Source organism: Cherax quadricarinatus, chromosome 50 (assembly GCF_038502225.1).
Source record: "Cherax quadricarinatus isolate ZL_2023a chromosome 50, ASM3850222v1, whole genome shotgun sequence".
In the NCBI taxonomy this organism is placed as follows: domain Eukaryota; kingdom Metazoa; phylum Arthropoda; class Malacostraca; order Decapoda; family Parastacidae; genus Cherax; species Cherax quadricarinatus.
The window spans coordinates 30,668,174-30,812,352 of record NC_091341.1 but is presented as its reverse complement, the minus strand read 5'-3'; the positions used below and the strand labels follow the sequence as shown (position 1 = coordinate 30,812,352).

Sequence of the window (144,179 nt, the reverse complement as noted above, 5' to 3'; positions counted from 1 at the left end):
ATCATGAGTAATCAGTAATAATGTGAAAGACATTAATGCAACTCCTAGTGTGACCGTTTGTCGTGTTGGAGGGGTGTTGCTACCCCTGAATGGGTTGCAATATATATAATGTATATAATGATTATATATACATATATATAATTATTACCTTTTCATATAATTTTATATTGCTTGTATTTGCGATAATAGCTAAATCGTAAATGTATTGCTTTATATTGTTATTTGATTTACTTATGTTGTTAGGTAGGATGTTACATATGTGCTCAGTTCAAGTCTTGTCTAACTACTGTAATTATCACTTGTGGCTCGTTAGACTGCCGGCTTCTTGCTGGGCAGCGACCCATGGAGCTATCACGTGATCGAGGGGGGTGTCCTCACCTCGCCTGAAGTATTCAGTCTGGTCTAGACTCACTTGGTGGTTGGACAGTATCCCTAACAAGAGTTTAAATCTCCCTTATTGGCCTTTGTTGGAGGATCGTCTCTGTAGCTTTGTTAGTTCTGTAGAACTCTGTTCACAGAACATTGTATAGACTTAGTGATTTTCGACGTGGTACTTAGGTTGTGTGTCGCATAGACACTCTGAGCCACTCAGGTCCTGAGCTGTAGCTTCTGACCTAACTTGTACTGGTTTCTGTGTACTGTCACAGTCGGGATTTTCTTATGCTGAACTTAGATTCAGTATTATGGGAGTTTTGTAACTTTTGTGGAGGTTCTGCGGATGGTCCCTACTTAGTGTCGTTATATTATCTCCTTGTTCCTGATTCTGTGTCGCAGTTGCTTGTTATATTGCTATTGGGCTTAGCATTCTTTTTATTGTTCAAGCAGACTGTTCTAACTGCCAGTTGGTCAAGAAGTTAGTTTATTTGAGGACTTTGTCAGTCACTTCTTTAAGTCTAGTCGAGTCGTGAGACATAGCGAACTACTTAGAGCACTTACACACATACACACAAGATTACTTGTACATATTTGTAATATCTTATTAAATGTTAATGTACCAGACGGTACTTAAGAATTATAAATGCGATATGTGCTTTCAGCACAATAATACTGTACTCGAGAGAAGTGAGTGATATTATTTTAATTACTATGATTATTATTAATTTAATTTAATTTGATATACGCCTGACAACTTAAATAATAAATTTATAAAATTTTAATTTCTCTAGTTAGTAGCCTACCAGTTGTAATCCTGAAGCACTATTGAATCATACTGAATTCTAATGGATAATTGGACAAGGATACTGACTACTTGTTACGAAAACCCAGTAACAGGCTGGATGCTAGAAGGGCAGTCCTTTCTAGTATTCATTGGAGATCTCTAAGCTTTTAGAATCACGTTTTTTGTAACAGACCTCTTGTTTCTGTGTCCCCTCCCTGGAACATCCTGTCTTTGTCCACCTTGTCTATTCTGTGCAGTATTTTATATGTCGTTATCATGTCTCCTCTGACCCTCCTGTCCTCTAGTGTCGTCTGGCCGATTTTCCTTAACCTTTCTTCACAAGACATTCCTCTTAGCTCTGGAACTAACCTTATCGGAAACCTTTGCACTTTCTCTAGTTTCTTGACGTGCTTTATCAAGTGCGGGTTCCAAACAGGTGCTACATACTCCAGTATGGGCCTGACGTATACGGTGTACAGTGTCTTGAACGATTCCTTATTAAGGTATTGGAACGCTGTTCTCAGGTTTGCCTGGCGCCCATATGCTGCAGCAGCTACCTAGTTGATGTGTGCTTCCGGAGACATGCTCGGTGTTATACTCACTTCAAGATCTTTCTCCTTGAGCGAGGTTTGCAGGCTTTGGCCACCTACCCTATGCTGTGTCTGCGGTCTTCTTTGCCCTTCCCCTACCTTCATGACTTTGCATTTGGAGGTGTCCAGTCTGTCCAGGTCTCTTTGAAGTCCTGCCCGGTCCTCATCTGATTTAATTCTCCTCATTAACTTCACATCGTCTGCGAACAGGGACACTTCTGAGTCTAACCCTTCCATCATTTCGTTCACATATACCAAAAATAGCACTGGTCCTAGGACCGACCCCTGTGGGACCCCGCTCGTCACAGGTGCCCATTGTGATACATCATTACGTACCATGACTCGTTGTTGCCTCCCTGTCAGGTATTCTCTGATCCATTGCAGTGCCCTTCCTGTTATATGAGCCTGATCCTCTAGCTTCTGCACTAATCTCTTGTGAGGAACTGTGTCAAAGGCCTTCTTGCAGTCCAAGAAGATGCAATTTATACTCTTGTTCTGTTCCAGGTGCTACACCACTCTCCTCCTGATAATCTTCTCCATAACTTTGCATACTATACACGTCAGTGACACAGGTCTATAGTTTAGTGCCTCTTTTCTGTCTCCTTTTTTAAAAATGGGAACTACATTTTCCGTCTTCCATACCTCAGGTAGTTGCCCAGTTTCCAGGGACATGTTGAAGATTGTGGTAAGTGGCACACACAACATATCCGCTCCCTCTCTAAGGACCCATGGGGAGATGTTATCCGGTCCCATTGCCTTTGAGGTATCGATGTCCCTTAGCAGTTTCTTCACCTCCTCATCTGTATGTATGTCATCCAACACTTGTTGGTATATTCCTTGCTGGTGTCCCCATCTGGTCTGTCTCCCGAGAGGCCTTCCTGTCTCCACAGTAAATACTTCCTTAAATCTCATGTTGAGCTCCTCACATACCTCTTGATCGTTTCTTGTGAGTTCTCCACCTTCTTTCCTCAGCCTTATCACCTGGTCTTTGATTGTTGTCTTCCTCCTAATGTGGCTATACAGCAGTTTCAGGTCAGACTTGACTTTCGATGCTATGTCGTTCTCGTACTGTCACTGGGCCTCCCTCCTTATCTGTGCGTACTCGTTTCTGGCTCTTCTACTAATCTCCTTATTTTCCTGGGTCCTTTGCCTCCTGTACCTTATCCATTCTCTGGTGCACTTAGTTTTTGCCTCCCTACACCTTCGGGTAAACCAAGGACTCGCTTTGCTTTTCCTATTATTTCTGTTTCCCTTGGGAACAAACCTTTCCTCTGCCCCTTGCACTTTGTTGCTACATATTCCATCATCTCGTTTACTGATTTTCCTACCAGGTCTCTGTCCCACTGAACCTCCTACAGGAAGTTCCTCATACCTGTGTAGTCCCCCTTTTGCAGTAAGGCTTTTCCCATTCAGTTCCTGTTTCCTTCTCCACTTGTAACTCTACTATATAATCAAAACTCAGAACCACGTGATCGCTAGCTCCAAGGGGCCTCTCGTAAGTGATGTCCTCAATGTTCGAACTGCTCAGGGTGAACACAAGATCCAGTCTTGCTGGTTCATCCTCCCCTCTCTCTCTGGTAGTGTCCCTGACATGTTGATGCATGTGGTTTTCAAGTACCACATCCATCATCTTGGCTCTCCATGTTTCGGAGCCCCCATGTGGCTCCAGATTTTCCCAGTCGATCTCCCTGTGGTTGAAATCGCTCATTACCAGTAACTTTGCTCTGCTCGAGTGAGCTCTTCTTGCCACCTCAGCTAGTGTGTCCACCATCTCCCTGTTGTTTTCTTCGTACTCCTCTCTTGGCCTCCTGCATTTCTGTTGTGGGTTATACATCACTCCAATGACTACTTTATGTTCTCTAGACTGAATTGTACCTACTACGTAGTCTCTTTCGCCAATCACGTCCATGCCTTCCATTTCCTCAAATCCCTATCGGTTTCTTATGAGCAGTGCAACTCCTCCTCCCCCTCTACTCCTATCTTTTCTCAGGATCTGATATCCCGGTGGGAAGATTGCGTCTGTTATTGTCTCACCGAGTTTTGTTTCTGTGACTGCTATGATGTATGGGGATTTCTCACTGATTCTTTCGTGCCACTCCTCATGTTCATTCGTTATTCCGTCCTCGTTTGTGTACCAAACTTTCAGCTTCTTGACTATCACTGTGGTCCTGCAAGAATATTGGGGTTGGGGGAGCGGGAGCCTTGGTGGGGGCCTGTGGGGGGCTGTGGTGTAGGTGGGGTTTGTGATGATGGGGGCGGGGTCAGAATGCCCATAAGGGACAGTTGTTGAGATGAGGTTTGTGATGTGGTTGTTGCTGGAAGAGGGAACAGTTGTGGTTTGGGTTGCTCAGTTGCGTTGGGATTGTCGCGGCTGGAGTCTTTCGGTGGGAGATTCTGCAGGGTGTGTTTGCCCTTCCTCCTGTGTCTGGGTCCTGCTCATCTTGATCATTGCCTCTCGTCCCTCCTTGCGTCTCTGTACCCTCTCTTTGTGTGTGTGTGTGTGTGTGTACACTCACCTAATTGTCGTTGAAGGGGTCGAGTCATTCTTCCTGGGCCCCTTCACTGGTAGCTACTAGGTCCAGTCTCTCTGCTCCAGGAGTTTTATCATACATCTTCTTAAAGCTAGGTATGGATCCTGCCTCCACAACATCACTCTCCGGACTATTCCACTTCCTGACAACTCTGTGACTGAAGAAATATTTCCTAAAATCCCTGTGACTCATCTGAGTCTTCAACTTACAACTGTGACCCCTTGTTCCTGGGCCTCATCTCGTAGGACATACCCCTTAGCTCTGAGACTAGTCTTGTTGCAAACCTTTGCACTTTCTCTTATTTCTTGGCGTGTTTGACCAGTTGTGGGTACCAAACTGTTGTTGTATGCTTCAAAATGGGCGTGACGTACACGGTGTACAGTCCTAAACGATTCCTTATTGAGGTGTCAGAATGCTATTTTTAGGTATGCCAGGCGCCCCTATGCTGCTGCAGTTATTTGGATGATGTGCGCCACATGAGTTATGCTCTGTTTTATATTCACCCCAAGATCCTTTTCCATGAGTGAAATTTGCCGTCTTTGATCCCCTAGCCAGTACTCTGTCTGCGATCTACTTTGATCTTCTCCAATCTTCATGACTTTTCACTTGGTGGGATTAAACTCCAGGAGTCTGTTGCTGAACCAGGGTTGCAGCCTGTCCTGATTCCCTTTTGGTCCTGCCTGATCCATATCTGATTGAATTCTCCTCATTAGCTTCACATCGTCTGCAAACAGGGACGCTTCTGAGTCTGTCCCTTCCGTCATGTCATTCACATATACTAGAAACAGCATCTGTCCTAAGACTGACCCCTGTAGAACCCCACTCGTCACAGGCGCCCACTCTGACATCTCGTCACGTACCATGACTCATTGTAGCCTTCCTGTCAAGTATTGTCTGGTTCATTGCAGTGCCTTCCTGTTATACATGTCTGATCCTCAAACTTTTGCACTAATCTCTTTTGTGGAACTATGTTGAAAGCCTTCTTGCAGCCCAAGAAAATACAATCTATCCACCTCTCTCTCTCTCTCTCTCTCTCTCTCTCTCTCTCTCTCTTGTCTTACTTCCGTCACCTTGTCGTAAAACTCCAGTAGGTTTGTGATGCAGGATATCCTTGATAATCCTCCCCATAACTGCGCATACTGTACATGTTTGTGACACTGGTCTGTAATTTAATGCTGAGTGTCTGTCGCCTTTCTTAAAGCTACATTTGCTGTTTTCCACACCTCAGGTAGTCACCCTATTTCGACAGATGTGTTGATTATTATAATAAAAAAGAAGCGCTAAGCCACAAGGGCTATACAGCGCTGACAGATGTGTTGAAAATTGTTGTTAGTAGTACACACAGCGTCTCTGCTCCGTCTCTCAAGACCCATGGAGAGAGGTCCAGTCACCACCTTTGAGACTAGTTCACTTAGTAGCCTCTTCCTGTCCTCCTCGGTTGTGTGTATTGTGTCCAGCACTTGATGTACCCCCACCATTCTGAATTCCCGGATTCCTTTCTGTCTCCACTGAAAATACTTCCTTAAATCTCATGTTGAGCTCTTCACATACTTCTCGGTCGTTTCCTGTAAACTTCCCTCCTTCCTTCCTCAGCTTAATTACCTGGTCCTTGAATGTTTTCCTCCTGATGTGGCTGTACAACAGTTTCAGGTCAGACTTGGTTTATAATACTACGTCATTCTTGTATTGCTGCTGGGCCTCTCTCCTTGTCTGTGCTTATTCGTTTCTGGCTCAACTAATCTCCTTATTTTCTTGAGTGCTTTGTCTTCTATACTTTTTCCATTCCCTGTCACACTTAGTTTTGGCTTCTCTACACCTTAGGGTGAACCAAGGGCTTGTTCTGGTCTTCCCATTACTTCTGTTGCCCTTGGGTACGAACCTCTCCTCTGCCTCCTTGCATTTTGTCACATATTCCATCATTTCATATACTGATTTTCCCACCAGTTTTCTTTTCCACTGAACCTCATGCAGGAAATTTCTCATGCCCTTGTAGTCCCCTCTTTTGTAGTTTGGCTTCTCCCATCTTCTCCTTTCCTCTCTATCCACTTGTAATTCTACTGTGTATTCAGGACTACGTGATCACTAGCTCCAAGGGGCCTTTCATATGTGATGTCCTCAATGTCTGAACTACTCAAGGTGAATATGAGGTCCAGTTTTCCTGGATCGTCCTCTCCTCTATGGTAGTGTCCCTAGCGTGTTGATGTATGAGGTTATCCAGTACCACATCCATCATCTAAGCCCTCCACGTTATTGGTCTCCCATGTGGTTCCAGGTTTTCAGAGTCAGTTTCCTTGTGATCGAAGTCACCCACACCTAGTAACTTCGCCCTGCCCACGTAGGCCCTTCTGGCCATCTCAGATAGTGTATTAACCATTGCTCTGTTGCTCTCATCATATTCTTGTCTTGGCTTCTTGCTACTTTGTGGTGGGTTATACATCACTGGAATCACCACCTTGGGACCCCAAGTCTGAAGTGTTCCTACTATGTAGTCCCTTGCTTCCCCTCTGTTCCCTCCTAACTCCTCAAACCTATGCTGGTTTTAACCTCTCCTCGTAAGACACACCTCAGTTCCAGGACTATTCTTGTAGCAAACTTTTGCACTTTCTCCCGTTTCCTGACGTGTTTGACTAGGTGTGGGTTCCATACTGGTGCTGCGTACTCCAGTATGGGTCTGATGTACACGGTGTAGTGTCGTGAATGACTCCTTACTTAGATGTCGAAATGCTATTCTCAGGTTTTGCCAAGCGCCCATATGCTGCAACAGTTATCTGACTGATGTGTGCCTCATGGGATATGCTTAGTATAATGTTTTCCCCAAGATCCTTTTCTTTAAGTGAGGTTTGCAGCTTGTGATCCCCTAACCTGAACTCCGTCTGCGGTCTTCTTTGTCCTTATCCAATTTTCATGACTTTGCACTTGCTGGGGTTAAACTCCAGGAGGCATTTGTTGGACCAGCCTTGCAGCCTATCCAGATCTCTTTGTAATCTTTCTTGATCCTCGTTGACTAATATTCTTCTCATCAGTTTCACATCTCCAGGGAACAGTGACACTTTTAAATCTATTTCTTCCATCTTGTCATTCATGTATACAAGAAACAGCACTGGACCTAGGACTGACATTTGAGGGACGCCACCAGACACGTGTGCCCACTCATTCTTTGTTTCCTTCCTGTCAGGTATTCCCTGATCCATTGCAGTACTTTCCCTACTGGTCCTGCCTGCTCCTCTAATTTTTGAACAAGTCTCTTGTGTGGTATTGTGTAAAAAGCCTTAATGCAGTCCAAAAAGTTGCAATCTACTCACCCCTTTCTCTCCTGTCTTGTCTTACGTCTGTTATCTTATTTTAGAACTTAAGTAGATTTGTGACACAGGATTTCCCACCCCTGAAGCCGTGCTGATTGTAATGTATGAGCCCAATCCTTTCAGTGTGCTCCTCCACTTTTCTCCTGATAATCTTTTCCATGACTTTACATACTATACATGTCAGTGACACTGGTCTGTAGTTTAACACTGTCTCCTTTCTCAAAAATTGGAACTGCATTCACTGTCTAAAACACCTTAGGCAGTTGCCCTGTTACAATAGAATTACTGAAAATTGCTGCTAGAAGCACACAAAGTTCCTCTCCCTCTCTCAGGGCCCATGGAGATGTGTTATCTGGGCCCAGAGCCTTTAAGGTGATAAATTAGACACATGTGCATACTTGGGTATCTTTATTGAGGAAACGTTTCGCCACACAGTGGCTTCATCAGTCCAATTGATGTAATCAGTCCATCAATCTTGTAAAGAATACATCACATGTGCGAAGGAGTGGCTTATATACTGTAGGCAGGAGAGGTGCAGCAGTCGTAGGTGGTATCACATCTACATTCCTCTCAGACACAGCGACATCATGAGATCTTAATACAGGGAATTCTTCACTTACCTAACCCTTGGGCACGACCTACTTCCACACCGGACAAATGTGATACCACCTATGATTGCTGCACCTCTCCTGCCTACAGTATATAAGCCACTTCTTCGCACATATGCTGTATTCTTTACAAGACTGATTACATCGACTCAAGGCCGAGGGACTGATTACCTCAAACTCCTCCTGTTCTTCACCATTCTCCTTTGTATGGACTGATGAAGCCACTGTGTGGCAAAACGTTTCCTCATTAATTGAAGATACGCAAGTGTTGCACACGTGTCTAATTTATCAACTTGTCTGTTCTCTGAACCATTCATCTACAAGCCTTTAAGGTATCTAGTTCACCTAGCAGTTTCTTCACCTCCTTCTTAGTTATGTGTATTGTGTCCAGCACCTTCTGGTGCACTGTACTTCCATGGTTTGCTGTAATCATTTCTGTCATTATTGTAAATACTTCTCTAAATCTTGTATTACGTTCATCACATACTTCCTGGTCACTCTTTGTGAGCTCCCCTCCTTCTTTCCTCACCCAGATTACCTAGTCCATGATGATTGTTTTCCTCCTAATGTGGCTTCATAACAAGATTGGTTCAGATTTGGTTGTTGATTCTATGTCATTCTCATATTGTCTCTGGGCCTCTCTCCTTATCCCTGCATATTCCTTTCTGGTTCTTCTGCTCAATTTCTTGTTTTCTTGAGTCCTTTGCCTTCTATGCTTTTTCCATGCTCTAGCACACTTGGCTTTGGCCTCTTTACACCTCCAGGTAAACTATGCGCTCACTCTGGTCTTACCATTTTTTCTGTTACCCTCTGGTATGAACTTCTTCTCTGCTTCCCTGCACTTAATGATCACTAGTTCCATCATTTCATTTGTCTTTCCCTTTGTTTCTCTTTTCCACTGCACTTCATGCAGGAATCTTCTCACGCATTTGTAGTCTCCTTTTTTGAAGTGTTGCTTCTCCCGTCTTTCACGTGCTGCTGCGTTCTCCCCTGTTAACTCTACAAGGTATTCAAAACTCAGGACGTCGTGATCACTAGTGCCAAGGGGCCTTTTGTGTGTGATATCCCTCTGTTCAATGTGAATAATAGATTCAGCCTTGCTACAACATCCTCTCCTCTCCCTTTGGTTGTATCCCTAACATGTTGGTGCATGAAGTTTTCTAATGGTCTCCAGCATCTTAGACCTCCAAGTTTCTGGTCTCACATGTGGATCTACGTTTCCTCAATCTCCTTATGATTGAAATCCCTCATGATGAGTAATTTTGCCCTACCCATATGAGTCCTTCTAGCCAGTACAGGTAATGCATCCACCATTGCTCTGTTGCCCTCATCATGCTCTTGTTTTTGCATCCTTCTGTTCAGCAGTGATGTAGAACCCACCACTATCATTCTACAGTGAAGTCATCTGCTTCCCCTCTGTCCATTCCTCAAATTTCCTCAAAACTCGGCTGGTTTTTGATGAGCAGTGCCTCTCCTCCTCCTCTGTTCTGTCTTTCCTTAGGATCTGACATCAAGTGGAAATATCGCATGTTATCATCCCTGTAAGTTTTGTCTCTGTTAGTGCTGTCAGGAGATGCATCAATGAGTAGTTCTTGCTACTCGTCACTCTTATTTAATATTCCATCTGGTGTACTTAACCTTCAGCTTCCTTTCCAGTGTACTCACCTAGTTGAGGTTGCAGGGTTCCATTCCAAGCTCCTGGCCCCGCCTCTTCACTAGTCGCTACTAGGTCACTCTCCCTGAGCCGTGAGCTTTATCATACCTGTGTATGGATCCTGTCTCCACTACATCGCTTCCCATACTATTCCACTTCCTGACAACTCTGTGGCTGAAGAAATACTTCCTAACATCCCTGTGATTCATCAGTGTCTTCAACTTCCAACTGTGTCCCCTTGTTGCTGTGTCCCATCTCTGGAACATCCTGTCTTTGTCCATCTTGTCAATTCCTCTCAGTATTTTGTATGTCGTTATCATGTCCCCCCTATCTCTCCTGTCCTCCAGTGTCGTCAGGTTGATTTCTCTTAACCTCTCCTCGTAGGAAATACCTCTTAGCTCTGGGACTAGTCTTGTTGCAAAACTTTGCACTTTCTCTAGTTTCTTTACGTGCTTGGCTAGGTGTGGGTTCCAAACTGGTGCTGCATACTCCAATATGGGCTTAACGTACACGGTGTACAGGGTCCTGTGTGTGTGTGTGTGTGTGTGTGTGTGTGTACTCACCTAATTGTACTCACCTAATTGTGGTTGCAGGGGTCGAGACTCAGCTCCTGGCCCCGCCTCTTCACTGATCGCTACTAGGTCCTCTCTCTCTCTGCTTCCTGAGCTGTATCATACCTCTTCTTAAAACTATGTATGGTTCCTGCCTCCACTACTTCACTTGCTAGGCTATTCCACTTCCTGACAACTCTATGACTGAAGAAATACTTCCTAACGTCCCTGTGACTCGTCTGAGTCTTCAGCTTCCAGTTGTGACCCCTTGTCCCTGTGTCCCCTCTCTGGAACATCCTATCTCTGTCCACCTTGTCTATTCCCCGCAGTATCTTGTATGTCGTTAGCATGTCTCTCCTGACCCTTCTGTCCTCCAGTGTCGTCAGTCCGATTTCCATCAACCTTTCCTCATACGACATTCCCCTGAGCTCTGGGACTAGCCTTGTTGCAAACCTTTGTACTTTCTCTAACTTCTTGACGTGCTTGACCAGGTGTGGGTTCCAGACTGGTGCTGCATACTCCAGTATGGGCCTAACATACACAGTGTCATGGTCATGGACCGGGCCGCGGGGGCGTTGATCCCCGGAATAACCTCCAGGTAACCTCCAGGTGTACAGTGTTTTGAACGATTACTTATTAAGGTATCGGAACGCTATTCTCAGGTTTGCCAGGCGCCCGTATGCTGCAGCAGTTATTTGGTTGATGTGTGCCTCCGGTTATGTGCTCGGTGTTATGGTCACCCCAAGGTCTTTCTCCCTGAGTGAGGTCTGTAGTCTTTGTCCACCTAGCCTATACTCTGTCTGCGGTCTTCTTTGCCCCTCCCCAATCTTCATGACTTTGCATTTGGCTGGATTGAATTCGAGAAGCCAGTTACTGGACCACATGTCCAGCCTGTCCAGGACTCTTTGCAGCCCTGCCTCGTCCTCATCCGATTTAATTCTTCTCATCAACTTCACATCATCTGCGAACAGGGACACTTCAGAGTCTATTCCTTCCATCACGTCGTTCACATATATCAAAAATAGCACTGGTCCTAGAACTGACCCCTGTGAGACCCCGCTCGTCACAGGCGCCCACTGTGATACCTCTTCACGTACCATGACTCGTTGCTGCCTCCCTGTCAGTAATTCCCTGATCCATTGCAGTGCCCTCCCTGTTACATGCGCCTGACCCTCCAGTTTCTGCACTAATCTCTTGTGGGGAACTGTGTCAAAGACCTTCCTGCAGACTAGGAAGACGCAGTCAACCCACCCCTCTCTCTCGTGTCTTACTTCTGTTACCTTGTCACAAAACTCCAGGAGGTTTGTGATACACGATTTGCCTTCCATGAACCCATGCTGGTTTTCATTTATAATCTTGTTCCTTTCCAGGTGTTCGACCACTCTCCTCCTGATAATCTTCTCCATGACTTTGCACACAATACATGTCAGAGACACAGGTCTGTAGTTTAGCGCCTCGTTTCTGTTTCCTTTCTTAAATATGGGGACTACATTAGCTGTCTTCCATTTCTCAGGTAGTTGCCCATTTTCAAAGGATGTGTTGAAGATTGTGGTTAGAGGCACGCACAGCATCTCTGCTCCTTCTCTAAGGACCCATGGGGAGATGTCCGGTCCCATCGTCTTTGAGGTGTCAAGGTCACTTACGAGGTTCTTCACCTCCTCCTCGGTTGTTCGTATGTCATCCAACACTTGTTGGTATATTTCTTCTTGATGTTTCCTTCTGTGCTGTCTTCCCACAGCCCTTCCTGTCTCTACTGTAAAAACTTCCTTAAATCTCCTGTTCAGCTCCTCACATACCTCCTGATCATTTCTTGTGAGTTCTCCACCTTCTGTCCTTAATCTGATCACCTGGTCTTTGACTGTTGTCTTCCTCCTGATGTGGCTATACAACAGTTTTGGGTCAGTCTTGATTCTCGATGCTATGTCATTTTCATACTGTCGCTGGGCCTCCCTCCTTACCTGTGCATACTCATTCCTGGCTCTGCGACTGATCTCCCTATTTTCGTGTGTTCTCTGCCTTGTGTACTTTTTCCATTCTCTATTGCATTTTGTTTTTGCCTCCTTACACCGTCGGGTAAACCAGTGCCTCGTTCTGGTCTTCCTGTTGTTACTGTTGCCCTTGGGAATAAACCTTTCCACTGCCTCCTTGCATTTTGTTGTTACATATTCCATCATTTCATTTACTGGTTTTCCTGCCAGTTCTTTGTCCCACTGGACCTCCCGCAGGAAGTTCTTCAACCCTATGTAGTCCCCTCTTTTATAGTCAGGCTTTTCCCATTCAACTCCTGTTATTCTCTCCACTTGCAGCTCTACCATGTATTCAAAGCACAGAACCACGTGGTCGCTAGCTCCTAGGGGACTCTCATACTTGATGTCGTCAATGTCTGAGCTGCCCAGGGTGAACACAAGGTCCAATCTTGCTGGTTCATCCTCCCCTCTCACTCTGGTAGTGTCCTTAACATGTTGGTGCATGAGGTTTTCCAGCACCACGTCCATCATCTTGGCTTTCCATGTTTTTCCCCCATGTGGCTCCAGGTTTTCCCAGTCAATCTCCCTGTGGTTGAAATCCCCCATAACCAGCAACTTTGCTCTGCTGGAGTGAGCTCTTCTTGCCACCTCAGCAAGTGTGTCCACCATTGCTCTGTTGCTCTCTTCATATTCCTCTCTTGGCCTCCTGCAGTTCTGGGGTGGATTATACAACACTGCAATGACCACTTTGTGTTCCCCAGACTGAAGTGTACCTACTATGTAGTCTCTTTCTCCAGTCTCATCTATGCCTTCCATTTTCTCGAATTCCCATCTGTTTTTTACGAGCCGAGCAACCCCACCTCCCCCCCTGCCCCTTCTATCTTTCCTCATGATCTGGTATCCTGGTGGGAAGATTGCATCTGTTATTGTCTCCGTGAGTTTTGTTTCTGTAACTGCTATGATGTCTGGGGACTTCTCATTGATTCTTTCTTGCCATTCCTCATGTTTATTCGTTAATCCATCCGCATTTGTGTACCAAACCTTCAACTTCTGTTCTAATACTGTAACTGTGGTGCGGGGGGAGGGAACAGAGGGATCAGTGTGTGATGGTTGGTTTGGATTGTTCAGTTGCCTTGGGGGTGTCGTGGCTGGAGTCCTTCTGCAGGTGTTTCTTGTGGGTGTGCTTGTCCTTCCATTTGATCCTGGGTTATTCTGCTCTCATTTTTCATTTCCTCCCATTTCTCCTTTCGTTTTTGAATTCTCTTTCATCGTCTTCCTTTCGTCCTGTGTTCTGTCTCGATCGAGGTACACACTCCGGAACTCCTGCTTGCCTCTCAGCCATGCTTTCTCCTGCAGGATCATGGTTCGGGTTGATTCTGCCTTGAAAATTGCTTTGAGAGGCCGATTCCTTTTCTTTGTGAACCACCCGATTCTCCGAAAATTTGCCACCTGGGTCATGTCCCCCTCGCCTATCACCTTCATAGTGTCTTCAATCGCTTTTTTCTCCTCCTGCTTTCTTTCATCATAAGTTTCCCCTTTAGCTTCGACTAGCCCATAGACAAACACGGATCTCTCCCTTTCCACCTCCCACTGTGACTCCCATTGCATCCTCTGATGTGTTTTAGTTCCTTCCCGTGGAGTGTTCCTTCCTTCAGTCCCTTTCCTAGTTATGGCCCCTATGTGTGTGTGTGTGTGTACTCACCTAGTTGTACTCACCTAGTTGAGGTTGCGGGGGTCGAGTCCGAGCTCCTGGCCCCGCCTCTTCACTGATCGCTACTAGGTCACTCTCCCTGAGCCGTGAGCTTTATCATACCTCTGCTTAAAGCTATGAATGGATCCTGCCTCCACTACATCGCTTCCCAAACAATTCCACTTACCGACTACTCTGTGGCTGAAGAAATACTTCCTAACATCCCTGTGATTCATCTGCGTCTTCAACTTCCAACTGTGTCCCCTTGTTACTGTGTCCAATCTCTGGAACATCCTGTCTTTGTCCACCTTGTCAATTCCTCTAAGTATTTTGTATGTCGTTATCATGTCCCCCCTATCTCTCCTGTCCTCCAGTGTCGTCAGGTTGATTTCCCTTAACCTCTCCTCGTAGAACATACCTCTTAGCTCTGGGACTAGTCTTGTTGCAAACCTTTGCACTTTCTCTAGTTTCTTCACGTGCTTGGCTAGGTGTGGGTTCCAAACTGGTGCCGCATACTCCAATATGGGCCTAACGTACACGGTGTACAGGGTCCTGAATGATTCCTTATTAAGATGTCGGAATGCTGTTCTGAGGTTTGCTAGGCGCACATATGCTGCAGCAGTTATTTGGCTGCTGTGCGCTTCAGGAGATGTGCCTGGTGTTATACTCACCTCAAGATCTTTTTCCTTGAGTGATGTTTGTAGTGTGTGTGTGTGTGTGTGTGTGTGTGTATACGAACACGCACATAACCTGACCTGCCTGTGTGCGTACAAACACACACAGGCAGCCATCTTTACAATGCGCAACTACTAAAAATATACCACTAACATTTAGATTAATTTGTATAATCTGAGTCTCCTTATATAAAAATTGTGCTGAGGGACCATTCATAATAATAATTTACACAATTAGCACATTGAATATTAACAGAGTAATAATATTAACATTCCTTACCACAGGTTCAGGATGCATAACCCTTTTGGATTTGGCGCTTTACTTAGTTATATTAATATTAATAATCCCGGGCATGGTAGTCTCAGTGAATTAAATAAAAAATATAAAAAAAATTATGCGTAAAGAACTTTTAAATTTCGTAATCAAAAGAATCAGTAATTACATATACAAACGTAAGTAATAATGCTGGACACAGTCCTGACCTGAGTCATGGTGCTGGACACAGTCCTGACCTGAGTCATGGTGCTGGACACAGTCCTGACCTGAGTCATGGTGCTGGACACAGTCCTGACCTGAGTCATGGTGCTGGACACAGTCCTGACCTGACTCATGGTGCAGGACACAGTCCTGACCTGACTCATGGTGCTGGACACAGTCCTGACCTGAGTCATGGTGCTGGACACAGTCCTGACCTGAGTCATGGTGCTGGACACAGTCCTGACCTGAGTCATGGTGCTGGACACAGTCCTGACCTGAGTCATGGTGCTGGACACACACCAGTCATGGTGCTGGACACAGTCCTGGCCTGAGTCATTGTGCTTGGCACAGTCCTTGCCTGAGTCATGTGCTGCTGAGTCATGGTGCTGGACAGTCCTGACCTGAGTCATGGTGCTGGACACAGTCCTGACCTGAGTCATGGTGCTGGACACAGTCCTGACCTGAGTCCTGGTGCTGGACACAGTCCTCCTGACCTGAGTCATGGTGCTGGACACAGTCCTGACCTGAGTCATGGTGCTGGACACAGTCCTGACCTGAGTCATGGTGCTGGACACAGTCCTGACCTGAGTCATGGTGCTGGACACAGTCCTGACCTGAGTCATGGTGCTGGACACAGTCCTGACCTGAGTCATGGTGCTGGACACAGTCCTGACCTGAGTCATGGTGCTGGACACAGTCCTGACCTGAGTCATGGTGCTGGACACAGTCCTGACCTGAGTCATGGTGCTGGACACAGTCCTGACCTGAGTCATGGTGCTGGACACAGTCCTGACCTGAGTCATGGTGCTGGACACAGTCCTGACCTGAGTCATGGTGCTGGACACAGTCCTGACCTGAGTCATGGTGCTGGACACAGTCCTGACCTGAGTCATGGTGCTGGACACAGTCCTGACCTGAGTCATGGTGCTGGACACAGTCCTGACCTGAGTCATGGTGCTGGACACAGTCCTGACCTGAGTCATGGTGCTGGACACAGTCCTGACCTGAGTCATGGTGCTGGACACAGTCCTGACCTGAGTCATGGTGCTGGACACAGTCCTGACCTGAGTCATGGTGCTGGACACAGTCCTGACCTGAGTCATGGTGCTGGACACAGTCCTGACCTGAGTCATGGTGCTGGACACAGTCCTGACCTGAGTCATGGTGCTGGACACAGTCCTGACCTGAGTCATGGTGCTGGACACAGTCCTGACCTGAGTCATGGTGCTGGACACAGTCCTGACCTGAGTCATGGTGCTGGACACAGTCCTGACCTGAGTCATGGTGCTGGACACAGTCCTGAGAGTCATGGTGCTGACTGACCTGAGTCTGGAGTCTGATGGTGCTGGACACAGTCCTGACCTGAGTCATGGTGCTGGACACAGTCCTGACCTGAGTCATGGTGCTGGACACAGTCCTGACCTGAGTCATGGTGCTGGACACAGTCCTGACCTGAGTCATGGTGCTGGACACAGTCCTGACCTGAGTCATGGTGCTGGACACAGTCCTGACCTGAGTCATGGTGCTGGACACAGTCCTGACCTGAGTCATGGTGCTGGACACAGTCCTGACCTGAGTCATGGTGCTGGACACAGTCCTGACCTGAGTCATGGTGCTGGACACAGTCCTGACCTGAGTCATGGTGCTGGACACAGTCCTGACCTGAGTCATGGTGCTGGACACAGTCCTGACCTGAGTCATGGTGCTGGACACAGTCCTGACCTGAGTCATGGTGCTGGACACAGTCCTGACCTGAGTCATGGTGCTGGACACAGTCCTGACCTGAGTCATGGTGCTGGACACAGTCCTGACCTGAGTCATGGTGCTGGACACAGTCCTGACCTGAGTCATGGTGCTGGACACAGTCCTGACCTGAGTCATGGTGCTGGACACAGTCCTGACCTGAGTCATGGTGCTGGACACAGTCCTGACCTGAGTCATGGTGCTGGACACAGTCCTGACCTGAGTCATGGTGCTGGACACAGTCCTGACCTGAGTCATGGTGCTGGACACAGTCCTGACCTGAGTCATGGTGCTGGACACAGTCCTGACCTGAGTCATGGTGCTGGACACAGTCCTGACCTGAGTCATGGTGCTGGACACAGTCCTGACCTGAGTCATGGTGCTGGACACAGTCCTGACCTGAGTCATGGTGCTGGACACAGTCCTGACCTGAGTCATGGTGCTGGACACAGTCCTGACCTGAGTCATGGTGCTGGACACAGTCCTGACCTGAGTCATGGTGCTGGACACAGTCCTGACCTGAGTCATGGTGCTGGACACAGTCCTGACCTGAGTCATGGTGCTGGACACAGTCCTGACCTGAGTCATGGTGCTGGACACAGTCCTGACCTGAGTCATGGTGCTGGACACAGTCCTGACCCGAGTCATGGTGCTGGACACAGTCCTGACCTGAGTCATGGTGCTGGACACAGTCCTGAGTCATGGTGCTGGACACAGTCCTGACCTGAGTCATGGTGCTGGACACAGTCCTGACCTGAGTCATGGTGCTGGACACAGTCCTGACCTGAGTCATGGTGCTGGACACAGTCCTGACCTGAGTCATGGTGCTGGACACAGTCCTGACCTGAGTCATGGTGCTGGACACAGTCCTGACCTGAGTCATGGTGCTGGACACAGTCCTGACCTGAGTCATGGTGCTGGACACAGTCCTGACCTGAGTCATGGTGCTGGACACAGTCCTGACCTGAGTCATGGTGCTGGACACAGTCCTGACCTGAGTCATGGTGCTGGACACAGTCCTGACCTGAGTCATGGTGCTGGACACAGTCCTGACCTGAGTCATGGTGCTGGACACAGTCCTGGCCAGAGTCATTGTGCTTGGCACAGTCCTTGCCTGAGTCACGGTGGTGGACACAGTCCTGACCTGTGTCATGATGCTGGACACAGTCCTGACCTGAGTCATGATGCTGGACACAGTCCTGACCTGAGTCATGGTGCTGGACACAGTCCTGACCTGAGTCATGGTGCTGGACACAGTCCTGACCTGAGTCATGGTGCTGGACACAGTCCTGACCTGAGTCATGGTGCTGGACACAGTCCTGACCTGAGTCATGGTGCTGGACACAGTCCTGACCTGAGTCATGGTGCTGGACACAGTCCTGACCTGAGTCATGGTGCTGGACACAGTCCTGACCTGAGTCATGGTGCTGGACACAGTCCTGACCTGAGTCATGGTGCTGGACACAGTCCTGACCTGAGTCATGGTGCTGGACACAGTCCTGACCTGAGTCATGGTGCTGGACACAGTCCTGACCTGAGTCATGGTGCTGGACACAGTCCTGACCTGAGTCATGGTGCTGGACACAGTCCTGACCTGAGTCATGGTGCTGGACACAGTCCTGACCTGAGTCATGGTGCTGGACACAGTCCTGACCTGAGTCATGGTGCTGGACACAGTCCTGACCTGAGTCATGGTGCTGGACACAGTCCTGACCTGAGTCATGGTGCTGGACACAGTCCTGACCTGAGTCATGGTGCTGGACACAGTCCTGACCTGAGTCATGGTGCTGGACACAGTCCTGACCTGAGTCATGGTGCTGGACACAGTCCTGACCTGAGTCATGGTGCTGGACACAGTCCTGACCTGAGTCATGGTGCTGGACACAGTCCTGTCCCGAGTCATGGTGCTGGACACAGTCCAGGCCTATGTCATGGTGCTGGACACAGTCCTGACCTGAGTCATGGTGCTGGACACAGTCCTGACCTGAGTCATGGTGCTGGACACAGTCCTGACCTGAGTCATGGTGCTGGACACAGTCCTGACCTGAGTCATGGTGCTGGACACAGTCCTGACCTGAGTCATGGTGCTGGACACAGTCCTGACCTGAGTCATGGTGCTGGACACCTGACCTGAGTCATGGTGCTGGACACAGTCCTGACCTGAGTCATGGTGCTGGACACAGTCCTGACCTGAGTCATGGTGCTGGACACAGTCCTGACCTGAGTCATGGTGCTGGACACAGTCCTGACCTGAGTCATGGTGCTGGACACAGTCCTGACCTGAGTCATGGTGCTGGACACAGTCCTGACCTGAGTCATGGTGCTGGACACAGTCCTGACCTGAGTCATGGTGATGGTGCTGGACACAGTCCTGGCCTGAGTCATGGTGGTGGATACAGTCCTGTCCTGAGTCATAGTGCTGGACACAGTCATAACCTAAGACATGGTGCTGGACACAGTTCTGGCCTGAGTCGTAGTGCTGGACACAGTCCTGACCTGAGTCATGGTGCTGGACACAGTCCTGACCTGAGTCATGGTGCTGGACACAGTCCTGACCTGAGTCATGGTGCTGGACACAGTCCTGACCTGAGTCATGGTGCTGGACACAGTCCTGACCTGAGTCATGGTGCTGGACACAGTCCTGACACAGTCCTGACCTGAGTCATGGTGCTGGACACAGTCCTGACCTGAGTCATGGTGCTGGACACAGTCCTGACCTGAGTCATGGTGCTGGACACAGTCCTGGCCTGAGTCATGGTGCTGGACACAGTCCTGACCTGAGTCATGGTGCTGGACACAGTCCTGACCTGAGTCATGGTGCTGGACACAGTCCTGACCTGAGTCATGGTGCTGGACACAGTCCTGACCTGAGTCATGGTGCTGGACACAGTCCTGACCTGAGTCATGGTGCTGGACACAGTCCTGACCTGAGTCATGGTGCTGGACACAGTCCTGACCTGAGTCATGGTGCTGGACACAGTCCTGACCTGAGTCATGGTGCTGGACACAGTCCTGACCTGAGTCATGGTGCTGGACACAGTCCTGACCTGAGTCATGGTGCTGGACACAGTCCTGACCTGAGTCATGGTGCTGGACACAGTCCTGACCTGAGTCATGGTGCTGGACACAGTCCTGACCTGAGTCATGGTGCTGGACACAGTCCTGACCTGAGTCATGGTGCTGGACACAGTCCTGGACACAGTAATGACCTGACTCATGGTGCTGGACACAGTCCTGACCCGAGTCATGGTGCTGGACACAGTCCTGACCTGAGTCATGGTGCTGGATACAGTCCTGACCTGAGTCATGGTGCTGGACACAGTCCTGACCTGAGTCATGGTGCTGGACACAGTCCTGGCCTGAGTCATGGTGCTGGACACACTCCTGACCTGGACTGAGGTGTTAAGCAACAATTGGGGATATCATGACTACAGTTTTTTCTCGAGTATTGTCCATCGTAAGTTTAACAAATTATAACAAATCAACTGGTAATGAATAACATGAGAATTATACCGTAAAGATGTGAGAAATTATATAAATGGTACGGAGAGCCGAGAACCGTTTTAAGTCCGTCGTGCTATCAACTACATCAGTCCCCCGAGATACGAGATTAATGTCTTCTACAAGATGGTTCGCTACGTGAAAACTTCTATTATGGATACGTATTTTTCATTACCTTCCAAGGCGAATTTTTTTTTTTACGTTGAAAATTAATATCAACTTTGTCATTTCAATCTAAATCAGACAGTTTTTAAGTAAATACTGTTATAAAAAATAACAAACGCAATGCAAAAGATGCAATGACTCTCAATTAATTAACAATTACATTGTGGGTAGTTTGTTTATAATAGACAGTTTGTTATTACAGAAGCATACAATAACAAAATATTTCTACCCTTACCAACTCTTTTCACTCTTTTCTGCTTTTCTGGTTTCTTTTCGATCTTCAATAATTTTTCTACTTATTTCAAAGATATTTGAAGGTAAAAATGAATACACAGAGAGGCAGCCAATGGAAATAAGTCACTCTGACTATTTTGGGTTATCCCAGGTTCTCTACACATATGCTATGTATAATAATCTATGTAACTGTGTTTGTGTATACCTGAATAAACTTACCTGGTGGAACGCACTTGTAGACGGGCAGGCCGGGTAGGCCGTGAGAGGCCTCTCGTGTCGCACATAACAGCTGATGTGCAGTGCATCTACTTTCAACACTCGTGTTTGTACAAAATAAGCTCGTACGTGATTCTCGTTTCGACGAAAACAAGGTGTTCGTATGATGATGTTAAGTATGTTAGGTATCGGCGAAATCTGGTATCGAGGGATCTCGTATCTCGAGGGACCTCGTATCTCGAGGGACCTCGTATCTCGAGGGACCTCGTATCTCGAGGGACTGCTGTAAACCACACAGTTATTTTCAACAAACCGTAGCACAGTGTAACAGCGTTTTTGTAATTTTAGGGCGGCCGGTTCGTCTGCGGAATTTTATACAAAATTTTGCAATTAAAAAACCATTTAAAGAAGAAAACTGCTTGGCAAATATGTTATAAATGTTCTGAAGTAAGGGTGTGTTAGTGTGTCGAGATACACAGCAACAGCGACGTGAAAAAAGGCAGGTAGAAGAGGTTGCGGCAGATTGTGGTGTTGAAGGCGTCCAGGTATCTGTACCACTGACACTGTCCCAAGACGGAGCTGGCAGTGTTGGTCTGCATGGCAGCTGGCTTCTCTCCTGCAACAAACAGTATATCAGTTAACCAATTTTTTCTCTCACATTAAAAGTCACATTTAAAGGTATGTGCAGTAAGATGAAATCATGGTCCTTGTGGTCCGTTAAACCATGACTTCCACCGCTAAGCCATGACTTCCACCGCTAAGCCATGACTTCCACCTCGTGCAAACCACAGCTAAGCACAGACTTCATCAAATGGTCCGTGGAGTCTCTGTGGAAATGAGACACAACTCGTCCTCACTGAACAAGAGCTTAGACGCCGACGATGTCTGGAAGCCTCGATAATCACTGTCACCGACACCATAGAGCGTGACACTCAAGCAGGCAAAGCAGCACCTCAACATGATCTCATCGTCTACCCGTCCTCATCCCAATATGTCATTCTTCAGATCACCATTCGTCACTCACACCTCACTCTCCGCCCATATATACTGTCTTTTATCCTCTGTATGTTAGAAGTGATCAAGGTCCCATGGCCGAAACGTTTTCTAATATCTCCAAGTGTTTGCTTATGTATTTTTCTAAACCAACTTCTCGGTATTTATTGCCATGGTTTATACCATATTTAGAAATATAAACAACAGGAATCCAGAGGTTATATTACAGTTCTACACATCATTAATAAGTCCTCACTTAGATTATCCAGCTCACTACTGGTCTCCGTATTACCGAATGAATATTAATTCGTTAGAAAACAAAGTTTTCATACGAAAAAAGACCGAAATCACTTAAACTACATTCGCTTGTAAGACGATGAATGAGGGAAGACATATCTGAAGTGTACAAGTGGAAGGGAGATATTAATAAATTCCTGAGGATTTCCCTCGAAAATTATATTATGCTTTGCACTTCACTTTGTAGCTATATATACCCTCTGTGTAATGAATGGTTTTGAAAACCTACAAGTTAAAGAATTGAGAAACTTATGCAACATATGGGAATCTCTGTGTCCTTGTATTGTTTGTAACGGTTTAACGAAGCATTAGATGCACTAGTGTCCTTTTACATAAGAAATAATTCATATGAAGAAAGATTAAAATTCCTTAAACTACATTCTCTTGTAAGACAAAGAACAAGGGGGAGACATGATGGAGCTGTATAAGTGGAAGAGGGGCATAAACAAGGGAGATATTTATAAGGTCCTGAGGATATCCCTCCAAGAAAGAGCTCGAAATAGTGGATTCAAATTGGATGAGTTTAGATTCGGAAAGGATATAGGAAAGTACTGGTTTGGAAATAGGGTACTTGATGAGTGGAACAGTCTGCCTAGTAGGGTTATTGAAGCTAAAACCTTGGGTAACTTCAAATTTAGATTGGATAAATGTATGTGTGAGAAGGGTTGAATTTGAGTAGGACGTGTACATGAGTTCCCAAGCTAATACCTTGGAGACATGGACTAGTTATTGTGAAGATGTGCCTAGTGTGCTCTCTGTTATTAGATGTCTGTGAGTGTGATGAAGGCATCTCTCGACTATGACCAACTCTATCTTCAGATAGAGACCCACCCTGAGAACCTAACAGCCAAGTACTCTATCCCAATACAAACCACAATCCACACAAACAGCCCCCACCCCACACTATGCAATAGAATCCCACAGCACACTGTCAGGTCCCCACTTCCCGAATCCCCACAGACCCCCCAGAACACAGTGGGGGAGAGGAAACTGAAGGTACAACAATGCTGATGGAGTAACAAATATTTAGGAGTGGCAGGAAAAGAATCAAAGAGGCATCACCGAACATCATAGCTCTCACAGAAACCAAGCTCACAGGAATGATAACAGATGTCTTCTTTCCAACGGGATATCAGATCTTCAGGGAAGACAGAAGGAATAGATGGGGTGGAGGAGTGGCACTGCTCATCAAAAACCAATGAAATTTTGAGGAGCTGGAGAGAGGAAACAGAGGAGAAGCAAGAGACTACATAATAGGAACACTTTAGTCTGGAGGTCCCAAGGCGGTAGTTGCAGTGATGTATAATCCACCACAGAACAGGAGGCGGCCAAGGAAAGAATATGACAAGAGAACCAGAGCTATGGTTGACACACTGGCTGAAGTGGCCAGAAGGCCTCATGAGAGCAGGGCAAAGCAACTGATTGTGGGTGACTTCAATCACATGGAAATTGACTGGGAGAACCTGGAGCCACATGGGGGCCCAGAAACGTTAAGGGCTAAGATGGAAGTGGTACTGGAAAACCTCATGTACCAACACGTAAGGGACACTACCAGAGAGAGAGAAGAGGAGATGAACCAGCAAGAATGGATCTAGTATCCACCTTGAGTCTTGCAGATTTTGAGAACATCACATATGAAAGACCCCTGAGGGCCAGTGACCACAAGGTTCATTGGGACAGAACTGGCAGGGAAGTCAGTAAATGAGATGATGGATTATATGACAACAATATGCAGGGAAGCTGAGGAGAGGTTTGTACTCAAGGGTAACAGAAATAACAAGATCAGGATGCGCCCTTGTTTCACCCAAAGGTGTAGAGAGGCCAAAACCAACTGTGCTAGATAATGGAAGAAGTATAGAAGGAAAATGACCTAAGAGAATAGAGAGAGCAGTCGTAAAACCAGAAATGAATATGCACAGTAAGGAGGGAGACCCAACGACAATACGAAAATGACTTAGCAGCAAAAGCCAAATCTCACGTGAAGCTGTTGTACAGCCACATCAGGAGGAAAGCAACAGTCAAGGACCAGGTAATCAGGCTGAGGAAGGAAGGATGGGAGATCACAAGAAAGGACCAAGAAGTATGTGAGGAGCTCAATATGAGATTCAAAGAAGTATTCACAGAGGAGACCGAAGGGACTCCAGAAAGGAGAGGTGGTGTACACCATCCAGTGTTGGACACAATACATACAAACGAGGAGGAAGTGAAGAGGTATCTAAGCAAGCTAGGTACCTCATAGGCTAACATCTCCACATGAAAAGACCCAGTAATGTTTTAGAAGATACGTTATAACGTCCTTAATCACACAAAATTTATACTACTTCTCTCTTTACAGCTCTGTGAGATTACGATGCCTTATCCTGACGGAGTGATGAGCGTTGATGTATCGAGAGAAGTGGTGGACTTTAGCCTCCCCTCTTACATCCTTGGACACTCCAACAGGAAACTGAATTATTGGGATAACAACCCGAGGTATGGAAGACAGCAAATGTAGTCCCAATTTTTAAAAAAGGAGACAGACACGAAGCATTAAACTAAAGACCAGCGTCACTAACATGTACAGTATTCAAATCCATGAAGAAGATTATCAGGAGGAGAATGGTGGAGCACCAAGAAAGGAACAAGCTTATCAACGACAACCAGCACGGTTTCAGGGATAGGAAATCCTGTCACAAACCTACTGGAGTTCTATGACAGGGTGACAGCAGTAAGAAAAGAGAGAGGGGTTGGTAGAGTGCGTTTTCTTGGACTGTGAAAAGGCTTTTGACACATTTTCACACAAGAGATTAGTGCAAAACCTGGAGGACCAGGCAAGGATAACAGGAAAGGCATTGCAGTGGATCAGGAAATACCTGTCGGGAAGACAGCGAGTCAGGGTATTTGACGAGGTGTCAAAGTGGGCACCTGGAACGAGCGGGGTGCCACTGGGATCAGTCCGAGGACAGGTGCTGTTTCTGGTATTTGTGACAGACTGCAGGGCTGGACACACTGCAGGGCAGGACACACTGCAGGGCTGGTCCAGAAACCGGCTCCTGGAGTTCAACCCCACCAAGTGCAAAGTCATGAAGATTGGAGAAAAGCAAATTAGATTGCAGACGGAGTACTGTCTATGGAGGCTAGAGACTACAAACCTCACTTAAGGAAAAGGATTTGGGGTGAGTATAACACCAGGCACATCTCCTGAGGCGCACATCCATCCAAATAACTGCTGCAGCATATGGGCGCCTAGCAAACCTAAGAATAGCATTCCGACATCCAAATAAAGAATCGTTCAGGATCTTGTACACCGTGTTCGCCAGGCCTATACTGGAGTATGCAACACCAATCTGGAACCCACATCTAGCCAAGCACGTAAAGAAATTAGAAAAACTGCAAAGGTTTGTAACAAGACTAGTCTCGGAGCTAAGGATCATGTCCTACGAGGAGAGGTTAAAGGAAATCGACCTGACGAAACTGGAGGACTGGAGATAGAGGGGATATAATAACGACATATAAAATACTAAGAGGAATCGACACGTTGGACAGAGACAGAGTATTTCAGAGATGGGACACAGCAACAAGAGCACACAATAGGAAGATGAAGACACAAATGAATCACAGGGATGTTAGGAAGTATTTCTTCAGTCACAGATTTGTCAGGAAATGGAATAGTCTGGGAAGTGATTTAGTGGAGGCAGGATCCATACATAGCTTTAAGAAAAGGTATGATAAAGGTCATGAAGCAGGGAGAGTGACCTAGTAGCAACAATTGAAGAGGTGGGGCCAGGAGCTGTGAATCGACCCCTGCAAACACAACTAGGTGAGTACACACACACACACACATACACACATTCCGCCCCTAAAACCACATATTGGAGAGAAGTGGCGCTAACACACACAATCTACAAGTAGTGGCGCTAACACACACAATCTACAAGTAGTGGCGCTAACACACATAATCTACAAGTAGTGGCGCTAACACACACAATCTACAAGTAGTGGCGCTAACACACATAATCTACAAGTGGTGACGCTAACACACACAATCTACAAGTAGTGGCGCTAACACACATAATCTACAAGTAGTGGCGCTAACACACACAATCTACAAGTAGTGGCGCTAACACACACAATCTACAAGTAGTGGCGCTAACACACATAATCTACAAGTAGTGGCACTAACACACACAATCTACAAGTAGTGGCGCAAACACACACAATCTACAAGTAGTGGCGCTAACACACATAATCTACAAGTAGTGGCGCTAACACACACAATCTACAAGTAGTGGCGCTAACACACATAATCTACAAGGAGTGGCGCTAACACACACAATCTACAAGTAGTGGCGCTAACACACACAATCTACAAGTAGTGGCGCTAACACACACAATCTACAAGTAGTGGCGCTAACACACATAATCTACAAGTAGTGGCGCTAACACACAATCTACAAGTAGTGGCGCTAACACACACAATCTACAAGTAGTGGCGCTAACACACACAATCTACAAGTAGTGGCGCAAACACACACAATCTACAAGTAGTGGCACTAACACACACAATCTACAAGTAGTGGCGCTAACACACACAGTCTACAAGTAGTAGCGCTAACACACAATCCACAAGTAGTGGCGCTAACACACATAATCAAGTACTGGCGCTAACACACAATCTTCAAGTAGTGGCGCTAACACACACAATCTACAAGTAGTGGCGCTAACACACAATCTACAAGTAGTGGCACTAACTCATAATCTACAAGTAGTGGCACTATCACACAATCTACAAGAAGTGGCGCTAACACACAATCTACAAGTAGTGGCGCTAACACACACAATCTACAAGTAGTGGCGCTAACACACACAATCCACAAGTAGTGGCGCTAACACACATAATCTTCAAGTAGTGGCGCTAACACACAATCTACAAGTAGTGGCGCTAACACACACAATCTACAAGTAGTGGCGCTAACACACACAATCCACAAGTAGTGGCGCTAACACACATAATCTTCAAGTAGTGGCGCTAACACACAATCTACAAGTAGTGGCGCTAACACATAATCTACAAGTAGTGGCGCAAACACACACAATCTACAAGTAGTGGCGCTAACACACACAATCTACAAGTAGTGGCGCTAACACATAATCTGCAAGTAGTGGCGCTAACACACACAATCTACAAGTAGTGGCGCTAACACACAATCTACAAGTAGTTAGTTAGTGGCACTAACACACATAATCTACAAGTAGTGGCGCTAACACACACAATCTACAAGTAGTGGCGCTAACACACAATCTACAAGAAGTGGCACTAACACTTAATCTACAAGTAGTGGAGCTAACACACACAATCTACAAGTAGTGGCGCTAACACACAATCTACAAGTAGTGGCGCTAACACACATAATCTACAAGTAGTGGCGCTAACACACACAATCTACAAGTAGTGGCGCTAACCAACACAATCTACAAGTAGTGGCGCTAACACACAATCTACAAGTAGTGGCGCTAACACACAATCTACAAGTAGTGGCGCTAACACACAATCTACAAGTAGTGGCGCTAACACAGAATCTATAAGTAGTGGCGCTAACACACACAATCTACAAGTAGTGGCACTAACATATAATCTACAAGTAGTGGCACTAACACACATAATATAAGTGTAGTGGCGCTAACACACACAATCTACAAGTAGTGGCGCTAACACACAATCTACAAGTAGTGGCGCTGACACATAATCTGCAAGTAGTGGCGCTAACACACACAATCTACAAGTAGTGGCGCTAACACACAATCTACAAGTAGTTAGTTAGTGGCACTAACACACATAATCTACAAGTAGTGGCGCTAACACACACAATCTACAAGTAGTGGCGCTAACACACAATCTACAAGTAGTGGCACTAACACTTAATCTACAAGTAGTGGCGCTAACACACACAATCTACAAGTAGTGGCGCTAACACACACAATTTACAAGTAGTGGCGCTAACACACACAATCTACAAGTAGTGGCGCTAACACACAATCTACAAGTAGTGGCACTAACACACATAATCTACAAGTAGTGGCGCTAACTCATATAATCTACAAGTAGTGGCGCTAACACACACAATCTACAAGTAGTGGCACTAACACATATAATCTACAAGTAGTGGCACTAACACACATAATCTACAAGTAGTGGCGCTAACACACACAATCTACAAGTAGTGGCGCTAACACACAATCTACAAGTAGTGGCACTAACACACAATCTACAAGTAGTGGCACTAACACACATAATCTACAAGTAGTGGCACTAACACATAATCTACAAGTAGTGGCGCTAACACACACAATCTACAAGTAGTGGCGCTAGCACACATAACCTACAAGTAGTGGCACTAACACAATCTACAAGTAGTGGCGCTAACACATAATCCACAAGTAGTGGCGCTAACACACACAATCTACAAGTAGTGGCGTTAACACACATAATCTAAAAGTAGTGGCGCTAACACACACAATCTACAAGTAGTGGCGCTAACACACATAATCTACAAGTAGTGGCGCCAACACACAATCTACAAGTAGTGGCGCTAACACACACAATCTACAAGTCGTGGCGCTAGCACACACAATCTACAAGTAGTGGCGCTAACACACACAATCTACAAGTAGTGGCACTAACACACACAATCTACAAGTAGTGGCGCTAACACACACAATCTGCAAGTAGTGGCGCTAACACACACAATCCACAAGTAGTGGCGCTAACACACATAATCTTCAAGTAGTGGCGCTAACACACATAATCTTCAAGTAGTGGCGCTAACACACACAATCTACAAGTAGTGGCGCTAACACACAATCTACAAGTAGTGGCACTAACTCATAATCTACATGTAGTGGCACTATCACACAATCTACAAGAAGTGGCGCTAACACACACAATCTACAAGTAGTGGCGCTAACACACAATCTACAAGTAGTGGCTCTAACACACATAATCTACAAGTAGTGGCGCTAACACACACAATCTACAAGTAGTGGCGCTAACCAACACAATCTACAAGTAGTGGCGCTAACACACAATCTACAAGTAGTGGCGCTAACACACAATCTACAAGTAGTGGCGCTAACACACAATCTACAAGTAGTGGCGCTAACACAGAATCTATAAGTAGTGGCGCTAACACACACAATCTACAAGTAGTGGCACTAACATATAATCTACAAGTAGTGGCACTAACACACATAATCTAAGTGTAGTGGCGCTAACACACACAATCTACAAGTAGTGGCGCTAACACACAATCTACAAGTAGTGGCGCTGACACATAATCTGCAAGTAGTGGCGCTAACACACACAATCTACAAGTAGTGGCGCTAACACACAATCTACAAGTAGTTAGTTAGTGGCACTAACACACATAATCTACAAGTAGTGGCGCTAACACACACAATCTACAAGTAGTGGCGCTAACACACAATCTACAAGTAGTGGCACTAACACTTAATCTACAAGTAGTGGCGCTAACACACACAATCTACAAGTAGTGGCGCTAACACACACAATTTACAAGTAGTGGCGCTAACACACACAATCTACAAGTAGTGGCGCTAACACACAATCTACAAGTAGTGGCACTAACACACATAATCTACAAGTAGTGGCGCTAACTCATATAATCTACAAGTAGTGGCGCTAACACACACAATCTACAAGTAGTGGCACTAACACATATAATCTACAAGTAGTGGCACTAACACACATAATCTACAAGTAGTGGCGCTAACACACACAATCTACAAGTAGTGGCGCTAACACACAATCTACAAGTAGTGGCACTAACACACAATCTACAAGTAGTGGCACTAACACACATAATCTACAAGTAGTGGCACTAACACATAATCTACAAGTAGTGGCGCTAACACACACAATCTACAAGTAGTGGCGCTAGCACACATAACCTACAAGTAGTGGCACTAACACAATCTACAAGTAGTGGCGCTAACACATAATCCACAAGTATTGGCGCTAACACACACAATCTACAAGTAGTGGCGTTAACACACATAATCTAAAAGTAGTGGCGCTAACACACACAATCTACAAGTAGTGGCGCTAACACACATAATCTACAAGTAGTGGCGCCAACACACAATCTACAAGTAGTGGCGCTAACACACACAATCTAGAAGTCGTGGCGCTAGCACACACAATCTACAAGTAGTGGCGCTAACACACACAATCTACAAGTAGTGGCACTAACACACACAATCTACAAGTAGTGGCGCTAACACACACAATCTGCAAGTAGTGGCGCTAACACACACAATCCACAAGTAGTGGCGCTAACACACATAATCTTCAAGTAGTGGCGCTAACACACATAATCTTCAAGTAGTGGCGCTAACACACACAATCTACAAGTAGTGGCGCTAACACACAATCTACAAGTAGTGGCACTAACTCATAATCTACATGTAGTGGCACTATCACACAATCTACAAGAAGTGGCGCTAACACACAATCTACAAGTAGTGGCGCTAACACACACAATCTACAAGTAGTGGCACTAACACATATAATCTACAAGTAGTGGCACTAACACACATAATCTACAAGTAGTGGCGCTAACACACACAATCTACAAGTAGTGGCGCTAACACACAATCTACAAGTAGTGGCACTAACACACAATCTACAAGTAGTGGCACTAACACACAATCTACAAGTAGTGGCGCTAACACACATAATCTACAAGTAGTGGCGCTAACACACATAATCTACAAGTAGTGGCACTAACACACATAATCTACAGGTAGTGGCGCTAACACATATAATCTACAAGTAGTGGCGCTAACACACACAATCTACAAGTAGTGGCACTAAGACATATAATCTACAAGTAGTGGCACTAACACACATAATCTACAAGTAGTGGCGCTAACACACACAATCTACAAGTAGAGGCGCTAACACACAATCTACAAGTAGTGGCACTAACACACAATCTACAAGTAGTGGCACTAACACACATAATCTACAAGTAATGGCACTAACACATAATCTACAAGTAGTGCCGCTAACACACACAATCTACAAGTAGTGGCGCTAACACACATAATCTACAAGTAGTGGCGCTAACACACAATCTACAAGTAGTGGCGCTAACACACACAATCTACAAGTAGTGGCGCTAACACACACAATCTACAAGTAGTGGCGCAAACACACACAATCTACAAGTAGTGGCACTAACACACACAATCTACAAGTAGTGGCGCTAACACACACAGTCTACAAGTAGTAGCGCTAACACACACAATCCACAAGTAGTGGCGCTAACACACATAATCTTCAAGTACTGGCGCTAACACACATAATCTTCAAGTAGTGGCGCTAACACACACAATCTACAAGTAGTGGCGCTAACACACAATCTACAAGTAGTGGCACTAACTCATAATCTACAAGTAGTGGCACTATCACACAATATACAAGAAGTGGCGCTAACACACAATCTACAAGTAGTGGCGCTAACACACACAATCTACAAGTAGTGGCGCTAACACACACAATCCACAAGTAGTGGCGCTAACACACATAATCTTCAAGTAGTGGCGCTAACACACAATCTACAAGTAGTGGCGCTAACACACACAATCTACAAGTAGTGGCGCTAACACACACAATCCACAAGTAGTGGCGCTAACACACATAATCTTCAAGTAGTGGCGCTAACACACAATCTACAAGTAGTGGCGCTAACACATAATCTACAAGTAGTGGCGCTAACACACACAATCTACAAGTAGTGGCGCTAACACACACAATCTACAAGTAGTGGCGCTAACACATAATCTGCAAGTAGTGGCGCTAACACACACAATCTACAAGTAGTGGCGCTAACACACAATCTACAAGTAGTTAGTTAGTGGCACTAACACACATAATCTACAAGTAGTGGCGCTAACACACACAATCTACAAGTAGTGGCGCTAACACACAATCTACAAGTAGTGGCACTAACACTTAATCATCTACAAGTAGTGGCGCTAACACACACAATCTACAAGTAGTGGTGCTAACACACAATCTACAAGTAGTGGCGCTAACACACATAATCTACAAGTAGTGGCGCTAACACACACAATCTACAAGTAGTGGCGCTAACCAACACAATCTACAAGTAGTGGCGCTAACACACAATCTACAAGTAGTGGCGCTAACACACAATCTACAAGTAGTGGCGCTAACACACAATCTACAAGTAGTGGCGCTAACACAGAATCTATAAGTAGTGGCGCTAACACACACAATCTACAAGTAGTGGCACTAACATATAATCTACAAGTAGTGGCACTAACACACATAATCTAAGTGTAGTGGCGCTAACACACACAATCTACAAGTAGTGGCGCTAACACACAATCTACAAGTAGTGGCGCTGACACATAATCTGCAAGTAGTGGCGCTAACACACACAATCTACAAGTAGTGGCGCTAACACACAATCTACAAGTAGTTAGTTAGTGGCACTAACACACATAATCTACAAGTAGTGGCGCTAACACACACAATCTACAAGTAGTGGCGCTAACACACAATCTACAAGTAGTGGCACTAACACTTAATCTACAAGTAGTGGCGCTAACACACACAATCTACAAGTAGTGGCGCTAACACACATAATTTACAAGTAGTGGCGCTAACACACACAATCTACAAGTAGTGGCGCTAACACACAATCTACAAGTAGTGGCACTAACACACATAATCTACAAGTAGTGGCGCTAACTCATATAATCTACAAGTAGTGGCGCTAACACACACAATCTACAAGTAGTGGCACTAACACATATAATCTACAAGTAGTGGCACTAACACACATAATCTACAAGTAGTGGCGCTAACACACACAATCTACAAGTAGTGGCGCTAACACACAATCTACAAGTAGTGGCACTAACACACAATCTACAAGTAGTGGCACTAACACACATAATCTACAAGTAGTGGCACTAACACATAATCTACAAGTAGTGGCGCTAACACACACAATCTACAAGTAGTGGCGCTAGCGCACATAACCTACAAGTAGTGGCACTAACACAATCTACAAGTAGTGGCGCTAACACATAATCCACAAGTAGTGGCGCTAACACACACAATCTACAAGTAGTGGCGTTAACACACATAATCTAAAAGTAGTGGCGCTAACACACACAATCTACAAGTAGTGGCGCTAACACACATAATCTACAAGTAGTGGCGCTAACACACAATCTGCAAGTAGTGGCGCTAACACACAATCTACAAGTAGTGGCGCTAACACACACAATCTGCAAGTAGTGGCGCTAACACACAATCTACAAGTAGTGGCGCTAACACACATAATCTACAAGTAGTGGCGCCAACACACAATCTACAAGTAGTGGCGCTAACACACACAATGTACAAGTCGTGGCGCTAGCACACACAATCTACAAGTAGTGGCGCTAACACACACAATCTACAAGTAGTGGCACTAACACACACAATCTACAAGTAGTGGCGCTAACACACACAATCTGCAAGTAGTGGCGCTAACACACACAATCCACAAGTAGTGGCGCTAACACACATAATCTTCAAGTAGTGGCGCTAACACACATAATCTTCAAGTAGTGGCGCTAACACACACAATCTACAAGTAGTGGCGCTAACACACAATCTACAAGTAGTGGCACTAACTCATAATCTACATGTAGTGGCACTATCACACAATCTACAAGAAGTGGCGCTAACACACAATCTACAAGTAGTGGCGCTAACACACACAATCTACAAGTAGTGGCACTAACACATATAATCTACAAGTAGTGGCACTAACACACATAATCTACAAGTAGTGGCGCTAACACACACAATCTACAAGTAGTGGCGCTAACACACAATCTACAAGTAGTGGCACTAACACACAATCTACAAGTAGTGGCACTAACACACAATCTACAAGTAGTGGCGCTAACACACATAATCTACAAGTAGTGGCGCTAACACACATAATCTACAAGTAGTGGCACTAACACACATAATCTACAGGTAGTGGCGCTAACACATATAATCTACAAGTAGTGGCGCTAACACACACAATCTACAAGTAGTGGCACTAAGACATATAATCTACAAGTAGTGGCACTAACACACATAATCTACAAGTAGTGGCGCTAACACACACAATGTACAAGTAGAGGCGCTAACACACAATCTACAAGTAGTGGCACTAACACACAATCTACAAGTAGTGGCACTAACACACATAATCTACAAGTAATGGCACTAACACATAATCTACAAGTAGTGGCGCTAACACACACAATCTACAAGTAGTGGCGCTAGCACACATAACCTACAAGTGGTGGCACTAACACAATCTACAAGTAGTGGCGCTAACACATAATCTACAAGTAGTGGCGCTAACACACACAATCTACAAGTAGTGGCGCTAACACACACAATCTACAAGTAGTGGCGCTAACACACATAATCTAAAAGTAGTGGCGCTAACACACACAATCTACAAGTAGTGGCGCTAACACACATAATCTACAAGTAGTGGCGCTAACACACAATCTGCAAGTAGTGGCGCTAACACGCAATCTACAAGTAGTGGCGCTAACACACACAATCTGCAAGTAGTGGCGCTAACACACAATCTACAAGTAGTGGCGCTAACACACATAATCTACAAGTAGTGGCGCTAACACACAATCTACCAGTAGTGGCGCTAACACACACAACCTACAAGTAGTGGCGCTAACACACACAATCTATAAGTAGTGGCGCTAACACACACAATCTACAAGTAGTGGCACTAACACACACAATCTACAAGTACTGGCGCTAACACACACAATCTACAAGTAGTGGCGCTAACACACACAATCCACAAGTAGTGGCGCTAACACACATAATCTTCAAGTAGTGGCGCTAACACACATAATCTTCAAGTAGTGGCGCTAACACACACAATCTACAAGTAGTGGCGCTAACACACAATCTACAAGTAGTGGCACTAACTCATAATCTACAAGTAGTGGCACTATCACATAATCTACAAGAAGTGGCTCTAACACACAATCTACAAGTAGTGGCGCTAACACACACAATCTACAAGTAGTGGCGTTAACACACACAATCCACAAGTAATGGCGCTAACACACATAATCTTCAAGTAGTGGCGCTAACACACAATCTACAAGTAGTGGCGCTAACACATAATCTACAAGTAGTGGCGCTAACACACACAATCTACAAGTAGTGGCGCTAACACACAATCTACAAGTAGTGGCGCTAACACACAATCTACAAGTAGTGGCGCTAACACATAATCTGCAAGTAGTGGCGCTAACACACACAATCTACAAGTAGTGGCGCTAACACACAATCTACAAGTAGTGACGCTAACACAATCTACAAGTAGTGGCGCTAACACACAATCTACAAGTAGTGGCACTAACACTTAATCTACAAGTAGTGGCGCTAACACACACAATCTACAAGTAGTGGCGCTAACACACAATCTACAAGTAGTGGCGCTAACACACATAATCTACAAGTAGTGGCGCTAACACACACAATCTACAAGTAGTGGCGCTAACCAACACAATCTACAAGTAGTGGGGCTAACACACAATCTACAAGTAGTGGCGCTAACACACAATCTACAAGTAGTGGCGCTAACACACAATCTACAAGTAGTGGCGCTAATACACACAATCTACAAGCAGTGGCACTAACACACACAATCTATAAGCAGTGGCGCTAACACACACAATCTACAAGCAGTGGCGCTAACACACACAATCTACAAGTAGTGGCGCTAACACACACAATCTACAAGTAGTGTCGCTAACACACACAATCTACAAGTAGTGTCGCTAACACACAATCTACAAGTAGTGGCGCTAACACACAATCTACAAGTAGTGGCGCTAACACACAATCTACAAGTAGTGGCGCTAACACACAATCTACAAGTAGTGGCGCTAACACACAATCTACAAGTAGTGGCGCTAACACACAATCTACAAGTAGTGGCGCTAACACACAATCTACAAGTAGTGGCGCTAACACACAATCTACAAGTAGTGGCGCTAACACACAATCTACAAGTAGTGGCGCTAACACACAATCTACAAGTAGTGGCGCTAACACACAATCTACAAGTAGTGGCGCTAACACACAATCTACAAGTAGTGGCGCTAACACACAATCTACAAGTATTGGCGCTAACACACAATCTACAAGTAGTGGCGCTAACACACAATCTATATGTAGTGGCGCTAACACACAATCTACAAGTAGTGGCGCTAACACACAATCTACAAGCAGTGGCGCTAACACACAATCTACAAGTAGTGGCGCTAACACACACAACCTACAAGTAGTGGCGCTAACACACACAATCTATAAGTAGTGGCGCTAACACACACAATCTACAAGTAGTGGCACTAACACACACAATCTACAAGTACTGGCGCTAACACACACAATCTACAAGTAGTGGCGCTAACACACACAATCCACAAGTAGTGGCGCTAACACACATAATCTTCAAGTAGTGGCGCTAACACACATAATCTTCAAGTAGTGGCGCTAACACACACAATCTACAAGTAGTGGCGCTAACACACAATCTACAAGTAGTGGCACTAACTCATAATCTACAAGTATTGGCACTATCACATAATCTACAAGAAGTGGCTCTAACACACAATCTACAAGTAGTGGCGCTAACACACACAATCTACAAGTAGTGGCGTTAACACACACAATCCACAAGTAGTGGCGCTAACACACATAATCTTCAAGTAGTGGCGCTAACACACAATCTACAAGTAGTGGCGCTAACACATAATCTACAAGTAGTGGCGCTAACACACACAATCTACAAGTAGTGGCGCTAACACACAATCTACAAGTAGTGGCGCTAACACACAATCTACAAGTAGTGGCGCTAACACATAATCTGCAAGTAGTGGCGCTAACACACACAATCTACAAGTAGTGGCGCTAACACACAATCTACAAGTAGTGACGCTAACACAATCTACAAGTAGTGGCGCTAACACACAATCTACAAGTAGTGGCACTAACACTTAATCTACAAGTAGTGGCGCTAACACACACAATCTACAAGTAGTGGCGCTAACACACAATCTACAAGTAGTGGCGCTAACACACATAATCTACAAGTAGTGGTGCTAACACACACAATCTACAAGTAGTGGCGCTAACCAACACAATCAACAAGTAGTGGGGCTAACACACAATCTACAAGTAGTGGCGCTAACACACAATCTACAAGTAGTGGCGCTAACACAATCTACAAGTAGTGGCGCTAATACACACAATCTACAAGCAGTGGCACTAACACACACAATCTATAAGCAGTGGCGCTAACACACACAATCTACAAGCAGTGGCGCTAACACACACAATCTACAAGTAGTGGCGCTAACACACACAATCTACAAGTAGTGTCGCTAACACACACAATCTACAAGTAGTGTCGCTAACACACAATCTACAAGTAGTGGCGCTAACACACAATCTACAAGTAGTGGCGCTAACACACAATCTACAAGTAGTGGCGCTAACACACAATCTACAAGTAGTGGCGCTAACACACAATCTACAAGTAGTGGCGCTAACACACAATCTACAAGTAGTGGCGCTAACACACAATCTACAAGTAGTGGCGCTAACACACAATCTACAAGTAGTGGCGCTAACACACAATCTACAAGTAGTGGCGCTAACACACAATCTACAAGTAGTGGCGCTAACACACAATCTACAAGTAGTGGCGCTAACACACAATCTACAAGTAGTGGCGCTAACACACAATCTACAAGTATTGGCGCTAACACACAATCTACAAGTAGTGGCGCTAACACACAATCTATATGTAGTGGCGCTAACACACAATCTACAAGTAGTGGCGCTAACACACAATCTACAAGCAGTGGCGCTAACACACACAATCTACAAGTAGTGGCACTGTTGCGGCCCCTGCCAAACTAGCGGTCAAATAGTTAACCTGCCGGCCGGCAGTACCACTGGGTGCGTCATCAAACCCAATGTGGGGGCTGCTGAGCCGGCCTTAGAGCAGTAAGAGCCTGAGTGCATCACGGTACACACCTAAGCAGTAGGTACCTGACCACCGAAGGGTACACGTCTACTGGCTTTAGTAACAGTATGTACCAGAGCGCCTCGCTGTACATACCTAAGCAGTAGGTACCTGACCACCGAAGGGTACACGTCTACTGGCTTTAGTAACAGTATGTACCAGAGCGCCTCGCTGTACACACCTAAGCAGTAGGTACCTGACCACCGAAGGGTACACGTCTACTGGCTTTAGAAATATTATGTACCTGAGCGCCTCGCTGTACACACCTAAGCAGTAGGTACCTGACCACCGAAGGGTACACGTCTACTGGCTTCAACATTAAGTACCTGAACTCCTCAGGGTACACGTCTATGCAGTAGGTACCTGACTACCGAATCGTACCTATCTACTGGCGTTAGAAGAACCGCTCACCGCAGCTCACTGAGTCTGTTGGCCTCAGTTACTTGACGGCCGCATTCAGTGAGCTTGCAGCATGGTGTTCGGCTAGCGGTGTGTCAACCGCCTTTGGAGAGGATTTACTGGACTACCGGTGATGTCTGTGGACTCACCGTCTACGTTGATCAACTGTGGGCCGGAGTCGTCAGATGCTGTTTAGTGGGACATTACATGAAGAAAAGGTTGGAGTGTTACACTGAACTGGGCCAGGACCGTAGTGTGACACTGAGGGACGTACGATGGAGTGGAACACTGAGATATGCACAGGACCGTAGTGGAACACTGAGATGAAAAGGGTGTCGTGGGACACTGAAGATGGCCTGGTTGTAGTGTACACTGAACAGTGTCGTGTGACTGACTTCGTGTCGTGAGAGGCAGTTGATTGTAATTTATTATTATAAAAATGTTATTTATAATTTATTGTTTTAGCATAGAGATATATATATATATAGTGACAGTAGTGTCAAGAGTTGTACCCTGTGAAGGGTTATTAATTATATTTTAGTAAAATGCTGATTATAATTTATTATAGTAACATGTACATATTATTATATCATAGTTCAAATACCTCTAGACCAAAGATAGTTGATTTTTATATATTAAAGATTAATTTATATTAATGTGTGTATTTATGTATCCCGAACTCTTTATTACAAAAGAAGTAAATCTTACTCTCTTCTTTTAAAAATTACTTTTTTGTAATATATGAGTGGCCTGTCCGGGAGGATAATGATTATCAAGAATGATTTCTGGATGATCATATCCGGGATGACGGTTCGGGATACATATTACATTGATCTTTGTGTGTCGGTCCTTTTGTGGTGGGGGTGTTGCGGCCCCTGCCAAACTAGCGGTCAAATAGTTAACCTGCCGGCCGGCAGTACCACTGGGTGCGTCATCAAACCCAATGTGGGGGCTGCTGAGCCGGCCTTAGAGCAGTAAGAGCCTGAGTGCATCACGGTACACACCTAAGCAGTAGGTACCTGACCACCGAAGGGTACACGTCTACTGGCTTTAGTAACAGTATGTACCAGAGCGCCTCGCTGTACATACCTAAGCAGTAGGTACCTGACCACCGAAGGGTACACGTCTACTGGCTTTAGTAACAGTATGTACCAGAGCGCCTCGCTGTACACACCTAAGCAGTAGGTACCTGACCACCGAAGGGTACACGTCTACTGGCTTTAGAAATATTATGTACCTGAGCGCCTCGCTGTACACACCTAAGCAGTAGGTACCTGACCACCGAAGGGTACACGTCTACTGGCTTCAACATTAAGTACCTGAACTCCTCAGGGTACACGTCTATGCAGTAGGTACCTGACTACCGAATCGTACCTATCTACTGGCGTTAGAAGAACCGCTCACCGCAGCTCACTGAGTCTGTTGGCCTCAGTTACTTGACGGCTGCATTCAGTGAGCTTGCAGCATGGTGTTCGGCTAGCGGTGTGTCAACCGCCTTTGGAGAGGATTTACTGGACTACCGGTGATGTCTGTGGACTCACCGTCTACGTTGATCAACTGTGGGCCGGAGTCGTCAGATGCTGTTTAGTGGGACATTACATGAAGAAAAGGTTGGAGTGTTACACTGAACTGGGCCAGGACCGTAGTGTGACACTGAGGGACGTACGATGGAGTGGAACACTGAGATATGCACAGGACCGTAGTGGAACACTGAGATGAAAAGGGTGTCGTGGGACACTGAAGATGGCCTGGTTGTAGTGTACACTGAACAGTGTCGTGTGACTGACTTCGTGTCGTGAGAGGCAGTTGATTGTAATTTATTATTATAAAAATGTTATTTATAATTTATTGTTTTAGCATAGAGATATATATATATATATAGTGACAGTAGTGTCAAGAGTTGTACCCTGTGTAGGGTTATTAATTATATTTTAGTAAAATGCTGATTATAATTTATTATAGTAACATGTACATATTATTATATCATAGTTCAAATACCTCTAGACCAAAGATAGTTGATTTTTATATATTAAAGATTAATTTATATTAATGTGTGTATTTATGTATCCCGAACTCTTTATTACAAAAGAAGTAAATCTTACTCTCTTCTTTTAAAAATTACTTTTTTGTAATAGGCACTAACACACAATCTACAAGTAGTGGCGCTAACACACAATCTACAAGTAGTGGCACTAACACACAATCTACAAGTAGTGGCGCTAACACAATCTACAAGCAGTGGCGCTAACACACATAATCTACAAGTAGTGGCACTAACACACAATCTACAAGTAGTGGCGCTAACACACAATCTACAAGTAGTGGCGCTAACACACAATCTACAAGTAGTGGCGCTAACACACAATCTACAAGTAGTGGCGCTAACACACAATCTACAAGTAGTGGCGCTAACACACAATCTACAAGTAGTGGCGCTAACACACAATCTACAAGCAGTGGCGCTAACACACACAATCTACAAGTAGTGGCACTAACACACAATCTACAAGTAGTGGCGCTAACACACAATCTACAAGTAGTGGCGCTAACACACAATCTACAAGTAGTGGCGCTAACACACAATCTACAAGTAGTGGCGCTAACACACAATCTACAAGTAGTGGCGCTAATACACACAATCTACAAGCAGTGGCGCTAACACACACAATCTATAAGCAGTGGCGCTAACACACACAATCTACAAGCAGTGGCGCTAACACACACAATCTACAAGTAGTGGCGCTAACACACACAATCTACAAGTAGTGTCGCTAACACACAATCTACAAGTAGTGGCGCTAACACACAATCTACAAGTAGTGGCGCTAACACACAATCTACAAGTAGTGGCGCTAACACACAATCTACAAGTAGTGGCGCTAACACATAATCTACAAGTAGTGGCGCTAACACACAATCTACAAGTAGTGGCGCTAACACACAATCTACAAGTAGTGGCGCTAACACACAATCTACAAGTAGTGGCGCTAACACACAATCTACAAGTAGTGGCGCTAACACACAATCTACAAGTAGTGGCGCTAACACACAATCTACAAGTAGTGGCTCTAACACACAATCTACAAGTAGTGGCGCTAACACACAATCTACAAGCAGTGGCGCTAACACACACAATCTACAAGTAGTGGCACTAACACACAATCTACAAGTAGTGGCGCTAATACACACAATCTACAAGTAGTGACGCTAACACACAATCTACAAGTAGTGGCGCTAACACACAATCTACAAGTAGTGACGCTAACACACAATCTACAAGTAGTGGCGCTAACACACAATCTACAAGTAGTGGCGCTAACACACAATCTACAAGTAGTGACGCTAACACACAATCTACAAGTAGTGGCGCTAACACACAATCTACAAGTAGTGGCGCTAACACACAATCTACAAGTAGTGGCGCTAACACACAATCTACAAGCAGTGGCGCTAACACACACAATCTACAAGTAGTGGCACTAACACACAATCTACAAGTAGTGGCGCTAATACACACAATCTACAAGTAGTGACGCTAACACACAATCTACAAGTAGTGGCGCTAACACACAATCTACAAGTGGTGACGCTAACACACATAATCTACAAGTAGTGGCGCTAACACACAATCTATAAGTAGTGACGCTAACACACAATCTACAAGTAGTGGCGCTAACACACAATCTACAAGTAGTGACGCTAACACACAATCTACAAGTAGTGGCGCTAACACACAATCTACAAGTAGTGACGCTAACACACAATCTACAAGTAGTGGCGCTAACACACAATCTACAAGTAGTGACGCTAACACACAATCTACAAGTAGTGGCGCTAACACACAATCTACAAGTCTCTGACAACCATTAATACAAATCAAGCAACGAGTAATAACATTATCTCAATTATTTTATTTAATATTTAAGCTTCCCGTGTTATTTAATGCCCAGTGACCAGTAACTATTCCTTTATATATTAAACACCGTCAGTAAAATTTAAAATATATAGAACATCGGAAAAGTATGTATATGGGCCGAATATTCGGCATTGGTATATGCCATAATTTTGGTATCGTCCGATCTGTAGGTAACAGTCGGGGCATTGGTAGGGGTAGTAGTAGTGATGGATAATGTTTATCAGGGAGCAGGACAAGTGTTTCCTGACCCAGATCTTAGTCATATGATGGCTGGTGCTTTTGGCCCTCTGACAGAAGCTGTCCGCTGGCTTACCAATCCACCCCCCTTTAAAAATTGCTGTTACAAATGTGAGGTTAGTTTTTTCATTAACTACAAAGCAGAGATATCACACTAACCATTGAGGATGTAAATCTTGACGGAGGCTGTGGCAGAGCGGGAGGGCACGCAGGAGTAGGTGCCCGTGGCTGTCTCATGGGCATCATGTATCAGGAGAACTGTCTTGGTTATACTGCCTCGGTCTGTGATCACACTCACTCTGCTGTCACGACTGTCGTAGTTGATCACCTGTAAATGATCTTAATGAGAGTTTGTTGACTTGAGTCGTGGTGGTGTGCTCATGGTGGTGGTGGTGGTAGTAGTAGTGGTGGTAATAGTCATGGTAGTAGTGGTGGTAGTAGGGGTGGTACTGGTGGTGGTAGTAGTAAAGGCAGTAGTAGTAGTGGTGGTGGTGGTGGAGGTAGTAGTGGTGGTGGTGGTGGTAGTAGTCATGGTAATGGTGGTGGTGGTAATGGTGGTGGTGGTACTGGTGGTGGTAGTAGTGGTGGAGGTAGTAGTAGTGGTGGTGGAGGTAGTAGTAGTGGTGGAGGTAGTAGTGGTGGTAGTGCTGGCTATAGTAGTCCTCAGTATTGGTGGTGGTAGTAGTGGTGGTAGTAGTGGTGGTAGTAGTAGTGGTGATGGAGGTAGTAGTAGTGGTGGAGGTAGTAGTAGTGGTGGTGGAGGTAGTAGTAGTGGTGGAGGTAGTAGTGGTGGTGCTGCTGGCTATAGTAGTCCTGAGTATTGGTGGTGGTAGTAGTAGTGGTGGTAATAGTCATGGTAGTAGTGGTGGTAGTAGGGGTGGTACTGGTGGTGGTAGTAGTAAAGGCAGTAGTAGTAGTGGTGGTGGTGGTGGAGGTAGTAGTGGTGGTGGTGGTGGTAGTAGTCATGGTAATGGTGGTGGTGGTAATGGTGGTGGTGGTACTGGTGGTGGTAGTAGTGGTGGAGGTAGTAGTAGTGGTGGTGGTACTGGTGGTGGTAGTAATGGTGGTACTGGTGGTGGTAGTAATGGTGGTACTTGTGATGGTAGTAATGGTGGTACTGGTGATGGTAGTAGTGGGGGTAGTAGTAGTAGTGGTGGTGGTAGTAGGGGTGGCGGTGGTGGCTGTACTACTGTTGGTGGCAGTGGTGAAAGAAGTGGTAACAGTCGTGGCATTGGTAGGGGTAGTAGTAGTGATGGTGGAATTGATGGTGGTAGTAGTGGTGGTGATGGTAGTGGTAATGGTACTGATGATGGTAGTAGTGGTAGTGGTGGTAATAGTAGTAGTATTAGTGGTGGTAGTGGTAGTGGTGGTGGTGGTAGTGGTGGTGGTGGTAGTGGTAGTGGTGGTACTGGTGGTGGTGGTACTGGTGGTGTTGGTGGTAGTAGTAGTGGTGGTGGTTTTACTGGTGATGGTAGCAGTGGTGGTGGTGGTACTGGTGATGGTAGTAGTGATGGTGGTGGTACTGGTGATGGTAGTAGTGGTGGTGGTAGTGGTAGTACTGATGATGGTAGTGGTGGTAGTGGGGGTGGTAGTAGTGGTGGTACTGATGATGGTAGTAGTGGTGGTGGTGGTACTGGTAATGGTAGTGGTACTGGTAATGGTAGTAGTGGTGGTACTGATGGTATTAGTAGTAATGGTGGTAGAGGTTGCGATAGTAGTGATGGGGTAGTAGTGGCGGTGGTGGTGGTAGTACTGGTGGTTGTACTACTTGTGGTGGCAGTGGTGAAAGCAGTGGTAACAGTCGTGGCATTGGTAGCGGTAGTAGTAGTAGTGATGGTGGAATTGGTGGTGGTAGTAGTGGTAGTGGTGGTGGTGGTGGTGGTAATGGTACTGTTGTTGGTAGTAGTGGTGGTGGTACTGGTGATGGTAGTTATGGTGATGGTAGTGATGGTGGTAGTAGTGGTGGAGGTGGTGGTGGTAGTAGTAGTAGCGGTGGTGGTAGTGGTGGTGATGGTAGTAGTCGTGATGGTAGTAGTGGTGATGGTAGTAGTGGTGATGGTAGTAGTGGTGATGGTAGTAGTGGTGATGGTAGTACTGGTGATGGCAGTACTAGTGATGGTGGTACTGGTGATGGTAGTAGTAATGGTGGTAGTGGTGATGGTAGTAGTGATGGTACTGATGATGGTGGTGGTGGTGGTGGAACTGATAATGGTAGTAGTGGTGGTGGTGGTACTGGTAATGGTAGTAGTGGTGGTACTGGTTGTATTAGTAGTAATAGTGGTAGTGGTGGTGGTAGTAGTGATGGTGGTAGTAGTGATGGTGGTAGTAGTGATGGTGGTAGTAGTGGTGGTGTTAGTGGTGGTGGTGTTAGTGGTGGTGGTGGTACTGGTGGTAGTAGTGGTGATGGTGGTACTGGTGATAGTAGTGGTGGTAGCAGTAGTAATAGTGGTAGTGGTAGTAGTAGTGGTGGTAGCAGTAGTAATAGTGGTAGTGGTGGTGGTAGTGGTGGTGGTAGTAGTGGTGGTAGTAGTGGTGGTAGCAGTAGTGGTAGTGGTGGTAGTAGTGGTGGTAGTAGTGGTGGTAGCAGTAATAATAGTGGTAGTGGTGGTGGTAGTAGTGGTGGTAGTAGTGGTGGTAGCAGTAATAATAGTGGTAGTGGTGGTGGTAGTGGTGGTGGTAGTAGTGGTGGTAGTAGTGGTGGTAGCAGTAGTAATAGTGGCAGTGGTGGTGGGAGTGGTGGTAGTAGTGGTGGTAGCAGTAGTAATAGTGGTAGTGGTGATGGTAGTGATGGTGGTAGTAGTGATGTTGGTAGTAGTTGTGGTGTTAGTGGTGGTGGTGGCACTGGTGGTAGTAGTGGTGATGGTGGTACTGGTGGTAGTAGTGGTGATGGTGGTACTGGTGGTAGTAGTGGTGATGGTGGTACTGGTGGTAGTAGTGGTGATGGTGGCAATGGTGGTAGTAGTGGTGATGGTGGTACTGGTGGTAGTAGTGGTGGTAGCAGTAGTAATAGTGGTAGTGGTGATGGTAGTAGTGGTGGAACTGGTGATGGTAGTAGTGATGGTACTGATGATGGTGGTGGTGGTGGTGGAACTGATAATGGTAGTAGTGGTGGTGGTGGTACTGGTGATGGTAGTAGTGGTGGTACTGGTTGTATTAGTAGTAATAGTGGTAGTGGTGGTGATAGTGATGGTGGTAGTAGTGATGGTGGTAGTAGTGATGGTGGTAGTAGTGGTGGTGTTAGTGGTGGTGGTGGCACTGGTGGTAGTAGTGGTGATGGTGGTACTGGTGGTAGTAGTGGTGGTAGCAGTAGTAATAGTGGTAGTGGTGGTGGTAGTGGTGGTGGTGGCACTGGTGGTAGTAGTGGTGATGGTGGTACTGGTGGTAGTAGTGGTGATGGTGGTACTGGTGATAGTAGTGGTGGTAGCAGTAGTAATAGCGGTAGTGGTGGTAGTAGTGGTAGTGGTAGTAGTGGTGGTAGCAGTAGTAATAGTGGTAGTGGTGGTGGTAGCAGTAGTAATAGTGGTAGTGGTGGTGATGGTAGTGATGGTGGTAGTAGTGATGGTGGCAGTAGTGGTGGTGTTAGTGGTGGTGGTGGTACTGGTGGTAGTAGTGGTGGTTGGAGTGGTGGTGGTAGTAGTGGTGGTAGCAGTAGTAATAGTGGTAGTGGTAGTAGTGGTGGTAGTAGTGGTGGTAGCAGTAGTAATAGTGGTTGTGGTAGTGGTAGTAGTGGTGGTAGTAGTTGTGGTAGCAGTAGTAATAGTGGTAGTGGTAGTAGTGGTGGTAGCATTAGTAATAGTGGTAGTGGTGGGAGTGGTGGTAGTAGTGGTGGTAGTGGTGGTAGTGGTGGTAGTGGTGGTAGTCATGGCTGCGTGTAATTATATTGGAAATTATTGATAATTCTGAAGCTGGGAATTATTTGGGAGGAAATTACAGCAAATTATTTCTTCTATAATTGTATAATTTAAAGATAATTTATTTTGACTATATACATGTAACAGTGGTATAATTGAGCAACCGTTGCTACATTAGTGATATAATTATACAGTAAAATACATTTTTCTTAAATTAGTAGAATAGTTGGGCGTATAATTGAATAACTGAAGTTCCTTTATCGTATAAATTATATACAAATATATTTTGGTAGATACTTTTCTTGACATTTATAAATAATATTTCTCTCCTTTACTATATTTAAATCAGAACCAGAACTGGACGAACTGTTTTAATTAATATTTTGTTAAAATTCACGTTGAAAGGATGGAAAAATAACCAGCTTATAGACGTAAATTATTTATATGTAGGAGAATAATCTGGCCCTGATCGGCCAGACTTGGCCTTTCTTACGATGGCCAATAAATGTGGAGAGTGAAATATTATTTTCCAGGAGCAACAATACTTAGCTGGTTGATAAAGTTTTCTCGCGTGTAAGAGCTTTGTCAGGAGGCTGATGGGGGGGGAACGCACCCCCACACCAGCCCTGTCAGAAGGCAGGTGTGGGCAACACACCCCCACACCAGCCTTGTCTAGATGCAAGTGTGGGGAGATGCACGCCAACACTGACCTTGTTAATCCCCAAACTAGCCTTGTCAGGAGGCAGATGTGGGAGATGCACCCCCACACTTGTCTGGAGGCAGGTGTGTGGGTGTTGGGGACTCGCACCTTCCCTCTCAGCAGGTAGATGTGTGGGTGTTGATGACTCACACCTCCACGTCTACCTCATCCGGAGGCAGGTGTGTGTGTGTGTGTGTGATGGAAATTCATGGCTCAACACCTACCTTGTCAGGAGGCAGGTGTGTGGCTGTTGGTGACTCTTGCTTCCACACCTACTGTGTCAGAAGGGAGGTGAGCATTGGGGACCAGTGTTAGGGGCCTAAGACTGTCAACCGCCTCCCAACATTCATATGGGGTATTACTAATAGTCCCCTGGCTGTCTTCAAGGAGGAGCTGGACAGGCATATAAAGTTAGTACGTGATTAGCCGGGCTATAGTTCATACGTCGGTTTTCGTGCGGCCTTGTCACAGACCGGGCCGCGGGGGCGTTGACCACCCAAAACCCTCCTCAGGTATAGTCCCCACCTACTTTGTCAGGGGGTCGTTGTGCAGGACTCACTCTCCCACACCTGAATTACCAGGTGGAGGCAGGTGAGTAGGATTAACACCCGGTCACCCGCCTTGTCAGGAAGCAGGTGTGGAGGATACACAACCTGTGCTCACCTAGTCAGGATGCGAGGAGACATCCTGCATCCTCTTGGTGAGGAGGCATGGGTGCGATACTTACTACTCAGCATTTGTCTTATTAGGAGATAGGTGGAGGGCAGATGTTTCCCCACAGCCACCTTATCAGGAGGTGGTTGTGGGAGACACACTCCCCCACACCTACGTTACATCAGGAGGCAGGTGTGAGAGATTCACACAGATTGTTCACAGGTGGGGACATGTATTCTACTGTTCTGTTCAACAACACACTGAGCTCAGTTTCAATTGAGATGAATTCATATAAATTATTTGTATAAAAAATCTAAATTTGCCCAAAGGGGTAGAGTGCCCTAAAATATTTTATTTGTTTGTTGGCATTTCTAATACTCAGTCCCCATGAAAAATTAGTGCAACTTAACACTGTCACTGTGACAATGTTGAGGTACACTAATTTTTTCATGGGGACTTTGTGTTAGAAGTGCAAACAAACGAATAAACCAACACACACCTCCCTCCCTCTCTCATATATATATATATATATATATATATATATATATATATATATATATATATATATATATATATATATATATATATATATATGCAATAAGATCACAGTAAACAGGTGATTTCAGAATATGCAAAACAACCACTCTGAAAGAATAGAGAAATTCCAAGCGCTGTCGTGACTACTCACATTACTCAAGTTCCTTGATAATGTGAGTAGTCACGAAAGCGCTTGGAATTTCTCTATTCTTTCAGAGTGGTTGTTTTGCATATATATATATATATATATATATATATATATATATATATATATATATATATATATATATATATATATATATAATATATATATATATAGAACATCTAACCATCTAACCTTACAGGATGCTGATGTGTATAAAGCTGCTATGTCATTTCCACAGGGTTCAGCAGGAGGTTTCACTGGTTTAAGGCCTCAACACTTAAAACAAATACTCAATCCAGCACTTGGTGAGGTTTCAGAGAGGCTGCTGTCTGAACTCACCAAATTTTCCAACCTGTGCCTGGCTGGCGGTGTCCCAGAGGCCATCAGACCCTTTTTCTTTGGTGCCTCATTGTGTGCCCTCCGGAAAAAGGATGGCGGAATCAGGCCCATTGCAGTGGGTAACACCCTTCGGCGCCTAGTCGCCAAGGCTGCAGTAAGAAGGGTGAGTCAAGAGGCTGCTGCAATGCTGAAACCAACTCAGCTCGGTTTCGGCGTTCAACAGGGCTGTGAAGCAGCTGCCCACGCAGCACGAGTATATATCAAAAACATGTCCTATGAAAAAGCCTTGGTCAAATTGGACTTTGCCAATGCTTTCAACTCAGTCAGAAGGGATGCTGCTCTCCAAGCAGTTTATAGAAACTTCCCTTCCCTTTATCCCTTCATAGAATCGTGTTATAGTGTGACTTCAAAACTATTGTTTGGGGACCATGAAATTGACTCGTGTGAGGGCGTGCAACAGGGGGACCCTCTCGCCCCCTTTCTATTTTGTTTGGTCATCAAGGAAGTCACGGAGGCACTCTCCAGCGAGCTCAATATCTGGTTCCTGGACGACGGTACCCTGGCTGGCACAACAGAGTCTCTCCTGGAGGACATCAGTAAAATTAAAGACATGGGAGAAAGCCTGGGCCTTTCTTTAAACCCCTCCAAATGTGAAATAGTTTCTACCAATCAACAGTTGATACAGAATATTAGTACCGTTTTACCAGGAGCACGAGCCATTGATCCAGCCAATAGCACTCTCCTCGGTGCTCCTCTTGGGTCCAATGCCATCGATCTGGTCCTAGGAAAAAAAGTCTCAGACCTCCGGACGATGGAAAGCAGGATGAAAGACATTGACACACACGATGCCTTCTACCTACTCACCAGGTGCCTGTCAACGCCAAAACTTACCTATTTTCTGAGATGCTCCCCAGCCTTCAGCAGTCCAAAACTCAAGGAATATGACTCTCTCCTGAAGGCCATGCTAGAGAGTGTATTGAATCTTTCCCTTGACGATGGACAGTGGTTGCAAGCCTCACTTCCGGTCAGGCTTGGAGGGCTAGGAGTACGCAGATCCTCCCAGATTGCTCTACCAGCTTTCCTATCCTCTTCCATTGCATCAAACGAGTTGATAAGACAAATTCTTCCTGACACCCTCAGTGACTCAGCAGGAATAGAAGACCCTAGCTATGTCAGTGCCATCACCGAATGGGAGACTCTTGCTGCTCCAGCACCAAACCCTAGTGCAGCACTGGCTCACAAACAGTCAAGCTGGGATAGCCCAATTGCTGAAAAGGTGCTTGCCAACATGCTCAGGGCTGCAACATCGGATAGGGAGATTGCCCGTCTCCAGGCTGTGAGTGCACCTCACTCCGGGGACTTCCTCCAAACAGTTCCCATATCGGCAATGGGAACGCGACTCGACCCTAAGACCCTCCGTATTGCAGTGGCTCTGCGCCTTGCTGCCCCAATTCACACAGAATATATGTGTATTTGCGGCGAAGTGCAAGCAGACCAATACGGACTACATGGTCTTAACTGTTCCAAAACCAAGGGCTGGCATGCAAGACACAATGAGGTCAACGACATCATTAAGAGAACCCTTGCTACAGCTGGATGCCCTGCCGAGAGGGAGCCACGATCACTTGCAGCAAACAATACCCACAACCCAGCAAACCGCCCCGACGGGATCACCATCTATCCTTGGAAGAATGGCAAGCTCTTAGCATGGGACTATACCTGTGTGTCCACACTGGCTGACACCTATATCCATCACAGTGTGGGGCGACAGGGAGGAGCTGCTGACCACAGGGAGGAGTACAAGATCAGCAAGTACAGGGACATTAGCCAACAGTATCAATTTGTCCCAGTGGGATCGGAGACCTTGGGATCATGGGGAAAAAATGCCACACGTTTCCTTAAAGAATTGGGTTCCAGACTCATCGACACCACCAGGGACCCAAGGGCAGCCACTTTCATGTTCCAGCGCCTCAGCGTCGCCATCCAGAGGGGAAATGCTTGCTGCATACTTGGCTCACGTCCAGCCTCGGAGGAGCTGGAGGAAATTCATCATCTTTGATACATTGTGCCATTGTATTCATGTTTATGTTTTTTTCTGTAAATGTATTTTGTTTATTAATAAATGTTCACATAGAATTAGAAACATATAGGGGGTGGTAGGAGAAGAAAATATTCAAACAGCTCCGGGGAGAACCTTGAGTTTTCTCTGAGGTACGTTTATTGTCTTCTCTGAGGATGAGGGTCCCCATTCCAGCTATAGAGGTGGTACTTCCCTATATATATATATATATAAAGACCAGAGAGTGATAAGCTGGTACAAAATAAAATATAAGAATATTCATGCAAAATCAGGTTGGATACGTCCATATAGAACGAGTTTCCGTACTAGAATATACATAACTCCGGCAGATACAAATTACATCCAATTAGTTACTTATTTTTTTTAAATATTATGAACCTAGGTACACGAAGACTTGTTGTACCTGTAAGTTAAGTCTCCTGACGAAGAACAAGTCTCAAGCAAATGGAGAAGAAAGTTGAATGACAATGGGCGAGAGAACAATGAGAGAGTCACTGCAGTTATGTTTACACCTCGAGATAAGCCAGTGTTGTAAGAACATACTCGACCACCTTTACTAACCACCTGCCACCAGCTTTACTAACCACCTGCCACCAGCTTTACTAACCACCTGCCACCAGCTTTACTAACCACCTGCCACCAGCCAGGAGTGGAAGCATAACATCCATTTGGCCGGGGCGAAGCTCTCATCCAGGTGGTTGATGTTAGAACCGGACAGGAAATCATAGCAGTTGGAACCCCTTATGCAAATTAATCCAACCTCTAGAGGATATGCACAAATGGGCGTGTAATGATAGCTGAATAAACTGTAACATTCTCGACACACGCTACAATATCAATACTCCAGACTTAAAAGAGGAATACGAATTTTTTTTATGTAATCCATTCACTCTGGATGTGGAATGAATACTTATACAATGATAACATGCAAGAATAATTTGTAGATTTTGTGAATGGTGCAGCTGCTTGGAATGTTAATGAAATTCTTCCACTGACTTTAATTATGATGACAGACGACCCAGTCGTACCCAAAGCTGGCAATATGGCCATTAAAAACTTTCATTTTCACAACGTTCTTTTGAATATGGATTCTCTATTTTGTGGATCAAGATCATATTCAGTGGTGGTCTGCTTGTGGAGGATGAGCTCAGCATCTCTCAAAAGCAACTCCCAGAAATTAAGCCCAGACTCTGGATAAGCATCAACATCCTTCAAACTGAATTTCCCAAGATCCAAAACAACTTTATGTATTCCGTTTCCTGATAAACTGTTTGCAGTTTATACAACATATTAACATCTTTATTTCATAAATGTGCATAAGTTCTTCCTTAAAACGGAGATATAAATGTTATTTGTACCGATCAGTTTCAATGTCACGTTGCATATCCAGTAGTTGTTCTTGGTAATATTTGTATGCAAATAAATATAGCTTTTGTTGAATCAGTGATACTTCCTGTGAAGTCACCTATAAAATCTCTGTAGCAATTTTATGTACTCCCAAAATTTAAGAAAATATTGTTCTGTCTGAATGAGTCATTCTCAAACATTATTTACAGAACGTTATTTTCGCATCTATGCTAAGTACTATATGGCTGATAATACAAAATGTCAATGGGTACAAGACACACAAAAATGTGAGGGTCACATGAAAAGAGGCAGATTATACAACTTTGAGTGAAAAACTTGAGTAGTTTCTAATAAGGATGATGAAGCAGTTAACGACTCATCATATGACAGAGTTACAGCACAACACTGTGTATTGTTTCTTAACAGACTGCATCACTTGCGTTCCCCTCTCTCTCTCTCTCTCTCTCTCTCTCTCTCTCTCTCTCTCCCTCACCACTTCCACCCCTACGCTCATACACATACACACACACACACTCAGTGGTCACAGAGGAGACAGAAGAGACTCCAGAAAGACGGAGAGGTGGAGCCAATATCAATTGTTGGATACAATACGTACAGATGAGGAAGAAGTGAAGAGGCTGCTTAGCGAACCAGATATATCAAAGGCGATGGGGCCGGATAACATCTCTCCATGGGTACTGAGAGAGGGAGCAGAGGAGCTATGTGTACCACTAACAACAATCTTCAACACATCTGTCGAAACAGGGCGACTACCTGAGGTTTGGAAGACAGCAAATGAAGTCACAATTTTTTAACAAGGCGACAGACACGAAGCATTAAACTACAGACCAGTATCACTAACATGTATAGTATGCAATGTCATAAATTCAGGGACCGGAAAGCCTGTCACAGACCTACTGGAGTTCTATGACATAGTGACAGCAGAGAGAGGGGTGGGTAGATTGTTTTCTTGGGCTGTAAGAAGGCTTTTGTCACATGTTCCACATAAGAGGTTAGTGCAAAAGCTGGAAGGCCAGGCAGGTATAACAGGGAAGGGACTGCAATGGATCAAGGAATACCTGTCGGGAAGACAGCGAGTCATGGTACGTGACGAGGTGTCAGAGTGGGTGCCTGTGACGAGTTGAGTTCCACAAGGGTCAGTCCTAGGACTGGAGCTGTTTCTGGTATATGTGAAAATGGCGGAAGGAATACACTCAAAAGTGTCCCTATTTACAGATGATGTGAAGATAATGACAAGAATTCAATCAGACGAGGGCCACATGGAACTACAAAGGGATCTGGACAGGCTGCAGGTCTGGTCCAGAAAATGGCTCCTGGACTTCAACCCCACCAAGTACAAAGTTATGACTGGGGAAGGGAAAAGAAGACCGCAGAGGGAGAACAGTCTAAGGAGCCAGAGACTACAAACCTCACTCAAGGAAAAGGATCTTGGGGTGAGTATAACACCGAGCACATCTCCTGAGGCGCACATCATCCAAATAACTACTGCAGCATATGAGCGCCTAGCAAACCTAAGAACAGCATTCCGACATCTCAATAAAAAATCGTTCAGGACCCTGTACATCATGTACGTCAGGCCAATATTGGAGTATGCAGCACCAGTTTGCAATCCACACCTAGCCAAGAGAGTAGGGAAACTAGAGAAAATGCAAAGGTTTGCAACAAGACTAGTCCCGGAGCTACGGGGCATGCCCTACGAGGAGAGATTAAGTAAAATCGACCTAACGACTGGAGGACAGGAGAGACAGGGGAGGATATGATAACGACACATGAAATACTGAGAGAAATCGACAAGGTGGACAGGGTCAGGATGTTTCAGAGATGAGACACCAATAAAGGGTCACAATTGGAAGCAGAAGACTCAGATGAGTCATGGGAATGTTAGGAAGTATTTCTTCAGGTCACAGAGTTGTCAGGAAGTGCATTAGTCTGGAAAGGGAGGTTGTGGAGGCAGGATCCATACATAGCTTTAAGAGGTATGATGAAGAATTGAGACACTTATGCAACATATGGAATCTTTACTGAAGAAACGTTTCGCCTCACAGTGGCTTCATCAGTCCAAAGCAAAGTAGAAATCGGTAAGGAGAGGAGGAGTATGGAGTAATCAGTCCCATTGAGTGATGGACTGAACGCATCGATTCCAGGCTGAGAGACCGATTACCTCAAACTACTCCTCTCCTTGCACCTTTCTGCTTTGTATTGGACTGATGAAGCCACTGTGTGGCGAAACGTTTCTTCAGTAAAGATTCCCAAATGATGCATAAGTGTCTCAATTCTTCAGATTGTCGGTTTTCAAAACCATTCATCACACAAGAGGTATAATAAATCTCACGGAGCAGGGAGGGAGTGACCTAGTAGCGACCAGTGAAGAGGTTGGGCCAGGAGCTGAGTCTCGACCCCTGCAACCACAATTAGGTGAGTACACACCCAGGAACCATGAATCGATCCCTGGAACCATAATTAGGTGAGTACACACTCGCAAACACTCGCAAACACACACACACACACACACACACACACACACACACACACACACCTACCTTGTTATTGTGGTACCAAAAGATCTCAGTGGGAGAATCAGGGTTGAAGTTGATGATGCAGGTGAGGTTGATAGTGGAGCCTTGGTCTACATAGCGCTCTGGGGAACCTACGATGTGAGCCCAGGGCACTGAAACAGGGAAAATATCAGTTAGTGTGTACTCACCTAGTTGTGCTTGCAGGGGTCGAATCACAGCTCCTGGCCCCACCTCTTCACTGGTCGCTACTAGGTCACTCTCCCTGCTCCATGAGCTTTATCATACCTCTTTTTAAAGCAATGAATGGATCCTGCCTCCACTACACCACTTCCCAGACTATTCCACTTTCTGACAACTCTGGGACTGAAGAAATACTTCCTAATCTCCTTGTGATTCAGCCGAGTCTTCAACTTCCAATTGTGGCCCTTTTTTGCTGTGTCCCATCTCTGGAACATTCTGTCCTTGTCCACCTTGTCAATTCCTCTCAATATTTTATATGCAGTTATCATATCCCCCTAACTCTCCTGTCACCCCGTGTCGTCAGGCCGATTTCCCCGAACCTCTCCTCGTTGGACATGTCCCATAGCTCCGGGATTAGTCTTGTTGCAAACCTTGGAACTTTCTCTAATTTCCATACGTGCTTGGTTAGTTGGGGGTTCCAAACTGGTGCTGCATACTCCAATATAGGCCTGACATACACAGTATACAGGGTCCTAAGCGATTCCTTATTGAGATGTCAGAATGCTATTCTTAGGTTTGTCAGGCGCCCGTATGCTGCAGCTGTTATTTGGTTAATGTGCGCCTCAGGAGATGTACCCGGTGTTATGCTCATATCAAGATCATTTTCCTTGAGTGAGGTTTGTAGTCTGGCCCCCTAGACTGTACTCCGTCTGCAGTCTTCTTTGCCCTTCCCCAATCTTCATGACTTTTCACTTGGTGGGGCTGAACTCCAGTAGCCAGTTTCTGGACCAGGCCTGGAGCCTGTTCAGATCCCTTTTAAGTCCTGTCTGGTCCTCATCCGATTAAATTCTCCTCATTAACTTCACATCGTTTGCAAACAAAGGGATTTCCGAGTCTATTCCTTCCATCATGTGATTCACATATACCAGAAACAGATAAATTCTTGACTCACGAAATCATAATGACACGATTGGAAACAAACCATACCACGGATGCGGTTTGAACCCGCGGTAAGAGAGCCTCAAACCCCATCCGTGGTATGGATTAGATAAATTCTTATTGTATCGGAGAACCAACACATTCTTGATCTGAGATGTTGTCCAAGGTTCAACCCTATGCCATGTTTTACTAGCTGCTAGCAATGCAGATTCCACGAGCTCCTTAGGGTACAGCAGTTTTGTGGCAATATCAAATATTTGCCTATTTTCTTCATCGAGAATTAGGAGCTGTACACTCAGTAAACTCTCAGAAACATAGTGAGAAAGACGTTCCTTTTTACTCTTGTCTCATAGTTGTAATAGTAGTGAATGTGTTAGCACACATTAGTGGTTTTCATGTATAATGTAAACTTAAACTTATCAGTCTGGAAGTTTAAATTTCACTTATTTCTCCTCGGGTGAATTTAATAAATGGGGCCAGAGCGTTAAGTCTCGGTAAAATTATATCCAGGGCCGTGTCATTCTGCCAAAGACACAAAATGTCATCCACATATCTAAACCATTTAGTTTTACAGGGCAGGATGTCTTTCAACATCCCTAACCTCGAAAAACTCCATATACAGATCGTTCATTAGGGGAGACAACGGATAGCCATTCCCTGCCTCTAAATGCTAGGATATCACAACACTGATATTTGATATGAATTGCACAGGAATCAAATGCAATAACTCTGCAAATTGGTCAGAAGCCAGAGTCACTTATATCTTGCTATTTTTACTTGCACTTAGGTTACGTTGCACATGCTTGTAATTGCATATATATTTGCATACCCATCTGGGTTTTATTCTATTTTCTTATTATAATCAAAAAGAAGCGCTAAACCTACAAAAGTCATACAGCACCACCGGGCAGGGAAGGATGCAGGGGTATTGGGTAGCAAGAGGGAGAGGGATGATTATTAGCTTACGGAGTGCAGCGGGGCAGTGGATAGTGCAGGGGTAGAGGGTAGCAAGAGATTGAGGTAGAAAGGGCTGTGAGGAGTGCTAGAGGCATCATCATCATCAGAGTTTGTGTAGTAAATCAGTTGCTGTCAACAGTCAGTGAAAGTCTGGGTTAAAAGTGGGTGAATCAGCAAGAAGGGAAAGTAAAGTATGGGCAGTAGAGTGGTGACAATGTTGGAGGTAAATTGTGTGTGCTCGTTGATAGTGGGCAGTCCAATAGAATGTAGCTAACAGAAACTGGAACCTGACAATTCTCACAGAGTGGAACAGGGCTCCTCTCCATGAGATACCCGTGAGTAAGACGAGTGTGGCCGATGAGAAGATGGGAGAGAGTAGTGTCTCAACCTCGACACTGATAAGAAGACGGCCAGGAACCTATACCTGGATTAATAGAATGTAATTTATTATAGAGCAGATAAGACTAACTTTGTTGCCAACGGGTGCAAAGGTGGGTAGCAATTACAGCAAAATAGTCTGTGAATAGAACACCTCTATATAACACTGGGAGGTCATGTACTGCTGAGCGCGCAGCAGTGTCTGCCTGTCCATTGCCCTGTACATCAACATGACCAGGCACCCAACAAAAAACAATATCTTCGTGCTTGCTAGAGATACGGTGTAACCAAAGTGTCTCAATCTTCAAAGTTGGATACGAAGAACTAGGGGATGAAGTGCATCAAATTTTCGTATAGCCTGTAAAACACTAAGGGAGTCTTAAACGACTACAAATGGTGACATAGGCATAGATGCAATGTGGATAAGTGAACGAGATTAGCATACAATTCAGCCATAAAATTGCTAGCTGGGGATAATAAATGAACTAGCACGACACTGTCCGGAAACATTGCTGCGAATCTGACGCTGTCAGAAGACTTGGAACCATCGGTGAACACTGTGATGGCATGAGAATGAGATCAGAAGTGGTTAAGTTTTAAAACGAGAGCACGAAGCCACTGTAGGCAGTTGGGCTTTTCCGCACGGCAGTGGGAAAGAACAGACGCAAACCGTTGGAACTTCCCAAGGGGGTAGGGAAAATTGAAATGCTACATGAACATAGAAAAGTGGTAAATAAAGAGAAGATAATTGTTAATGCAGGTGAAGAGAAAAGGGACGGAGTAAATAGGGGCTATGAACAAATAAAGAACATCTACGAACATCAGTGACTTATGCGGAGATGCAGTTTATATATGTCTGCCATATTTGTTTATCTTTCTAAAAATGCATTGCGATTACCATCGTTAATAGCTAAAACGAGAGTAATCAGCTTTATAACATTAAATATTTATTTTCATCTTTCCCATTTTCATTATATGTATTTATGTATATAAATTATTTTGGATGGTTCACCATGGTTAACGACCAATTTGTTTGTGTGGCCTCACCTCTGTACTACTCTCCTGACGCGAGTTGACGTCAGGGGTGAGTGGTGTGTGTCAGGCAGCACTTCACCTCTCTGTCTGACGTCAGGGGTGAGTGGCGTGTGTCAGGCAGCACTTCACCTCTCTGTCTGACGTCAGGGGTGAGTGGCGTGTGTCAGGCAGCACTTCACCTCTCTCAGTCTGACGTCAGGGGTGAGTGGTGTGGGTCAGGCAGCACTTCACCTCTCTCAGTCTGACGTCAGGGGTGAGTGGTGTGGGTCAGGCAGCACTTCACCTCTCTCAGTCTGACGTCAGGGGTGAGTGGTGTGTGTCAGGCAGCACTTCACCTCTCTCAGTCTGACGTCAGGGGTGAGTGGTGTGGGTCAGGCAGCACTTCACCTCTCTCAGTCTGACGTCAGGGGTGAGTGGTGTGGGTCAGGCAGCACTTCACCTCTCTCAGTCTGACGTCAGGGGTGAGTGGTGTGGGTCAGGCAGCACTTCACCTCTCTCAGTCTGGAGGTCGTCTGTACTTACTCGTATTTTGATTGAGAAGTTATCCAGCAGTACAGCATTATTCTCTCAGTCTCTTGAAAGTAGACTATTTGTAAAACCCACACCAAGTAATATCTCGCCAGTGTTTAAAGAGATGTCATTCATTAAGCTTGGATCGTATATAAGTTATAAGTCTGTCAGGTGTTATTTCTATATTATAAGTAAAAGTACCATTTTAAAACGCATTACAGAATATTACGTAAATTACGTTTCATTAAAAACAAATTTTAATGCAGTCTTTCCATCACCGCCATAATATAAAGCCTTATTACGATTTTCCATGAATATATTCGATATTAAGGATCTCCTATACTCAGGCCAAATACATACATCACAAATTCCAAGGTCTATCGTAATAGTGACTATCCTATATATGGAAGGATTGCGGAGGTCATGAGATCGAACATAATAGCGATGACAATGAGCATCACGGCGACCAGACAAGAATGGAATATTCGACTCTGCATAGGCAATCAACCGAAAAGCACCAAGGCATAAACATAGTCCCTGGTGATAGATGGCGTTAATGGCATTAAAGGGACAGGAGTAAATTTTGTGATTATTTTATAATATGGCTTAGTCAGCGGCATAATTAATGTAATTTGGGTTCTCTTCTTTTAAGAAGTGTTTGCCACCGACTTCTGGCAGCCATCCGACTGTCGTGTTGCCCTGCAGCTTTCAATTTATGATTACTGCTGAAATTCATTATGGTTGTTGCACCTACCTCGTAGAAAACATGATGATTTAGGTATCAGACATAACATTGAAAATGTGAGTGAGCCTAGCAAAATCAACTGTTGGTCGGATTGTGAAAAGAGCTGACGACCCTTGTGGTTGTGGAGTGCTGCGTCGAGGAAGAAGTGGAAGAAAACACAAGACAACACCTCACAATGACAAGGTTATCATAAGATATAGTGTGAAGGATCCCAAGAAAACCAACAAGGATCTACAGGGAGGTTTGGCTTCAGCTGCGTAAATGTTGATTCATCAACTGTTTGTTGAAGACTCCTTGAAGCTGGCAGAAAGCTGATCATAAGGGACGGATTCATATTATGCAGAGATACCTTGTATTTCTTCTATCTTCACTGAGGAGCTTCACTCTGCTCTCATACTGATAGCTAGCTTAGTTGGATCACAGTTCACTTTTTGTAACAGATTTCCAATGTGCACTGTTCACCCTGACCCAGTATGTTTCTGTCAATGTAATCGACAAGATCCAGAAGTGATAAGCTCGTCTCCATGTGAGGCTAAAGATGGTGGGCTTCTGTTAGTGCCTAGGCCATGCTGGTGTTCCAGAAAGTGAACAAGCAGATGCAGAGGCAGAGATATCAATAATATCATCGCTATTTACCATTTTTTTTTACCTTACAGTGAAGGGCCCTGTGGGCCCTAGAGATGAGACGCAAGTCATATAGGGTTTGGCAGTATACAGGTGTTTGGCCTTTCCCTTTTAACTGCAGTCATTACTGTGAGATGAATCTCGGTTTGTGGGGGATTGGGCATACACATCTCACCCATAGCCAGTTGGTGGGGGATTGGGCATACATATCTGTTGCGACCCCTGATTGGGTCACAATGTATATAATGTATATTACCTGTTCATATAATTTTATATTGCCTATATTTGCGATATTAGCTAAATCGTAAATATTTGCTTTATATTATTATTTGATTTAGTTATATTATTAGAATGTGGAGCATATGACCCTGCTAGACTGAGGTACAAGACTGTGGATGATGTAGCACTACTAGACTGAGGTACCAGACTCTGGATGATGTGGCCCTGCTAGAGTGAGGTACAAGACTGTGGATGATGTGGCCCAGCTAGATTGAGATGCAAGACTGTAGATGATGTGGCCCTGCTAGACTGAGATTCAAGACTGTGGACGATGTGGCCCTGATATATTGATGTACAAGACTCTTTATGATGTGGCCATGCTAGACTAAGGTACAAGACTGTGGATGTTGTAGCCCTGTTGGAGGTAGGAGACTGTGGATGATGTGGCCCTGTTGGACTGAAGTAGCAGACTGTGAATGATTTTGCCCTGCTAGACAGTGGTACGAGACTGTGAATGATGTGGCCCTGCTAGACTGAGGTACAAGACCGTGGATGATGTGGTCCTGCTAGGCTGAGGTATAAGACTGTGGTTGATGTCGCCCTGCTAGAGTGAGGTAGAAGACTGTTAATGATGTAGCGCTGATAGACTGAGGTACAGGACTGTGGGTGATATGGCCCAGCAAGGCTGAGGAACAAGATTGTGGATGATGTGCCCTGCTAGAGAGAAGTACAAGAAAATAGATGATGTGGACATGCTAGACTGAGGTACAAGACTGTGGATGATGTCGCTCTGCAAGACTGAGGTGCAAGATTGTGAATGATATGGCCCTGTTAGACCGAGGTAACAGACTGTGGATGATGTAGGATTGCTAGACAGAGGTACAAGACTGTGGATCATGTCGCCCTGGTAGACTGAGGTAGCAGACTGTGGATAATGTAGCCCTGCTAGACAGAGGTACAAGATTGTGCATGATGTGGATCTGCTAGAGTGAGGTACAAGTCTGTGGATGATACGGCCCTTTTAGACTCAGGTACAAGGCTCTGGATGATGTCGCGCTGCTAGACTGAGGTAGCAGACTGTGGCTGATGAAGCCCTGATAGTCTGAGGTTGATGACTGTGGAAGATGTGGAATTGCTAGAATGATGTACAAGACTGTGGATGACTTGATCCTGCTAGACTGAGGGACAAGACTGTGGATGATGAGGCCCTTCAAGACTGATGTACAAGGCTGTGGATGATGTCGCCCTGCTACATCTAAGGAGACTGTGCATGATGTAGCCCTTCTAGACTGAGGTAGCAGACTGTGGATGATGTGGTCGTGCTACACTGAGGTAGCAGACTGTGGATGATGTGGCCGTACTAGACTGAGATAGCAGACTGTGGATGATAGGTCGTGCTAGACTGAGGTAGCAGACTGTGGATGATGTGGCCCTGCTAGACTGAGGTAGCAGACTGTGGATGATGTGGCCCTGCTAGACTGAGGTAGCAGACTGTGCATGATGTAACCCTTCTAGACTGAGGTAACAGACTAATGACGACGTAGCCCTACTAGACTGAGGTAGTAGACTGTGGATGATGTGGCCGTGCTAGACTGAGGTAGCAGACTGTGGATGATGTGGCCGTGCCAGACTGAGGTAGCAGACTGTGGATGATGTGGCCCTGCTAGACTGAGGTAGCAGACTGTGCATGATGTAGCCCTTCTAGACTGAGGTAACAGACTGATGACGACGTAGCCCTACTAGACTGAGGTAGCAGACTGTGGATGATGTGGACGTGCTAGACTGAGGTAGCAGACTGTGGATGATGTGGCCGTGCTAGACTGAGGAAGCAGACTGTAGAAGATTTGGCCGTGCTAGACTGAGGTAGCAGACTGTGGATGATGTGGCCCTGCTAGACTGAGGTAGCAGACTGTGCATGATGTAGCCCTTCTAGAGTGAGGTAACAGACTGATGACGACGTAGCCCTACTAGACTGAGGTAGCAGACTGTGGATGATGTGGCCGTGCTAGACTGAGGTAGCAGACTGTGGATGATGTGGCCGTGCTAGACTGAGGTAGCAGACTGTGGATGATGTGGCCGTGCTAGACTGAGGTAGCAGACTGTGGATGATGTGGCCGTGCTAGACTGAGGTAGCAGACTGTGGATGATGCGGCCGTGCTAGACTGAGGTAGCAGACTGTGGATGATGTGGCCCTCCTAGACTGAGGTAGCAGACTGTGGATGATGTGGCCCTCCTAGACTGAGGTAGCAGACTGTGGATGATGTGGCCCTGCTAGACTGAGGTAGCAGACTGTGGATGATGTGGCTCTCCTAGACTGAGGTAGCAGACTGTGGATGATGTGGCCTTGCTAGACTGAGGTAGCAGACTGTGGATGATGTGGCCCTGCTAGACTGATGTAGCAGACTGTGGATGATGTGGCCCTCCTAGACTGATGTAGCAGACTGTGGATGATGTGGCCCTCCTAGACTGATGTAGCAGACTGTGGATGATGTGGCCCTGCTAGACTGAGGTAGCAGACTGTGGATGATGTGGCCGTGCTAGACTGAGGTAGCAGACTGTGGATGATGTGGCCGTGCTAGACTGAGGTAGCAGACTGTGGATGATGTGGCCGTGCTAGACTGAGGTAGCAGACTGTGGATGATGTGGCCGTGCTAGACTGAGGTAGCAGACTGTGGATGATGTGGCCGTGCTAGACTGAGGTAGCAGACTGTGGATGATGTGGCCCTCCTAGACTGAGGTAGCAGACTGTGGATTCTGTAACCAGTCTCTGGTCTGTTTACCCCTACAATTCTTTATGCGGCTGACAGTAAGAGATTATCAGGTGCTGCTTCAGGCGTCTCTTCAGAGCACCGCTTTCAGATGAGTCAAGGTTTAATCAGGTGTGAAAGTCCGCCAGCACAGTAGCAACATGGAACTGTTCAAGTAACCAATGTGGAATAAGTCACTTTGACTATTTTGGGTTATCCTGAAGTAATTTCTACTATGTACGTAATTGTACTTATGTATACCTGTGCGTAAATAAACTTACGAAGTTTTTTCTGCAAGGTTTTCTTCCTCGTCATCGTCTCTTATTTTCCTTGTATGTGGGCACTAATCTCTACAACATGTCCTCTGAACTTACCACCTCATCATTTTCGAAGTCCTCATTCACATCTTCTAGGCTTGGTATCTTCAAAGGTCTGACCTGGCAGTCTCCTCACCACCAGAATGACTTCTTGAACTTAACTTTCAGCTGTGAGAAACTTGTGATATTATTCACAACACTAGACCACAATTTTCCCCAGTCTGCATTTAATGTTGATTGGGACACTTTAGCCTTGATACTGTTTTTGGCAACGGTAAAGGTAAATTTTTACCATAAGTCAGGCACTCCAAATTCTTAAGTCAGCGTCGAATGCTCCGAGAAGTTTCCATATGACTAATGTTTACTGGTAAAAACTCAACGTTTACATGGGGATATTTATCTAATCTCTGTTAATCGAAGTCAAATAATTTCGATTTATATGCTACAGTTCTCTTATCACGTTTCAACTTATATTTTAAGTAGGCTAGTGGAAAATTTATCAATTGTAAACTAGCGCCAAAATATTAGAATCCATAATAGCACATACAGTTAGTTTACATCTTAATAAATATGGGAGTAACGAGTTACAACGAGGAGATAAAGTGGTCATTCTTTGCTGACAAATATCCTGAGTTTCTTCAGTAAGATATTTGATAAAGAATATTTTCTTGTTTACGTTTAATAAAACTGTTGAGAAAGTTCTTTGCAAGAGTCTGCTGAAGGAAGTAACCTCACAAATGCCTCTAATGGATCCAGATCTAACTAATTTGCCGAAGAGAGTAACAGAAATATAAATATACGGAGCATGACGCCTTAAATGAGGTACTGTGAATGTTACGGTGACTTTATGAAGGACGGTCTCACTATGTGGGGCTTTACCAATGTAGAGACCAGAGAGACAGCTGTAGTGAGGGCAGGAAGGTGGAGGTGTAGTGAGGGGGCTGGAAGCGTAGTGAGGGGGGCTTGGAGGTGTAGTGAGAGGGGCTGGAGGTGTAGTGAGGGAACTTGGAGGTGTAGTGAGAGGGGGTGGAGGTGTAGTGAGGGGCTTGGAGGTGTAGTGTAGGGGTAGGTGTGGTGAGGGAGGGGTTGGAGGTGCAGTGATGGGGGCTTGGAGGTGTAGTGAGGGGGCTTGGAGGTGTAGTGAGGGGGTTGGAGGTGTAGTGAGGGGGCTTGGAGGTGTAGTGAGGGGGATTGGAGGTGTAGTGAGGGGGGCCTTGGAGGTGTAGTGAGGGGGGTTGGAGGTGTAGTGAGGGGGGCTGGAAGTAGTGAGGGTGTTGGAGGTGTAGTGAGGGGGGTTGGAGGTGTAGTGAGATGGGGGGTTGGAGGTGTAGTGAGGGGGGTTGGAGGTGTAGTGAGGGGGGCTTGGAGGTGTAGTGAGGGGGGTTGGAGGTGTAGTGAAAGAGGTTGGAGGTGTAGTGAGGGGGGTTGGATTTGTAGTGAGGGGGCTTGGAGGTGTAGTGAGGGGGGGTTGGAGGTGTAGTGAGGGGGGTTGGAGGTGTAGTGAGGGGGTTGGAGGTGTAGTGAGGGGGTTGGGGGTGTAGTGAGGGAGGTTGGAGGTGTAGTGAGGGGGGTTAGAGGCGTAGTGAGGGGGGTTGGAGGTGTAGTGAGGGGGGGTTGGAGGTGTAGTGAGGGGGATTGGAGGTGTAGTGAGGGGGGTTGGAGGTGTAGTGAGGGGGTTGGAGGTGTAGTGAGAGGGGTTGGAGGTGTAGTGAGGGGGGTGAGGTGTAGTGAGGAAGGTTGGAGGTGTAGTGAGGGGGGTTGGAGGTGTAGTGAGGGGGATTGGAGGTGTAGTGAGGGTGGGTTGGAGGTGTAGTGAGGGGGGGTTGGAGGTGTAGTGTTGGAGGTGTAGTGAGGGGGGTTGGAGGTGTAGTGAGGGGGGTTGGAGGTGTAGTGAGGGGGGTTGGAGGTGTAGTGAGGGGGGGTTGGAGGTGTAGTGAGGGAGGTGTAGTGAGGGGGGGTTGGAGTAGTGAGTGAGGGGGGTTGGAGGTGTAGTGAGGGGGGTTGGAGGTGTAGTGAGGGGGGTTGGAGGTGTAGTGAGGGGGGTTGGGGTGTAGTTAGGGGGTTTGGAGGTGTAGTGAGGGTGGGTTGGAGGTGTAGTGAGGTGGGTTGGAAGTGTAGTGAGGGGGTTGGAGGTGTAGTGAGGGGTGTTGGAGGTGTAGTGAGGGGGGTTTGGAGGTGTAGTGAGGGGGGGTTGGAGGTGTAGTGAGAAAGGTTGGAGGCTTAGTGAGGGGGGTTGGAGGTGTAGTGAGGGGGGTTGGGGGTTGAGGGAGGTTGGAGGTGTAGTGAGGGGGGTTGGAGGTGTAGTGAGGGGGGTTGGAGGTGTAGTGAGGGGGGTTGGAGGTGGTGAGGGGGGGTTGGAGTGTGTAGTGAGGGTAGTGAGGGAGGTTGGAGGTGTAGTGAGGGGGGTTGGAGGTGTAGTGAGGGGGGGTTGGAGGTGTAGTGAGGGGGTTGGAGGTGTAGTGAGTTTGGAGGGGTTGGAGGTGTAGTGAGGGGGGTTGGAGGTGTAGTGAGGGGGGTTGGAGGTGTAGTGAGGGGGTGCAGTTTGGAGGTGTAGTGAGTTGAGGTGTAGTGAGGGGGGTTGGAGGTGTAGTGAGGGGGGTTGGAGGTGTAGTGAGGGGGTTTGGAGGTGTAGTGAGGGGGGTTGGAGGTGTAGTGAGGGGGGGGGGTTGGAGGTGTAGTGAGAGGGGTTGGAGGTGTAGTGAGGGGGGTTGGAGGTGTAGTGAGGGGGGTTGGAGGTGTAGTGAGGGGGTGTTGGAGGTGTAGTGAGTTGGAGGTAGTGAGTGAGTTGGAGGTGTTGAGGGGGGTTGGAGGTGTAGTGAGGGGGGTTGGAGGTGTAGTGAGGGGGGTTGGAGGTGTAGTGAGTGGGGTTAGAGGTGTAGTGAGGGGGGTTGGAGGTGTAGTGAGGGGGGTTGGAGGTGTAGTGAGGAAGGTTGGAGGTGTAGTGAGGGGGGGTTGGAGGTGCAGTGAGGGGGGTTGGAGGTGTAGTGAGGGGGGTTGGAGGTGTAGAGAGGGGGGGTTGGAGGTGTAGTGAGGGGTGTTGGAGGTGTAGTGAGGGGGGTTTGGAGGTGTAGCGAGGGGGGGTTGGAGGTGTAGTGAGGAAGGTTGGAGGCTTAGTGAGGGGGGTTGGAGGTGTAGTGAGGGGGGTTGGGGGTGCAGTGAGGGAGGTTGGAGGTGTAGTGAGGGGGGTTAGAGGTGTAGTGAGGGGGGTTGGAGGTGTAGTGAGGGGTGTTGGAGGTGTAGTGAGGAAGGTTGGAGGCGTAGTGAGGGGGGTTGGAGGTGTAGTGAGGGGGGGTTGGAGGTGTAGTGAGGGGGATTGGAGGTGTAGTGAGAGGGGTTTGAGGTGTAGTGAGGGGGTTCGAGGTGTAGTGAGGGGGGTTGGAGGTGTAGTGAGGGGGGTTTGAGGTGTAGTGAGGAAGGTTGGAGGTGTAGTGAGGGGGGTTGGAGGTGTAGTGAGGGGGGTAGTGAGGGGGGTTGGAGGTGTAGTGAGGGGGGGTTGGAGGTGTAGTGAGTGAGGGGGGTTGGAGGTGTAGTGAGCGGGGTTGGAGGTGTAGTGAGGGGGGTTGGAGGTGTAGTGAGGGGGGTTGGAGGTGTAGTGAGGGGGGGTTGGAGGTGTAGTGAGTGGGGTTGGAGGTGTAGTGAGGGGGGGTTGGAGGTGTAGTGAGGGGGGTTGGAGGTGTAGTGAGGGGGGTTGGAGGTGTAGTGAGGGGGGTTGGAGGTGTAGTGAGGGGGGTTGGAGGTGTAGTGAGGGGGGTTGGAGGTGTAGTGAGGGGGGTTGGAGGTGTAGTGAGGGGGGGTTGGAGGTGTAGTGAGGGGGGTTGGAGGTGTAGTGAGGGGGGTTGGAGGTGTAGTGAGGGGGGTTGGAGGTGTAGTGAGGGGGGTTGGAGGTGTAGTGAGGGGGGTGGGAGGGGTAGTGAGGGGGGTTGGAGGTGTAGTGAGGGGGGTTGGAGGTGTAGTGAGGGGGGTTGGAGGTGTAGTGAGGGGGGGTTGGAGGTGTAGTGAGGGGGGTTGGAGGTGTAGTGAGGGGGGTTGGAGGTGTAGTGAGGGGGGGTTGGAGGTGTAGTGAGGGGGGTTGGAGGTGTAGTGAGGGGGGGTTGGAGGTGTAGTGAGGGGGGTTGGAGGTGTAGTGAGGGGGGGTTGGAGGTGTAGTGAGGGGGGTTGGAGGTGTAGTGAGGGGGGGGGGTTGTGAGGTTGTAGTGAGTGGGGGGTTGGAGGTGTAGTGAGGGGGGGTTGGAGGTGTAGTGAGGGGGGTTGGACGTGTAGTGAGGGGGGTTGAAGGTGTAGTGAGGGGGGTTTGAGGTGTAGTGAGGGGGTTGGAGGTGTAGTGAGGGGGGGTTGGAGGTGTAGTGAGGGGGTTGGAGGTGTAGTGAGGGGGGTTGGAGGTGTAGTGAGGGGGGGTTGGAGGTGTAGTTAGGGGGGTTGGAGGGGTAGTGAGGGGGGTGGGAGGTGTAGTGAGGGGGGGTTGGAGGTGTAGTGAGGGGGGTTGGAGGTGTAGTGAGGGGGGTTGGAGGTGTAGTGAGGGGGGTTGGAGGTGTAGTGAGGGGGGTTGGAGGTGTAGTGAGGGGGGATGGAGGTGTAGTGAGGGGGAAGGCCAAGATGGAATACACTTATATCATCTTATAACAGCGTCCTGACTGGTAAAAATTTATTGCCGTTCTATTGAAGATGTTGAAAATACCCGAAGTTTGTGGAACACTACTTGAGGTAATAATTACTGCAGAGTCCGAGTACCATCGCTCCTGCAAAGTCATGACAATAATAATTACTGAGAAGGAAAGTATCGCCACATACCAGAGTCCAAGTGTTGGGAGATGGCTCTTTGATAGTCATGTTAATCATGTAAATTAAATTTACCCTCCTCTTCCTAGGGTCAAATCTGATTACTTTTTTTTTCAGGCGTTGCATAGGCCTACTAGTTTATCCAGTCTCAGTGAATACAATATTATTCCATTGTTCTTTGAAGTATACAGCGTCTAAGTAGGCTGTTGAATATTATCTGCACTAACAAGGGCCTGACTCTCACACACACTGCTTCCCTCAGCTGCTCTGATATAATTATCACCCATTGAGACAGTCGAGATGAGCTACAGTGCATGCTTCCCTGTGTTTGTTGACAGCATGCTTCCCTGTGTTTGTTGACAGCATGCTTCCCTGTGTTTGTTGACAGCATGCTTCCCTGTGTTTGTTGACAGCATGCTTCCCTGTGTTTGTTGACAGCATGCTTCCCTGTGTTTGTTGACAGCATGCTTCCCTGTGTTTGGTGACAGCATGCTTCCCTGTGTTTGTTGACAGCATGCTTCCCTGTGTTTGGTGACAGCATGCTTCCCTGTGTTTGTTGAGAGCATGCTTCCCTGTGTTTGTTGACAGCATGCTTCCCTGTGCTTGTTGAGAGCATGCTTCCCTGTGATTGTTGACAGCATGCTTCCCTGTGTTTTTTGACAGCATGCTTCCCTGTGTTTGGTGACAGCGTGCTTCCCAGTGTTTGCTGACAGCATGCTTCCGTGTGTTTGTTGACAGCATGCTTCCCTGCGTTTGACAGCATGCTTCCCTGTGTTTGACAGCATGCTTCCCTGTGTTTGGTGACAGCATGCTTCCCTGTGTTTGGTGACAGCATGCTTCCCTGTGTTTGTTGACAGCATGCTTCCCTGTGTTTGTTGACAGCATGCTTCCCTGTGTTTGGTGGCAGCATACTTCCCTGTGTTTGTTGACAGCATACTTCCCTGTGTTTGTTGACAGCATGCTTCCCTGTGTTTTTTGACAGCATGCTTCCCTGTGTTTGGTGACAGCATGCTTCCCTGTGTTTGTTGACAGCATGCTTCCCTGTGTTTGGTGACAGCATGCTTCCCTGTGTTTGTTGACAGCATGCTTCCCTGTGTTTGGTGACAGCATGCTTCCCTGTGTTTGGTGACAGCATGCTTCCCTGTGTTTGTTAACAGCATGCTTCCCTGTGTTTGTTGACAGCATGCTTCCCTGTGTTTGTTGACAGCTTGCTTCCCTGTGTTTGGTGACAGCATGCTTCACTGTGTTTGGTGACAGCATGCTTCCCTGTGTTTGTTGACAGCATGCTTCCATGTGTTTGTTGACAACATGATTCCCTGTGTTTGGTGGCAGCATGCTTCCCTGTGTTTGTTGACAGCATGCTTCCCTGTGTTTGGTGGCAGCATGCTTCCTTGTGTTTGGTGACAGCACGGTTCCTTGTGTTTGGTGACAGCATGCTTCCCTGTGTTTGGTGACAGCATGCTTCCCTGTGTTTGGTGACAGCATGCTTCCCTGTGTTTGGTGACAGCATGCTTCCCTGTGTTTGTTGACAGCATGCTTCCCTGTGTTTGTTGACAGCATGCTTCCCTGTGTTTGTTGACAGCATGCTTCCCTGTGTTTGGTGACAGCATGCTTCACTGTGTTTGGTGACAGCATGCTTCCCTGTGTTTGTTGACAGCATGCTTCCCTGTGTTTGTTGACAGCATGCTTCCCTGTGTTTGTTGACAGCATGCTTCCCTGTGTTTGGTGACAGCATGCTTCCCTGTGTTTGGTGACAGCATGCTTCCCTGTGTTTGGTGACAGCATGCTTCCCTGTGTTTGGTGACAGCATGCTTCCCTGTGTTTGGTGACAGCGTGCTTCCCAGTGTTTGGTGACAGCATGCTTCCCAGTGTTTGGTGTGTTTGGTGACAGCATGCTTCCCTGTGTTTGGTGACAGCATGCTTCCCTGTGTTTGGTGACAGCATGCTTCCCTGTGTTTGGTGACAGCATGCTTCCCTGTGTTTGGTGACAGCATGCTTCCCTGTGTTTGGTGACAGCATGCTTCCCTGTGTTTGTTGACAGCATGCTTCCCTGTGTTTGGTGACAGCATGCTTCCCTGTGTTTGGTGACAACATACTTCCCAGTATTTGGTGACAGCATACTTCACTGTGTTTGGTGACAGCATGCTTCCCTGTGTTTGGTGACAGCATGCTTCCCTGTGTTTGTTGACAGCATGCTTCCCTGTGTTTGGTGACAGCATGCTTCCCTGTGTTTGTTGACAGCATGCTTCCCTGTGTTTGTTGACAGCATGCTTCCCTGTGTTTGTTGACAGCATGCTTCCCTGTGTTTGGTGACAGCATGCTTCCCTGTGTTTGGTGACAGCATGCTTCCCTGTGTTTGGTGACAGCATGCTTCCCTGTGTTTGGTGACAGCAACACTTCCCAGAGTCTGGTGCCACACTTCCCAGAGTCTGGTGCCACACTTCCCAGAGTCCGATACCACACTTCCCAGAATCTGGTGCCATGCTTCCCAGAATCTGGTGCCATGCTTCCCAGAATCTGGTGCCATGTTTCCCAGAGTCTGGTGCCACACTTCCCAGAGTCTGGTGCCACGCTTCCCAGAGTCTGGTGCCACACTTCCCAGAGTCTGGTGCCACACTTCCCAGAGTCTGGTGCCACGCTTCCCAGAGTCTGGTGCCACACTTCCCAGAGTCTGGTGCCACACTTCCCAGAGTCTGGTGCCACACTTCCCAGAGTCTGGTGCCACACTTCCCAGAGTCTGGTGCCACGCTTCCCAGAGTCTGGTGCCACGCTTCCCAGAGTCTGGTGCCACACTTCCCAGAGTCTGGTGCCACGCTTCCCAGAGTCTGGTGCCACGCTTCCCAGAGTCCGGTACCACACTTCCCAGAGTCCGGTGCCACACTTCCCAGAGTCTGGTGCCACACTTCCCAGAGTCTGGTGCCACACTTCCCAGAGTCTGGTGCCACACTTCCCAGAGTCCGATACCACACTTCCCAGAGTCTGGTGCCACACTTCCCAGAGTCTGGTGCCACGCTTCCCAGAGTCTGGTGCCACACTTCCCAGAGTCCGGTGCCACACTTCCCAGAGTCTGGTGCCACGCTTCCCAGAGTCTGGTGCCACACTTCCCAGAGTCCGGTACCACACTTCCCAGAGTCTGGTGCCACGCTTCCCAGAGTCCGATACCACACTTCCCAGAGTCTGGTGCCACACTTCCCAGAGTCTGGTGCCACACTTCCCAGAGTCTGGTGCCACACTTCCCAGAGTCCGGTACCACACTTCCCAGAGTCTGGTGCCACACTTCCCAGAGTCCGGTGCCACGCCCCCCAGAGTCCGGTGCCACGCCCCCCAGAGTCCGGTGCCACGCCCCCCAGAGTCCGGTGCCACGCCCCCCAGAGTCCGGTGCCACGCCCCCCAGAGTCTGGTGCCACGCCCCCCAGAGTCCGGTGCCACGCCCCCGAGAGTCCGGTGCCACGCCCCCCAGAGTCTGGTGCCACGCCCCCCCGAGTCCGGTGCCACGCCCCCGAGAGTCCGGTGCCACGCCCCCCAGAGTCCGGTGCCACGCCCCCCAGAGTCTGGTGCCACGCCCCCCAGAGTCCGGTGCCACGCCCCCCAGAGTCCGGTGCCACGCCTCCCAGAGTCCGGTGCCACGCCCCCCAGAGTCCGGTGCCACGCCCCCCAGAGTCTGGTGCCACGCGCCCCAGAGTCTGGTGCCACACGTCCCAGAGTCTGGTGCCACGCCCCCCAGAGTCCGGTGCCACGCCCCCCAGAGTCCGGGGCCACGCCCCCCAGAGTCTGGTGCCACGCCCCCCAGAGTCAGGTGCCACACTTCCCAGAGTCTGGTGCCACGCCCCCCAGAGTCAGGTGCCACGCCCCCCAGAGTCCGGTGCCACACTTCCCAGAGTCTGGTGCCACTCTTCCCAGAGTCTGGTGCCACGCCCCCCAGAGTCCGGTGCCACGCCCCCCAGAGTCCGGTGCCACGCCCCCCAGAGTCCGGTGCCACGCCCCCCAGAGTCCGGTGCCACGCCCCCCAGAGTCCGGTGCCACGCCCCCCAGAGTCCGGTGCCACGCCCCCGAGAGTCCGGTGCCACGCCCCCCAGAGTCTGGTGCCACACTTCCCAGAGTCCGGTGCCACGCCCCCCAGAGTCCGGTGCCACGCCCCCCAGTGCTTGGTAATATACTAAGTAAAGTGGGTCACACAAGCCGTGCTGAGATACAATAGATATTATAAAAAAATATTTTCGGCATTCATGATCATATTTGGGTAAATTCATCACTCCATCGTTTTGAAAATATAAACAGAAAAATATTTGTAAAAATATAATAAAAATTAATGAAAAATTTTAGTTGACTCAGTTTTTATAGTTTACTTATATATAAAAACACAACCATTGAATATTATCTAAATGATTCAAACAACCATTGAATATTATCTAAATGATTCAAACAACCATTGAATATTATCTAAATGATTCAAACAACCATTGAATATTATCTAAATGATTCAAACAACCATTGAATATTATCTAAATGATTCAAACAACCATTGAATATTATCTAAATGATTCAAACAACCATTGAATATTATCTAAATGATTCAAACAACCATTGAATATTATCTAAATGATTCAAACAACCATTGAATATTATCTAAATGATTCAAACAACCATTGAATATTATCTAAATGATTCAAACAACCATTGAATATTATCTAAATGATTCAAACAACCATTGAATATTATCTAAATGATTCAAACAACCATTGAATATTATCTAAATGATTCAAACAACCATTGAATATTATCTAAATGATTCAAACAACCATTGAATATTATCTAAATGATTCAAACAACCATTGAATATTATCTAAATGATTCAAACAACCATTGAATGTTATCTAAATGATTCAAACAACCATTGAATATTATCTAAATGATTCAAACAACCATTGAATGTTATCTAAATGATTCAAACAACCATTGAATATTATCTAAATGATTCAAACAACCATTGAATATTATCTAAATGATTCAAACAACCATTGAATATTATCTAAATGATTCAAACAACCATTGAATATTATCTAAATGATTCAAACAACCATTGAATATTATCTAAATGATTCAAACAACCATTGAATATTATCTAAATGATTCAAACAACCATTGAATATTATCTAAATGATTCAAACAACCATTGAATATTATCTAAATGATTCAAACAACCATTGAATATTATCTAAATGATTCAAACAACCATTGAATATTATCTAAATGATTCAAACAACCATTGAATATTATCTAAATGATTCAAACAACCATTGAATATTATCTAAATGATTCAAACAACCATTGAATATTATCTAAATGATTCAAACAACCATTGAATATTATCTAAATGATTCAAACAACCATTGAATATTATCTAAATGATTCAAACAACCATTGAATATTATCTAAATGATTCAAACAACCATTGAATATTATCTAAATGATTCAAACAACCATTGAATATTATCTAAATGATTCAAACAACCATTGAATATTATCTAAATGATTCAAACAACCATTGAATATTATCTAAATGATTCAAACAACCATTGAATATTATCTAAATGATTCAAACAACCATTGAATATTATCTAAATGATTCAAACAACCATTGAATATTATCTAAATGATTCAAACAACCATTGAATATTATCTAAATGATTCAAACAACCATTGAATATTATCTAAATGATTCAAACAACCATTGAATATTATCTAAATGATTCAAACAACCATTGAATATTATCTAAATGATTCAAACAACCATTGAATATTATCTAAATGATTCAAACAACCATTGAATATTATCTAAATGATTCAAACAACCATTGAATATTATCTAAATGATTCAAACAACCATTGAATATTATCTAAATGATTCAAACAACCATTGAATATTATCTAAATGATTCAAACAACCATTGAATATTATCTAAATGATTCAAACAACCATTGAATATTATCTAAATGATTCAAACAACCATTGAATATTATCTAAATGATTCAAACAACCATTGAATATTATCTAAATGATTCAAACAACCATTGAATATTATCTAAATGATTCAAACAACCATTGAATATTATCTAAATGATTCAAACAACCATTGAATATTATCTAAATGATTCAAACAACCATTGAATATTATCTAAATGATTCAAACAACCATTGAATATTATCTAAATGATTCAAACAACCTATCTAAATGATTCAAACAACCATTGAATATTATCTAAATGATTCAAACAACCATTGAATATTATCTAAATGATTCAAACAACCATTGAATATTATCTAAATGATTCAAACAACCATTGAATATTATCTAAATGATTCAAACAACCATTGAATATTATCAAAATGATTCAAACAACCATTGAATATTATCTAAATGATTCAAACAACCATTGAATATTATCTAAATGATTCAAACAACCATTGAATATTATCTAAATGATTCAAACAACGTTAAGGTAAAACCTGAAGTGACGATGAATCGAATCTGAGACAATGAAAATAATTCAGAGGTTTAATGTAGCAAGAGAATAAGCGCATGGTTCCATACTTAGGCTATTATCTACTGTGAACACAATAACCATGGAAGATACAAGCAGAAGATTCGGTTACATCTAATTGAAGACAGATCTGGACACCTATGTTAGACTAGGACTGAGCTGTGTTGAAGAGAGCATGTTAACACTGTGTAGTTTAAGAGAACACAAGGGCAAGTGTGAGTGAACCGCCGTTAATGAGATGGTGAACTCACTTTGCAGAAGTCTCAAGTAAAATTGAGTACTAGCCAGGGAAAAACACTGCTCCAGGAATGTCAGTCATCTCGAATGAGTATTTGTAGTGGCTGATTTCCACAGTAACAAGATGAAGGGGCCATACTATGGGTGGGGTTAGAACCTACGATCAGAGTCACAAAACTCCAAACTGTCGCGTTAGCCACTGGACCAGCTGGCTACAGTAAGATTCATCCAACTAGGTATATTTCTATATTTCAACCGTACCCGTGGTATGGTTTGTTTGTAATCGTGTCATTACGATTTCGTGAGTCAGGACATTGACTTTCTTCCAAAGTCAGAGTAGTCAATGAAGTCCTTTGAGGTTTCACTGGTCTTTAGAAATACTGGTGGATCATTAAGGAGCCTGGTAGTCAAGTGAATCCTTTAGATGCATACTTCAAGAAATCAACTAGGAATTAGATAAATTCTCATTGGAACTGAAGCTAATTGTAATTAATCACAGTGTTTCAGAAATTATAATTGCAATGGTAACTGAACTTTTAGATTAAGATGTAAATATAATTGACTGTTGTCAAACATAAATTACATTATGAAACTGGGGCACTATAATGGGGTAATGACAGTATGAAGGTAGTTTCAGGTCAAATGGTACATAACCATACATTCTGATGTGATTCTCGTTGTTTGGGTCACGTCCAGTACTTGTATTGTTGAGTCATGTTTGTGTGGGCTGTGTATGAGTGGGCTGTGTATGAGTGGGCTGTGTATGAGTGGGCCGTGTATGTGTGGGCCGTGTATGTGTGGGCTGTGTATGAGTGGGCTGTGTATGAGTGGGCTGTGTATGAGTGGGCTGTGTATGAGTGGGCTGTGTATGAGTGGGCTGTGTATGAGTGGGCTGTGTATGAGTGGGCTGTGTATGAGTGGGCTGTGTATGAGTGGGCTGTGTATGAGTGGGCCGTGTATGTGTGGGCCGTGTATGTGTGGGCTGTGTATGAGTGGGCCGTGTATGAGTGGGCCGTGTATGAGTGGGCTGTGTATGAGTGGGCTGTGTATGAGTGGGCTGTGTATGAGTGGGCTGTGTATGAGTGGGCCGTGTATGAGTGGGCCGTGTATGAGTGGGCTGTGTATGAGTGGGCTGTGTATGAGTGGGCCGTGTATGAGTGGGCCGTGTATGAGTGGGCCGTGTATGAGTGGGCTGTGTATGAGTGGGCTGTGTATGAGTGGGCTGTGTATGAGTGGGCCGTGTATGAGTGGGCCGTGTATGAGTGGGCTGTGTATGTGTGGGCTATGTATGAGTGGGCTGTGTATGAGTGGGCTGTGTATGAGTGGGCTGTGTATGAGTGGGCTGTATATGTGTGGGCTGTGTATGTGTGGGCTGTGTATGAGTGGGCTGTGTATGAGTGGGCTGTGTATGAGTGGGCTGTGTATGAGTGGGCTGTGTATGAGTGGGCTGTGTATGTGTGGGCTGTGTATGAGTGGGCTGTGTATGAGTGGGCAGTGCATGAGTGGGCTGTGTGTGTGTGGGCTGTGTGTGAGTGGGATGTGTGTGTGTGGGCTGTGTATGAGTGGGCTGTGTATGTGTGGGCTGTGTATGAGTGGGCGGTGTATGTGTGGGCTGTGTATGAGTGGGCTGTGTATGAGTGGGCTGTGTATGTGTGGGCTGTGTATGAGTGGGCTGTGTATGAGTGGGCTGTGTATGAGTGGGCTGTGTGTGTGTGGGCTGTGTATGAGTGGGCAGTGCATGAGTGGGCTGTGTGTGTGTGGGCTGTGTGTGAGTGGGATGTGTGTGTGTGGGCTGTGTGTGAGTGGGCTGTGTATGTGTGGGCAGTGTATGAGTGGGCTGTGTATGAGTGGGCTGTGTATGAGTGGGCTGTGTATGAGTGGGCTGTGTATGTGTGGGCTGTGTATGAGTGGGCTGTGTATGAGTGGGCTGTGTATGTGTGGGCTGTGTATGAGTCGGCTGTGTATGAGTCGGCTGTGTATGAGTGGGCTGTGTATGAGTGGGCTGTGTATGAGTGGGCTGTGTATGTGTGGGCAGTGTATGAGTGGGCTGTGTATGAGAGGGCTGTGTATGAGTGGGCTCTGTATGAGTGGGCTGTGTATGAGTGGGCTGTGTATGAGTGGGCGTTGTATGTGTGGGCTGTGTTTGAGTGGGCTGTGTTTGAGTGGGCTGTGTTTGAGTGGGCTGTGTATGTGTGGGCTGTGTATGTGTGGGCTGTGTATGTGTGGGCTGTGTATGAGTGGGCTGTGTTTGAGTGGGCTGTGTATGAGAGGGCTGTGTATGAGTGGGCTGTGTTTGAGTGGGCTGTGTATGAGTGTGCTGTGTATGAGTGGGCTGTGAATGTGTGGGCTGTGTATGTGTGAGCTGTGTATGAGTGGGTTGTGTATGTGTGGGCTGTGTATGAGTGGGCTGAGTATGAGTGGGCTGTGTATGAGTGGGCTGTGTATGAGTGGGCTGTGTATGAGTGGGCTGTGTATGTGTGGGCTGTGTATGAGTGGGCTGTGTATGAGTGGGCTGTGTATGAGTGGGCTGTGTATGAGTGGGATGTGTATGTGTGGGTTGCGTATGTGTGGGCTGTGTATGTGTGGGCTGTGTATGAGTGGGCTGTGTATGAGTGGGCTGTGTATGTGTGGGCTGTGTATGAGTGGGCTGTGTATGAGTGGGCTGTGTATGTGTGGGCTGTGTATGAGTGGGCTGTGTATGAGTGGGCTGTGTATGTGTGGGCTGTGTATGAGTGGGCTGTGTATGAGTGGGCTGTGTATGAGTGGGCTGTGTATGAGTGGGATGTGTATGTGTGGGTTGCGTATGTGTGGGCTGTGTATGAGTGGGCTGTGTATGAGTGGGCTGTGTATGAATGGGCTGTGTATGTGTGGGCTGTGTATGTGTGGGCTGTGCATGAGTAGGCTGTGTATGAGTGGGCTGTGTATGAGTGGGCTGTGTATGTGTGGGCTGTGTATGAGTGGGCTGTGTATGAGTGGGCTGTGTATGAGTGGGCTGTGTATGTGTGGGCTGTGTATGTGTGGGCTGTGTATGAGTGGGCTGTGTATGAGTGGGCTGTGTATGTGTGGGCTGTGTATGAGTGGGCTGTGTATGAGTGGGCTGTGTATGTGTGGGCTGTGTATGAGTGGGCTGTGTATGAGTGGGCTGTGTATGTGTGGGCTGTGTATGAGTGGGCTGTGTATGAGTGGGCTGTGTATGAGTGGGCTGTGTATGAGTGGGCTGTGTATGAGTGGGCTGTGTATGTGTGGGCTGTGTATGAGTGGGCTGTGTATGAGTGGGCTGTGTATGTGTGGGCTGTGTATGAGTGGGCTGTGTATGAGTGGGCTGTGTATGAGTGGGCTGTGCATGAGTGGGCTGTGTATGAGTGGGATGTGTATGTGTGGGTTGTGTATGTGTGGGCTGTGTATGAGTGGGCTGTGTATGAGTGGGCTGTGTATGAATGGGCTGTGTATGTGTGGGCTGTGTATGTGTGGGCTGTGTATGAGTGGGCTGTGTATGTGTGGGCTGTGTATGAGTGGGCTGTGTATGAGTGGGCTGTGTATGAGTGGGCTGTGTATGAGTGGGCTGTGTATGTGTGGGCTGTGTATGAGTGGGCTGTGTATGTGTGGGCTGTGTATGAGTGGGCTGTGTATGAGTGGGCTGTGTATGAGTGGGCTGTGTATGTGTGGGCTGTGTATGTGTGGGCTGTGTATGAGTGGGCTGTGTATGAGTGGGCTGTGTATGAGTGGGCTGTGTATGTGTGGGCTGTGTATGTGTGGGCTGTGTATGTGTGGGCTGTGTATGAGTGGGCTGTGAATGTGTGGGCTGTGTATGAGTGGGCTGTGTATGAGTGGGCTGTGTATGTGTGGGCTGAGTATGAGTGGGCAGTGTATGAGTGGGCTGTGTATGAGTGGGCTGTGTATGTGTATGCTGTGTATGAGTGGGCTGTGTATGAGTGGGCTGTGTATGAGTGGGCTGTGTATGAGTGGGCTGTGTATGTGTGGGCTGTGTATGAGTGGGCTGTGTATGAGTGGGCTGTGTATGTGTGGGCTGTGTATGAGTGGGCTGTGTATGAGTGGGCTGTGTATGAGTGGGCTGTGTATGAGTGGGATGTGTATGTGTGGGTTGTGTATGTGTGGGCTGTGTATGAGTGGGCTGTGTATGAGTGGGCTGTGTATGAATGGGCTGTGTATGAATGGGCTGTGTATGTGTGGGCTGTGTATGTGTGGGCTGTGCATGAGTGGGCTGTGTATGTGTGGGCTGTGTATGAGTGGGCTGTGTATGTGTGGGCTGTGTATGAGTGGGCTGTGTATGAGTGGGCTGTGTATGAGTGGGCTGTGTATGTGTGGGCTGTGTATGTGTGGGCTGTGTATGTGTGGGCTGTGTATGTGTGGGCTGTGTATGTGTGGGCTGTGTATGAGTGGGCTGTGTATGAGTGGGCTGTGTATGTGTGGGCTGTGTATGAGTGGGCTGTGTATGAGTGGGCTGTGTATGAGTGGGCTGTGTATGAGTGGGCTGTGTATGAGTGGGCTGTGTATGAGTGGGCTGTGTATGTGTGGGCTGTGTATGTGTGGGCTGTGTATGTGTGGGCTGTGTATGAGTGGGCTGTGTATGAGTGGGCTGTGTATGAGTGTGCTGTGTATGAGTGGGCTGTGTATGTGTGGGCTGTGTATGTGTGGGATGTGTATGAGTGGGCTGTGTATGAGTGGGCTGTGTATGTGTGGGCTGTGTATGAGTGGGCTCTGTATGAGTGGGCTGTGTATGAGTGGGCTGTGTATGTGTGGGCTGTGTATGTGTGAGCTGTGTATGAGTGGGCTGTGTATGAGTGGGCTGTGTATGAGTGGGCTGTGTATGTGTGGGCTGTGTATGTGTGGGCTGTGTATGTGTGGGCTGTGTATGTGTGGGCTGTGTATGTGTGGGCTGTGTATGTGTGGGCTGTGTATGTGTGGGCTGTGTATGTGTGGGCTGTGTATGTGTGGGTTGTGTATGTGTGGGCTGTGTATGTGTGGACTGTGTATGAGTGGGCTGTGTATGAGTGGGCTGTGTATGAGTGGGCTGTGTATGAGTGGGCTGTGTATGAGTGGGCTGTGTATGAGTGGGCTGTGTATGAGTGGGCTGTGTATGAGTGGGCTGTGTATGTGTGGGCTGTGTATGAGTGGGCTGTGTATGAGTGGGCTGTGTATGAGTGGGCTGTGTATGAGTGGGCTGTGTATGTGTGGGCTGTGTATGTGTGGGCTGTGTATGTGTGGGCTGTGTATGTGTGGGCTGTGTATGAGTGGGCTGTGTATGTGTGGGCTGTGTATGAGTGGGCTGTGTATGAGTGGGCTGTGTATGTGTGGGCTGTGTATGAGTGGGCTGTGTATGAGTGGGCTGTGTATGAGTGGGCTGTGTATGTGTGGGCTGTGTATGAGTGGGCTGTGTATGAGTGGGCTGTGTATGAGTGGGCTGTGTATGAGTGGGCTGTGTATGTGTGGGCTGTGTATGAGTGGGCTGTGTATGTGTGGGCTGTGTATGAGTGGGCTGTGTATGAGTGGGCTGTGTATGAGTGGGCTGTGTATGAGTGGGCTGTGTATGAGTGGGCTGTGTATGTGTGGGCTGTGTATGTGTGGGCTGTGTATGAGTGGGCTGTGTATGAGTGGGCTGTGTATGAATGGGCTGTGTATGAATGGGCTGTGTATGTGTGGGCTGTGAATGAGTGGGCTGTGTATGAGTGGGCTGTGTATGTGTGGGCTGTGTATGTGTGGGCTGTGTATGAGTGGGCTGTGTATGTGTGGGCTGTGTATGAGTGGGCTGTGTATGAGTGGGCTGTGTATGTGTGGGCTGTGTATGTGTGGGCTGTGTATGTGTGGGCTGTGTATGTGTGGGCTGTGTATGAGTGGGCTGTGTATGAGTGGGCTGTGTATGTGTGGGCTGTGTATGAGTGGGCTGTGTATGAGTGGGCTGTGTATGAGTGGGCTGTGTATGAGTGGGCTGTGTATGTGTGGGCTGTGTATGTGTGGGCTGTGTATGTGTGGGCTGTGTATGAGTGGGCTGTGTATGAGTGGGCTGTGTATGAGTGGGCTGTGTATGAGTGGGCTGTGTATGTGTGGGCTGTGTATGAGTGGGCTGTGTATGAGTGGGCTGTGTATGTGTGGGCTGTGTATGAGTGGGCTGTGTATGAGTGGGCTGTGTATGAGTGGGCTGTGTATGTGTGGGCTGTGTATGTGTGGGCTGTGTATGTGTGGGCTGTGTATGAGTGGGCTGTGTATGAGTGGGCTGTGTATGAGTGGGCTGTGTATGAGTGGGCTGTGTATGAGTGGGCTGTGTATGAGTGGGCTGTGTATGAGTGGGCTGTGTATGAGTGGGCTGTGTATGAGTGGGCTGTGTATCAGTGGGCTGTGTGTGTGAGCTGTGTATGTGTGGGCTATGTATGAGTGGGCTGTGTATGAGTGGGCTGTGTATGTGTGGGCTGTGTATGAATGGGCTGTGTATGTGTGGGCTGTGTATGTGTGGGCTGTGTATGAGTGGGCTGTGTATGTGTGGGCTGTGTATGAGTGGGCTGTGTATGTGTGGGCTGTGTATGAGTGGGCTGTGTATGAGTGGGCTGTGTATGAGTGGGCTGTGTATGTGTGGGCTGTGTATGTGTGGGCTGTGTATGTGTGGGCTGTGTATGTGTGAGCTGTGTATGTGTGGGCTATGTATGAGTGGGCTGTGTATGAGTGGGCTGTGTATGAGTGATCTGTTTATGAGTGGGCTGTGTATGAGTGGGCTCTGTATGAGTGGGCTGTGTATGAGTGGGCTGTGTATGAGTGGGCTGTGTATGAGTGGACTGTGTATGTGTGGGCTGTGTATGTGTGGGCTGTGTATGAGTGGGCTGTGTATGAGTGTATGGTGGGCTGTGTATGTGTGGGCTGTGTATGAGTGGGCTGTGTATGAGTGAGCTGTGTATGAGTGGGCTGTGTATGTGTGGGCTGTGTATGAGTGGGATGTTTATGAGTGGGCTGTGTATGTGTGGGCTGTGTATGAGTGGGCTGTGTATGAGTGGGCTGTGTATGAGTGGGCTGTGTATGAGTGGGCTGTGTATGAGTGGGCTGTGTATGAGTGGGCTGTGTATGTGTGGGCTGTGTATGAGTGGGCTGTGTATGTGTGGGCTGTGTATGTGTGGGCTGTGTATGTGTGGGCTGCGTATGTGTGGGCTGTGTATGTGAGGGCTGTGTATGTGTGGGCTGTGTATGTGTTGGCTGTGTATGTGTGGGCTGTGTATGTGTGGGTTGTGTATGTGTGGGCTGTGTATGTGTGGACTGTGTATGAGTGGGCTGTGTATGAGTGGGCTGTGTATGAGTGGGCTGTGTATGAGTGGGCTGTGTATGAGTGGGCTGTGTATGTGTGGGCTGTGTATGAGTGGGCTGTGTATGTGTGGGCTGTGTATGAGTGGGCTGTGTATGAGTGGGCTGTGTATGAGTGGGCTGTGTATGAGTGGGCTGTGTATGTGTGGGCTGTGTATGTGTGGGCTGTGTATGTTTGGGCTGTGTATGTGTGGGCTGTGTATGAGTGGGCTGTGAATGTGTGGGCTGTGTATGAGTGGGCTGTGTATGAGTGGGCTGTGTATGTGTGGGCTGTGTATGAGTGGGCTGTGTATGAGTGGGCTGTGTATGAGTGGGCTGTGTATGTGTGGGCTGTGTATGAGTGGGCTGTGTATGAGTGGGCTGTGTATGAGTGGGCTGTGTATGAGTGGGCTGTGTATGTGTGGGCTGTGTATGAGTGGGCTGTGTATGAGTGGGCTGTGTATGTGTGGGCTGTGTATGAGTGGGCTGTGTATGAGTGGGCTGTGTATGAGTGGGCTGTGTATGAGTGGGCTGTGTATGAGTGGGATGTGTATGTGTGGGTTGTGTATGTGTGGGCTGTGTATGAGTGGGCTGTGTATGAGTGGGCTGTGTATGAATGGGCTGTGTATGAATGGGCTGTGTATGTGGGGGCTGTGCATGAGTGGGCTGTGTATGAGTGGGCTGTGTATGAGTGGGCTGTGTATGTGTGGGCTGTGTATGAGTGGGCTGTGTATGTGTGGGCTGTGTATGAGTGGGCTGTGTATGAGTGGGCTGTGTATGTGTGGGCTGTGTCTGTGTGGGCTGTGTATGTGTGGGCTGTGTATGTGTGGGCTGTGTATGAGTGGGCTGTGTATGAGTGGGCTGTGTATGTGTGGGCTGCGTATGAGTGGACTGCGTATGAGTGGGTGTATGAGTGGGCTGTGTATGAGTGGGCTGTGTATGTGTTGGCTATGTATGTGTGGGCTGTGTATGTTTGGGCTGTGTATGTGTGGGCTGTGTATGAGTGGGCTGTGTATGAGTGGGCTGTGTATGAGTGTGCTGTGTATGAGTGGGCTGTGTATGTGTGGGCTGTGTATGAGTGGGCTGTGTATGAGTGGGCTGTGTATGTGTGGGCTGTGTATGAGTGGGCTCTGTATGAGTGGGCTGTGTATGAGTGGGCTGTGTATGTGTGGGCTGTGTATGTGTGAGCTGTGTATGAGTGGGCTGTGTATGAGTGGGCTGTGTATGAGTGGGCTGTGTATGAGTGGGCTGTGTATGTGTGGGCTGTGTATGTGTGGGCTGTGTATGTGTGGGCTGTGTATGTGTGGGTTGTGTATGTGTGGGCTGTGTATGTGTGGGCTGTGTATGTGTGGGCTGTGTATGTGTGGGTTGTGTATGTGTGGGCTGTGTATGAGTGGGCTGTGTATGAGTGGGCTGTGTATGAGTGGGCTGTGTATGAGTGGGCTGTGTATGAGTGGGCTGTGTATGTGTGGGCTGTGTATGAGTGGGCTGTGTATGAGTGGGCTGTGTATGAGTGGGCTGTGTATGAGTGGGTTGTGTATGAGTGGGCTGTGTATGAGTGGGCTGTGTATGAGTGGGCTATGTATGAGTGGGTTGTGTATGAGTGGGCTGTGTATGAGTGGGCTGTGTATGAGTGGGCTGTGTATGAGTAGGCTGTGTATGAGTGGGCTGTGTATGAGTGGACTGTGTATGAGTGGGTTGTGTATGAGTGGGCTGTGTATGAGTGGGCTGTGTATGAGTGGGCTGTGTATGAGTGGGTTGTGTATGAGTGGGCTGTGTATGTGTGGGCTGTGTATGAGTGGGCTGTGTATGAGTGGGTTGTGTATGAGTTCGCTGTGTATGAGTGGGCTGTGTATGAGTGGGCTGTGTATGAGTGGGTTGTGTATGAGTGGGCTGTGTATGAGTGGGCTGTGTATGAGTGGGCTGTGTATGAGTGGGCTGTGTATGAGTGGGTTGTGTATGTGTGGGCTGTGTATGTGTGGGCTGTGTATGAGTGGGCTGTGTATGAGTGGGTTCCTCCCTCAGCCAAGACTTGCTCACCAACAATATGCATCGTGGAAAAAATCATAAGTTATACTTTATGTATCATAATTCACTTCTTCATTAGCAACGTTTCGTCCACATAGTGAACTTTATCAGGTGAGAAACAGAGCTACCTGTGGAACTTGATCAGGTGAGAAACAGAGCTACCTGTGGAACTTTATCAGGTGAGAAACAGAGCTACCTGGGGAACTTTATCAGGTGAGAAACAGAGCTACCTGGGGAACTTTATCAGGTGAGAAACAGAGCTACCTGTGGAACTTTATCAGGTGAGAAACAGAGCTACCTGGGGAACTTTATCAGGTGAGAAACAGAGCTACCTGGGGAACTTTATCAGGTGAGAAACAGAGCTACCTGGGGAACTTTATCAGGTGAGAAACAGAGCTACCTGGGGAACTTTATCAGGTGAGAAACAGAGCTACCTGGGGAACTTTATCAGGTGAGAAACAGAGCTACCTGGGGAACTTTATCAGGGGAGAAACAGAGCTACCTGCATAACTTGATCAGGTGAGAAACAGAGCTATCTGGGGAACTTTATCAGGTGAGAAACAGAGCTACCTGGGGAACTTTATCAGGTGAGAAGCAGAGCTACCTGGGGAACTTTATCAGGTGAGAAACAGAGCTACCTGGGGAACTTTATCAGGTGAGAAACAGAGCTACCTGGGGAACTTTATCAGGTGAGAAACAGAGCTACCTGGGGAACTTTATCAGGTGAGAAACAGAGCTACCTGGGGAACTTTATCAGGTGAGAAACAGAGCTACCTGGGGAACTTTATCAGGTGAGAAACAGAGCTACCTGGGGAGAGAGGAAGTGCGTGTAGTTGAAGTGCTGAAAGAGAGTTCCAAGACTGGAATGTTGGAGCGCTTCCTTAATAAAATATTGGGTCGGTATAGCGCGGAGAGTTTCAGCGCAGTCAGTCGTCAGTCTGTTCAGGTCAGAACATTTTATATCGAGTTGTCAGTGGATTGTTGTAATTACTTTGTGTAACAGAATCTCTAAAAGAAAGAACAGAAAGTGTGTGTGTGTGTGTGTGTGTGTGTGTGTGTGTGTGTGTGTGTGTGTGTGTGTGTGTGTGTGTTTTCACCTATATGTGGTTGCAGGGGTCGAGTCGTAGCTGCTGGCCCTGCCTCTTCACTGATTGATACTAATTCACTCTCCCCCTGTACCATGAGCTTTATCATACCTCTTCTTGAAGTTATGTATGGAACTTGCCTCCACTACTTCATTCTCCAGATTATTCCACTTCTTGACAACTCTAAGGCTAAAAAAATACTTCCTAACATCCCTATGACTCATCTGGGTTTTCAGCTTCCGAGGCCATACTCCAGCACTGGCCTGACATACACGGTGTACAGTGCCGTGACTGACTCCTTATTCAGATGTCGAGGTGCTATTCTCAGGTTTGAAAGCGCCTGTATGCAGCAACAGTTATTTGATTGATGTTCGCCTCAGAAGACATATTCGCTATAACGCTTACCCCGAAATCCTTTTCTTTAAGTGAAGTGTGCAGTCTTTGATCCCCTAACCTGTATTCCGTCTGCGGTCTTCTTTGTCCTTCTCCAATCTTCATGACTTTACACTTGCTGGGCTTAAACTTCAGGAGCCATATGTCGCACCAGACTTGTAGCCTGTCCAAATACCCTTATAATCTTTCCTTATCCTCGCCCGCTTGTAATCTCATCAGTTTTACATCAGTTAACAGCGAAACTTCTGAATCTATTCCTTCCATCATATCATTCACGTATACAAGAAATAGCACCGGACCTAGGACAGAGCCTTGTGGAACCCCACTCGACACATGCGCCCACTCTTACACTTCATCACGTAACAATACTCGTTGCTTCCATCCTGTCAGATATTCCCTGATCCATTGCAGCACTATTCCTGCCTGCTCCTCTTATTTTTGAATCAGTCTCTTGTGTGGTACTTACTGCAGTCCAAAAAGATGTAATCTACCCATCCCTCTCTCTCCTGTCTTATTTCTGCTACCTTACTGTAGAACTCAAGTACATTTGTGACACAGGATTTCCCATCCCAGAAGCTGTCCTGATTGTCATGTATAAGCCCAATTCTTTCGTGTCCTCCACTAATCTTTTCCTGATAATCTTTTCCCTAACTTTACATACATGTCAGTGACACTGGTCTGTAGTTTAATGCTGCCTGTGTCTCCTTTCTTAAAAATTGGGACTACATCTTCTGTCCTCCACGCATCAGCCAATTGCCCAGTTTCGATAGAGTTACTGAAGACTTCTGCTAGCGACACACAGTTCCTCTACTCTCTCTGTCAGGTCTCATGGAGATATGTTATCTGGGGTCACCGCCTTTGAGGTATCTAGTTCACCTAGCAGTTTTCATCACCTCCTCCTTGGTTATGTGTTTTGTGTCCAGCACCTGGTGGTGCACCCTACCTTCATGGTTTAGTGGAAGCATTTCTGTCTCTGCTGTGAATATTTCTCTAAATATTGTGTTAAGTTCATTACATACTTCCTCGTCACTCTTTGTGAGCTCCCCTCCTTTCCTCAGCCTGATTACCTGGTCCTTGACTGTTGTTTTTCTCTTAATGTGACTGTATAGCAACTTTGGTTCAGGTTTGGCTTTAGATACTATGTCATTCTCGTATTGCCTCTGAGCCTCTCTCCTTATCCCTGCACATTCGTTTCTGGTTCTGCTCTGCTTCTTGTTTTCTTGAGCCCTTTGCCCTTGTATACTTTTTCCATGTTCAAGCACGCTTGGCTTTGGCCTATTTACAACTCCAGTTAAACCATGGGCACAATGTGGTCTTGCCATTTTTTCTGTTACCCTCTGGTATGAACTTCTCCTCTGCCTCCCTGCACTTAGTGGTCACTAGTTCCATCATTTCATTTACTGTCTTTCCTACTAGTTCCCTTTCCCACTGCAATTCATGTAGGAAACTTCTCATGCCTATGTAGTCTCCTTTTTTGAAGATCGACTTCTCTCATCCTTCTCGTGCTACTGTATTCTCCACTGTTAACTCTACAAGGTATTTAAAACTCAGGATGTACTTATCATTAACACCAAGGGGTCTTTCGTGTGTGATATCCGCTATGTTTGAACTATTCTAGGTGAATATGAGATCCAGCCTTGCTGCAACATCCTCTCCAGTCTCTCTGGTTGTATACTTAACATGTTGGTGTATGAAGTTCTCCAATACTGTCTCCAACATCTTAGCCCTCCACATTTCTGGTCCCCCATGTGGCTCTAGGTTTTCCAAGTCAGTCTCTTTCTGATTGAAATCCCCCAGGATGAGTAATTTTGTCCTGCTCATATGAGCCCTCCTGGCCACCTTAATTAATGTATCCACCATTCCTCTGTTTCGCTCATCATACTCTTGTCTTGGCTTCCTGCTGTTCAGTGGTGAGTTATACATAACTGCTCTCATCACTATCATCACCATCCAGTCTGAAGTGTTCCAACAATGAAGTCGTCTGTTTCCGCTCTATGCATTCCTCCCATTTCCTAAAAACTCCATTGGTTTTTGATGAACAGTGCCACTCTTTTCCCTCTTCTGTTCTCTTTGTCTTTCCTCAGGATATATCCAGTTGCAAAGATTGCATTTATCATCCCTCTAAGTTTTATCTCTGTTAGTGCTATGATGTCAGGGGATGCAACAGTGATTCGTTCTTGCCACTCCTCACTCTTATTTGTTATTCCATCAGCATTGGTGTACCTTACCTTTAGCTTCATTTCCAGTGTGTACTCACCTATTTGTACTCACCTATTTGTGGTTGCAGGTGTCGAGTCTTAGCTCCTGGCCCCGCCTCTTCATCGGTTGCTGCTTGGTCCTCTCTCTCACCGCTCCATGAGCTTTATCAAACCTCGTCTTAAAACTATGTATGATTCCTGCCTCCACTACCTCACTTTCTACGCTATTCCACTGCCTGACAACTCTATGACTGAAGAAATACTTCCTAATATCTCTCTGACTCATCTGCGTCTTCAACTTCCAATTGTGACCTCTTGTTTCTGCGTCCCCTCCCTGGAACATCCTGTCTTTGTCCACCTTGTCTATTCCGCGCAGTATTTTATATGTTGTTATCATGTCTCCCCTGACCCTCCTGTCCTCTAGTGTCGTCAGGCCGATTTCCCTTAATTAATCTTTCATCATAAGACTTTCCACTTAGCTCTGGAACTAACCTTGTCGCAAGCCTTTGCACTTTCTCTAGTTTCTTGACGTGCTTTATCAAGTGCAGGTTCCAAACAGGTGCTGCATACTCCAGTATGGGCCTGACGTACACTGTGTACAGTGTCTTGAACGATTACTTATTAAGGTATCGGAATGCTGTTCTCAGGTTTGCCAGGCGCCCATATGCTGCAGCAGTTACCCAGTTGATGTGTGCTTCTGGAGACATGCTCGGTGTTATACTCACTTCAAGATCTTTCTCCTTGAGCGAGGTTTGCAGTCTTTGGCCACCTAGCCTATACTATGTCTGCGGTCTTCTGTGACCTTCCCCTATCTTCATGACTTTGCATTTGGAGGAATTAAATTCTAGAAGCCAGTTGCTGGACCAGGTGTCCAGTCTGTCCAGGTCTCTCTGAAGTCCTGCCCGATCCTCATCTGATTTAATTCTCCTCATTAACTTCACATCGTCTGTGAACAGGGACACTTCTGAGTCTAACCCTTCCATCATGTCGTTCACATATACCAAAAATAGCACTGGTCCTAGGACCGACCCCTGTGGGACCCCGCTCGTCACAGGTGCCCACTGTGATACATCATTACGTACCATGACTCGCTGTTGCCTCCCTGTCAGGTATTCTCTGATCCATTGCAGTGCCCTTTCTGTTATATGAGCCTGATCCTCTAGCTTCTGCACTAATCTCTTGTGAAGAACTGTGTCAAAGGCCTTCTTGCAGTCCAAGAAGATGCAATCAACCCACCACTCTCTCTCATGTCTTACTTCTGTACTTTATCATAAAACTCCTGAAGGTTTGTGACACAGGATTTGCCTTCCATGAATCCATGCTGGTTGGCGTTTATACTCTTGTTCCGTTCCAGGTGCTCCACCACTCTCCTCTTGATAATCTTCTCCATGACTTTGCATACTATACACGTCAGTGACACAGGTCTATAGTTTAGTGCCTCTTTTCTGTCTCCTTTTTTAAAAATGGGAACTACATTTGCCGTCTTCCATACCTCAGGTAGTTGCCCAGTTTCCAGGGACTTGTTGAAGATTGTGGTAAGTGGCACACAAAACATATCCACTCCCTCTCTAAGGACCCACGGGGAGATGTCCGGTCCCATTGCCTTTGAGGTATCGATGTCCCTTAGCAGTTTCTTCACCTCCTCCTCATGTGTAAGTATGTCATCCAACATTTGTTGGTATATTCCTTGCTGGTGTCCCCATCTGGTCTGTCCCCCGAGAGGCTTTCCTGTCTCCACAGTAAATACTTCCTTAAATCTCATGTTGAGCTCCTCATATACCTCTTGATCGTTTCTTGTGAGTTCTTCACCTTCTTTCCTCAGCCTTATCACCTGGTCTTTGACTGTTGTCTTCCTCCTAATGTGGCTATACAGCAGTTTCGGGTCAGACTTGACTTTCGATGCTATGTCGTTTTCGTACTGTCGCTGGGCCTCCCTCCTTATCTGCGCGTACTCGTTTCTGGTTCTTCTACTAATCTCCTTATTTTCATGGATCCTTTGCCTCCTGTACCTTATCGATTCTCTGGTGCACTTAGTTTTTGCCCCCCAACACCTTCGGGTAAACCAAGGACTCGTTTTGGTCTTCCTATTATTTCTGTTTCCCTTGGGAACAAACCTTTCCTCTGCCTCCTTGCACTTTATTGCTACATATTCCATCATCCTGTTTACTGATTTTCCTACCAGGTCTCTGTCCCACTGAACCTCCTGCAGGAAGTTCCTCATACCTGTGTATTCCCCCCTTTTGTAGTTTGGTTTTCCCATTCAATTCCTGTTACATTCTCCACTTGTAACTCTACTATATATTCAAAACTCAGAACCACGTGATAGCTAGCTCCAAGGGACCTCTCGTAAGTGATGTCCTCAATGTCTGAACTGCTCAGGGTGAACACAAGATCCAGTCTTGCTGGTTCATCCTCCCCTCTCTGGTAGTGTCCCTGACATGTTGATGCATGAGGTTTTCAAATACCACATACATCATCTTGGCTCTCCATGTTTCGGGACCCACATGTGGCTCCAGGTTTTCCCAGTCGATCTCCCTGTGGTTGAAATCACCCATTACCAGTAACTTTGCTCTGCTCGAGTGAGCTCTTCGTGCCACCTCAGCCAGTGTGTCCATCGCCCTGTTGTTTTCTTCGTACTCCTCTCTTGGCCTCCTGCAGTTCTGTGGTGGGTTATACGTAACTCCAATGACTACTTTATGTACTCACCTAATTGTGTGGCCCCGCCTCTTCACTGATCGCTACTAGGTCCTCTCTCTCTCTCTGCTTCCTGAGCTGTATCATACCTCTTCTTAAAACTATGTATGGTTCCTGCGTCCACTACTTCACTTGCTAGGCTATTCCACTTCCGGACAACTCTATGACTGAAGAAATACTTCCTAACGTCCCTGTGACTCGTCTGAGTCTTCAGCTTCCAGTTGTGACCCCTTGTCCCTGTGTCCCCTCTCTGGAACATCCTATCTCTGTCCACCTTGTCTATTCCCCGCAGTATCTTGTATGTCGTTATCATGTCTCCCCTGACCCTTTTGTCCTCCAGTGTCGTCAGTCCGATTTCCCTCAACCTTTCCTCGTACGACATTCCCCTGAGCTCTGGGACTAGCCTTGTTGCAAACCTTTGTACTTTCTCTAACTTCTTGACGTGCTTGACCAGGTGTGGGTTCCAGACTGGTGCTGCATACTCCAGTATGGGCCTAACATACACAGTGTACAGTGTCTTGAACGATTCCTTATTAAGGTATCGGAACGCTATTCTCAGGTTTGCCAGGCGCCCGTATGCTGCAGCAGTTATTTGGTTGATGTGTGCCTCCGGTGATGTGCTCGGTTTTATGATCACCCCAAGGTCTTTCTCCCTGGGAGAGGTCTGTAGTCTTTGTCCACCTAGCCTATACTCTGTCTGCGGTCTTCTTTGCCCCTCCCCAATCTTCATGACTTTGCATTTGGCTGGATTGAATTCGAGAAGCCAGTTACTGGACCACATGTCCAGCCTGTCCAGGTCCCTTTGCAGTCCTGCCTCATCCTCATCCGATTTAATTCTTCTCATCAACTTCACATCATCTGCGAACAGGGACCCCGCTCGTCACAGGCGCCCACTGTGATACCTCTTCACGTACCACGACTCGTTGCTGCCTCCCTGTCAGGTATTCCCTGATCCATTGCTGTGCCCTCCCTGTTACATGCGCCTGATCCTCCAGCTTCTGCACTAATCTCTTGTGGGGAACTGTGTCAAAGGCCTTCCTGCAGTCTAGGAAAATGAAATCTACCCACCCCTCTCTCTCGTGTCTTACTTCTGTTACCTTGTCATAAAACTCCAGGAGGTTTGTGATACAAGATTTGCCATCCATGAACCCATGCTGGTTTTCATTTATAATCTTGTTCCTTTCCAGGTGTTCGGCCACTCTCCTCCTGAGAATCTTCTCCATGACTTTGCACACAATACATGTCAGAGACACAGGTCTGTAGTTTAGCGACTCGTTTCTTTTTCATTTCTTAAATATGGGGACTACATTAGCTGTCTTCCATTTCTCAGGTAGTTGCCCAGTTTCAAGGGATGTGTTGAAGATTGTGGTTAGAGGCATGCACAGCATCTCTGCTCCTTCTCTAAGGACCCATGGGGAGATGTCCGGTCCCATCGCCTTTGAGGTGTCAAGGTCACTTAGGAGCTTCTTCACCTCTCCTCGGTTGTTCGTATGTCATTCAACACTTGTTGGTATGTTCCCTATTGATGTTCCCTTCTGTGCTGTCTTCCCACAGCCCTTCCTGTCTTTATTGTAAACACTTCCTTAAATCTCCTGTTCAGCTCCTCACATACCTCCTGATCATTTCTTGCGAGTTCTCCACCTTCTGTCCTTAATCTGATCACCTGGTCTTTGACTGTTGTCTTCCTCCTGATGTGGCTATACAACAGTTTCGGGTCAGTCTTGATTCTCGATGCTATGTCATTTTCATACTGTCGCTGGGCCTCCCTCCTTACCTGTGCATACTCATTCCTGGCTCTGCGACTGACCTCCCTATTTTCGTGTGTTCTCTGCCTTCTGTACTTTTTCCATTCTCTATTGCACTTTGTTTTTGCCTCCTTACACCGTCGGGTAAACCAGGGGCTCGTTCTGGTCTTCCCGTTGTTACTGTTGCCCTTGGAAATAAACCTTTCCACTGCCTCCTTGCATTTTGTTGTTACATATTCCATCATTTCAGTTACTGGTTTTCCTGCCAGTTCTCTTTCCCTCCTTTATAGTCAGGCTTTTCCCATTCAACTCCTGTTATTCTCTCCACTTGCAGCTCTATGTATTAAAAGCACAGAACCACGTGGTCGCTAGCTCCTAGGGGACTCTCATATACTTGATGTTCTCAATGTCTAAGCTGCCCAGGGTGAACACAAGGTCCAATTTTGCTGGTTCATCCTCCCCTCTCACTCTGGTAGTGTCCTTAACATGTTGGTGCATGAGGTTTTCCAGCACCACGTCCAACATCCTGGCTCTCCATGTTTCGGGACCCCCATGTGGCTCCAGGTTTTCCCAGTCAATCTCCCTGTGGTTGAAATCCCCCATAACCAGCAACTTTGCTCTGCTGGAGTGAGCTCTTCTTGCCACCTCAGCAAGTGTGTCCAACATTGTTCTGTTGCTCTATTCATATTCCTCTCTTGGCCTCCTGCAGTTCTGGGGTGGATTATACATCACTGCAATGACCACTTTGTGTTCCCCAGACTGAAGTGTACCTACTATGTTGTCTCTTTCTCCCGTCTCATTTATGCCTTCCATTTTCTCGAATTTCCATCTGTTTTTTTACGAGCCAAGCAACCTCACCTCCCCCTCTGCCCCTTCTATCTTTCCTCATGATCTGGTATCCTGGTGGGAAGATTGCATCTGTTATTGTCTCCGTGAGTTTTGTTTCTGTAACTGCTATGATGTCTGGGGACTTCTCATTGATTCTTTCTTGCCATTCCTCATGTTTATTCGTTAATCCATCTGCATTTGTGTACCAAACCTTCAACTTCTGTTCTAATACTGTAACTGTGGTGAGGGGGTGGGAACAGAGGGATCGGTGTGTGATGGTTGGTTTGGATTGTTCAGTTGCCTTGGGGGTGTCGTGGCTGGAGTCCTTCTGCAGGTGTTTCTGGGGGGGTGTGCTTGTCCTTCCATTTGATCCTGGGTTATTCTGCTCTCCTTTTTCATTTCCTCCCTTTTCTCCTTTCACTTTTGAACTCTCTCTTTCATTGTCTTCCTTTCGTCCTGTGTTCTGTCTCGATCGAGGTACACATTCCGGAACTCCTGCTTGCCTCTAAGCCATGCTTTCTCCTGCAGGATCATGGTTCGGGTTGATTCTGCCTTGAAAATTACTTTGAGAGGCCGATTCCTTTTCTTTGTGAACCACCCGATTCTCCAAAAATTTGCCACCTGGGTCATGTCCCCCTCGCCTGTTACCTTCATGATGTCTTCAATTGCTTTTTTCTCCTCCTGCTTTCTTTCATCATAAGTTTTCCCTTTAGCTTCATCTAGCCCATAGACAAACACGGATCTCTCCCTTTCCACCTCCCACTGTGACTCCCATTGCATCCTCTGTGTTTTAGTTCCTTCCCGTGGAGTGTTCCTTCCTTCAGTCCCTTCCCTAGTTATGGCCCCTATGCTTCTTGGTTTGTCCTTCCTGCTCACCTGTTCCTGGCCCCCACAGGTATCTGGTATGGTCCCTTCACATGTCCTAGTTCCTTCAATGTCTTCCAACCTCTCATTCTGTCCTAGTGTGCTCCCTGTCTTTGTTTTGGCCCCATGTGGGTTTGACAGGACCTCTGCATACAGTTTAGTTTACATGCTCCCTTCAGACCTGTTGTCTGTGTCTGATGTAGCCATTGCCGATGCTACTTCTGTAATATCTTTGTCTCTATGCTGTTTCAGATGTCTCAGCTCCACTTCTAATCTCTCTATCTTGATTTCTACTGCTGTGGCCTGTTGCTTCCACCTTCTGTATTCTCCTGCTAACCTCTCTTCCATCTTTCTTTCCAGCTCATCTAGTCTCCTTTACCAGTCTTCCTCCCTTCTTTGAGATCTGCCTCCCATTCCCCCCTCCCAGATTCATCCTTGGAGCCCCTTGTCCTCATCCTGGTTCTAGGTTCCCCTGTTGCTCCACAGAAGGGGACGGGTGGTTAGGGGGAGGGGATAGATGGTTAGGAGGAGAAGGGATGGATGGTTATGGGGGAGGGGGAGGATGGTTATTGGAGGGGTAGAGATAGTTGGGGAGGGGGTTAGATGGTTTGGGGGAGGGGTAGGAGGCTAGGGTTAGGTGGTTAGGGAAGGGGGAGAGGTGGTTAGGGGAGGGGGAGTATGTGTTTGAGAGAGAGAGGGAATGGATGGTTATGGGGGAGGGGGAGGATGGTTATTGGAGGGAGGGAGGTAGTTGGGGGGTTAGATGTTTTGAGGAGGGGTTAGATGTTTTGGGGAGGGGTTAGGTGGTTTGGGGGAGGGGTAGGTGGCTAAGGTGAGGTGGTTAGGGAAGGGGGAGAGGTGGTTAGGGGAGGGGGGGTACGTGTTTGTGTCAAGTGTTTGTGTCAAGTGGTGGTGGGTGTATGTGTGTGTGTGTGTGTGTGTGTGTGTGTGTGTGTATGTGCATGTGTGTGTGTGTGTGTGTGTGTGTGTGTGTGTGTGTGTGTATGTGTGCATGTGTATTCGCCTAGTTAGTTACCATATTGTCCTAGTGCAGGTGTGTGTATGTGTGTGTTCGTGTGTATGGGGGAGATGTGAGGGGGAGATACTGCTAACACATACCAGTAATTCTGGGTTATAAAAAGCGAACTTGCTACTAGGGTCTAGAGCTTCTATGAGTGTCTACCCTTGTGTGTGCGTGCTTGTGTGTGAGGGAGGGATGGTTAGGGGGGGGGGGTAGGTGGTGTGGTTGAAAGATCCGTTGTGTAAGCACAAATTTAGTCTCATTTATCTTTCCCAATTATGCTACTCTCTCCACTTATTGCCCTTTCTGGATTTAAGTATTAATTGTTGCTGGTTATTATCATATTCCTTGTTCACATTAAGAGAAGACTTCCTAGCTTCCTAAGTATTCTTACTGCTAATAACTACCGGTAGTAACACTGCCCTGCCCCTGTGTGCGTGTGTGTGTGAGAGAGGTGTCTTGTGCGGTGTAATGACTGGCCACAACTAATATGTAGTCTCTTTCTCCAATCACGTCCATGCCTTCCATTTCCTCAAATCCCCATCAGTTTTTTATGAGCAGTGCAACGCCTCCTCCCCCTCTACTCTTTCTATCTTTTCTCAGGATCTGATACCCCAGTGTGAAGATTGCATCTGTTATTGTCTCGGCGAGTTTTGTTTCTGTGACTGCTATGATGTCTGGGGACTTCTCACTGATTCTTTCGTGCCACTCATGTTTATTCGTTATTCCGTCCGCGTTTGTGTACCAAACTTTCAGCTTCTTTTCTATCACTGTGGTCCTGCAAGAATATTGGGGTTGGGGGGCAGGAGCCTTGGTGGGGGCCTATGGGGACTGTGGTGTAGGTGGGGTTTGTGATCATAGGGGTGGGGTCAGAATGCCCATAAGGGACAGCTGTTGGGGTGAGGTTTGTGATGTGGGTGTTGCTGGAAGACGGAAGAGTGAGTGGGTTGTGGTTTGGGTTGCTCAGTTGCGTTGGGATTGTCATGGTTGGAGTCTTTCGGTGGGAGATTCTGTGGGGTGTGTTTGCCCTTCCTCCTGTGTCTGGGTCCTGCTCATCTTCATCACTGACTCTCGTTCCTCCTTGCATCTCTGTACCCTCTCTTTCAGTGTAGCCCTTCTTGTGTTCTGTCGCGATCGAGGTATACTCTCTGGTACCCCTGTTTGTCCCTCAGTTGTGCTTTCTCTTGCAGAATCCTGGTTCGAGCTGATTCTTCCTTGAAAATTACTTTGACAGGCCATATCCTTCCACTCGCAAACCACTCAATTCTCCAAAAATTTGTCACCTGGGTCATATCACCCTCACCTATTGTTTTCATGATGCCTTCAATCATTTTTTCCTCCTGTTTTATTTCTTCGAAGTTGTCCCCCTTGGCTTCTTGGAACCCATAGAAAAACACTGACCTCTCCCTTTCCTCCTCCCACTGAGTCTCCATTTGCATCCTCTGAGGTGTTTTGTTTCCTTCCATTGAAATGTTCTTGCCTTCAGTCCCTGTCCTATCTGAACCTTCTATTCTCAGGGACCTGTCTTTCATGATCAGCTGTTCCTTGCTACTGTAGTTGGCTGTTAGAGTCTCTGCATATAACATACCTTCATTGTCTTTGGACCTGTCATTTGATCTTAGTATGCTCCTCGTCTTTTCCCTGGCCCCACGTGGGTCTGATAGGGCCTTCGCGTATGGCACATCTCCATTGTTTCTTACCTTCCCCTTGTCTGTGCCTGACATAGAATTTCCTGTTATTGCATCTGAATTGTCATTTATCTCTCTAATCTGTTTTAGGTTTTTCAGTTTCTCTTCTAAGCAATGTATCCTAGTTTCTGCTGCTAAGACTTGTAGCTCCCAATTCCTGCACTCTTCAGCTATCCGCTCCTCCATTATCTTGCCAAGCTCTTCCATCTTCGTTCCTCACTCTTCCTCCCTTTTTTGGAGCTCTAACTCCCAATCTTTCCTCCCTGGTTCATCCACCAGATCTCTGGCTTTCTGCCCTTCAGGGCCACCCATTTTTTTTTATTACCACAGAAAGAAGGTTATGTATTTTACCACAGAGAGAAGTTTATGGGTTTTCAGGGTGTGTGTGGGGGGGGAGGGACAAGGCTAGAGGAGAGAGAAAATAAGAGGGGGAAGGCTAGAGGAGGGAGAGAGAAAGAGGGGGAGAGTTAAAGGGTAGAAAGATGGAGAGATAGGAGGGAGGATGGGGTTGAGAGATAAGACTAGGGAGGGAAAGAGAGAGAAACGAGAGGGGGGAGAGAATGGGTAGAGAGAGACAGAGAAAGAGAGGGAGAGAGGAGGGTGAGGGAAAAGGCTATGTGATAGAGAAATGCGAGGAAGGGGGAGAGAGAAAGATAGAAAGAGGGAGGGGAGAGAAGGCTAAAGAGGAGGGTGGGAGAGAGGGGGAGAGGTGGGGAATGCGGTCAAATTCCAAGGATCAGCTGTTTGAATGAGTGGGTGTGTGTGTGTATTTACCTGGTTGTGGTTTCAGGGGGTCTAGACTCAGCTCCTGGCCCAAGTGTGTGTGTGTGTGTGTGTGTGTGTGTGTGTGTGTGTGTGTGTGTGTGTGTGTGTGTGTGTGTGTGTGTGCGTGTGTGTGTGTGTGTGTGTGTGTGCGCGCGCGTGCATGAGCACGTGAGTTGTTTGTGTGTCCCAGAAATACAGCTCACCTCTATGTATCCATAATACCAATAAAATACCATTAATACTGAGAGTAATTCTAATAATTATAATACTAGTGTGTGTTAAAGTCTCTCTCTCACCAGTTGTGTACTACCTTATACTACATGTGTACCCAATACTTGCTTCTCAGGTTATACTGTCTTTGTGTCTTAAAACATTATCTCTTAAAACTGTTGTTAGTCCTATTGGCCCCAACTTACTCCTCCTGCCTATTCCTTGCTCCTACAGATTTTATCTTCCTACTACTGCTAGGTGTTGTGTGTATGATAATCACTCTGGAGCAGAGTTTGTGATAGCCAGCTACCAGTGATCGTAGGGCCGGCTCTACCACTCAAAACTTCCCGCCAACCACAAACAGGTGATTTGTACGTTACTCCTCAGAGGGGACGTCCATCCAGATGCCTGATGTACGATGCTCGCTGTACGATGACTCTCGTGCTCCTGGCCCTTCAGCCTCCAACCTCTTCAATTATTCTATTCTCACTGCCCGTTTGAGTCCTCATTTACCACACTTATCACTTGTATATTGCTTCTTTTATAATTTACACTTCACTTTTGGTAAGTACACTTCTTATTTCTTATTTGTATGACACCCAACCTGTTATGGCGGCTCTGTTTCCTCAGGCCTACTGCTGCCACCTTCTCTGGTTATATTTATATATATGTATGTATATATACATTTCCCCTTTCTGGCTAGCTTGTTCACACTCGCTGTATGCTACCTCACAGTTTCTCGTTAACCATCCTCTCTTAATTCATCTTTGATCTTTTGTCTTTAGTCACTCGCTTTGTACTTTGTATATTTGTAACTGTGGCAACAAGTGCCAACTAGGCCTTTAACGAACTGGCACTTTGAAATTTTGTTGTATAATTTCAGATTTTCTCTCGCCTTTTCTTTATGTTTTTTAACTAATAACTTTGGTTATCACTTGTAGGGTTGTTCACTGACGTTGTCACTAACACTGGTTGCTTCTAGCTGCTAAAACACGCCCTAAAACACTAAGATTCTCGGAGCCTGGCGCTTGTGACCCACTACACTGTAGGCCTGTGTGTGTGTGCGTGTGTTGTTTGTACCTGCCTTCCTGTCTGTTCCTGTCTCTCTCCTTCCACTGGTTTCGGCTTACTCTCAGTTGTTCCCTTCCTTTTCATGTTCTGTCTCGCTTGAGGTACACTTGTTGATAATCTTGAGAGTTCTTTAACAGTGCCTTCTGTTGTAGTATCCTGTTCTGTACCACTTCTGTCTTGAATGTTAATCTGATTGGTTGATTTTTCCCCAGATACCCCCAAAATCTGTTAAAATTATTTACTTGAGACATGTCCTCTCCTGTTATTGCAATGATGCTTTTTATCTCTTTTTTCCTCCCAGTGCTTTCCTTCATCATAGGTATTCCCTTCAGTCTCCTGAAGTTCATGAGTAATTATTGACCTCTCTTAACATTTCTTTTCCTTTCATATCTCTGGATCTGGGGTAAACATCTTTGTTGTTTCTCATATCATCTCCTGGACACTCTGATGGCCTGATATTACTTCTGTAAGGGATTTAATTGCTCCATCCCCTCCTTCAGTCCCCTCGCCGCCTGCTGAAGTTCATATTTCAGTCACTTTGCTCCTTTCAGACCTCATCTTTATATCTTGCTTCGACACATCCAGTTCTTCCTCCAGTCTCTGTATCTGTCTCAGCAGCTACTGATCGTGATTCCCACATCTTGCTCTCTGCAAATAGCTTCTCTAACATGTTACTGCAAAGCTCATTTAACCTTTTTTCCCATTCTTGATCCATTTTGCTCTTCAGCCTTTCTACTTATTCTTCCTTTCCAGGTCATCCATCCTCGGTTCCCTTGTCTTTGCATCCTCCCCATTCAGATCCTTGTCTTTTTTTATCCTGTTAAGATGCTCTAGTACCTGCAGCTTTGTGTGAAATTGTGAGTCGGGGGAAGGGATTATGTGCTGTGTTAGTATGGGTGTATGTGAGATAATGTGTTTTTTGTGTGTTGCAGGGGTCGAGACATATCTCCGAGACATAAAGTTGCCACAATAAAATGTCACATTAGTTGCACTTGTGTCCTTTTACTAAACCTGTGTAGTGAGGACAGATTCCTTTAGGGACAACCTATGTAGTGAAGACAGGCTACCTCAGTGTCAGCTTGTGTAGTGAATGCAGCCTACCACAGTTACAACCTATGTAGTGAAGGCAACCTACCACAGTTACAACCTATGTAGTGAAGGCAACCTACCACAGTTACAACCTGTGTAGTGAAGGCAGACTACCACAGTGGCAACCTATGTAGTGAAGACAGGCTACCTCAGTGTCAGCCTGTGTAGTGAGGGCAACCTACCACAGTTACAACCTGTGTAGTGAAGGCAGACTACCTCGGTGACAACCGGTGTAATGAAAGCATCCTACCACAGTGATAACCTATGTAGTGAAGGCAGCTTATCACAGTGATAATCTGTAGAGTGAAGGCAGTCTACCACAGTGACGACGTGTGTAGTGAAGGCAGCCTACCACTGTAATAATCTGTGTAATAAAGGCAGCCTATCACAGAGACAACCTGTGTAGTGAAGGCAGCCTACGACAGCAACACAGTGACATCACTGTGTAGTGAAGGCAGCCTGGTACACAGTGAGTGAAGGCAATACCACAGTGTGTAGTGAAGGCAGCCTCACACAGTGACATCTGTGTAGTGAAGGCAGCCTACCTCAGTTACAAACTGTGTAGTAAAGGCAGCCTCACACAGTGACAACCTGCGTGGTGAAGGCAGCCTCACACAGTGACAACCTGCGTGGTGAAGGCAGCCTCACACAGTGACAACCTGTGTAGTGAAGGCAGCCTATCTCAGTGACAACCTGTGTAGTGAAGGCAGCCTACCACAGCGACATCTGTGTAGTGAAGTCAGCCTTACACAGTGACACCTGTGTAGTGAAGGCAGCCTCACACAGTGACACCTGTGTAGTGAAGGTAGCCTCACACAGCCTCAGCCTCACACAGTGAAAACGTGTGTAGTGAAGGCAGCCTCACACAGTGAACACACAGTGTGTAGTGAAGGCAGCCTTACACAGTGACACCTGTGTAGTGAAGGCAGCCTCACACAGTGACATCTGTGTAGTGAAGGCAGCCTCACACAGTGACATCTGTGTAGTGAAGGCAGCCTCACGCAGTGACAGCTGAGTAGTGAAGGCAGTCTCATACAGTGACATCTGTGTAGTGAAGGCAGCCTCACACAGTGACACCTGTGTAGTGAAGGCAGCCTCACACAGTGACTTCTGTGTAGTGAAGGTAGCCTCACACAGTAACATCTGTGTAGTGAAGGCAGCCTCACACAGTGACACCTGTGTAGTGAAGGCAGCCTCACACAGTGACATCTGTGTAGTGAAGGCAGCCTTACACAGTGACATCTGTGTAATGAAGGCAGCCTCACACAGTGACATCTGTGTAGTGAAGGCAGCCTCACACAGTAACACCTGTGTAGTGAAGGCAGCCTCACACAGTGACAACCTGTGTAGTGAAGGCAGCCTATCTCAGTGACAACCTGTGTAGTGAAGGCAGCCTACCACAGTGACATCTGTGTAGTGAAGGCAGCCTTACACAGTGACACCTGTGTAGTGAAGGCAGCCTCACACAGTGACATCTGTGTAGTGAAGGCAGCCTCACACAGTGACACCTGTGTAGTGAAGGCAGCCTCACACAGTGACAGCTGTGTAGTGAACAGCCTCACACAGTGACATCTGTGTAGTGAAGGCAGACTCAGCCTTACACTGACACCTGTGTAGTGAAGGCAGCCTACCACAGTGACATATGTGTAGTGAAGGCAGCCTTACACAGTGACACCTGTGTAGTGAAGGCAGCCTCACACAGTGACATCTGTGTAGTGAAGGCAGCCTCACACAGTGACATCTGTGTAGTGAAGGCAGCCTCACGCAGTGACAGCTGAGTAGTGAAGGCAGCCTCATACAGTGACATCTGTGTAGTGAAGGCAGCCTCACACAGTGACGCCTGTGTAGTGAAAGCAGCCTCACACAGTGACACCTGTGTAGTGAAGGCAGCCTCACACAGTGATCTGTGTAGTGAAGGCAGCCTCACACAGTGACACCTGTGTAGTGAAGGCAGCCTCACACAGTGACACCTGTGTAGTGAAGGCAGCCTTCACACAGCGACACCTGTGTAGTGAAGGCAGCCTCACACAGTGACACCTGTGTAGTGAAGGCAGCCTCACACAGTGACACCTGTGTAGTGAAGGCAGCCTCACACAGTGACATCTGTGTAGTGAAGGCAGCCTCACACAGTGACACCTGTGTAGTGAAGGCAGCCTCACACAGTGACACCTGTGTAGTGAAGGCAGCCTCACACAGTGACACCTGTGTAGTGAAGGCAGCCTCACACAGTGACACCTGTGTAGTGAAGGCAGCCTCACACAGTGACACTTGTGTAGTGAAGGCAGCCTCACACAGTGACACCTGTGTAGTGAAGGCAGCCTCACACAGTGACACCTGTGTAGTGAAGGCAGCCTCACACAGTGACACCTGTGTAGTGAAGGCAGCCTCACACAGTGACACCTGTGTAGTGAAGGCAGCCTCACACAGTGACATCTGTGTAGTGAAGGCAGCCTCACACAGTGACATCTGTGTAGTGAAGGCAGCCTCACACAGTGACATCTGTGTAGTGAAGGCAGCCTCACACAGTGACACCTGTGTAGTGAAGGCAGCCTCACACAGTGACACCTGTGTAGTGAAGGCAGCCTCACACAGTGACACCTGTGTAGTGAAGGCAGCCTCACACAGTGACATCTGTGTAGTGAAGGCAGCCTCACACAGTGACACCTGTGTAGTGAAGGCAGCCTCACACAGTGATACCTGTGTAGTGAAGGCAGCCTCACACAGTGACACCTGTGTAGTGAAGGCAGCCTCACACAGTGACATCTGTGTAGTGAAGGCAGCCTCACACAGTGACATCTGTGTAGTGAAGGCAGCCTCACACAGTGACACCTGTGTAGTGAAGGCAGCCTCACACAGTGACACCTGTGTAGTGAAGGCAGCCTCACACAGTGACATCTGTGTAGTGAAGGCAGCCTCACACAGTGACATCTGTGTAGTGAAGGCAGCCTCACACAGTGACACTGTGTAGTGAAGGCAGCCTCACACAGTGACACCTGTGTAGTGAAGGCAGCCTCACACAGTGACATCTGTGTAGTGAAGGCAGCCTCACACAGTGACACCTGTGTAGTGAAGGCAGCCTCACACAGTGACACCTGTGTAGTGAAGGCAGCCTCACACAGTGACACCTGTGTAGTGACGGCAGCCTCACACAGTAACACCTGTGTAGTGCCTCACACAGTGACACCTGTGTAGTGAAGGCAGCCTCACACAGTGACACCTGTGTAGTGAAGGCAGCCTCACACAGTGACATCTGTGTAGTGAAGGCAGCCTCACACAGTGACACCTGTGTAGTGAAGGCAGCCTCACACAGTAACATCTGTGTAGTGAAGGCAGCCTCACACAGTGACACCTGTGTAGTGAAGGCAGCCTCACACAGTGACATCTGTGTAGTGAAGGCAGCCTCACACAGTGACAACGTGTGTAGTGAAGGCAGCCTCACACAGTGACATCTGTGTAGTGAAGGCAGCCTCACACAGTGACATCTGTGTAATGAAGGCAGCCTCACACAGTGACATCTGTGTAGTGAAGGCAGCCTCACACAGTGACACCTGTGTAGTGAAGGCAGCCTCACACAGTGACATCTGTGTAGTGAAGGCAGACTCACACAGTGACACTTGTGTAGTGAAGGCAGCCTCACACAGTGACATCTGTGTAGTGAAGGCAGACTCACACAGTGACACCTGTGTAGTGAAGGCAGCCTCACACAGTGACACCTGTGTAGTGAAGGCAGCCTCACACAGTGACAACGTGTGTAGTGAAGGCAGCCTCACACAGTGACACCTGTGTAGTGAAGGTAGCCTCACACAGTGACACCTGTGTAGTGAAGGTAGCCTCACACAGTGACATCTGTGTAGTGAAGGCAGCCTTACACAGTGACACCTGTGTAGTGAAGGCAGCCTCACGCAGTGACAGCTGAGTAGTGAAGGCAGTCTCATACAGTGACATCTGTGTAGTGAAGGCAGCCTCACACAGTGACACCTGTGTAGTGAAGGCAGCCTCACACAGTGACATCTGTGTAGTGAAGGTAGCCTCACACAGTAACATCTGTGTAGTGAAGGCAGCCTCACACAGTGACAACGTGTGTAGTGAAGGCAGCCTCACACAGTGACATCTGTGTAGTGAAGGCAGCCTTACACAGTGACATCTGTGTAATGAAGGCAGCCTCACACAGTGACATCTGTGTAGTGAAGACGGCCTTACACAGTGACATCTGTGTAGTGAAGGCAGCCTCACACAGTGACATCTGTGTAGTGAAGGCAGCCTCACACAGTGATACCTGTGTAGTGAAGGCAGCCTCACACAGTGACACCTGTGTAGTGAAGGCAGCCTCACACAGTGACACCTGTGTAGTGAAGGCAGCCTCACACAGTGACACCTGTGTAGTGAAGGCAGCCTCACACAGTGACATTTGTGTAGTGAAGGCAGACTCACACAGTGACACCTGTGTAGTGAAGGCAGCCTCACACAATGACATCTGTGTAGTGAAGGCAGCCTCACACAGTGATACCTGTGTAGTGAAGGCAGCCTCACACAGTGACACCTGTGTAGTGAAGGCAGCCTCACACAGTGACATCTGTGTAGTGAAGGCAGACTCACACACTGACACCTGTGTAGTGAAGGCAGCCTCACACAGTGACATCTGTGTAGTGAAGGCAGCCTCACACAGTGATACCTGTGTAGTGAAGGCAGCCTCACACAGTGACACCTGTGTAGTGAAGGCAGCCTCGCACAGTGACATCTGTGTAGTGAAGGCAGCCTCACACAGTGACTCCTGTGTAGTGAAGGCAGCCTCACACAGTGATACCTGTGTAGTGAAGGCAGCCTCACACAGTGACACCTGTGTAGTGAAGGCAGCCTCACACAGTGACATCTGTGTAGTGAAGGCAGCCTCACACAGTGACACCTGTGTAGTGAAGGCAGCCTCACACAGTGACACCTGTGTAGTGAAGGCAGCCTCACACAGTAACACCTGTGTAGTGAAGGCAGCCTCACACAGTGACATCTGTGTAGTGAAGGCAGCCTCACACAGTGACACCTGTGTAGTGAAGGCAGCCTCACACAGTGACACCTGTGTAGTGAAGGCAGCCTCACACAGTGACACCTGTGTAGTGAAGGCAGCCTCACACAGTGACATCTGTGTAGTGAAGGCGGCCTCACACAGTGACACCTGTGTAGTGAAGGCAGCCTCACACAGTGACACCTGTGTAGTGAAGGCAGCCTCACACAGTGACATCTGTGTAGTGAAGGCAGCCTCACACAGTGACACTTGTGTAGTGAAGGCAGCCTCACACAGTGACACCTGTGTAGTGAAGGCAGCCTCACACAGTGACATCTGTGTATTGAAGGCAGCCTCACACAGTGACACCTGTGTAGTGAAGGCAACCTCACACAGTGACACCTGTGTAGTGAAGGCAGCCTCACACAGTGACACCTGTGTAGTGAAGGCAGCCTCACACAGTGACATCTGTGTAGTGAAGGCAGCCTCACACAGTGACATCTGTGTAGTGAAGGCAGCCTCACACAGTGACACCTGTGTAGTGAAGGCAGCCTCACACAGTGACACCTGTGTAGTGAAGGCAGCCTCACACAGTGACACCTGTGTAGTGAAGGCAGCCTCACACAGTGACATCTGTGTAGTGAAGGCAGCCTCACACAGTGACACCTGTGTAGTGAAGGCAGCCTCACACAGTAACATCTGTGTAGTGAAGGCAGCCTCACACAGTGACACCTGTGTAGTGAAGGCAGCCTCACACAGTGACATCTGTGTAGTGAAGGCAGCCTCACACAGTGACAATGTGTGTAGTGAAGGCAGCCTCACACAGTGACACCTGTGTAGTGAAGGCAGCCTCACACAGTGACATCTGTGTAGTGAAGGCAGCCTCACACAGTGACAACGTGTGTAGTGAAGGCAGCCTCACACAGTGACACCTGTGTAGTGAAGGCAGCCTCACACAGTGACAACGTGTGTAGTGAAGGCAGACTCACACAGTGGCACCTGTGTAGTGAAGGCAGACTCACACAGTGACACTTGTGTAGTGAAGGCAGCCTCACACAGTGACATCTGTGTAGTGAAGGCAGACTCACATAGTGACACCTGTGTAGTGAAGGCAGCCTCACACAGTGACATCTGTGTAGTGAAGGCAGACTCACACAGTGACATCTGTGTAGTGAAGGCAGCCTCATACAGTGACATCTGTGTAGTGAAGGCAGCCTCACACAGTGACATCTGTGTAGTGAAGGCAGACTCACACAGTGACACCTGTGTAGTGAAGGCAGCCTCACACAGTGACATCTGTGTAGTGAAGGCAGCCTCACACAGTGACATCTGTGTAGTGAAGGCAGCCTCACACAGTAACATCTGTGTAGTGAAGGCAGCCTCACACAGTAACATCTGTGTAGTGAAGGCAGCCTCACACAGTGACACTTGTGTAGTGAAGGCAGCCTCACACAGTGACATCTGTGTAATGAAGGCAGCCTCACACAGTGACATCTGTGTAGTGAAGGCAGCCTCACACAGTGACATCTGTGTAGTGAAGGCAGCCTCACACAGTAACATCTGTGTAGTGAAGGCAGCCTCACACAGTGACATCTGTGTAGTGAAGGCAGCCTCACACAGTGACATCTGTGTAGTGAAGGCAGCCTCACACAGTGACACCTGTGTAGTGAAGGCAGCCTCACACAGTGACATCTGTGTAGTGAAGGCAGCCTCACACAGTGACAACGTGTGTAGTGAAGGCAGCCTCACACAGTGACATCTGTGTAGTGAAGGCAGCCTCACACAGTGACACCTGTGTAGTGAAGGCAGCCTCACACAGTGACGCCTGTGTAGTGAAAGCAGCCTCACACAGTGACACCTGTGTAGTGAAGGCAGCCTCACACAGTGACACCTGTGTAGTGAAGGGAGCCTCACACAGTGACAACGTGTGTAGTGAAGGCAGCCTCACACAGTGACACCTGTGTAGTGAAGGCAACCTCACACAGTGACACCTGTGTAGTGAAGGTAGCCTCACACAGTGACATCTGTGTAGTGAAGGCAGCCTTACACAGTGACACCTGTGTAGTGAAGGCAGCCTCACGCAGTGACAGCTGAGTAGTGAAGGCAGTCTCATACAGTGACATCTGTGTAGTGAAGGCAGCCTCACACAGTGACACATGTGTAGTGAAGGCAGCCTCACACAGTGACATCTGTATAGTGAAGGTAGCCTCACACAGTAACATCTGTGTAGTGAAGGCAGCCTCACACAGTGAAACGTGTGTAGTGAAGGCAGCCTCACACAGTGACATCTGTGTAGTGAAGGCAGCCTTACACAGTGACATCTGTGTAATGAAGGCAGCCTCACACAGTGACATCTGTGTAGTGAAGACGACCTTACACAGTGACATCTGTGTAGTGAAGGCAGCCTCACACAGTGACATCTGTGTAGTGAAGGCAGCCTCACACAGTGATACCTGTGTAGTGAAGGCAGCCTCACACAGTGACACCTGTGTAGTGAAGGCAGCCTCACACAGTGACACCTGTGTAGTGAATTCAGCCTCACACAGTGACACCTGTGTAGTGAAGGCAGCCTCACACAGTGACATTTGTGTAGTGAAGGCAGACTCACACAGTGACATCTGTGTAGTGAAGGCAGCCTCACACAGTGATACCTGTGTAGTGAAGGCAGCCTCACGCAGTGACACCTGTGCAGTGAAGGCAGCCTCACACAGTGACACCTGTGTAGTGAAGGCAGCCTCACACAGTGACATCTGTGTAGTGAAGGCAGCCTCACACAGTGACTCCTGTGTAGTGAAGGCAGCCTCACACAGTGATACCTGTGTAGTGAAGGCAGCCTCACACAGTGACACCTGTGTAGTGAAGGCAGCCTCACACAGTGACATCTGTGTAGTGAAGGCAGCCTCACACAGTGACACCTGTGTAGTGAAGGCAGCCTCACACAGTGACACCTGTGTAGTGAAGGCAGCCTCACACAGTAACACCTGTGTAGTGAAGGCATCCTCACACAGTGACATCTGTGTAGTGAAGGCAGACTCACACAGTGACATCTGTGTAGTGAAGGCAGCCTCACACAGTGACAATGTGTGTAGTGAAGGCAGCCTACCACAGTGACATCTGTGTAGTGAAGGCAGCCTTACACAGTGACACCTGTGTAGTGAAGGCAGCCTCACACAGTGACACCTGTGTAGTGAAGGTAGCCTCACACAGTAACATCTGTGTAGTGAAGGCAGCCTCACACAGTGACAACGTGTGTAGTGAAGGCAGCCTCACACAGTGACACCTGTGTAGTGAAGGCAGCCTCACACAGTGACATCTGTGTAGTGAAGGCAGCCTCACACAGTGACACCTGTGTAGTGAAGGCAGCCTCACACAGTGACATCTGTGTAGTGAAGGCAGCCTCACACAGTGACATCTGTGTAATGAAGGCAGCCTCACACAGTGACATCTGTGTAGTGAAGGCAGACTCACACAGTGACACCTGTGTAGTGAAGGCAGCCTCACACAGTGACATCTGTGTAGTGAAGGCAGCCTCACACAGTGACATCTGTGTAGTGAAGGCAGCCTCACACAGTGACATCTGTGTAGTGAAGGCAGCCTCACACAGTGACATCTGTGTAGTGAAGGCAGCCTCACACAGTGACATCTGTGTAGTGAAGGCAGACTCACACAGTGACATCTGTGTAGTGAAAGCAGACTCACACAGTGACACTTGTGTAGTGAAGGCAACCTCACACAGTGATACCTGTGTAGTGAAGGCAGCCTCACACAGTGACATCTGTGTAGTGAAGGCAGCCTCACACAGTGACATCTGTGTAGTGAAGGCAGACTCACACAGTGACACTTGTGTAGTGAAGGCAGCCTCACACAGTGACATCTGTGTAGTGAAGGCAGACTCGCACAGTGACACCTGTGTAGTGAAGACAGCCTCACACAGTGACATCTGTGTAGTGAAGGCAGACTCACACAGTGACATCTGTGTAGTGAAGGCAGCCTCTCACAGTGACATCTGTGTAGTGAAGGCAGCCTCACACAGTGACATCTGTGTAGTGAAGGCAGCCTCACACAGTGACACCTGTGTAGTGAAGGCAGCCTCACACAGTGACATCTGTGTAGTGAAGGCAGCCTCACACAGTGACATCTGAGTAGTGAAGGCAGCCTCACACAGTAACATCTGTGTAGTGAAGGCAGCCTCACACAGTGACATCTGTGTAGTGAAGGCAGACTCACACAGTGACACTTGTGTAGTGAAGGCAGCCTCACACAGTGACATCTGTGTAATGAAGGCAGCCTCACATAGTGACATCTGTGTAGTGAAGGCAGCCTCACACAGTGACATCTGTGTAGTGAAGGCAGCCTCACACAGTAACATCTGTGTAGTGAAGGCAGCCTCACACAGTGACATCTGTGTAGTGAAGGCAGCCTCACACAGTGACACCTGTGTAGTGAAGGCAGCCTCACACAGTGACACCTGTGTAGTGAAGGCAGCCTCACACAGTGACATCTGTGTAGTGAAGGCAGCCTCACACAGTGACAACGTGTGTAGTGAAGGCAGCCTCACACAGTAACATCTGTGTAGTGAAGGCAGCCTCACACAGTGACACCTGTGTAGTGAAGGCAGCCTCACACAGTGACACCTGTGTAGTGAAGGCAGCCTCACACAGTGACACCTGTGTAGTGAAGGCAGCCTCACACAGTGACACCTGTGTAGTGAAGGCAGCCTCACACAGTGACAACTGTGTAGTGAAGGCAGCCTCACACAGTGACACCTGTGTAGTGAAGGCAACCTCACACAGTGACACCTGTGTAGTGAAAGCAGCCTCACACAGTGACACCTGTGTAGTGAAGGCAGCCTCACACAGTGACACCTGTGTAATAACAAGTGAAGATAATTATGTTTACACAAAAAGTTATTAAAAATTACACAAATATATAATTCACAATCACGAAATGTTAATTAAATAAAAGAAATTAAAAAAAAATTGAATGTAAGGTAAGGCTTGAAAAACTGTGCAGAGGTGTATAATGTACTCTGTGGTAATGTACTCTGTGGTAATGTACTCTGTGGTAATGTACTCCGTGGTAATGTACTCTGTGGTAATGTACTCTTTGGTAGTGTACTCTGTGGTAGTGTACTCTGTTGTAGTGTACTCTGTGGTAATGTACTCTGTGGTAATGTACTCCGTGGTAATGTACTCCGTGGTAATGTACTCCGTGGTAATGTACTCCGTGGTAATGTACTCCGTGGTAATGTACTCTGTGGTAATGTACTCTGTGGTAATGTACTCTGTGGTAATGTACTCTGTGGTAATGTACTCTGTGGTAATGTACTCTGTGGTAATGTGGTAATGTACTCCGTGGTAATGTACTCTGTGGTAATGTACTCTGTGGTAATGTACTCTGTGGTAATGTACTCTGTGGTAATGTACTCTGTGGTAATGTACTCTGTGGTAATGTACTCTGTGGTAATGTACTCTGTGGTAATGTACTCTGTGGTAATGTACTCCGTGGTAATGTACTCCGTGGTAATGTACTCCGTGGTAATGTACTCTGTGGTAATGTACTCTGTGGTAATGTACTCTGTGGTAATGTACTCTGTGGTAGTGTACTCTGTGGTAGTGTACTCTGTGGTAGTGTACTCGGTGGTAATGTACTCGGTGGTAATGTACTCTGTGGTAATGTACTCGGTGGTAATGTACTCCGTGGTAATGTACTCCGTGGTAATGTACTCCGTGGTAATGTACTCCGTGGTAATGTACTCCGTGGTAATGTACTCCGTGGTAATGTACTCCGTGGTAATGTACTCCGTGGTAATGTACTCTGTGGTAATGTACTCTGTGGTAATGTACTCTGTGGTAATTTACTCTGTGGTAATGTACTCTGTGGTAATGTACTCTGTGGTAATGTACTCTGTGGTAATGTACTCTGTGGTAATGTACTCTGTGGTAGTGTACTCTGTGGTAGTGTACTCTGTGGTAGTGTACTCTGTGGTAGTGTACTCTGTGGTAGTGTACTCTGTGGTAATGTACTCTGTGGTAATGTACTCTGTGGTAATGTACTCCGTGGTAATGTACTCCGTGGTAATGTACTCTGTGGTAATGTACTCTGTGGTAATGTACTCTGTGGTAATGTACTCTGTGGTAATGTACTCTGTGGTAATGTACTCTGTGGTAATGTACTCTGTGGTAATGTACTCTGTGGTAATGTACTCCGTGGTAATGTACTCTGTGGTAATGTACTCTGTGGTAATGTACTCTGGCTGTATTCCAAGGTGGCGCAAATACAGTAGCCGTCAGTGGTAGGAGTTGAAGATTGAGTCACCTGAATTTGAAGACTGAGATATGGACACCTGTGTAAAATATGGACTGAACTCTATCGAGTGCACATAACTGCGAGAACCATTACTGAGACGGTGATCCCAGCTGCCTGAGGTTTGAGATACAAGGTGACGAGCCCCACGAGGAATATTGCTTGCAGAATGATAGTCCCACATCCCGGGGGGCAGGGGGGTGGGAGAGGTGGTAATTTCCGTAGTAACATGATGTGAAAAGGTGAATAGTACACAGACTATTTTCCAAATTCAAATCAGCCTGTCAAATCCTTTGAGGCTCCGCTTTCCTGCTTATAAAACTGTTGGATCGCCAGAGAGCCGGGAAGTCAAGTTAAACTCGACTCACGAAATCGTAATGACACGATTACAAACAAACGATGCCAAGACTGGGGTTAGAACCCGCAATCAGAGAGTCACAAAACTCCAGACCGACGCCTTAGCCACTGGGCCAGATTCGCATCTCAACAAATTACCTACTTCACCAGAGTGTCGTGTCAGAGGCTGGTAGGCGGCGCTGGTGTCTGTATTTCTCTGAAACAAATGCTTCACCACTCAAAATCTGATACATACAAATGAACTTCTGACCTGTCAGTATATTTCAGTTTTGGATAAAAAAATAATTTAGCCACCTAACCTAATCTAACCGTTCTAAAATCTATTTAGGTCAGCAAAAATTTAGTTTGTATTACTTGATATTAGTGCAATATATTAATTTAATGATTCTTTTAACTGATTTTTGTATTAAAAAAATGTTTTACGTACTACATGACTGGCAAAATATTTTTGTTTTATCTGTCATATTTACAAATTATCACTTAAAAGTATGACAGAAATATGTCAAGAGCATTCACAAAGTCGTAGAACAAACTATGTAGGTATATACCTGCTGGAAGCTGAATAACATTTGTAATATCCAATCTGCTGAAAATTCTGGCAGATTCTCCATGAATGGACGATGACGATTTGGATGGCATTATAAAAGTATATAATAAATAATATACTAATATATCTTTATTTCTAAAAGTACATGTACAAGGTATACAAACCATAGCTGACATCAATGACATACTTATATAGAAAGTCACTTGTTATGCTGAGCATTTCCTGCAAATTAGATCAGTTTTGTCCCAGGATGCGACCCACACCAGTTAACTAACACCCAGGTACCCATTATTACTGATGGGAGAACATGGGACAACCGGTGTAAGGAAACATGTTCAATGTTTCCACCCCTACGCCGGGAATTGAACCCTGTCCCTCTCCTTGTGAAACGAGAGCTTTCGCCACCAGGCCACGGTCCACCGTGTAGTGAAGGTATCGCCTTATAGTAAAATTATGACAGTTCACAGTAAACCATTGTTGATTTTACTGACTTTTATGTTATAGTAAATGGTGGCTGCAGTTTAAGAAACACAGCACCATCATCAACAATATTTGGAAGACAGTGAAGAAGTATTTTGAATGTAAGTCTTGGAACTGTGGCAGGAGGTAAACATGACGTGTATGAATCCACCGATCTAGGAAGACTTTTGACACCGAGGCTGAGTTAGCTATTGAAGGTGGAACATAAAAACATAAGGAGGAACACTGCATCAGGCCTACTGGCTTATACTATGCAGGCCTACTGGCTCATACTTGGCAGCTCCTTTTCAAACCCAAACCCACTAACAATAATATTTGCCCAACCCTTGATATGTTACCCGAAGAAAGAACATTGATAACCCTATAAAATTCAGTGTGATCTCACTGGTAGTTTTGCTTTGCAGGTGAAGCAGATCTTCCTTCCTCTGTCATCCTCTTGCTCTGCTAACCACAGCAACATTGACCCATAATAATATGAGAAGCGAGAGGCTCAGGTTTACCCCACAAATATTCTATTATTTAACTCCTTTTCTGACTGAATTCAAATGATATTTAGCTCTTTAATCACACTAGTACTCAAAGAATCATGCGCCTTGTACTCGGCATTTTTTTGCACTATTTTATTTACTGTGGAAGCGCTCGAGTACAATCTTAGCTCATCTGAAAGACCAGCTCTATTATATATATTACTACTCCCTATGATGCCTCTGCAACAGTCAGTCAGCACCACTATAGTGTACTGACATCCTCAGGATACCATCCTGAGGATGTCATCAACTAACTTGCACTTATTGCTATTTAAACAGAGACAGCAGGTGCAAGGTTTGCTCATTAATCTTATTTTGCCTGGTAACTGAACCCGTGTCATTTCAATTTTGAATCGAGAACTCTACACTGAGGAACATTTCAGCAATATCTCATACGTAATCTAGTGAAAAATAAAATAATGAAATTCAGTTTGTGTGAAGCTGACAGATACGTGAAAGAAATAATCGAAGATGGACTGATAATCTGAGAAACAGGCATGGAAGACGAGGAAATTAACAGTGAGCACAGAAGACAATGAAATAGTCAGTACGAGTGATGGAGAAGATGACAGTATTCAATGGAAAGGAGGAGGTAGACGGGAAAAAGTGATAGATGAGGTTGGCGTACTCACCGAAGACAGTGAGGTAGACAGGGAAGGTGATGGGATCGGTCTGGTGAGTGTTAATCTGACACTCGTAACGTCCTGAGTCGCGTGGCTGAACAGAGTTGATTTTTAGCACCCATGACTGAGAGTTAGAGGCCGGCGAATAGATGACCTCAAACCTGTCGTCAGCGGTGTAAGTGTACTGTGCTACCGTCAGGATGTGTAGGTCTGACACTCTGATCCACGATACCTGAGGAAGAGAGATGTATGTTAATTGTTGTTAGTTTATTCATTAGGAAAATTCATCTGACACTGGCCTTCGACATGAGATGTGTCATTCAGCTGTGTCAGCGCTATAGAATTCAGCTGTGTCAGCACTGCGGTGGGGGCAAGGTAAGACGGCAACCTTTATTAAGGGTAGCACTCGCATGACAGGCAGAGAGACTTCACACTTGTCAGCCATACTGGATTCACGCCGGGAGAATTTGCAATTATAAGCGTTTGTGATGTACAGCCTCTTACTTAACGACGGAGTTATGTTCCTAAGATCACGTAGTTAAACAAATTCGCAGCTAAGTGAGGAGCCTTCTTTGATATTGATTTAATTCCACCTCTGCACCATTTATAACATTTCTGGTATATTTTTAAATGTTTACACAGTAGTGTATTGTATACTGAAATAAACAGAATAAAGGAAATCAGCACTAATATACATTATTTAGGTATGAATACTGGTCAGAGAGCCCGTCGTAAGTCCGAGGCGTCAGTAAACAAGTACGTCGCTAAGTGAGGAGAGGCTGTACTCACTCCTACAGTCTGAGGCATCAAGTTACATATCTTCAGGGCCCATAGATAAGGAACTGCCATTCGGACTGAATTAAGCTAACAAATCTGACGTGGTTAAGCTTCACGGTGACAAACATATTAATACACTAATATATTTTATATGCTAATATAGATGGAATAATCTCAAAAAGACAAGTCTAAAAGTGACATAATACACGAAATGAAACCTGGAATAGTCTAACTAAAACTAAATTGAAAATTGTGAATAATAAAGTATTTGACAGAAACTATCTGGACAGAATATGGGAAAAATACAATGATTGGAAATATTGAAAAAGTTCCTGTTATCGTAACTACAATCCACAACAAATAAGAGTGAAATTTAAGAAAGATTAGAAAACCTTAGTAGAGAGTGCATAAAACCAAATATTTAAGAGAGCTGTTAAATGGGAGATACGAACTGATAAGAGGAATGGGGAATTACAGATTCCATAATGTAATAAAAGAACAAATGCTGAAAAATGGTCGTGAAAAAAAGTTTTTGTAACTGTAGATTATAAGGAAGCAGAGTGAGGACATCTTCTGAGACTGAAACCGTAAACTAAAGATCGACAGAATTCGTAAATTTAGTGGCGGGTTTTATCATGTATAAACAGCTAAATGAAGCATCGTGAGTGAAAGAAGCATCGTGAGTGAGAGAAGCATCGTGAGTGAGAGAAGCATCGTGAGTGAGAGAAGCATCGTGAGTGAGAGAAGCATCGTGAGTGAGAGAAGCATCGTGAGTGAGAGAAGCATCGTGAGTGAGAGAAGCATCGTGAGTGAGAGAAGCATCGTGAGTGAGAGAAGCATCGTGAGTGAGAGAAGCATCGTGAGTGAGAGAAGCATCGTATGTGAGAGAAGCATCGTGAGTGAGAGAAGCATCGTGAGTGAAAGAAGCATCGTGAGTGAGAGAAGCATCGTGAGTGAGAGAAGCATCGTGAGTGAGAGAAGCATCGTGAGTGAGAGAAGCATCGTGAGTGAGAGAAGCATCGTGAGTGAGAGAAGCATCGTGAGTGAGAGAAGCATCGTGAGTGAGAGAAGCATCGTGAGTGAGAGAAGCATCCTAAGTGAAACATCGTGAGAGAAACATCGTGAAACATCGTGAGAGAAACATTGTGAAACATCGTGAGAGTAACAACCTGAGTGAGAGAAGCATCGTAAATGAGAGAAGCATCGTGAGTGAGAGAAGCATCCTAAGTGAAACATCGTGAGAGAAACATTGTGAAACATCGTGAGAGTAACAACCTGAGTGAGAGAAGCATCGTAAATGAGAGAAGCACCGTGAGTGAGAGAAGCATCGTGAGTGAGAGAAACATCCTAAGTGAAACATCGTGAAACATCGTGAAACATCGTGAGAGTAACCTGAGTGAGAGAAGCATCTTGAGCGAGAGAAACATCCTAAGTGAAACATCGTGAGAGAAACATCGTGAGAGAAGCATCGTGAGTGAAACATCCTAGTGAAACATCGTGAGAGAAACATCGTGAGTGAGAGAAGCATCGTGAGTAAGAGAAACATTGTTAGTGGGAAGCATCGTGAGAGAAACATCGCGAGTAAGAGAAACATCGTGAGTGAGAGAAGCATCATGAGTAAGAGAAGTAACGTGAGAGAAACATCGTGAGAAATATCATGAGAGAAACATCGTGAGTCAGAGAAACGTCGTGAGTGAGAGAAGCATCGTGAGTAAGAGAATCATTGTGAGTGAGAGAATCATTGTGAGTGAGAGAATCATTGTGAGTGAGAGAAGCATCACGAGTGAGAGAAGCTTCGTGAGAGAAACATCGTGAGTGATAGAAGCATCGCGAGAGAAACATCGTGAGAGAAACATCCTAAGTGAAACATCTTGAGAGAAATATCGTGAGAGAAACATCGTGAGTGAGAAAAGTGAGTGAAGCATCGTGAGAGAAACATCGTGAGTGAGAGAAGCATTTTGAGTGAGAAAAGCATTGTGAGTGAAACATCGTGAGTGAAAGAAACATCATGAGAGAAAAATCGTGAGAGAAACATCTTAAGTGAAAGAAGCATGGTGATAGAAACATCGTGAGAGAAACTTCGTGAGAGAAACATCGTGAAAGAAACATCGTGAGTGAAACATCGTGAGAGAAACATCGTGAGAGCTGCGCGGGCAAGCCAGTTTTCTCTTCCTCCAGGATGGGAGAGTTGTTTTTTTTTTTTTGCCTGTTGCATTTTATGTCCATTTTTGATTTACAAGTGAGCGAAAGCCAGTCCCTTCGTGGGGTAGCTAGTTTAAGTAATTATTTTGTACCTACGGTCCCGACGCGAGGTGCGTGGCCGATCAAATGTAGACAGCTTGTACTGTCAGCACAGACAGCCTATGCTGTCTGCCAGCTTAGTTCATATTTCGCGGCACTTAAGTGCTTCCCTCTCTAGGCCTACCCAGATCAATGAGTCGCTGGGCCCACTCACTCTCACTTCACGGACGACTGACTTGGGAGGCACAAGTGCTCCCCACCACGGACTGGCTTGCGGTCACTCCCTCACACTGCTCGTTGTGTACTCACTCCTATCCAATTAAAGCCAAACTAGTCCACGGTCGTATCATTGCTACCTACGCTACCTCCATCGGCACTAAACCGTTGTTCAACAGCAAGAACAGCAATAACAAAGCATCGTGAGTGAAACATGAGAGAAACATCGTGAGTGAGAGAAGCATCATGAGTGAAATATCGTGAGAGAAACATCGTGAAACATCGTGAGAGAATCATTGAAACGTCAAATCTAGACTTAGTATTTGAGCAGAGGAAAACATTAAATCAGCATAACCCAAGTCTTTTATGCAAGTTCGGAAAAAGTAGACTAATTGTTGGGGACAATATAGAATTGCAGAGCCACTGTAGTAAAGGGAAAAAATGTGAGGTATTAAATAGTTTAATACTGAATTCAGAAAAGACCTTTTAATTGTAGTGGATTTTTATGCTCGGAAAGTTCATATGGAAGATGTTGAAATAAAGAAGAGGATGCGAGAGAATTCGCAGTTGACAAAAAAAAAATATGGAAAAAAATAGCATTTTGGATTTTACAAGAATATGCCAAGGATTGGATTTATATTATCCACTTTATGAAATTCACCATCACTCCATCACTGTCTTGTTAGAGGGGCGCCGATGTTATAGTTCAAAACCGCAAGTATCCTCATCCACTTCTGCGTTCACTTCTTTCACATCCCCATTTATAAATACATTAAACAACTGTGGTTACATCACGCATTCCCCAGATCTACTTTTACTGGACAATAATCTACCTCTCTCCTACATACCCTAACCTGAGCCTCACTATCCTCGTAAATGCACTGTAAATACTTGTCTTTACTTACGTTATCCTTTTTAAAACCTTGTTCAACTGCGATCACTTAATTCTTTCAATAACAATTACCATACACCTTACCAGGTATAATAAACAGGCTTATTCCCCTATAATTCTTACACTCTTTTTTGTCACCTTTGCCTTTATAAGACCATGCATTCTCTCTGTCAATCCCTAGGGACTTCCCCCTCTTTCATGCATTAAATAAAAGCGCAAATCATTTCAAAATTATATCCCCAAATGCTTTTAACATTTGTCTTGGTCCCATCAACCGCAGCTGCTTCACCGCATATCATTTTACCAGCAGCCTCACACATTTTACCCACAGCCTCACACATTTTACCCACACCCTCACAAATTTTACCCACAGCCTCACACATTTTACCCACAGCCTCACACATTTTACCCACAGCCTCACACATTTTACCCACAGCCTCACACATTTTACCCACAGCCTCACACATTTTACCCACAGCCTCACACATTTTAAAGATATTACGAAAAAGTATATTAGCATACAAATGGAAAATGCAAGGCCCTTTAAACTCTAAGCCGATTTCGTTGACAACTGCTATTATCAAATAATTGGAAGAAGCCTCTTGAGAAAATATGATTTATATACTTACAGAACAAAAACCTACTACTGTTAAGCTTTTCTGATTTGAGTCTACAAATTCATGCATAACTAATCGTTCAATTTAGTATGACAGTCTCTGAGAGGGAATGTGAAAGAGAAACCAGTAATAACAATATTCAAATTCCCGCAAATGACTCGGGTTAATATGGACTCACTGAGAGAGGTACATGTAACCAGAACATCACTCTTCTTCAGAGTCTCCTGTCCTAGTGCTGATTCAGTTGCAGACTCTACCACAGACACCATTATATATACAGCAGGATCAGGCAGGACTACAAAGACACCTGGACAGGCTGAACACGTAGTCCAGCAACTGGGTTCTCAAATTCATCCCCGCCAAATGCAAAGTCATGAAGACTGGGGAAGGGCAAAGAAGACAGCAGAGTATAGGCTAGGTGGCCAAAGATTGCAAACTTCTTTCAAGGAGAAAGATCTTGGGGTGAGCGTAACACCGAGCACGTCTCCGGAAGCACACATCAACTGATACCTTAGTAATGAATCGCTCAAGACACTGTACACTGTGTACGTCAGGCCCATACTGGAGTATGCAGCACCAGTTTGTAACCCACACCTGGTCAAGCACGTCAAGAAATTAGAGAAAGTGCAAAGGTTTGTAACAAGGTTGGTTCCGGAGCTCAGGGGAATGCCCTACGAAGAAAGGTTGAGGGAAATCGGCTTGACGACTCTGGAGGACAGGAGGTTCACGGGAAGCATGATAACGACATACAAAATACTGCGTGGAATAGATAAGGTGGACAGAGCCAGGATGTTCCAGAGAGGGGACACAAACAAGGAGTCACAACTGGAAGCTGAAGACTCAGACGAGTCACATGGATGTTAGGAGGTATTTCTTCAGTCATACAGTTGTCAGGAAGTGGAACAGTGTAGCAAGTGATGTAGTGGAGGCAGGAACCATATATAGCTTTAAGACGAGGTATTTATTATTTATTTATTTATTTATTTCCAATTTGTGCACACATACAGAGGTACAAAAAAATACAGATAAGAGCAGTATGCCAAAGCCACTTATACTATGCATAGCATTACGGGCTGGCTTAAAATTAACTTAAGATTAACTAAGCAATGATTATTATTATTATTATAATCAAAAAGAAGCGCTAAGCCACAAGGACTATACAGCGCTGCTACTAAGCAATGATGAAATCAGTGATAAAACATTAATGTAAACAGATAACTATAAAGCACAAGTGAGTATTACAAAGACAGGTCATATGGTTGCATTCAGTTAGGTAGTGATTCTGTTTGGTAGTGTATTTAAAAAATAATAAAGTTAGATTGGGTTTTAGGTTTAACATTTATGTGATATAATTGTGAGAAACATTTAAGATATACAATTTATAATGTTCAGTTATTCAGTATTTATTTGGTTTTGGGTGAGTAAGTAATCTTTGAGAAGAGACTTGAATTTATAAACAGGTTGTGTTTCTTTTATATTTACAGGTAATGAATTCCAGATTTTAGGGCCTTTTATGTGCATTGAGTTTTTGCATAGTGTGAGATGGACACGAGGAACATCAAAGAGTGATCTGTGCCTTGTGTTATGGTCATGTGTTCTGTTGAGGTTGGCAAGGAGATGTTTGAGGGGAGGGTTAATATCAGAGTTAAGTGTTCTATGTATGTAATAGGTGCAGTAATAAGTATGGATGTTTTGTATGGTGAGTAGGTTTAGTGTATTGAATATTGGTGGAGTGTGCTGCCTGTAGTGAGAATTTGTTATCATTCTAACTGCAGCCTTTTGTTGGGTAATTAGTGGTCTGAGATGGTTAATTGTTGTTGAGCCCCATGCACAAATTCCATAGGTGAGATAGGGGTAAATAAGAGAGTGATATAGGGCCAGGAGGGCTGACTGTGGAACATAGTACCGTATCTTCGATAGTATGCCTACAGTCTTGGAAATTTTCTTAGAAATTTGATGTATATGTGTATGAAATTTGAGTCTATTATCAAGGTGGATTCCTAAGAATTTTCCCTCTGTTAGTTTTGTGATAGGTGATCCATTTATCATTATGTTAAGAGGGACATCTGTAGCTCTGTTACCAAACTGAATGAAGTAGGTTTTGTCAATGTTTAGTGTAAGTTTGTTAGTCCTCATCCAGGTAGATATTTTCTGTAATTCGGTATTTACAGTATTGGCTAGCGTGACTGGGCTCGGGTGAGAGAAGACGTATGTAGTGTCATCTGCAAATAGTGTGGGTTTGAGTAATTGCGAAGCATTTGGAAGGTCATTTATGTATAGGAGAAAGAGAAGAGGGCCAAGGACACTTCCCTGTGGGACACCAACTGTAATTGGTTGTGCAGAAGAGTTTGCCCCATTTGCGTACACATATTGGCTTCTGTTGCTGAGGTAAGACTTGAGGTAGTTGAGGGAGTGCCCTCTTATACCATAGTGTGACAATTTTACGTGGAGCAAGTCATGGTCAACTGTATCAAAAGCTTTACGTAAGTCAATGAAGATCCCCAGTGGGACTTCTTTTTTCTCTATTGCAGTGTATATATGTTCTAGCATGTGTATAATAGCATCATTAGTATTTTTATTAGGCCTGAATCCAAATTGGCAGGGGTTGAGTATGTTTTGGGAGATAAGGTAGGAGTAGATTCGTTTATGAGTTAATTTTTCGAAGATTTTTGAGAGAGGGTGTAAGTTGGATATTGGCCTATAGTTATTCAACTCTGTTTGGTCTCCTCCTTTGTGGATCGGGGTGACCCTTGCTATTTTGAGTACTGTAGGGAAGGTGGAGGATTCAATGGATTTGTTAAAGAGTGTTGCAATGATTGGTGATAGCACTTGTGACACTTTTTTGTATATAAGGGGTGGTAAGGTATTTAAATCTCCTGCCTTGTTTTTTAGTGTGTTGATAATAAGGGAGACTTCGTATGGGTTAGTCGGAGCTAGGAACAGTGTGTTCGGGTAGTTGCCGGTGAGGTAGTCATTTGGTGGGGTATCTGAGCTTGGGATTTTATTGGCAAGGTTTTGTCCTATAGTGGAGAAGAAATCATTGAGTCTGTTTGCTGTTTCTGTTGGTGGGAGTTGGGGTTCATCTGTTTTTGCTAATTTTATTTCGCTATTTCGTGATATCTTTTTTGTTCCCAGAATTTCTGATAGGGTTTTCCAGGTCTTTTTTATATCACCTCGTAAGTTGGATAATCTGTTCTCATAATACAATTTTTTTGCCCTTCTTATCAGGCTGGTTAGGATTGACGAGTAACGTTTTGTTTGGTCTCTGGTTATGACAAAGCTCAGGGAGCAGAGAGAGGACCTAGTACCTATCAGTGAAGAGGCGGGGCCTGGAGCTGAGTCTCGACCCTTGCAACCACAATTAGTTAAGTTATAATCACTTTAACCAGGCACAATAAAACAGGGCTCTGATAACAATTACATAAATGATGACCTAAAGAAGTATATCGAGAGGATGACCTTACTGTCATTAAGAGTATACTCCAGACACACATTGTTACAAAGGAGGAGGAGAAGGAGGAGGCTGGAGAGGCATGTCCTATGTAGTTAAATAACAAAGCTCTTCAAAGGTAGTGGACTCTCTGAAGAACGAAAATTAACTGTGGCTAGATAATTAGAAAACACTGAGCTCAAATTGAAAACATTATACAGAGTCCAGGATCGCCAAAAGGAGTTAACCATAAATGAAACAGAAAACTCCAAAATATTTTTTTTAATTTACAAAACCCAAGTTGAAAATAACGTTCAGTATCTGGCCTTTGATTAAATATGGGACAAATACCGATGTCAATAAAGAAATAATTGGAATAGTTAAATCCCAGTATGACTCAGTGTTCAGTGAGTCACTGATTGGCCTAAAGATTGAGAACCACTTAGTTCTTCAAGAATAAGACTCAAAATGCTGCAGACATCTCCCTAATATAGGATATAATTGTAACCCCACTTGACTTCCAAGAAGCCATTGATTGCATGCCCATGCACTCTGTCCCAGGCCATGACTCGTAAAACTCCATACTCAAATACAGTAGTGGGCATAAGTGGGCATATTATTTGGGACAGTGATGAATTGTGATATTTATATGGAAAATTAATATTTATTTGAAAAAAATACACGGCAATGGTATGGCAGAATTGATTTAATAAGAGATATAACTGCCTTTTCCTTTTTAAACATTGCTACACACTTTGGCATAGAATCGACCAATGTTGGTATCGACCAATGTGGTATCATGTCCAATGTGGTATCAGGTCCAATGTGATATAAGGTCCTGATAACAGCAGCAATTAGCTTCTCCATTCGGTTTTTGCCAAAGATTCTCAACTGAATTGAGGTCAGGGGAATTTCTAGGCCAATTTAGAACGCTTAATCCATTCTTCTCGAAGAATGTCACCATTTTTCTGGAAGTGTGGCATGAAGCAAGATTCTGATGGTAAATACCTTCTCCATCACAAGATCTATATGCACAGTGAGAAGTTGCCAGAATTGCCTTTTGTCACTGTTCAAGTCGTTCAGGACCTTTATCAGCAGAACTACCCCAAAAAATCTTCCTAGGTGGGTGTTTTGGTGCTTATTGAATGTGTCCATTCTCGAGAGGTTCGCTTTGTTCAATCTCACTGCCACTGATCTGTATCCATGTACGGCAAAATGCACCTCATCCGAAAATATAATTTTTCTCCATTCCTCTGCTGTCCATCCCTTATGATGGAGTGTCCAGAGAAGCCATTTTGTCTTCATAGTTGCAGTCAATGTTTCTTTAACGGTTTTCTGACAGTTCTGCCAATTTCAAAGAGCCTTCGTCGAACAGTTGAAGAATCAATATTTACGCAGCTGAAGCCGAATCTCTTTCTATATCTTTACTGGTTTTCTTGGGATCCATCACACTATTTTTAATAACTCTGTCATCGTGAGGTGCTGTCTTTCGTTTTCTTGCACTTCTTCCTCAACACACCGCTATACAATCACCATCATCAGCTCTCTTCAGAATCTGTTCAACTGTTGACTTCGCTAGGCTCAAATTTTCGGCGATCTGATACTCAAATCATCATGTTTTCTAGGAGCTCCAATATTTTCGCGCTTCCTAAGTGTAACATTCATCATGAATTTCAGCAGTAATCATGAACTAAAAGAGAATTTGGCGAAACCACATTCTCTCGCGGAATAGCATTACAGAATAACAGCTGTTGTAGAAGTGACGAGAGTCACAGGGTAACACCACACATGGATGTCTGCCAGAAGTCAGTAGAAAACTCTTCTGAAAAGAAAAGAACCCAAACTACAATAATTAAGGTGGAGACTAACACATAAGAACATAAAAAAGAAGGAACACTGCAACAGGCCTACTGACTCATGTGGAGCAGGTCCATGTCCTCCCACCGGATTAGACCAATGACCCACTACCCCCGGATAAGACCAATGACCCACACAGTCTGGCCACCTCCACTCAAGGAGCACGGCACCAGACCCAGCAGCACAAGCTAGTCAGGTCCAACTCACACCCACCCACACCCACTCATGTATTATCTAACCTATTTTTAAAACTACACAACGTTTTAGCCTCAATAACTGTACTCGGGAGTTTGTTCCACTCATCCACAACTCTATTACCAAACCAGTGCTTTCCTATATCCTTCCTGAATCTGAATTTTTCCAACTTGAAACCATTGCTGCGAGTCCTGTCTTGGCTGGAAATTTTCAGCACGCTATTTACATCCCCTTTATTTATTCCTGTTTTCCATTTATACACCTCGATCATATCCCCCCTAATTCTACGCCTTTCTAGAGAGTGAAGATTCAGGGCCCTCAGTCTATCCTCATAGGGAAGATTTCTGATGCATGGGATTATCTTTGTCATCCTCCTTTGTACGTTTTTCAGAGCATTTATATCCATTCTGTAATACGGTGACCAGAACTGAGCAGCAGTCTAAATGAGGCCTAACCAAGGATATATAGAGTTGAAGAACAACCTGAGGACTTCTATTATTTATACTTCTAGATATGAAGCCAAGAATTCTGTTAGCTTTATTGCGAACACTAATGCACTGTTGTCTTGGTTTTAGATTACTGCTTACCAGAACTCCTAAATACTTTTCGGAATCAGTAGTATTAAGATCTACATTATTTAGTTTATGTGGCATGGTTATTTAACTGTCCAACATTTAGAACTTTGCATTTGTCAATATTAAACTGCATCTGCCACTTCTCCGACCATTGCATCAGTCTATTCAAAGCATCCTGGAGTGCTCTAGTATCCTCATTAGAATGAATTGGACGGCCTATTTTGGTGTCATCAGCAAATTTGCTTATGTCGCTATTTATTCCCTTATCTATGTCGCTTATGTAAATTGTGAACAACAACGAGCCCAACACTGACCCCTGAGGGACACCGCTTGTGACGTGCCCCCATTCTGATTTCTCCCCATTAATGCAAACTCTCTACTGTCTATTTGTCAGCCATACCTCTACCCAGGAAATTTTTTTTCCTATTCCGTGTGCCTTAAGTTTCCTCAATAGCCTCTGGTGTGGAACTCTATCGAAAGCCTTACTGAAGTCCATATACACAATATCATATTCATTACCATGATCTGCCTCCTCAAACACTTTAGTGAAGAAAGTTAGTAAATTTGTAAGACAGGAACGCCCCTTTGTAAAACCGTGTTGAGATTCATTAATCAATCTGTGCCTATCAAGATGGCTACGAATTGCTTCGGCAATTAATGATTCCATAAATTTTCCCACTATGGATGTAAGGCTTATTGGTCTATGGTTCGAAGCCAAGGACCTGTCACCTGCCTTGTAAATAGGTATTACATTTGCCATTTTCCACTTATCCGGCACTATGCCAGTTTGTAGTGATATGTTAAAAAGGTTAGCCAAAGGTATGCTAAGTTCCTCTTTACATTCCTTTAACACTCTTACAAACAGTTCATCAGGACCTGGGGATTTGTTACGTTTTAGTTTCTCTATTTGTCTGAGGACCATGTCACTAGTTACCGCAATCGTGCATAGTTTATCATCCTGTTCTACATAATCTATTATTTCAGGAATATCGCTAGTATTTTCCTGGGTGAAAACTGAGAGGAAGTAGGTATTTAGAATTTCACACATATCCTTATCACTGTCAGTGATCTGACCAGAGTTACTTTTAAGTGGGCCAATCTTGTCCCTAATCTTACTTCTGTATACCTGAAAGAACCCTTTTGGGTTAGTCTTTGAATCCCTTGCGACCGTAGCCTCATGATCCCTTTTTGCTTTTCTTATTCCTTTCTTTATTTCTCTCTTTAATTGAATATATTGATTTCTTAACTGCTCATCCCCTCTTTTGATACGCCTATATATGCCTCTCTTTTGACCAATGAGATGTTTTAATCTATTGTTCATCCATTTGTGATCATTTTTGTTGGATCTAATTTCCCTACGCCGAACAAAAGTTGTCTGGGCAGCTAGAACTATGCTCTGGAAAACGTCCTATTGGCAACCAAGATCACCTACCTGACCCATAGTCAGGACATCCCAATTTAGCCCACCCAGGTAATTTTTCAGTCCCATGAAGTCGGCCAAGCGAAAATCTGGGACAGAGATTTGATTGCAGTTATCTGGGTAATTCCATGATATATTGAAACTAAGTGATTTGTGATCACTTTCCCCAAGCTCATCATTAACCTCAAGATTATTAATTAGTGAATCTTTGTTGGCAAGAACCAAGTCAAGCAGATTGTTTCCTCTAGTTGGTTCTGTCACAACCTGTTCTATAAAGCAATCCTGAACCGTATCAAGAAAGGCACTAGACTCAAGATTTCGTGCCATATTGTCCCAATCAATTTGTCTAAAGTTAAAATCTCCCATTATCACAACATTTTCATTTCTAGATGCCTTATGAATTACGTCCCATAACAGCTTACTGCACTCCCTATCAAGGTTTGGGGGCCTATAAATCACACCCAAAATTAATTTGTCACGTCCTTCGAGAAACTGTAGCCAAACAGATTCTGTGTTCGATGTTTCTAATCTTATATCATGTCAAAGACAACAATTTAAATTTTCTCTGACATACATCGGCACTCCACCACCCTTCCTGTTGACCCTGTCAGTGTGGAATAGTTTATAACCCTGTATGTTGCATTCAGAAGGCATTTCTCTATCTTTCAGGTTGAACCAGGTCTCTGTTATACCAATAATATCTATATTACTTGCAAGTAATCTTAGCTCATATATCTTATTTCTTAGACTCCTACTATTTGTATAGTAAACCTTAAGGGAGCTAGTCCCTCGTTGCCCTCTACTATCTCTCTTTGTTGATCAATCGATTTGTCATTACTAGCAACTTTATTTTGAATATTGTCTTTTAAATATATCCCTGAGGTATCCCGGTAATAACTGCTGTTTTTAACTCTAATACTGCAACCTGATTGTTTCCCACAAACTCCCATACCTCTATAATCTATCAGTTTAAATTCCTAAACAAGTCATCAATTACCCTCTCAATTGAATTGGCTAATGCAACCACTCCATGAGATTACCACAAAATTTACTCCAGTCCTAATTAATTTTCATACTAGTGTACTCTAAGGAGATAAAGCCTAGACACCGGAATCATCCCAGCCATTACAAACTGTTCATATTGCCCCACTCCACACACGTTGTAGTAATACAATCGCAAAAGCACGAGACCAATTGTCGTAACATACAACAACAATTGCTTTTAAATGGTTTTAAGCAGCAAGATTAAGAGTCACATGGAATCGCGGTATCTGCACAAGCCAGGTCAACATGGGTTCAGAACAGGTAGCTCCTGTCTTTTGCAATTGCTAGATCATTTACACACAAACCATACCCCGGCCGGGATTGAACCCGCGGTCAGAGAGTCTCAAAACTCCAGACCGTCGCGTTAGCCACTAGAGTTTTGAGACTCTCTGACCGCGGGTTCAATCCCAGCCGGGGTATGGTTTGTTTGCAATCGTGTCATTACGATTTCGTGAGTCACATTTACACAGTCTAGGATGATCTTGAAGAAAAAGAAAATGGTATCTAGTATACACTGACTTCGAAAAAGTCTTGATAAATGCGACCATGAAGTAATTACTCACAAAATGGGTGAGGTATGAATAACTAGGAAACTGAGTAGATGGGGATTTAACTTCCTAACAAACAGAACCCAAAGATTAATAGTAAACAGAGTTAAATCAGTGACTGCTACAGAGAAAACTTCTGTCGTCCCGGTTCTTTCTTTTTCTCATATCTGTTTTAAACAAGGGCATAAATCATAGCATTGGATCATCTGTGGCAGACGTTACAAAAATTTGCAAGTAGCATCCACAGAAGAAACATCGAGAATCCAAGCTGATATAAATGAAGTCTTTCATTGGTTACTGACAACAATATGATGTTCATTGAGGACAAATATTAGTTATTACGTCACGGAAAAATGGATGGAATAAAACAGAATCAACGTACAAGACAAACTCAAACTTCTCAATAGAACATAAGTTATGTGAGAGATCTGGGAGTGAAAATGTCAGAATTTCTCACTTTCAAGGAGCGTTATTATCGCAAATGCAAGAAAAAATGTTTGGTTAGATAATTAGAATCTTCAAAACACGATGTGCTCTTCAGGGCACTTGTTCTTTCTTGTACTAACATCCCCCGTCAAGACAGGCGAAGTTGTTGAGCTAGAAAATATACAGCGAACCTTCGCAGGTTCAGTCAAGAACCTAGATTATCGGGCGCGCTTGAAGTCCCTAGAAGTGAACTTAATAAAAAGTCAATACTGGATGTACTGTTCCCAAATCTGCACACCAAAATTATTGCTTATAAAAACAAAGTGCTTGGTAGATGGTACAGGAGAGACTTAATGAAAAGCAGGAGAGCGAAGAACACACTGAGAAATAACTCAAGTGTTAAAGAACCGAGACTCTTCAACGCTCTCCCTTCATGCATAAGAAAGATTACCAGAAAAAAAAAAGTAGCTGTCTTCAAGAGGGAACTAGACATATTCCTCGAAGCAGTTCCTGATCAGCTGGTTTGTGTGGTATACATAGAACTTTAAGTTGCGGTCACCAAAATCTTGATCGATCACATTAGCAACGGAGAGATCTGGTCAGGGAATATGCCGCGGATGCGGTGATCTTCGGAAGTAACTCCAGGTAAACTCCACTACACCTGATACTACAAATACGTGATTGTAAACCGGTAATTACACTTACAAACACACTAACACTCACACTCATTCTCACTGACTCTCAAATTCACACAAACACACTCACACGTTCAAGGACGTCCTAACAAACACTTAATCAAACACTCACTCATTCGTTCATTTACAGACTTTCACACTAACAAATACACTTACATCATGACTGTCTCATTATGCCACCACACTCACCGTCTTGTTTCCTCTGTTATGAACAATACAGTGAAGGTAGGCGATGTCGTCCTTCAGAGCTGTCACGTTCTGAGGTGGAGATGGATCAAACATCGGACCTTGAGCATTGGGGAACCAGGGATCAGGTCGTCTGTGCCCGCCTGTTGTCAGAGGGTCAGGGAAGATCAAGCCAGACCCAGGAATGGGTCGTCTGAACCCACCAGGTGTTGTCAGAGGGTCAGGGAAGATGAAACCAGATCTGCTGCCATGGTAACCAGATCTCAGCTTCCTGCCATAGGACGGCGGTCCTTAGACACGTAAAAAGAAAAAAATTAATGTTAGTGTATTTTCCAGGTGAAATTTCTTAAATAAATTTATATTATTTTCTTAATTGTTTTATGTAGACAAAATGTAGTTAAATCATACCACGGGTGGGGTTAGAACCCGCGATCAAAGAGTCATGAAACTCCAAACCAACGCGTTAGCCACTGATCGAGGGTTCTAACCCCGCTCGTGGTATGGTTTGTTTGCCATCGTGTCGTTACGATTTCACGAGTTAGTAAAACGTAATGGTTGATACACTCTAACTGCACGATGGTCGTTAAAAACTGCAGTTTATCACAAAACAAACAATTAACAATACTTTAGTACCTAAAACTCAGATTAAAGTTAACTTTTACAGACAGGTATTTACATATTTTTTAAAAAATACTCTGAGAGGTATATATCTCTCAGCTTAATTATACCGAGAGACAATTTCTCTGTAATATTAATCTCTCTCACTATATATAAATTACGAGGCGTTTATCTCTGTGTATATATAATGGAAGGAACTTGCTTTCATAAATTCACTTATATATAGTTGAAGGGGTCGAGTCTTAGCTCATGGCCCCGTTCCTTCGCATACTATGGAAAAAGTGTTTATAACTGTGTATAAAATCCGTCCATGCACTTTTACATAAACAAATTTTCACTTGCCTTATTCGGCAAGAACAGCGTTGCTATTTAAGCCAAAATCGCAAGAGTTACATGTTCAACACGACATATATAGCATATTTCGTGCCGAATAGGTGAAATTTGCGATTACAGCTTCCATAGCAACGCTCTTCTTGCCGAATAAAGCAAACGAAAATTTATGTAACAATATCGCCAAAAAAATGAATATATATATATATATATATATATTATATATATAGTTCTGAACATAACGAAAAAAATATATTTCATTGCGTTTATTATTTAATTATTGTAAACTTATCTAAAATATATTTATTTGGACTAGGCTAAATTAAATTGCGTTTGTTATAAGAAGGTCAGGCAAGTTTTCTAAGGTTGTTTTGGTACAAAATTATTAATTTTTACGTTAACATAAATGAAAAAATATATATTTAAACCTATAAGAGAAAATCTTAGAAAGGACGCAATTTTTAATGAGCTCTTGTTAATTGACCAATTTTATCTATTTAGCACGATATATATAGGAAAGAGCAAGGTGATCAGGATAAAAATTTAGGTCACGATAGATTTGATATCAGATTGGAGGGAGAGAGTATGGAGGAGGTGAATGTAGTCAGATATTTGTGAGTGAATGTGTCAGCAGATGGGTCTATGAAGGATGAGGTGAATCATAGAATTGATGAGGGGGAAAAGAGTGAGTGGTGCACTCAGGAGTCTGTGGAGACAAAGAACTTTGTCCATGGAAGCAAAGAGGGAAATGTATGATAGTATAGTTATACTAACACTCTTGTGTGGGTGTGAAGCATGGGTGAAGAATGTTGCAACAAGGAGAAGGCTGGAGGCAGTGGAGATGTCGTGTCTTAGGGCAATGTGTGGTGTGAATATAATGCAGAGAATTCGTAGTTTGGAAATTAGGAGGTGTGGAATTACCAAAACTGTTATCCAGAGGGCTGAGGAAGGGTTGTTGAGGTGGTTTAGACATGTAGAGAGGCTGGAACAAAATAGAATGACTTCGAGACTGTATTAATCTGTAGTGGAAGGAAGGCGGGGTAGGGGTCGGCCTGGGAAAGGTTGCAGGGAGGGGGTAAAGGAGGTTTTGTGTGCGAGGGGCTTGGACTTCCAGCAGGCATGAGTGAGCGTGTTAGATAAGAGCAAAGGAAGGCAAATGATTTTTAGGACTTGACGTGCTGTTGGAGTGTAAGGTAACATGGAAGGATTCAGGGAAACCGGCAGGCTGGACTCGAGTCCTGGAGATTGAAAGTACAATGTCTGCACTCTGAAGGATGTTACTGTTGCAGTTTTATAAACTGTAATATAAAGCATCTCTCTGGCAAGACAGTGATGGAGTGAATGATGGTGAAAGTTTTTGGGAAACTGCTGATGTGTTAATAAAAAATAATTATATATATAAAACTCAAGGTTCTCCCTGGAGCTGTTTGAATATTTTCTTCTCCTACCACCCCCTATATTTTATATTCTATGTGAACATTTATTAATAAACAGAATACATTTACATTTTTCCCCATGATCCCAAGGTCTCTGATCCCACTGGGACAAATTGATATTGATGGCATATGTCCCTGTACTTGCTGATCTTGTACTCCTCCCTGTGGTCAGCAGCTCCTCCCTGTCGCCCCACACTGTGATGGATATAGGTGTCAGTCAGTGTGGACACAGGTATAGTCCCATGCTAAGAGTTTGCAATTCTTCCAAGGATAGATGGTGATCCCATCGGGATGGTTTGCTGGGTTGTGGGTATTGTTGGCTGCTAGTGATCGGTGCTCCCTCTCGGCTGGGCATCCAGCTGTAGCAAGGGTTCTCTTAATGATGTCGTTGACCTCATTGTATCTTGCATAGCAGCCCTTAGTTTTGGAACAGTTAAGACCATGTAGACCGTATTGGTCTGCTTGTGCTTTGCTGCAAATACACGTATATTCTGTGTGAATTGGGGCAGCAAGACGCAGAACCACTGCAATACGGAGGGTCTTAGGGTCGAGTCGCGTTCCCATTGCTGATATAGGAACTGTTTGGAGGAAGTCCCCAGAGTGAGGTGCTCTCACAGCCTGGAGACGGGCAGTCTCCCTATCTCATGTTACAGCCCTGAGCATGTTGGCAAGCACCTTTTCAGCGATCGGGCCATCCCAGCTTGACTGTTTGTGAGCCAGTGCTGCACTAGGGTTTGATGCTGAAGCAGCAAGAGTCTCCCATTCGGTGATGGCACTGGCGTAGCTAGGGTCCTGTATTCCTGCTGAATCACTGAGGTTATCAGGAAGAATTTGTCTTATCAACTCGTTTGATGCTATGGAAGAGGATAGGAAAGCTGGTAGAGCAATCTGGGAGGATCTGCGTACTCCCAGCCCCCCAAGCCTGACCGGAAGTGAGGCTTGCAGCCACTGTCCATCTTCCAGGGAAAGATTCAATACACACTCTAGAATGGTCTTAAGGAGAGAGTCAGATTCCTTAAGTTTTGGACTGCTGAACACTGGACGCTGTGACTAGCCAAGGACTCGAACCCATGTTGTTTTGGCCCGCTTCATGGTGAGCGAAAATCACATGACGCTCTAACCCACAGGACCACCAAATCCTACAAAAATGAAGCACCCAGCAGAGATAGGTATATTGCCTTGATCTGAGGACATATGGACAACAGAATAAAATTAGCTCAAAGGCACCCACACCACCGTATGTCCTCGGATCAAGGTAACACACCTATCTCTTCTGGGTGCTTGAGTTTTGTGGGATTTGGCGATCCTGTGGGTTAGAGGGTCATGTGGTTTCCGCTCACCATGAGGCGGCCCAAAACAACGTGGGTTCGAATCCTTCGCTAGTCGCAGTGTTGTTTATGTAAAATACCAATCGTTCGTGGTTACAGTAATTAATATATATATATATATATATATATATATATATATATATCCTGGAGTATACCTAGAGAGGGTTTCGGGGGTCAACGCCCCCGCGGCCCAGACTCAGACCAAGCCTCGTGATGGATCAGCGTCTGATCAACCAGTCTGTTACTGCTGGCCTCACGCAATATATAATGTAGAGGAAAATCTTTTAAAATCCCGTCATGTTCGAAAAAGTGACATAACCTACTTGATTTTGTTTTGGCAAATCATTGGACCCTCGTGTTAATAATCTGGAGATTACACTTAATATTGTATGAAAATATGATAATACAGTAATGGTCCCAGATTTTTGTTCAGCAGATTTCAATAGTCTTAGAGATCACCTGCCACATGTTGACTAAGATAACGAAGAGATGTATCAACTGGACAGATTTTTATATACAATTAATTCATGGTGTGCACACAACATTTATTCACTCTAGGGGAAATTAGATTGCAAAGAAGTGATTAGAAATGGATAAACAGGAGACTTAAATATCTTCCAGTGTAGACGAAGGTATTTGGAAGGTTATGAAGGGAGGAGAGAGTCATACCATCAACCAACATGTTTATATAAGAAAATCTAAATGTAACTCTGAACTTAAAGTTACACATGAATCAAGGACAAATGGTAAACAAAAGTTAGGTTGACTTAGAATAACTTTGGATAACTTAACAAAAGTTTGGTTGACTTAGAAAAACTCAGGATAACTTAACAAAAGTTAGGTTGACTTAGAATAACTTTGGATAACTTAACAAAAGTTTGGTTGACTTAGAATAACTCAGGATAACTTAACAAAAGTTTGGTTGACTTAGAATAACTTTGGATAACTTAACAAAAGTTTGGTTTACTTATAATAACTCAGGATAACTTACTGACGGTAAGAAAGACCTGTTTAATATTTAAGTTTTTCTTTCCGACTTCAAAAAAAAGCATTAATAATATCTCAATAATTATTGTAGTGAACATGAAGGAAAAATTAATGCATTATGACATTTATTCTGGATGAACATTTTTTTGTAGGATTTTTAAAATGCAAAACGGAAACTTAGTGACAAAGTAATTTGGTCACTACTTTCCGTAGTTTTAAAAGTAGGTTGGATAAATACGTGAGTGGGTGTGAGTGGGTGAGACCTAGACCTGAATATCTTGTGCTAATAGGTCTGATGCTGTACTTATTTAAGTGGATGGGACCTGACCTGACCTGACTAGGTGGGTGATTGGTTCAAGTCGGGAGGCGACTTGGACCTGTCTCTCATGGGCCAGTAGGCCTGCTGCAGTGTTCCTTCTTTCATATGTTCATAATTCCGACAGGTTTGTTTTGCTTCTCTTACCTCAATTCACTTAGTTCAAGACCTAGCATCGCTGCATACATCTCAACGTTCTCCAGTACCTTGTCATGCTATCAGATGCTGGAGCTACATTCTTGAATATGGGTTGGGCAGATGTTGCATAAAGGGCAAAGCAGCCATTGGCTGCAGAGGTTATTCGGCTTATGTAGACCTCCAGCAACATGCCTAGCACTATGCCTCCCCCAAGTATATTCTTCGTGTCTGGTCTTCTTGCCCTTCCTCAGTCTTCCTAACTATATAGATGATCAGTTTGAATTCCAGTTACCAGTTATCTGACTAATCTTGCAGTTCGTTAGGATCAATTTGCAGTCATGTCTTGTCCATTTCATATTTTATTCTTTTTATTTTTACCTCATCAACAAACAGGGATACATTAGACTCAATCCATCTACTATGTTATTTACTTGTGTCAAAAACAGCACTGGTCCCAGTAATGATCTTCGCAAAACACCATATGTTGCTCCTTCTCATTCTGACAAGTCTTCTCAGACAATTACCCTCTGCTTTCTTCCAGTAAGATATTTTTAGATGGACCCGAGAATGTTCGTTGCACACTCTTGTGAGGTACGGTATCAAATACCTGCCTGCAGTCCAAGAATACTCAGTAGAACCATCACTGTCTCTGCTATCTCCCTTCTGTCAGTAAATAAAACCCACAGTGCAATGCCTGAATATGTTCGTTCTAAAGATGTATCGCCAACCAGTGGCTTTATCAATTCAGTACAGAGATTATTTAAAAGTGTTGAAACAGCAGAAGACTAAGTAATGAATGCCTGAGCCTACATGAAGGGTTTATCAAGACTACAATGGTGAACACCTGGATCTAGGCTAAGGGTCTGATTATATAGTCTTCTACTGACTCCACTTTCAATGTATTCACAGAACTATGTATTGAACTGATAAAACCTTTGGTTTGCAAAACGTCTTCGGAATAAAGATATCCTGGCATTACACATGTGATGTGGCATGCACCTGCCTGTCTGGCAGGGAGGCAGTTACTTGCTTACTCTGCTCGATTCCACTCCTCTTGTTTTAAGTGGTTCTTTGCTTGGTCTTCTTAATATACTGATAAATTAATAACTTAACTGTGTAAATCTTGTACATAGAGTTGACGGAATATACTGGTAAAGAAAAAACTGCCCGTTGTTTTTTTGCCTTGCTCTTGTCTTGCCAGGTTGGTAATAATATTTCTGCTGTTGGTTATGGCCAGGTGCAAGAGACCTTGAATTGCTGCCTGTGTTTGTAATATGTTTTAACTTATTGGTAATATATGATACCATTACTAAGATTCGTCACTTCTTACATTTTGTCCTGTAACTCCAACAGATTAGTGAAACAAGATTTGTTCTCCCGATACCCATCGTGATTATTTTTTGTGAAATCATTTCCTTCCAAATGCATTACCACCCCCCTAGTATTGTATGTCAGTGATTCTGGTCTGTTACTCAATACTTCTGGGGTGTCTCTGTAGTTAAATATGGCAGGCGGTTTCCGTAGAGTTGTGACTGGAAACGTTAGTGTTTAGAATATCTAAAAATTATTCTTTTATGAGAAGGAAGTTACTCGTGTTTCTTTCATGGAACTCACACAAGTTATTCTACTATGAATGGACACAAAGTACACAGCTGCATAAAACAAATTAAAATCGAGCTTTCTGTTATATATATGTCGTAGGCCTTAAATAAAAAAAAGTCTCCTAAACGGTAAAAAGTAATTGTGATAAAATTTATATGGAATTAATTTAATATGTTGTAAATGTCTGAATGATTTTTCAGTTTGAGGTTTTAATGGTAAGTATAACAGCCATAATATTTATTAATGAAATTATGAAATTAGAGGCTAAAATAATAAATATTCCTCCAATACATATTAATGACAAAAGTTCCAAGCCGGCCATAAGAGGCAATCTCCGGTTATCGTACAGAATCCACGATTCAAAGTTATTAAACTTCGTTACTATATTGGGAAATTTGCATGTACATCGCCAAAAATTCTAATATATCATACTTCTGATATAATGTACGAGTGGTAATGGTTTGAAGCCAATCAGAAGAGGTATTTTTCAGATTAATTAAAAATTATCAGAATTTATTTACGAAAATTGGCGAGTTAAGCTGCCCAATAACAACACATCCTTTATTTCTCAAAACAAACTTGTAATAAGAGTCCGGAGCCAATCAGAAGTATTCTTCAGTTATTACATAATTTCCATCAGCTTTTTAAAACAATTTGTGTTAGATTCAACTAGAGGAAATATTCTGCTGGACTTGGCTCTGGTAAATAAGGATACTCAGGTAGATAATCTTGAGGTTAACGAAGAGTTTGGAAAAAATCATGACAAATCAGTGTCAATAGCTCGTGGAATTATCTTAATAACATTACATAAAGTTAAAATCTAGAATTCTCTCGCTGCAGATTATATAGGGCTAAGTAGTGTACACTTGGGTAAGATGACTTGCGACTATCGTAAGAGGCCTTGTGGTGACGTACAGATGTTAGCAACGAGATTGCTATCATCTGTATTAAGACTGCAGTGTGTAGCTGTGTCAGAAAAGTATTATCTTCCAGGTATACACTATCTACAAGTTAAAAGGCACATTTGCAACGACTTGCTATCTTTATCACAGAGACATCTTGAAAGTGAAGCGGAATTAATTTAATACTGGAGCACAAGGACGGAGTTTCTGTACTGCAGCCAGTGTAAGAACTGGTGAGGTGTCAGCAGTTTAAGGCATCTGGGTAGAAAATATATCTTCTACAACTCCACTGTGAGCATGACTTATTTAAACAAGTGGATACCGCCTACCAGTGGCGTGCAGAGGTCTGGTGATGTCCGGGGCCACCGCCCCTTCGCCCCTTCCTCTGTACGCCACTGTCGTCTACCTGTAACGATGGTGATGCCCGGGGTAAACGCCCCTTCGCCTTCCCCCTCTGCACGCCACTGCTTCTACCTGTAACAATGGTGATGCCCGGGGACACCGCCCCTTCGTCTCCCCTCTGCACGCCACAATTTCTACTTGTAACAGTGGTGATGCCCGGGGTAACCACCCCTTCCCCCCTCCTCCTCTGCATGCCACTGCCATCTACTTGTAACAATGGTGATGCCAGAAGTCACCGCCCCTTCGCCCCCCTCTGCACGCCACTGCTTCTTCCTGTAACAATGGTGATGCCCGGGGCCACCGCCCCTTCGCCCCCCAACCTTTGCACGCCACTGCCTCTACCTGTAACAATGTCTTCAGCTGCTGGAACCTTATCACTTCTTCCGCTGGATCTAGTGAATCAATATGAACGTCACAATGCTCATGGTTCTATGTTATAATGATAAAATCTACTGCACTGGGGAAAGGTCTCTCCAATAAAGATACATAAGTGTTTGCATACCATTGAATTAGACCTCACAATTCATCTTGGCATGCGTGATGATCAAATCCGGTTTCTTTCTTATATGAGCCGAGAGCCGCCCTACTACCGAACTACAAGAGCAAATGGCAAGACTTAGACGAAGATCAGTGACCGTATCAAAACAATCATCCCACTGCTGTCGAGATTTTCGTAAAACAACTCCGGGTAGTCGGGTGGTGGTGAACTGAGAGAGTTCAGGCACAATAATGGAACATCAAAATCATGTTTTTCCAAGGCCACTTTCACTTAGTGCTTGAGTTCGGTGTTTATTTGTGAGGGCTAAAGATAATATTCTAAGAAAACTGTTAAAGAGTTGTGAGAGTAATAATGCAGCAAATACTGTGTATGTGTCGCCAAGGTTATTTATGTTAAATAAATACACGAGGCCTCAATCATACACTCCACGTTATACATGTCCACATTTAGAGACAAATGTTTTTGGGATCTCCTTAAAACTTTTAATTTCCGATCAGTGATACAAACACTTGTGAAACAGCCATCCTTTATACTCTTGTTTCCTAGTGGATCAGTAGGGCATATTTCTATATATTTTAATATTTTTTTCCCAAAACGGAAGCTGATAAAATAAATTCATTACAGCTAAATTTTATTATCGCAATACGAGAGTAAACAACATCAAAAAATGCAAATGATTTTACGATCCCCAATACCCCTTAAAAATCGCACTATTTGGGTAGTAAACTGCATCGTATGGATGTGCAAACGTTGGTATTCATCAAATTCTATGGTGTGTGCTCAAAAAAAATTTTCTGCCAGGATGAGTTTGAGAGATGTACCTCACTCAGTGAGGTATACTTGGAGTATACCTGGAGAGGGTTTCGGGGGTCAACGCCCCCGCGGCCCGGTCTGAGACCAGGTCTCGTGGTGGATCAAGGTCTGATCAAACAGGCTGTTACTGCTGGCCGCATGTAAACCGATGTAAGAACTACAGCCCGGCTGCGTTCTCCCTTCTTGAAGGCAGCCAGGGGTCTAATTGGTAATCCCCCTTATGTATGCTGTGAGGCAGTTGCACAGTCTTGGGCCCCTGTCACTTACTGTGTTGTTCTTAGTGTTCTCGTGGTGTCCCTGCTTTTCATTGGAGGAATGTTGCATCTCCTGCCGAGTCTTTTGTTTTCGTATGGAGTAATTTTTGTGTGCAAGTTTGTTACTAATCCCTCTAAGATTTTCCAAGTGTATCTTTCTCGCCTGCATTCCAGGGAATACAAATCAAGGGACTTCAAACGTTCCCGGTAATTTAGGGGCTTTATCTGTACTTTCTCCTTGTCAGCAATTTCTCCTGCCTTGAAGGGGCAGTTAGTGTACAATAATACACTAAAGAGAATCATCATGGGCTTGGCGTCTCTAGTTTTGAAGGTTCTCATTATCCATCCTATCATTTTTCTTGCAGATGTGGTAGATATATTGTTGTGGTCTTTGAAGGTAAGATCCTCTGACATTATCACTCCCAGGTCCTTCACATTACTTTTCCGCTCTATTGTATGGTTAGAATTTGCTTTATACCCAGATACACTTTTAATTTCCTCAAGCTTTCCATATCTGAATAGTTGAAATTTCTCTTCAATGAACTTCATATTGTTCTGAGTGGCCCATTTGAAGATTTGGTTGATGTCTGTTTGGAGTTTTGCGGTGTCTTCGATGGAGGTCACTGTCAAGACAATTCGGGTGTCATCCACAAAGGAAGACACGGAGCTATGGTTTACATCTCTGTCAGACATAAGGATGAGGAACAGAGTTTTTCACTGTAGCCGGCTCTGACTTTCTGTTTATTATTATTTGTATTCTGTTTGTTAGGAAGTTATAGATCCATCTACCAACTTTTCCTGCTGTTTCTTTATCACGCATTTTGTGCGCTATTACACTGTGGTCGCACTTGTCGACGGCTGTCGCAAAGTCAGTGTATACTACGTCTGTATTTTCTTTATCTTCCAAAGCATCCAAAACATCGTCATAGTGGTCCAGTAGTTGAGAGAGGCAGGAGAGATCTGCTCTAAACCCTTGTTGCCCTGGGTTATGTAAGTGATGGGCATCTAGGTGGTTGGCGATCTTGCTTCTTAGAACCCATTCAAATATTTTTATATGAGATGTAATTGCTCTGTAGATGCAGGTTGAACTTAAACCTAAAGTTTCTTCCTTAAACTGAAAGTTACCTTGTATGATGTTGATAGCAATAATAATCGCAGTTAAACTAAGCACACTGGTTATTATGACTGTAAAACTACCATTTCTAACTTGTACCCAGAAGCCACGTTCTAGTTTATTATACAATTGTTCATCCTTAGAATACAAACGGAAAATTCGCAAAAATTATGGATAATGCAATATTATTACATAATCATTATATACTTTCTGAAAATAAAACAGAGACGGTCTCATGACGGAGAATAAATATCGTAATACCGTGACTGATAACTGACTCTCACTTTGGAGGAAAAAACTTCAGTCAACCTCATAAATTCGCGAGTTAATAATACAGAACAGAAAACTTTTGGTTTGCTTCTGAGATGTATTTGTTTTTGTTACCTCCAGAATGTTGATTCCAAATGTCAAGTCAGAAATGATCCAACATATCAGAACTTTTAGCGACAGTAAATTTTCAGCTATTGATATAAAAAGATCAAGTTCCATTTGCTTTACAATCGGAGAAAAATACGATTTAGGGTGAAATATTTACACTGTCATAACACAGTTACACTGTCATAAATACAATTACACTGTCATAACACAATTACACTGTCATAACAAACAATGCAGTATAGTTTTTAGTGTTTGTAAAAATACTCCATAAAAATAGTGTTAGAGCTTAAATTGACACAAATTGAATGGTAAATGGACGCGTACTGGACGAGTTTTGAGACGAATAATGGACTGAGAGGAGTGTAAGGAGTGACTAGCAGCACTTGGTGTTGTGGGATGATGAAACTAGCGTATACTTAAGTACATTGGTCTATTTTGCTATAATTCTCAGGCCACAGGTTGAGTTAGGTGAAAAACTTGTACGGGGCAGTGTGGAAGTCTCTGGTATTTATGTGTGGCCTGGGTAAGTCGTGGAGAGTGCTGAAACAGTGGCATTTTACCTGCAGGCTGGAAGCCGACAGGTAAAAAGTATGGCGATATACAGGAGCCATTAATGTTGTATTCCACTGTGGCCTAGTGGGTTTAGCGTTTGCTTATGAGTGTGATAATAATGTGGCCTAACTCTGAGCAACTTGTAAAGGTCTACTAATATATTGTGCTGTGTTAAGTCTTACTGATAATAGAGCATATTTTTGTACATGAGAGATTATGTTCCTTCCTGGTAAACAGCCCTTGTGTATTGACCACTTGTCTGTCGCTTTTCTTGAAGTTACAGGTGTGGCCACAGGGCGATTTTTTAAACATTTGGTAAATGCTCCTAGACAATGATTTAACCCCCGAGGAGCCAAGGCAACAATAGTCATGGCAACAATAGTCCAAGTAGTAGGATGGAGAAAAAAAAATCTTACAAGTGACATGGTAACAGGAGACATAGCAGTGACATGGTAACAACAGACGCAGCAGTGACATGGTAACAAGAAAAGTAGCAGTACCATGGTAACAACAGACGCAGCAGTGACATGGTAACAAGAAAAGTAGCAGTAACATGGTAACAACAGACGCAGCAGTGACATGGTAACAACAGACGCAACAGTGATATTGTAACAAGAACATGGATGGAAATCCATGTAATGTGATAAAGTAATCTAGAGACAAGAATCTCGTCAGATACGATGTTTATATATTGCATTTTATTAATAAATAAATCTCGTTCAATATAAATTTTATTAATTCGTTCAGAGAATAACAACACTGGTATATGCAGGAAGTCATCAGGTGAAAGACTTGTTGTACATGTGTCCGCAGCTGAGTAGGCTGTGGACTATCTTGAGTTTCGAGAAATTTCCTTACTGATGGTTGTCAACATAATCTGCTGGAACGGGCACTATCTGTGATGTTAAATCTTGCCTCTAGGAAGTTCATGGAGTGGTTATTGGTGTTTCAGTGTAGAGTACATGAATTATTAGCGTAATTTTGGACGCTGGTATCTAGGGCTTTGAAAGCGTCCTTTACATAAACATTGTCTCAACCTTAATTCTGTATGATATAACTGCCGGCAGTTGTGCTCACTGATTTTTCCTTTCCTTTTAGGCTAGGTCATTTTTTATTTTTGGCGAAATAATGGGACCATGACATTGGCGTTTGCTAATGAAATGGAAGGGTTGTTGTTGATTTAGAGTACAGGGAGTCAATGCATCTACTGTTTTCTCACCTTTGTTACTGCTGACGATAAAATGTTATGGGGGACTGATGTTCAGTCAAAACCTGAATTTGGTAACTGCTTTTCCAGGAGATTCGCAATAGTGTAAGAGATCCCAAATGTGTATATAATACAAGTCGATGATGAGTCCTAGGACGCTTGGTTCTCTCATGGTGTTGGGAACATAAATCTAAGTCATATTTTTGGTTGGGTTATAGTAGACTTTTCCGATCAACACGTTCTGGAGAGGAACCTGTCCACTGGTCTCTTTCTCAGGGATACACTTCGAAGTTCTAGGTTGACAATACGTTAACCTGGTGACAAAAGCTTTCGCTTCACAAGCTGAGTTTCCGGGTTTGATTTCCGGCAAGGGTGGAAACATTGGACGTGTTTCTTTACGTCAGATGTCCATGTTAACCCATCAGTAAAATGGTGTGGGTCGCATCCTGGGACAAAACTGACCTAATTTGCCCGAAATGCTCTGCATAACAATGGGCTTTCTATATAGTAGTATGTCACTGATGTCAGCTGTATTATATACTTGTAAATAAAGATATTATTAAGTAGTGGTCGATCATGTGACCGTAAAAGTTACTTTGTATTAAAAAAAACAACTTTTTACATTATTCAGAACGTTTAAGACTTAATATGGAAGGGTTGTGAGAGTATCCATAATTTGCCACTTGGAAGAGGATTCTTGGGGTTGTGGTCGTCCAGCACTTCCTGTACTTTGTGGTTGTACACGACTCTGTTTAGAATGACAAGTCTCCAGTTAGGTCGTAGCAAACATCTGGATTAGTAAAACATGAGACAGTCTCCAGTTACTGGGCAGAATTCGATAAAGTTCGCACGTAGAATGCCTCGGCCAAAATGCCATTCCATTTCTTTCATAAAATGAAGCAATTTTTAAAGATAGATGTTGTTCAGAATTGTTTTATTTGAATCAGGGCAAAATGCAAAGCTAACAGAGGTTACATAGTGCCTGGGGAATAAAAATAATTCAGATTCAGTCCATTAAAGGGAAGAATAAATCTGTTTTGTCGGATAATGAGCCTCTTACCAGCATCAAGGATAAAAAATAAGAAAATAACAGACCATTTCGAGATCAAATGGGGTAAAATGGCACCAATACATTCCATTGCCAATGCCAACCATCTTCTGAGTGGGATATTTGCAGGTTGAAATTCTGAAGCCCATCAGAAGAGGCTTTCAAACACCAATTTTGGAAATAATCTATAAAATAATTAGCAGAGGGTGTCAACACTTGTCAATAGTTCCATGAACCTTCACCTGATAGTTGACTATCACAGAGGTACCTACAGGCAAACATTATTGATAATTCTTTCAGTAATTTCTACTGTCCTGCCAATGTAGGTCTTTCTTGACAGATAATCTAGTTAGAAGATGAATGGTTCACAGAACCGACACGTTGATGAAGTAGACACATGTGCAACTCTTGGGAATCTTTGAGGGAAACGTTTCGCCACACAGTGGCTTCATCAGTCCATACAAAGAAGAATCGTGAAGAACAGGAGGAGGAGGAGGTAATCAGTCCCTCAACATTGAGTCGATGTGGTCAGTCCATCAATCTTGAACAGAATACGGCATATGAGAGGAGAAGTGGCTTATATACCGAAGGCAGGAGAGGTGCAGCAGTCGTAGGTGGTGTCACATTGGTCCAGTGTGGACCAATGGTTAGGCAAGCGAAGAATTCCCAAGTATTAAGATCCCAAGAAGTTGCAGTGTCTGTCAGACACTGCAACTTCGGTCTGTGACAGAATCTAATTGTCATTCTGGCCATTTTCATCCTGGCATGAATAATAAGTCACATTATGTCCTACCTCCTGCACCATCTGTGGAGAGATGATCTGGGAGTGGGTGTTTTGTGACAAACTCTTGCTGCGTAAGACAGGTATGCCTAGTAGC

The 144,179-nt window shown here is 45.3% G+C and overlaps 1 protein-coding gene across 1 annotated transcript; it reads right to left on the bottom strand.

The window, feature by feature from the left end:
• Nucleotides 1-43,219: 43,219 nt before the first annotated feature.
• LOC138854131 (zwei Ig domain protein zig-8-like) lies at nt 43,220-129,660 on the bottom strand. Its single transcript, XM_070095341.1, has 4 exons — nt 129,381-129,660; nt 114,268-114,490; nt 55,280-55,407; nt 43,220-43,393 (listed from the first exon to the last, which is right to left on the bottom strand). The coding sequence occupies exons 1-4, from the start codon at nt 129,471-129,473 to the stop codon at nt 43,220-43,222; spliced, it is 618 nt and encodes a 205-aa protein (XP_069951442.1). The 5' UTR covers nt 129,474-129,660.
• Nucleotides 129,661-144,179: the final 14,519 nt, after the last annotated feature.

Excerpts from the sequence above, each read along its gene's own strand:
- LOC138854131 (XM_070095341.1), bottom strand. The coding sequence starts at position 129,473 with ATGTTTGATCCATCTCCACCTCAGAACGTGACAGCTCTGAAGGACGAC. Across the intron at positions 114,491-129,380 it reads ATAACAGAGGAAACAAGACG|GTATCGTGGATCAGAGTGTC; the intron begins GTGAGTGTGGTG and ends TCTCTTCCTCAG. Across the intron at positions 55,408-114,267 it reads TGTCTACCTCACTGTCTTCG|TGCCCTGGGCTCACATCGTA; the intron begins GTGAGTACGCCA and ends TCCCTGTTTCAG.